This window comes from Leptosomus discolor, unplaced genomic scaffold (assembly GCF_034619465.1).
Source record: "Leptosomus discolor isolate bLepDis1 unplaced genomic scaffold, bLepDis1.hap2 HAP2_SCAFFOLD_43, whole genome shotgun sequence".
NCBI lineage: Eukaryota > Metazoa > Chordata > Aves > Leptosomiformes > Leptosomidae > Leptosomus > Leptosomus discolor.
In genome coordinates, this window is record NW_028237934.1 from 903,578 (window position 1) to 1,047,756 (window position 144,179).

A 144,179-nucleotide genomic window follows, 5' to 3' on the forward strand; every position below is an offset into this window, starting at 1 on the left:
GAACACTGAAGAAAACACAGTATAACATGCAGCTGGTGAGCATTTTCCCAGTCATCATTCCAGGAAAGAGGCACTGCACTATTATTTCAACATCTGGGAAAACAGAGAAATGACACGGGAGCTGTGTCAGCTGGTAATTGTGCCTCCAAGCTTTTAACCGTGAGGAGTAACTAGAACGTGCTTTGCAGCAAGAGAACTAAGGGAAGAATCCAAGTTAGCCCAGTTCAAAAGTCTGCTGCTTTGCTCTGGGTATCGGGCTTTCTGCCTGAGGATGCCACAAGTAGTATAGGAAGCATAAAACCCCAAAAGTTTAAGAACTGTCACCTTGTTCGAGACATCACAAAATGTTGCATGTGGAGGTAGCAACATGAGAAAAACCCAGCCCTATTTATTTATTACTCAATGCTTTAGTAAGGCTTTAAAAGCACTGATAGCCAGGTATTCACTGTGTCCATTCACAATAAAAAAGAAAATAGCTGAAAATTACACACATGGGTGGCAAAGGACTGAAAATCCCAAAATATCCAAGAACAGCCCCATGTAATCCTGATTCTGTTCTTTGTAAGCAACTCAATCACGGCTCAAAAGCCCTCTGCCTGACGCACTACACATTCAAGTATTGTACTGAATGGCTTCGGTCTAATTTCTTTAACTCTGACGTTATCAATGAACTCAGAGAACCAGCAGCTTTAACCAGACCCTGCTACCTCACAAACAGGTTGGGGTTTGAAAGTGTAGCTCTGCAGCAGCATGAGCTGCTGCTGCTGCCTTGCACTAAGCTGTGTCCAGTGCTGAGCTCAGGTGTGTGATGAGGTGCTCAGGGACTGGATCTGGCAAGAGCGAGGGGTTTGGGTTGGTTTTGTTTTCTTTTTTCTAGTGTTCAGCAAGTTCTTCAGTCATCTGACTAATAATCCCTAGGTCTATGACCATCTCCCTCTTAGATTTGTTTAGTCTACTATGGAATATTCAAGATAGCTTAATAAAATAAAAGAAAAAACACCTTTAAAAAAGGTCTTGTAAAACTTTCGACACTGAGGAAGAGCTGAAAACTTGTTTTTAGTTTTGATTCCATTAATTTCTACTACGTGGAAATGACTCAGCTATTCCTTCTTGTCATTGAAGACAACAGAATGAGTTAAAAAATTTCAACAAAACAAGGAACAAAATCTGAAATACAAACTAGTTGGATAAACCTCTTTTAATGCAGGTTTATTAAATGCAATTCTTCTGTCACAGAACAGATTGACAGAACAGTCGAGGTTGGAAGGAGCTTCTGGAGACCATCCAGTCCAACCTCCCTGCTCAAAGCCTATGACCTCGTCTAGTCTTTCAGTTGGCTTTGGATTTTTTTATTTTGACTCCAGTTTCTACACAAAGGTATGTTTCACAAATTCATTTTCACAAACGTATGATTTTTGTGTATAGGAACTGACGTGTTTTGCTAACCCGTTGGAGCACGGGTGGAAGGATTCTGTAATACAGAATCCCTGCTTAATAACACTGAGTTGTCAGTGAGTTTTCTTTGAGTTCGTTACAGCACTGCTTCAGCAAATGCTTCCCAGGCTCTGGAGGTGAAGTGGCCTCACGAAAAACTCAGTTTGGGTAAACATCAAGATTTTAACTATGCAGAGGCCAATTAAGCCTCAAAACACACATTTAAAGAGATATACAGACGCACAAGTCAGCAGAGCGTGTGATTCTGTGATTTTTCTGAACACAAATGGCACTAAACACATGACTAAACTTTCTTAAAACATATACTTAAACCAAAAAATGGCCCAAGTTTCAGATGCTCAAATGCCTACAACTTCTACAGCCTAAACTTAAGAACATAATAGGTGTAGAACAAGGCTTGAATTTTCCAAATTTGCCAGAAGTAGGGAGGTACTGAGAAGCTACTATAAGCTGTCTTAAAACAAGAATTTTCACCATAGTGAAAAAAAACCCACTGAAACGCAAAATCCAAAGCAGTTTGGGTTTTTGTATGGGGTTTTTTTGGTTGGTTGGTTGGTTTTGGTTGTGGTTTTTGGGTTTGGTTCATTTGTTGGCTGCATTTTTAAATGACAATCAAGTTGAGGACATCAATACCAAGTACAAAAACATCCCCGCAAACCACTCCCTCTCCCCACTCCCTCTCCCGTAAGTAGGATGAGTTGCCTCCTCTTGTTGTCCCACAAATCTAACTCTTCTGCAATCCTTTCCTCCCTATATCTAAAGTATAAAACGAGCTCGATCTTGTTTAAAAAGCAGTGACCATCAAGACAGAACACAAAGGCTTACAGCACCGTCAAGACTCAATGGTTGAAACCGTTTCCTCAGTTGCAAGTCGTGCCATCCCCTTACCACTATGTACCTCACAGAAACAGTACTTTCCCCTTCTCTCACAGAGGAAAATAAATTCTAGATTGGAAGGTAAAAAAGAACGGGGGGGCGGGGGGGGGGGTGTTTGAAGCGGGTAAGCAGAAGCTTCAGCTCTGACCACGGAGGCGAACATGAGGTTTATCACTCACGACGCTGCTCCTGGATCCCACGCTGCCACCGGGAAGGCGAACTCACCCGGGAAAGTCGAGTTTCAGATTGATTTCTGCCCGAGGGAAGGAACCGCAGGGAGATCCTGCCTACGTCAGCTCCCCAGCCACATCCCCCACGGCGCCACACGAGCCTCCCCAGCTCGCGCGCTCCGTTTTGAGATGAAAAACAGCTAAAAAGGAGCTACAAGGCGCTGGCCCAAGGGCACCTCCTACCTGCCAGCTCTGCAGCCTCGTCAGAGGGGGGGGTCAGGCCCCAAGCCCCGGCGGTGGCCGATGACCCTGTGCCCGATCGCGGCTTTGTCTCGGAGCCGCGCGTGCCTCCCGCCCGCCGCCCCGCGAGCGCGTTCATCGCCGCAGCGGGGACCGAAGGCGGAAGCAACCGGCGGGACGCTCGCAGCCCCGGGACCGTTGTCCCGCAGGCGCCGGCACGGCGGGAGACGCGGCCCGGACGCGCCCGCCCTCCCCCGGGCAGCGGAGGGGCCGCCCCGGCCCCGACCCCCGACCCTCCCCGCCCCGGGCCGCCCTCCCCGCGCCGCGCCGGCGCCTGCGCTCTTGCGCCGCTCGCACTTGCGGTGAGAGCCCGGGGGAAGAGGCGCTGCCGGGGCCGCCTCGCCGTCCGGCGGCGGGGCCGGCGCTGCGGCTGCCGCGACACCAGCCCCGGCCCGGGCCGAGGGAGCTGCAGCCCCGCGGCCGGGAGGCCTCTCCCGGCGGGAGCGCCGCTGCGGGGCCCCGGAGGGGAGCGAGGTAACGCGGCGTCCGCCCGCGGGGCCTCCGGTCCCGCTCTCTGCGTCCCTGCCGCCGGGCCCGCTCCCCTTCCCTGGCCGCCCCGTGCCTTCGGAGAGCCGCCTGCCGGGGACGGCCGCGGCGGGGTGGAGGTGAGAGGGTTTCATCTCGGCGCTGCCGGGGGGGGAGGCAGGGAGGCAGGGAGGGAGGGAGGGAGGGAGGGAGGGAGGGAGGGAGGGAAGTGCTTGACGGCCCTTGCCGTAACTGCAGACCGTGGGGGCTGGGAGCTGAACTGGGAAGCCGCAGCTTTCGGGACTTGTCACCTTGGCCGTGACGCCGTACTCGAGGTCACCTCGCCGGGAAGCGAGGGAGGGCAGAGCTGAATCGTTGGACTCGGAGATGCGGTTGTGTTTAACTGAAGCAAAATGACAATCAATGCCCCTGGTTGTGCTTTCTTACAGCACACAGTGGGTTTTCCTTAGGAGAACCCTCGCTGTTGAAAGCTGCGGGAACGGAGCCGATGGTTTTGAATTCAGGTGGCCTCTTAAGTGGCAAATAAGTATGTTCCATGGGAAGATAATGTTGTAGCTTTTGGCTTTGTAGGTGAGGTAAAAATTTCAGCTGTTGAGCTGCAGCAGGCACAGTTCTCTGTAGCTTCAGTAATGCCAGTGTCAGTAACCCTTGCTGCTTGTCGGTGTGGGTTTTGAGGGGAGATGGTATTTTACTTGGTATGAAGGACTCGACACTGTTTTACTGTCTGCAGTCACAATTTGATGCTGTGTTGACCATTCGCAGTGTGTTCAGAAGCGTTCTTAGCCTCACCTTCCTTCAGAGAAGTCCTCTCTGATGTCTCTGGTGTACCTACTGTTCTACAGTTTCCCAAACCTCAACCCAAATCAAAAGGCAGTACCTAGGAATCGCTCCCTTTTGGGTGGAGTTTCTAAACAGTTTTGTGTGGGTGCCTCCAGCAAAGAAGATAAAAATAGCCATTTCAGTTTCTAGGTGCTTTGCCTGAAGTTTCTGCAAAGCTTTAAGCTCGCTCACATCAATCAGTGAGGCTTTAGAATTATCTCTTGTTTTATTTTGTTTTGTGGTTTTGTTTGGATTTTTTTAAACACAACTTTTCCTGTGTCCCTTGAAACAACTCTCCTGGTAGAGGTGGAGGGAGAAGGACTGGGAAGAGTCATGGCTCAGGGGTGACGTAGCCAGGCACGCTGCTGGATGCAAACTCTAACGGACTGGGGCCCGTGGACTGCAATTAGACAGCCCAAACTGCTACAGCCCCCAAAGGTGTTCCCGGTGCTTCTGAGTGTGGCTGTGCTCGAGGCAGGAGTGTTCGGCCTTCCTGTGAACCGCCAGTTGAGCCCTGTGTTTGAGGGTGCTGTAACACTGGGTAGTATGATGACTTGGGGAACTTTTCTGCCCAGTTAGAATCCCACAACTTTGCAAAGGCAGTAACTTTTGTAATTACGTCTTTTTCTACGAGGTGCTTGGTGGACGAGGAGAAGCTGAGCCTGGAAAGCTGTGGCTGAGCAACCCCGAGGCGATGCTTACGGACTGGTCCCACGTGTGGGATTGGAGAGACGGGAGCAGGTCAGTTAACAAACACCTCCATCTCGGGGGGACATGAAACAAGCTTTTTTGGCAATGAAGGGGGAGGGGAATGGCTAGCTTCATCTAGCTAGAGACAGGCTGATTCCAAGTGTGAAAGTCTCCTCGAAAACAAAGAACCCTGAAGTAGTGGAGAACTTGCTGTGCTTCAGAAGGTTTGGTTAAAATTTAGGCACTCACGAATAAGAACCTCTAAATACCTGTAGCCTGTGCACGTAAATACAACGTAGGCAGAGAAGTTTCTTGGAAAAGCTTTACACCTCTGCCGTGCTTTACCAGTTCAGCAGTGTCAGCAACTGGGGATTTTAAAAGCTCTGATTCTCAGATCAGAGTTCACGGTACAGGTTTCTAGGTGTGCGCTGTGTGTTTTATTCTGGCAGAAGAACAGGCCTGTATGCTGTGACCCCTGGGGTACCTTGTGGGTGTAGCTATCAGTACACCTTCAAGGTGAAGAGTGTGTGTATGTCCAGAGAACCCAGTTATTTCCAGGCCCACCCAGTTTCCTGGAGGATGGTGAGGACTGTGCAAGGACTGAGCTGTGAACGGAAGGAGTTTGCCATCAGCTGAAGTAAGGGTCTGCAGGGTTGTTTTGTGATTAGGAAAGATAATTGGCTGCTGGTCTTCCAGTTCCTCGAGCCCCTTGCTTCTGTCAGGAAAAAGGGCAGCTGTCTGGTACAAGACCAGTTGTGCTGGTGGGTTGCTGGGGAGGTGTTCAAACCAGGGCTCGCTTGCCAAGGGCAACGTCAGGTGGTGAAGAGGGAGACCCCCGGGTCCGAGTTGCCGGGGCCAGGAGCAGCAGTCGGTCTCTGCCCAGACTTCTGGAATGCCGTGGGGACAGGTTTGCTCGTGCCAGGCTGGGGTCTGTTAGATACAGCCTACGCTCAGCCACGGGGAGTGGAATTTCGGGGTGGGATTACTGTGCAGCACAGGGGGGCACAAATTCCTGTGTTTTCATCTCCCCCTTTAGCGTAAGACTTAAGTTTTTATACGGTGCTGACTCAGCAGCCTATTTCAGCAGCTTAGAATTAGGAAAGGTTGTTTCACAATTAAAGCCACTGAATTTCGTGCTGCTAGTCAGAAGCTGGAGATGTGAAGTAATTCGAATTCAGATGTTTCATGTGGCTGTAAATGATTCCTGGGTTGTCACCTGGGGGGTCAGTCTGTGGGCGCGGGGGTGGAGGCGGCACAGCAGGAGGTGTGTTCCTGCGGGGCGGGTGGCGAAAGGGTGAGCGTGCGAGGGGAAACCTCTGGGCGTAGTCACAAGGGAGACTTGTGCAGGACTTGCAAAGTGGGGGTTTTATGGTGGTCCTACGCTAGCGTGGTACAAACTGCCTACAACGGCGGGCACTGGTGCTGCGCTGCAGAAGGGAACGTCCTAACCCCTGGCCCGTGTTGCCCCCGAGACTTCCTCATGTCACATCCCACTTCTTCGTTGCCCCTTCTCCATGGGCTCAGGGTTACAGTCTTCCCGTGTCTCAAGTGTGTTTCTGACCGTCAGAACAAATTTCTAACGGGTTTAATATTTAGGAAAATGAATGTAATACTTATTGTAGTTTACTCATGCATTAATTACCGAGTTGGAAAAAAAGCCGTGTTCTTTGAGGTGTGAGCCATGTTCAGTGTCCTTGTTGTGATCCATTTTATACTCACGTTGTGTAATGCTGACCTTGGGGATGAAGGTATGTCTGCGTGTTTTATTGACTTACATCTTGAAAGTGAGGTGTTGATATGTACATTAGGTGTTAGGCAAGACAAAAACATAATAAAAAAGCACAGTAATGGTATCTTTCCTCTCACCCAGTTATTATGGTAGAGCAAGTTTTTTTTTGTTGGGGCTTTTGTTGGTGGTGGTGGTGGGTTGGGTTTTTTTTGTATTTAGAATGGTCTGTCTGTTCCTGTTTAGACACAGAGGCATGTGAGGTGTTAAAGCTGTTGTGACCTGATGCATCTACAGCTCCAAATTAAGTGGATGAGTGGGTTAATTGATACAATATTGAAACAGAGGAGCCTATTTTATTGTAGTTCTGATTTTGCATACATACAAGATATGATGTAATAATATTTATGCAATGCATGAGTAACTATTCATTATTAAAAACTGTAGAGCCTGAGGTGGTCTGGCAGGTATCAGGCTTTCTGTGTGTGAGGTTAACTCCTTCAGGCTCATTTTCTTTTAAGAAAATGTTTAGGCTCTGCCATATCACGAATGCGGCATCACAAAGTAAACAGTGAAGTAGTTTAGTTGTCCAGCTGTTAGAAACACAGTAGGAAATCCCTGGCTTCTCAAGCCGTAAACTGTGATATTAGTTTGCATAATACAGGCGTTTCTAATTTGTCTTGGTTAGAGAAGACCCTTCACTATAGTCTGCAAAGGAAGTGTGATTTGGCCATTTTCTATCTGTTTCCATGTGAAACTTTTTAATGGCTTTTTTTGCTTTCTATACCTTTAGTGATGATTGCTAATAAGCTTCAAGAACTTCTTATTACATCTGTGGTTTGGTTTTTTTTTTAAAAAAAGGAGATAAATGTAATTCTGTCTCTTTTCAGGGGTGTTGGACCCACACGGTTGTTGTCAGAAGTCCTGTAGGTGACTTCAGAGGCACCTATCCAATTATTTGCTTGAGAGTTGAAATACAGAAGGAAATCAAGTGTAATCGCCTCTGTCTACACTGACATTTTCCTTGAGGAGAAAGAAATAGCAGAAACAACTTCTAACCTGCTGTAGAAGAGAGCGGAGTGTCCTTCCTGTTTGGCTCGCAGGCAGCGCGATGCTTGTCTTCCCTGGAGTTGGTAGGGATCAGAACGCCCCTTTCTCACGGGGTCTGACGTGCGTGTCTTGCCTGCAGGAAGGCGCTCAGCTGCCGGGCTGCCTGCCTGCCAGCCACCCACCCTGCCTGTACAGGCTGCTGCTCCTGTGGCGTGGGGAGCTCTGCACCAGCCTCCGTCTGTGTCAGGCTGGGTGTCCAGGCTGGGCAGCTGCTGGGGAGTCAGGGTCAGCCCAGGCTCCTCGTTCCACCTGCGCAGTGAAGGGGCGGATGGGCAGGTGGAAGCGGCTGATGCGGATGTTCAGAAGCCGAACGTCCAGCAGCGCTGCAGCTCGTGGCTAGTGCCAGCTGTGGGCGCTGGCTCTGAAGCTGCCTACCGAGTCTTTCTGCCTCTTCTTCTGGAGGGGTTGTGCTCAGCGAGGTGTATGAACAAGGCCTGCCAGTGTTCTTCTCTCTGAGGGCTTTTGTGTGCTCCTGTGCTCAGCCATCGGTTTGTAAAGGTTTGCTGGTACAATCTAGGAAGTTAAAGTGGTTTGTGCTGTGGTGGTTGGGGGAAGTGAAACCCTGACTTTTAATTGAAAATGGTGGAAGGATCAGCTCCTCGAATGGACTGTGCTGGCACTAAGGTTTGACAACTTCTGTAGGTCTTCTGAAGGAGAAATCTCATTGCATTTGGCAAGACTATGGGCGTCCTCTCTTGATGTCCTGCATCTTTACGTAGTAAGAGCTTGAAAGGCAAGGCATCAAACTTTTGTTTGAACCCAAAAATCCGCCTACGATTTTCTGTTGCTCTGTAAAATACAGAGAGTAAAATTTTGACTACAGCAGCAAAGTGAAGTGAAGCACCACTAGAATTCATGTTTGAATGCATCTTAGCTGATTGAGCCGTTTTATTCCATTTTAGCCCTTCGGTGCTTGGAGCAGACTGGCTTGTCTGTTGACACAGTGTCTTGGACAAAAGTGTAATTTCAGAAATGCTGTAACGCTGCCGTGGTGGTAATACAATGAAAGCAGAGTTAAATTCATGCTTTGAGGTGTAAGGTTGTACGTATTATTTGATGCGGTAGTCTTTGTATCTCTAAAGGAGTCTCACAATGTTGCTGCTTATATATAGAAACAATAGCTTGTAATTCACTAGGCAATGCTGAAGTATGAAACAAAATTTCATTACTTTCTAAGGCAGTATTTCCTTTCAACACACAAAAAAACCTTTGAGAAATTGCAAGGCCTGTTTATTAGAGTAAAATCATAATGAAAATGGGGTTTTCTGTTTACATACGGCGTTTTGTTTAGTTGGTGATTCTTGAATTGTTCTTGTTGCTAACTTGTGGTGTATGGAGGTATCAAAGTTTTGATTTATTTCCTACCAGCTCTTGGCCATTTCAAGCTCTTGAGTCTTTCCTCAAGATTTCCGTGACTGCTTCAAAATGAGTATGTGACTGTTCAGTTGGGCGTTTCTGTCAGGTGCTTATTCAATTGCAGGAAGACAGAACCAAGTTGTAAATCCAGCCGTAAAGAAATCAGGGGGAGACTAGATGTCGTGTTAGGGGAGACATTAACAAACGAGCCGACGTTGCTAAATTACTGCTTTGCTTAACAAGCCTGAGTGCAAAGCAGCTGAGGACACTGAGAGTAAACAGCATACAAGATACCTGTTGGTGTGTGGTGAGTGTTGTAAAACAGATAGGTGAAGTGTTTTTAAAAATCAGAATTCTGATTTGAGGCTGCTACGTGACAAATTTTACAGAAATAGGTACACGTTTTAAAATTGCATTTGAAGGGTGTTAGCCTGAGAAATGTGTGTTCAGTTGACAGGAGGGCCTTTGGAGAAGGCAGATTAGGAATTTACCTAAGAGAAAGCAACGTGTAATTTGAGGAATATTATAACTGCTGTCCTCAACTGCCACCTTATGTATTTGTCTCTTTTTGAAGGGTTTTGTATTTTACATTATGAAATCACTGATCCAAGAATGAATCTTACTTCAAGGCAGCACAAACACTCAGCCAAAGAGGAGGATGTTCTGAAGTCACTCTTGCGTGCTTTTGATGGCGAGTTTTTCTGAGGCTAGGTGTGATTCAGAGTAGGGGTTTGCAGTCAGCAAAATCTGAATGCATTTCAGGTAGGGGTCTAAGTTTGGTGGCTTCTCCTTGTTTTTCTGAGAGGGGAAAAAAGCAGAGGCAAGTGCTCCAGCTCTAATCTGGCTCCCTTCTAGCAGCAGTAGCTCTGGTCTGGCTCAGTGAGGGGGCCTGCTTCTCTTCTTTCCTCTGTTCTTCCCTTCCCTCCCCTGGGCTGTGTATCTGATGCCATCCAAGTGTCTGTCTCTCCTCCACTGCTGCTCACTTGAGAAGGAACGAGCTCATGGCAGGAACTCGCTGCTTTCTACACTCAGCTCGGGATTAACTTTTCGTTTCCCACAGTGCTCCTGCCCCGTAGCCTCCTTGGTTCACTGTCCCAGTGCTCACGGCCCAGCATCGTTCCAGTTGCCGTCACTTCCCGTGTTCTGTTTTTCAGAAGTGGGCACTTCTTGTCCACAGCCTTCCAGTCCCTTCTGCGGTTTCATAGGGAGGGGCTGAGGCTGCAAAGCGGATACAGGCATTGTGGTGCGGCTTATGCCTCTGCCTTCCTTTCTCACACCCTCTCCCAAACTACCCCAGCGTCCAGCTCCGGACAGGGGGTTATTCTGCGGGCTGCAGCGTGGCCTCGCAGATTGTCGGCATCGTACAGTGTAGCTCCGCTTCCAGCACACCATTTCTGCGCCTCGCACGGGCAGGCTTCTCGTGCTTCTGAAGAGCTCTTTGGAAAATAGCCTCCTGTCCTTTTGTTTCTCTTTTTTCTCCAGAGGTTTATAGCTTCTGTGAGCTGTGAATAGGGCTGGAGTAGGACTGAGGAATTGGAGACCGTGTAGTTATTCTGAGATTGTTTTCAGTGTTGGAATTTTGTCAGTGATGAGATGGGAGGTCATTAGCCTCTACCTTCCCTGGTTCTTAAAAGGATGTGTTGTCTGGTGTGTCGTGGGGGTGTTTTTTGGAGAACCTTCTCCTTTTTTGAGGCGTTTGTTCCATACTTTGTATAGATTGCCTGCTGAGTTGTTTGAGCAATGAGAGGCTGCCTGAATAGACTGCGAGATTCAGCTCTGCTGGCATGAAACTCGTTCAGTAGCAAATTTAGTACCCATCTGTGGTACCGTATATACAGCTTGCTTTAGTTCTGTTTCTTGAATAAACCTTAAAATACTGTGAGAAAATCGATGTTCTAGAATGCAGATATTGCTTTCATAACCGTTCTTCGGTTTGCTACTGTGGGTCACCTCTTGATCAAGTCACTGAATATAGTTGTGCTTTTGTAATTGAACCAAAAAACCACATGTATAACTGACACCGCATGCTTAGAACTCCATCAGCTGCAGACTTCAAAGCGTTTCACAAAGTAGCTGCATCTATACTGGGTCTAACATATAACTTGGGACTGATGTTTATGATCAGTGCCCCTGGAAGCAGGCTAACAGCTTATCTCTCTCAGCTACAACTTCCAGTTCTGTCACATACTTCTTAAGGGTGCTCTTTGGCTGCTTGTTGAAACATCTTCTTTTTCAGGGTGTAAAGTGAACCTCCTCAAAATAACATGCTGACCTGAAAACAGTTGTCTGTCTTATGTTGTCTCTCTCTGTACAGCCTGTTTGTGTGTCCGGGTGAACACAGTTGCATCCAAATGGTGTGGAAAGGTTGCCAAGTAGCTGTCTTGAAGTTGATGACCCTGCAGCTGTAAAAGTTACTGGCAGGTTTTGGCGCTGTTAGTGAAAACTGATTTAGATTTGAAAAGCAGAAGAAAAGAAAGAGATTAACTCCAGAGCCCATGTCAGCTTGGGTTTGTTCCTCAGTGACAGGTTCTTTTCCTGAAACTTGCAGAGAAAGTAGGAGCAGACCCTGCTTATTTCCATCCCAGTTGTGCCTCTGTGCTGTTTGCTGCCTAAACCAGTGTGTGCTACAGCAAGGCTGTATGTCCTGTTTCAGGTGCAATATCAGTACGCGGTACCCAGTGGGAATGTTGAAAGGGCTGTGGGATGTTGCAGCTAATCCATAATGCTTGGCATTGCTCCTCAGGGGAGGTTTGCAATACGAGTTTTCTGAGTTGTGTATGATGAGATGTACAATGAGTCTTTCCTTTTGTGTTTGAAACTGCCGAGGTGGGTTTCTGTGTAGCACAGTTCTGGTTAAGCAGTGGGAACTGGAAACTGATTCGGGCCTCACTTCTGCGGGTCCTGCCTTCAGATCAGTAATGAACACGTTTTTATTGCTGCCACCCCTATTATATTTGTCATCCAGTGGAGGAGGTTGTTTTCTGGAGTTCTCGATACAGCAGCTTTTGTATTTCCTTTTAAAAAGCTGTATATTTAACCTAGCTAAAATGTTACAAAAGACTTTCATCACAGGTGAATCTTCCTTCATGTTCTTGTGTGGTTTTATCCATCGACCGTTAAGCAAACAGTTTTGTGGCATTCACATTTGTAAGCAGTGAAACCTGGTGTGCTGTCTGTAGGAAACTGAGAGAGATTACAGGCAGTTTCTTACATTGAGGTAAAATGAAGCTGGTTTTATAAATACTTGGTATCAAATATTTGGATTTTTGAGCTGTTTGAATTAGCTTTGTAGTACTGAGGCTTAATCATCTTTACTGTTAGGTGTAAACAGCAGCAGGAAAACTAACCCAGTTCTGCTGCGAGTATTATCTGTTCCTCTGTTTCCTACCACAGAAGTGGGTTTTTTACCCTCAGATTAATGTTCAGGTTGGAAGGGACCTCTAGAGATCATTTAGTTGGTCCAGGCGCCCTGCTCCCATCAGGGTCACCTAGACCAGCTCCAGGGATGGAAACGCCACAACCTGTCTGGGTAAGTTCCAGTGTTTGACCACCCTCACAGAAAAACAAAACAAACAGCAAGGAGCAGGGGGGAAGAAAGAAACCAAACCCACCCCAAACTTCCTTTTTAAGTTTCTTGTGTTTCCAGTTGTGCCTGTTGCCTCTTGTCCGTTCACTGGGCACCACTTGGGTGAGTCAGACCCACTCTTTTTTACTGCTTCCCATCAGGTTTTTATACGCATCGATAAGATTCTTTCCCGCCACCCCCCGTCCTTCTTGGGGCTACAAAATCCTGGCTCACACAGCCTTCCCTTGTATGTCCGATGCTCCAAGCCCTTAATCGGGCTCCAGTATGTCCGTGTTTGCCTTGTACTGGGGAGCCTAGACCTGGGCCCAGCACTCCAGATGTGTCTCACCAGTGCTGAGCAGAGGGAAAGGGTCACGTCCCCCGACCTGCTGGTGCTTTTCCTAATGCAGCCCGGGACACTGTTGGCCGCCTTTGTGGCCGAGGCGCGTTGCTGGCTGCTTCACCCAGGACCCCGGGTCCTGTTCTGCAGAGCTGCTTTCCAGACAGTCTGCCTCCAGCCCGCAGTGAGGGACGGGGTTATTCCTCCCCGGGTGAGGACTTTGCATTTCCCCTTGTAGGGCTTCAGGAGATTCCTCTCTGCCCGTTTCTCCGGCCTGCCGAGGTCCTGCTGAATGTCAGCACAACCCTCTGGTGTGTAAGGCACTCCTCCAAATGTTATCATCTGCAGACCTGCTGAGGGTACACCTGTTCGCTGTCCAGGCCGTTAATGAAGGTGTTCAGCAATACTGGCCTCAGTGTTGACCTCTGGAGCACCACTAGTGACTGGCCTCTGTGTTGCATTACCGCAAGGCTGCTTCTCCTCACTTCAGTTTCATTTCTCTCTCCGCTGCATAACAGCCAAATCTGGTTTAGAGCTCTCCAGGGTGTGTTTTGTTGTTACCTCTTCCTTTTTTTAACATGTCGTCCTCTGGGGTGAACGTGTACGCGCTGCATTTCATTTCTGATTACAGCAAGGCTTGTTTTGTAGCTTTTAGAAAACTTTTATGTAGATATCTTGGGTATGGTATGACTAAAGTAAAAGTGATAAATCCCGGGGCTGTATTTTCTGATTTTTGATGGTATGTGTTACCTGAACAGAAAACACAGGAATGATCGAAAATAACTGAATATAAGTCATCATTTGACTAAGAAGGTGTTCTGTACCAGAAATACAGTTTTAAATTGTCCCATGTTTTCTTTACTTCAGAAGAGTGGCATATGTTGTGCATAAAGTAATTTAACTTGCCATGGTAATTCAGGTCATTCTTTATTATGTTCTTTTTTAATGGATGGTTCTTAAGGAATTTGTGCATTCACATGTATGTTTGTGAACCTGCAATGCCCATGCAGAGATGGATTTAGTACCTTTACAGTCTAGATTTCTGGTTTGAGTCTGATGCCTGAAACACCCCCAAAACCCACCAACAAAACCGCCCACCATAGGATAGATGGGAAGAACAGACTAAAGCTCTGCTAAGCATTTAGAGGTTGTGCCAGCATGTCAGGTTTTGGTGAGCTTGTGTTCTTATGCCAGCAGTTGGAAACCTAATCAAGGAAATACATAGTCGTTTTTAACCACGGCTATATTAAAGATGAAAGACTTAAGAACAGAAACGAGTTGTTTTAGACAGTGTAATGGTGGATAGTCCTCACTCCAAAAGAATTCTGTTCCCTATAAAAGGAGGAGTTAAAAGGTGTAGGAAGAGTGATATGTTACGAAGACAGATGGCGTGGCAATATTGTTAGTCGTCATTTTGAAGTGGGATTTTGTAGGAGGGATTGCCCGAGTGGACAAACAGGAGGAGGGAAGGATGTGTTGAAAGGAAGGCTGGGAGCGGAAAAGGAGATGCAGAGCATGTGAGGTGAGGTGGGGAGGAGGGTGGGGGTGGCTGGAGGAAGAGAGTGCTGAGAGCCAGGGCTGCAGAAAATGCTGACGTGGGAGTTGCAACAACAGGGACCAGTGATCCAAGGTGCTCCCTTTTGGTTTCGCTTGCTTTGGTTCACGGGGCTGACTCATCCCCTGGAATTTCTTATCTCCAGACTTGTGGCTGGAAGTAGGTGAAGTGTTAGGTGAGGTTGATTGCTCTGTGCAGTGGGAGAGGAGAGAAGGAGAACAAAGTCCCCCTGGCTGAGAAGTGTCCAAGAGGTGTTGAACATAGTGAGCACTGTGCAGTTTGTGAGCACGTTTTGTGTTGCCTGCTTTCATGAAAATTTGGGTGGTTATATTTAGGTTAAGGGATGTGAAAATGTAAATAAAATGGATTCCAAATATCTAGTGTTCATCTTCCCCGTGTATCAGCAGAAATAAACTAAAACCAGCCAGACTTCAAGCCTGACTGCAGGGTGATGCGTGCACAAGAAAATACTTTTGCTGGCGGAGAAAGCTTGGTGGAGCTGCCTAATCTAGGTGCCTATGTGGCAGACTTAAAAACCAGAACAAAACACAAACACAGTGAGAAACAGGTCACTTCTTCAACTGATCATCTCTTCTTTCGGCTCAGGGGGCTTTCTGTAGCCTGTTTGTTTGTCATGTTCTTCAGTTGCTTCCATAAATACCTTACTTGTTTTGTGGGAGCTTGAGTTGTTGAAAGAAAACCTTAGCAACATCTGATTCTTTCCAAGATAGTCTTTGGCTTTTTCAGAATGTCATTCTCTTGTGGAAACCACTAGCAATGCGATATTTTAATTTTATTAATAATCTGGTTTCTGTCAATAGTCATCTGTCTCGTAGTAAACCATTTAATTTCACTGGATGTTTGAATTCTGTAGTTTTTAAAGGTTGAGCGGTTCCATTTTTTTACTTGTAGTACCCTCATGACCAGGGACTTGGTATTTTGATGGCAGAACATTGACGGCGAGAGGCCGAAGCTTATACATTTGACAATAAAATTGTGGAGATAAAATGGTGATGGAAAAGTAACAGTAGATCAGAGTGGCGTTGGCCAAAGACCCTTTGGTAAGAAGTTGGTTTAGGAGAAACCTTGGCGACTAAGATTGCAGCGTAATGCTTTTATTTATCTGAAGATAGATAATTTGGTGTAGAAGGGTCAGGAGAAGCACAAGTAATGCTTCAAACTGAGTAGTACAAAACTTTGGCCGTTTTTACAGCTGCTTTGCAGCAGCCATCAGTTGAAACTGGAAGCTTGGTCATGCAGTTGAATCTGCACCTGCCTCGAAGGTGGATGGCTGAGTTTTCAAATCCAGTAGCTTGCATTATTTTTCTTTTATGTTTCGTTAATAATCCTAGATGTTTCGTGGTGTGCAATAGTGAACAGGAGTTTCCTAGTGCGAGGGTTTGATGCAGCAGCCGTCACATGGCGTAAATGTTGCTTTCTGAAGCCGTCTGATTTCATTGGGCTTGTTTGGACAAAGGCACGGTGTGGCTATTTGTGAGTGCCTTTAGACTAGAAAGTCACTTAGAATTGTGGGGCAGGGGGAAGCAGAGGGGAAAGCCTGATGCGATTTATTTGCTGAGCTGAGGAGGGCTGGGGGGTGTTTTGGTTCGGGTTTTTTCTTCTGGAGGTCGACTCAGTCTGTTGTCCTCAAATGACTGAGTTCTTTGTTAGCACTAATGGAGGTTTGAGCTGTTCTGGAGCTGAAAGTAGTTTACTGTTTCAGAGTATTTTGTGAGCTGCCTGTGGATGCTGCGATGAGTAACTAAAGAAGGGCAGGGGATTTTCTACCAGTTGTGTGTCCTGAAATACTGCACACACTGAAGCTCTGCAGAAGAATTCTGCTGTTTCAGCTCCTCAAACCAGGGTACTGCTAGCACTAGAGGTAGTGTATTCATGTGAGGATTATGTTCTGGAGTTGTCTGTGTTAACAGAGACCTTGATCCCTGGCTATTGACCAGTAGCAGCCACAATAACAGGATGAATCTGTCCAAAATTTCACATTTAAATATTTTTGTTAGCTTGCTGTTGTTGTGGGAAATCATGTATTAGATCTATCTTTTTGTTTTAAGACAGTTTCTTAATAGTTGAGACATGATTAAAATTTCAAGGGGCAATCCTTCCGTTGGGTGCAAGGAAGTTTGTCAGGAGATGATCTGCCTGGTCTGGCTCCATAACATCGAGAACGTGGTTTTTCAAAAGTATAGAATGATCACAATTCCTATAAAATCAGTGTATGTCTGGCTGCCTCCAGGAGTTCCACCCTTAATCTTTTTTTCCTAGAAATACGCTACAAATGTTTTTAGTTAGAAACAATAATTGGAGCCCTGCATTTTTCTAATGCATAATTGTCAAGGAGAGTTACTTATTTGTAGGAGAGAAGCAGCAGAACCCACGGTCTCATTTGTGAGTCGTGTATGGGCTTAAGTTTTTAGTTCTTCAGGATGGTAACTTTGAAGTGATTGCTGTTGTTCATGCAGTCATAACTTCAGGGTTTTGTCTCCCCCACAACTCCCCAGTTCATGTCCTGAACAGAGTTTTGTACCTCAAGACCTGAAAACCTCCTAATAGCAAGAGTCATCAAAAGGCTTGCCGTGTCAAACCACTGCCCTTTTAAGCAATATCTCTGTTGTTGGGTGCTTTTACTGGAGTTATTTGAAATTGGATTAAACTCTCGCCAGAGGATGATTCCTTCACGTTGGCCTTTCCAGACTGTGTTCAGATTGAAAGCTGAGAATTGTGTGCAGAACCTTTGCAAAGGCTCTTGATTTTTTTCTTGCTTTTAATTCTACTCCTGCAAAGAAATTGTTTTCAGTGTTTATCGCCCATACAGACTGCCTGACTGCATTTGTGTCTGAGTGCCACGTATGCAGTTAGCAAATGATTTTAAAAAATTTTAAATATTTGAGCAATTCTTAATTTGGTATTTTAGATGTGGAATATAGAGCGAGGGATTGGATGACCTGTACAGGGTCGCGAGGGATTTGAAGGGGGGTTCGTCCTCCTTTTCTTGCCTTTAGGTGCCTTAATCACAAGACCATCATTTAAGATAACAGTGTGCAGCAGTGCTTCTAAGAAACCCTCACCAGATCTGTGCCTTTGTGCTGTAACGCCGTGTGCAGATTTGTACAGCTAAACTGATGGGCAATAGACTGGAAACAGGCGCTGTAGAATTGCATTGAAAAGTCATCAAACCAAAGGTGTTATTAAAAGGTTGTATTTTGAGGGGAGCCAAAGATGTCTGTGTTCATCAATTTCAGCTTGATTTCATTAAAGTTTATGCTTTTTTCGTCATGTGTTAAGAACAACTTTGAGTATTCTGTACTGGTAAATGATTTCCAAGACTCACAGCATAGCATTTTGGTTTTTGAAGACTAAAGTTTTGACTGTGCTGTGTCTTGTAATGGTTTTGAACCGTATTCAGATACAAGTCTGCATACGTGCTGGTGCACTTCCACTTTCTGCAAGAACTGTTGGAAGGAGAGTCCCTGACACAGCTTAGCTCACACAGTTCCTTTCTTTTTTTTTTTTTTAAAAAAAAGAGCCAAACAAAGCCAAGCCAAACCCTGGACAGGGAAACTTGGCAGACAGTCATATTGGAAAATAGTAAACAGGCCTCTGCCAGGAGTGTTTGAAGTTGTTACGTTTGTCTGGTCGGGACTCGTAGCTGCTTAGAAATCTCTGAATAGCAACAGAGGAGGCAGAGGAACAATTTTTCTACAGGCACAGGGTTGAAATGATTCTTATTTGGAAGTCTGCCTTTGTCATCAAAGAGCTAGAAATATAGTGGGGTTTTCTCTTAAAGGTGGTTTTTGTTTTGTTTTGTTTTCTGAAGAAATGAATATGAAGTTTGCTGGAGCATTCATTTTAGAACAGGACAGTGCAGAAACACCCCGGTGACACTGATGAATGAGTTTCTGACCAAAGCCACGACAAAATAAATAGCCTGACCTGTGGTTTTAGATCTCAAGGTCTTCTGGTGGTTTCGATGGCAATTCTTTTCTGCTTTTCCTAGAAATAAAGGAATTCTTTGTCTCTTAAAGGGCTAGAGCCCCAGGGATTTGAATGGCCAGCTTCTCTGTAGAGTTGCACAAGCCTTAGTCTTACTTTCTGTCAATAGGAGGTTTTCAGGTGGTTGTCCCAGCCCCAGCCATCGCTATTAATACTATGCTGTGGCGGTCACCTGTGTGAGAAGTTCCTGTTGGTTTGTGCTTTGCTCTCAATGCACTTTGTGTTTATTTTACTTTTGATATATTCAAGTTAATTGGCCAGGACTTGCAATAATCAGTCAAGTGTTGGCCTTAACTATGCAAAATACTTTTAAAGCACAGATTTTTATTCCTGGTTACAGTCTGTTTATTTCAGTTGTCCCAAGTGTTGGAATGACCACTGGAAGAGTAAGTGTTGACTGAAGAGCAGTCTGATGGTTAGGGTGTGAGAGTTCAGAGTTTGGTTTTTCCATCAATTTCTACTGAGGCTTTGGAAAATGCTTCTAATATCGATAAAAATGTCAAATGAAGTAAAGTCCTAATTTATAATTTGGCACAGTGCTGCACTGGTAATCTGATCTGAATGATTTGAATCTACTTTATAGCATTTTCCCTTCTTGGTCTAATTACAAATGAAAAATAGATCCTTTTCTTCATCGTCCTGAACTTTGCTCTCAATACTTCCAGGTTCTTTTGTTCTGGATGCCTGAACAAGTTTGTGTGTGTCAGTTCTTTCTTAAACTCATTGTTGGTAACCTCATCGTTATTGTTCAAAGGACTGATGAAACCTTTCTCTCAAAAGGACCGGGAGCCAGGACAGCAAAATAATAAAATTGGCTAGAACAAAAGTGATGCCATTAGTACTGGAAATAAAATGCAAACACTTCCAAATCTGAAACACGAGAACGGGAATAGTTGTGTTCTGTGATACTGGTGTTCACAGAGAGTTTTCCAGTCTCAAACTAGAGCCTCTAGTTAAGTAGTACTCTGACTGCTTTACAAAACTGAGTGCGTCCTGACAACCTTTTTATTTTGAGTGAGAGACAGTTGCAACTTTATAGTTCAACAGCCCCAAAACATTTTACTAGCTAGTGATCTTTGTGGACTGTGAGTTCAGTGCAGCGATAACTCTCCAACCGACCTCGGGGACAAAAAACTTGGAGGTATGATTTGTCAGTGTACTTCTGAACTTGTACAACTTCTTGATCTGTCTCCTGACACTGGATGATTAGCATGAAGTTGTTGCACGGCTTCAGAAAGACAGCCTGTCTTTTCAGTTCTTGGAAATGTCAGTGACAGTTTCTGAGGAAGACTTAAGTGCTCTTTTGAGGTGTGTCTTCACTAAGCAATGAGCAGTAGGGCTGTTGCAAAGTGTATCACACCGTTGACGTTAACACCCTGCGTGCTTTCGGACCTGGTCACGTCCAGTGACTTTAGGAAAAGTCATAGCTTGGCGTTCAAGTGCATTCCTTACTCAAGCTTGTCATGACGGGGCACGTAAGCTGACATAATGTGCCGGTAAAAGCTCTTAGAGCATCTCACTACAAAAAGTAGAATATACCACTAGAGGCACATGGCTGAACAAAACCAGTGTGGAAGGTGCAGAATCACTGAATGGTGTTTTACAAGGTTCACCTGGGTCTTCAGATTTGGTTGTTAATCTTTGGAGTTCTCCATAGGGTAACCAGCTGCAAGGGTATCTAAACACACGGGTATAAAGCAAAGTCTGTTTTGAAAGAGATCGAGACAATCACTTCTCTGACAATGAACAGGAAAATATATTCAGTAGCTTCTAGTCCTCTCTTTTTTTCTTTTAGGGCTAGCTTCTACTATGCCAGTAGCTGTAGCATGGGAAAACAATGGTTTGGGCAGATTACCATGTGTGTATTCTGCCATCAGCGGAAAAAAAAAAAGACCTAATTAATGCTTATTTCTGTAAGCCCTTGGGTAAAAAGCAATAAAACCACTACAGAAAACCAACTAGTAGGGAATAAACTGGCTTCAAATGTTTACTTTGTAATAGCTTCATCAAAAGTTATATTCATATGCATAAAATGCATAAAACTACCTCTCATGGCTAATCTATAGTGTTATCCCCAAGTTTTACCTGCTGCTGTGATAAGGAGACTTTGTCCTGTTCACTTACAAAGTGTACAGTGTCCTGGGAGTTAAACGGATTGTATTTTGTTTAGTTTTATCCCCTCTCCATTGCACCTTCCTTTGGCGACTATTTAGTCCAAAAAGTCTCCAGTGTGCTTTATGGGTTTTGTTTTTTTCCAGATCTGTACTACCCCGGCTTTTGTACAGAAACCCTTAGTCCCCATGGACCTTTGAGTAACGCAGTGAGATGTCTGTGTTTTGTTTGGATGTTGTTATTTCAGGTGTCAGGTTGTACTGAGGAGCTTAATGAAGTCCTCTGGGTATCTTAAATGTGGGAAGTCCTCTGTTCTTTATTAAAGCTCTGTTATTAAATATGGAGCCTTTAAACAGATAACAGATAAAAAGCGAGGACTTACTTTGATCCGACTAAATGATGATGATGGTGGTTATTATTTTTTTTTTCTCAGTGCATTGGAAATGCAAGTTCTCTTCCATTCTTTAAGCAGTCCTGTTGCTTTTGATGATCCATTCCACTCAAAGGCTTAATACAGTAAGATTTGAAATATTTGTAGTGAACTTGTGTAGCTATTTGATTCCTTTTTCTGAACATGGTAATCAGTAGCCATAAATTTTCACAACCTGAATCAATGAAGTTCTGTTGGTGGAACTTTGTGTGCAGATTTGTGTAATACATGCTGTTCCTTGCCATCTTCAATTTAAGCAGGATTTTGTGTAAAGCCAAACTTCTTAGAATAATAGCAGCAATCCCAGGGGACATAAAAGAAAGTGTCTTGGGAACAGAGGTAGACCTGTGTTTTTGATTTTGTTTTCAAATGAGAACCAGTTCTGTAGTTGTAGTTGCCAGGAAACATTCAACACCAAAACCAAGTCAATCCAGTAACACACTGTCTGCTTGAGCTGTCAGAGAGCTTAAAACAATAGCTCTGAGGTATGAACTGACCCATTCTTAAAACTGTGCCAGTAGTGATTGTAGAATCATGGAATCATTAGGCTGGAGTAGACCTTGAAGATGATGAAGTCCAACTGTCGATCTAACACCACCATGCGCACTAAACCATGTCTAGAAGCACTACATCAACACGTTTTTTGAACACCTCCAAGGCTGGTGACTCCACCACTTCCCTCGGCAGCCTGTCCCAATGCTGGATAACCCTTTCGGTAAAGAAATTTATCCTGATGTCCAATCTAAACCTCCCCTGGCGCAACATAGAAGAATCATTTTGGTTGGAAAAGACCTTTAAGATCATCAGGTCCAACCGTTATCCTAACACTACCAAGCTGACCACACCTCCAGGGATGGTGACTCCACCACCTCCCTGGGCAGCCTGTTCCAATGTCTGACCACTCTTTCAGTAAAGAAAATTTTCCTCATGTCCAATCTAAACCTCCCCTGGCACAACTTGAGGACATTTCCTCTTGTCCTATGGCTTGTCACTTGGGACAAGAGACCGACCCCACCTCACTCCACCCTCCTTTCAGGCAGTTGCAGAGAGCAGTAAGGTCTCCCCTCAGCCTCCTCTTCTCCAGACTAAACCACCCCAGCTCCCTCAGCTGCTCCCCATCAGACCTGTTCTCCAGAGCCCTCACCAGCTTCGCTGCCCTTCTCTGGACACGCTCCAGCACCTCCGTGTCTGTCTTGTCCTGAGGGGCCCAAAACCGCACCCAGCATTCGAGGGGCGGCCTCACCAGTGCCCAGTACAGGGGCACGATCACCTCCCTGCTCCTGCTGGCCACACCATGGCTGACACAGGCCAGGATGCTGTTGGCCGCCTTGCCCACCTGGGCACACTGCCGGCTCACGTTCAGCTGCCTGTCGACCAGCACCCCCAGGTCCCTCTCTGCCGGGCAGCTTCCCAGCCACTCCTCCCCAGCCTGTAGCGCTGCTGGGGGTTGTTGTGGCCGAAGTGCAGGACCCGGCACTTGACCTTGTTGCAACTCGTGGAACTGGCCTTGGCCCAGTGATCCAGCCTGTCCAGATCCCTCTGTAGAGCTTCCCTGCCCTCGAGCAGATCGACGCTCCCACCCAGCATGGTGTCATCTGCAAGCTCCCTGCAGGAGCACTTGATCCCCTCATCCAGCTCATTGATCAAGATGTGACACCAGAGCGGTCCCAATGCTGAGCCCTGGGGGACACCCCTTGTGACCGGCCGCCAGCTGGATTGAACTCCCTTCACCACCACTCTCTGTGCTTGGCCATCCAGCCAGTTTTTAGCCCAGCTTGGAGTAATGATCGGAAATGTCCGAGTACTTTACTGTGTCACTGTTCATTGAGATAGAAAGTAGGACCATATCTATATACATCTTGCATTCTGAAAAATGTAGAGGCCAGACAGGCTGATAGAGTCAATAAAATGAGTAAAAGAACAGGTGTAGGTGGATATTAAACTAAACAGCTGCAAAGTCTTAGATTTGGAATTGCTTTTTGTGAAGTGGGTATTGTAAAACTTTAGACTCACTGCTATAATTATTGTCAATTCAGGATGCTTCAGTTGCAGGGCGTACACATGTTCATTGGTGATGTTCAATAGTATTTATTGCCTTGAAGAAAAACTACCTTCACTTACCTTTTCTTTTGCTTCTTTGTTGTTGGGCTTAAGGTTAACTGTGATTGGATGGCTTGAACACTTGTCAGAATACCTTTGTGTAGAAACTGGAGTCAAATAAAAAAATCCAAAGCCAACTGAAAGACTAGACGAGGTCATAGGCTTTGAGCAGGGAGGTTGGACTAGATGGTCTCCAGAAGTTCCTTCCAACCTCGACTGTTCTGTCAATCTGTTCTGTGACAGAATAACTGCATTTAATAAACCTGCCTTAACATAGGTTTATCCCAGTAATTTGTATTTCAGACTTTGTTCCTTGTTTTGTTGAAATTTTTTAACTCATTCTGTTTGTGATAAGTAGAGACACGGACAATTTAAAGTGTCAAAATCCAATGCGAATTTTATTATATTAGCAAGCGAACAAGAGCAAAGGCAGCGCTGGGCGGCCGGGGAGTCTGCGCTCCGCCAACGGCTTGCGCCTTCCCGCCTCATGTAAGCACATTATATACAGTCTCATTTCCTGCATTCGCGATGTCGCAATCAGGTCGATACTCTGCGCATGTTCCTTTTGTTGCTGGGGGGTCTTTCTCTGCCTCCTGGTGGTCGTAAGGATGAAGGCTGAAGGTCTTCCTCGTTGCCCTGTGGGTGAACTTATGCAAGAATGTGATTACTCAACCCCCTCAGCTGTGGGTCTTGTTTACTTTGCCGAATGTCCTTCGGTTGAGCTATCAAGCCTTGGGGGCACATAAATCTTCCATCCATACCTTCCCATACAGGTTTAATGAACAAAACACAATATGCTACCTATTACAATCCCCCCTTTTTCTTTTGTCCATTATTTTGTTCATTGAACCGTTGTAGCTCTTGAGCACTCAAAATAAGGGTTTCTGCCAAATCGGGCTCACCAGATACCGATTCGTACTTCGCTCGAACAAGCATCAGGTGAGCGGCTTCTAAACGGTTCTTAACTATCGCGATAACTTTATTAAAAATACAAGGTCCAAATGCAAGCGTTAAAGTGAGCAGTATTAATGGTCCCGCCAATGTTGACAATAAAGTAGTAAGCCAAGGAGAATGGTTAAACCGTGATTCGTACCAACTTTGTTGGGATTCTCGCTCTCTCCTTCGTTGTTCCAACCCCTTTCTTAGCTCTGCCATTGTGTCCCGTACTATTCCGGTATGATCTGCATACACACAGCACTCTTCCTTTAAAGCTGCACACAATCCCCCTTGCTGCAAGAATAACAAATCCAAGCCACGTCTATTCTGAAGCACCACTTCTGATAGTGATCTTAGTGATTTTTCCAATGCGTCTATCGATTTTTCTATTCTGCTCAAATCCTCATCCACTGCTACTCTAAGTGACTTAAATTCAGCTTGTTGATTAATAGAGAGGTCATCCCTGTGGTCGCTCCGGTTCCTCCAATTGTAAGGAGGGTGGCTATGGTCAGAGCTGTAAACGGTTCCCTCCTAGCAAGATGGTGCTCGGGGGTGGTTTGATAATTGTAGACAAACTCATTTGAGTGATATACAATTTTTGGAATTATTGCTACTTGCATGCAATAATCTTTGCTTTTATTAACATTTCAGAGGCTCAAGCAAGGTGTTACTCCGATGCTTGAGCACACCCATTTTGTGTTTGCCGCTGGTATTAACCAATCCGCAGGAGCTTCCTTTGTGAGTGAAATACTTACATTACACAAATGTTGTTTTGTGGGTGGAATTGTCCCAACGCACCGTCCTTTTCCCGTTACTTGTTCCAAGGTGAGACCTTGGACCTGATCCTTTCCTTTTTCTCCATAAACATTGTGCAGGGTTTGTCCCATTTACCTGCCTAGCCTTGGATGTAATTCCTACAGCCTCGTAAAAGGGCGGTTTAATGCTATAACATAGCCAGCAGGAGCTGGTTATTTGCGGGTTAGTCTTATTTAGTATTCGGTAGCTAGCTTGCGTCACTTTCCATAGGGTATTTCCTTCTAAGTTTTCTTCTTCTGAGATAGTTATACCAGAGTGAGTATTATTACCAGTAAACTAAGTATCATTGCTTATACCAGAGTGAGTACTATTACCAGTAAACTGGGTATCATTGCTAGTTTCAGTATCATTCGCGGGTCCCAGAGTTTGTTCATGTGTTAGCACGGGATTTGGTCCAATTGGTTCCGGATCATTTGGAATGGTCTCTTTTTTTATTAGTATCAGGCCTCCTCTATCAGTTCCCGGTTCCCAATAACGCATTCCCCAAGTTTTTCCCACAAACCATGTAGGGTTCTGGTCTTGAGAAATATTCATGTATACAAACTGGCAATTTCCAGACAATAGTATACCACCAGAACTATCACGCTGAGGGGGTGCACATCCCACTGGTCCCCATGTTACTGTAATAAACTTGTCATTCCCTCCCCCGGGAGCCCAGTCCGATGCTATGGTTTCACAACCCCAGTATGTGCAATAATAATGTCCTGGTGAATTACAATAGGTCCTTCCTGGATTTGAACGAGGGCAAAAATAAAACCCTTTCAGGTTTAAGCATGGTTGTATTGGCACGAGTTGGCACAATGTGGGAGTAAAACTGGGAGGTCCAGAGACTATTTTTGTCTGTACTACAGCTTGGTCTTCCCATCTAAACAGGGTCCATTTAAAAGGTTCATGCGCGTACGGCTCACAAACAGGGATGCATAATACTACCCAGATTGCCCCTATAAATACGTATCGGGAAAAGTGGTGGTTTTTGTAATATACCAATTGCTTATTCCTACCCCGATTTGATACCCGTCCCCGATTTTTGTCGTTTGCACTCCAGGGCTTCGCCTTTTCGCTACCATCCTTGAGGCAGGATCTCAAGCACTGCTTTACGGTCCCAATCGTTGGGTTCATTCCTCCACAGTTTTTTACTCCTCTGCCTCGCTCGTCAACTCGGTTGCTTCGAGCCACGAGGGGTACCATCTTCTCGGCAGCAGGGATATTCTTCAGGAGGACTCGTGCTTACTTTAGCCACTTGCCTCAGGATGTATGAACTCCAGTTGGTATCTTTAACTTGGGGTGCGTTGCACTTCACCCCTTTCAGGAACTTCCGGCACTGCCCTCTTACTATTTCAGCGACAAAAGGAATTGGTTCATTCGAATGGTAACAATAATTTTCGGGCCAAATTCCTTTAGCAAATATCTCCCACCATTCCTCTGATTCAAGAATAATCTCTCCCTGTGTTTCTTTTAATTTTAATGCCAATTCTGTGAGTTCCCTTTCCCACTCCCAGCAGATCCGGCAGACACTCTTTGGGGTCTTCCGTTTCGGCAATGGGCCCACCACCGTTCCCGACACACCTTACACACAAAGCACACGAATGGGTAACAGTTAATATACCACACTTGATTTCAGCATCTACATGCCCATCTTCAGTCAGAATTGGATTCTCACTATATTCAATTTTAAAGGTGTTCATTCAGGTCCTTTGAAATTTTATTTTTAGGTCCCCGGGTACACTGGTCACTTGCCACTGTTGATTCTTTACGGGTCCTTTGATTCGGCTGGCGTGAGTCCACCCTCTTTCAGCTGTTCGTATGGAGGTTTCTGTAGTAAGTAAAACAGGATAAGGCCCTTCCCACTATGGGGTTAGTAAGGTCTCTTTACTTTCAGGTCCCAGCTGGCTGAGTAAAATATACGGATTTGCCACAACTGGGAACCTTGCAAGTGTTCTTTTGTTAATTTCCCGTAGGTCATGGACTAATCTATAGGACCCACCAGTTTTCTTTACGGGTAAGATGGGTGTATTGAAGGGAGACATGCATGGTTCCAGTAGCCTTGGTTTAATTAATCTTTCAATCTCTGGTTTCAACCCCATCCTGCCTTCTCGTGAGATTGGGTATTGGTTTATTTTTATTGGAATTTCCGGATCCTTGATAGTTACAGTGAAGGGTGGGATATCTAATTTGCCCGCTGTCTCCGGAGTGTACCAAACCTCGGGGTTAATTTCATCCTCACTTCTAAGGGGACATAATTTTACTTGCATCTCACTATTTTTAACTTCCAAATTAATGCCCAGTGTGATGATCATATCTCGTCCCAATAGGTTATAATCTGCTTCTGGGACCAACAATAGGGATCCCACCCCAAATTTAGATTCCATTTCAAAAAGAACGTCTTTTATTACTGGAACCCCGAAAGGCTCTCCTTTTGCTCCAATTACTTGCATTGTCTCCGGGGACAAGTGACATCCCCGGGGTAATTCTTGTACTGTGGACCTTTCGGCCCCGGAGTCCACAAGGAACTCGATTTCCTGTTGCTGGGGACTTACTTTAATTTTTATCAAGGGCTCGGTTTTATGTCTAGCCCCCAGCAAATAGAGCCCCTGACACCCCTAATCCTCCTTGAATATTTTCTCATCCTGCAGCCGCTTTCTGCATTCCCTTCTCATATGACCCTTCCTCCCACAATAATAACACCCTACGTCCTTTCTCCTTGTTCCTTCCACCCCGGGTCTTGGGTCCGTTTTGTGAGTCGATCTAATCCCACCTCCACGTTGTCCTTCCCGAGCCACTGCTACCATCACCTTTGTCTGCTTCTTAAACCTCTCGTCTTTCCTTCTGACAAACACCTTCTGTGCCTCCCTCAATAGCCTGTCCAAACCTCTGTTCTGCCTACAACAAACAGGGATATCTCTAACGAGGTCAGGTTGCTCAGAGCCCCATCAGGCCTGACCTTGAATGGCTCCAGGGATGGGGCTTCCAGTACCTCTCTGGCAACCTCTTCCAGTGACCCAGCACCCTCATATTAAAGAACTTTTTCCTAATGTCCAACCGAAATCTACACTTTTCTAGCTCAAAACCACTACCTCTCGTCCTATTGCTACAAACCCTTGCGAATTGTTCTTCCCTGCCTTCTTAGAGGCCCCCTTCAGGTATTGCAAGGTTGCTACCAGGTCCTCCTGGAGCCTTCTCTTCTCCAGGCTGAACAACCCCAACTCTCTCAGCCTGTCTTCATAGGGGTGTCAGACCTTGGTGGCACCAAACTGATCTCAAACAAAGACAACAGGAGTTTGAAGATAAGAGAACGGTAAATGTCTGATTTCCTAGGTCAAGTTAGGAGGGACATCATTTACTTCACTGCAGTTCCTTTGTTGTTGTTTTGTGTCTTAAGACCCAGCTTCTTTCCCCAAAGGGGTGCTAGCTTTGTGGAGGTACCACCTAGCACACTTCTCTGTGCAGGACTGGAATTAAACAAATATCCTGACTGTGTTTTTCAGCTCTTTGCAGACTGAGTAAAAGAACCCTGATTTGGGGGACAACAGGACTTACAGTGCTAATACACCCCCCCGCTTTTTGGAAAGCACATAGAAGAAAGTGTGACAAAGGAGCTCATAGAGAGGAGGGGGGAAGAAAACCCACCAGATGACTAAGAGCTATGTCTGTAGTTGGATAAAGCTGCTCCGAGAGAGAGAGACATCCATCTTCCCTGCATGGGAGAGTCAGGGCAACGACTAGAAATGAGGAGCTGTAATCAGGTGTCCTTTTTCAACCCCAGTGTCGAAGCTGTCCTTTGAGCATTTCCTAATCCCACTGCAGCTGAAGTGGGTCAGGTACCTCAAAAGCATCTCTTGACTGACCCAGCTGATCTCTGCACTTGTCCACATGTGAAGGCGGAAAATACCCGCTTTGAGTAATGGCCTCATTAATGCCTTTAGCCTTAGGGTCTGGGTATGGACTCTGACAAGCAGGAGGAGTTGAATAGACCTTCTGATGGGTCTCCCCCTGTTGCTGCTAGTGTTTCTGTAGGGATCCTTCATCTGTTAAGTACAGTTCTTGCCTCCTGTCCCACTCCTCCCTCTCTGCTGGTTTCAGCTGGTAGTGAAAAGTCGGGGGTTTTCTCCATTTTTTCACTTTGTAAAGCAAGGGGTTTATGGTGTAAAAAAAAAAGCTAATGCTGCCTTTAATTGAATAGTCACCTCCCCTGTTGGTCTGTTGTGCTTCTGACTGCAAATGAGCCTCAACACGCAGGACAAGTGGAGGGTGGGAGGTGAAAATGATGCCTTGCTGTAGCTGGAGTTCCAGGGCAGTAACCTGGGCGGCCTCCAAACCAGGTGCCTGGTGTCATGCTCTGCCTAACGGGGCAGTGAGCTGGCTGAGCCAGATCTGAACACCCTCTACAACCAGAGCTTGGCTTGGGCTGCTTTGTATGCTGACTGCTTTAGATAAAACAGCCGTGTGTACAGCTGAGCCTCTGGACTATAAAAACTGAACACCGTGTTAAGAGCAGGAGGCTCTCCTGGCAGCATTCTCTGCAGATTGGTTCATGTTCTCACACTCTTCCATAAACAAACCCAAGGTAATACTGAATTTACTGCATGAGCTGTGTTTAACAGACTGCTTTGTTATTTCTCCTTCCACTAGAAGGCCCTTCCAGAATCAGCAACAGCACAGCAAATACATTGAACGAAAAGAAGCCGGTGTTAAACTGTCTTGTTTAGTGTCATCAGGAAGCTGATGGGAATATCCTTAAGTCAAAACTGGTATGGAACTGGAAATGGGTCCAAAACCTCTGCTGTGTGGCCCTTAGTAGGGTTGAAACCTTTTCCTTTCCTGGTGATTAGTTCTAGCTGTCCAGAGCAATGCAAATCAGTTGTGTTAAGTTGGTAGCAACTTGGATCTTTTCTTCTATCCCCAAATGTTTTTCAAAAGAGGTAGTTGTGGCTTCTAAATTGGGTCAAGTTATCTAAAAATCATCAGCAGGATTTTTTTTCTCATTTCTGTTAGTGCTGGGTAAAAGAGTAGAAGTTGATTTGGAAACCTGTAAGCTGAAGGGTGTTTCCCAATAAGTTTCTTTTTTTGCTTTTGTGGAGTCTTCAGCATTTTATTTTCTGCCACAGTACTTGTAGGCTGCAGAAGCAGCCCCAGAGGCACTATGAATTACTTGTGCAATTAGCTTGGCTCCTGCTAAGGATATAGATTGCCGTCATACTCAGAAGCTGGTTGAAGCGATGAAGCCATGTGGGCTATTTGAAGACGAGGAAGAACTGAATCGCAGGTCTAACAAGGCTGTAAAACTTGTTCACCTCTTCATTTTTTTAGGACAAACGGATGAGTTTTCTTTACAGGCTGGTTGTTCCTGGAAAACTGAGTAACTTGATCAAAGAATGGATGTCAGACCTTGGTGAGAGCAAGGGAAGGATTTTTTATACGTTCTTCTCAAAACAGCTGAAGCCTTTTGATTTCTTTTCAAGGCCGTACCTACTGGGCTTTATGCTAAAGCTCAACTTTTGACTTTCTTCTCAAGTATTGAGTGGAGCCGCTGTAACTGTCATTGAAATAAGGTCTAAAAGATACCTCAGATGAAGATCTTGAAGTCTTTGGGGCCCCGAATCAGTCTGTGAAGTGGCTCCATCAGTTGACTTGTAGCAGTTCACAAAGCTGGAACAAGGTGTTGTGGGGGAGGTAGATGGTAAATGGGCACTGATTTGCCCCAAACAGCCTGCAGCACCCAGTCTGCTTCGACATTGTGACAGGAGATTTGCCTTTTGTATAGCTGCTTCATGTGTGCCTGCTGCAGGGAAGACCAACCATAGGTCTTATTTTGGGTAAAGTAATGAAAGGAATGCTACATTGGGGTGGGGGTGGGGGTTGGGGGGGTGTGCTTTTGGGTTTTTTGAGTTGCAAGCACTCACTGCAGAAAACCAGCATCAGTCTGTTAGACTAACCACTGGGTACGGGCCTGAGAAGACACTTTATGGAGGCTGTTCTGGTAATGGTGGTGACGGGAGCCTCGGTGGAGTTGACAGCATTTGTGTTTCCTTTCAGCAGAGTGCTTTACCTGAGGAGAGTTGAGAGCAGAAGGAAAAGACTTGTGTTCTTCTGGTTGTTTGATCCAGCCTTGTTCTTCCTTCATTAAACCGCCTGTAATTGCCGTGCTATGGAATCAATTAGTGCTGTGTGTGAGCTGGTGGCTCCGTGAAGGCGCTGTAGAGCATTCAGCCTAAAGCAATGCAGGGGCAGCAGGCCCACCCCAGCTCAGATGCCCCTTTCCGCTGAGGAGGTACATCCATGTGACGATTACTGGGTGAACACTCTCAGTTCCGTTGAAGCTGCTCTAGACTGAGCTGCGGATGGGAGCAGTCTGACCTTCAGTCATCCGGTTGCCCAGCAGGGTTGAGATTAATGGAGGAGAAAGAAAAGGACAAGGCTGCTGGGGAAGGACAGGAGGAGCAGAGCAGGAAGGAGGATGGGAGGACAGCGTGAGTAACAGTGGCAGGGAGAGGGGATGGAGGAAAGAAGAGACTGAGATGAAGAGGAGGCAAGCAAACAGGAGGGCGCAAGCGTGGGGTCAAACCCTTTCTCTCTCTCTGGAGAAAAGCTGCTACTTAGCTGAGTCATGTTTTTCTGCCAAACAACTGCTCTTTTAACGTAATAATGATGGTGATGCTGCAGACCGTGGAAGACAGAAAACTCTTTCCTTGTTCTCTTTGGTCTATAAGAGTTGCTGAGGTAGTGTGGGTGGCCCTTGTGGCTAACTGCTGTGCGGCAGGAGTGTATTGTGAGGGGTGTTTGTGAGAAGATCCAACAGGAATGCCCAGTATAAACCCCTTGAATCCACTCAGTCATTGCTTCAAGGGAGTCATGCCTTTTCGTCTCCTTTTGCCAGCTTACATAACCCAGAAGTGATGTGAGTTGCAGGGCACAGAGAGAAGTGTCCGAGTTTTTAGACTGGGGAGGGGTGAGGGTGTTGCAAGGAGATGTTGAGTTCTGTATTTAATTTATGGTTTATCAGCATTTGGATGACGGATGTTCTATCCCCAGTCTGGTAGGCAGAGGTCTGTGAAGCAGATGAGGCAAATCTTAGGGAATGAGCTGGTGGAAGACTTGCCCGCTGGCAGGAGAGGCCTAGAATGGACAAGTGCTGCTTTTGATGGAACGTTTCCTGTAATGCCTTATTTCGCTTCTAGATTTGGCTGTTGCTTTGAACTGAATTTGATGATCCTTTAAATCTAACTTTCACTGCATTTGCTTGGAAATGCTGAGGTAGGAGAAGCCAGTTTTGTTATCTCCAGTCAAAAGTTATATGTGCTGAATGGAGATGATGTCTTGTAACTGGCAACATCTATCCTGAAAATTAAACAACATCGTTGTAGAGATAAAAGAAGGAGAAAAGCCTTTGCCTTTGTATTTGATCTATTGCTGCCATCTTTCCTGCATGCTGACTGAAAATAATTCATCTCTTCACATTGTGTAGGGGTGTGCAGTACAGACCAAAGGTGACAGTTAATTATTTAATGAGGGTAAATGCAACAATGCAGAGAAAGGATTAGAAACATCCAAAGTACTCTAGACTGTAATTCTGAAGAGAAGAGCAGAGCATCTTCCAACTGAAGGAGGCTGTAAGGCAGGAGAAGAAAGGCACAGCAAGAGAGGCCTTGTGGAGCTAGTGTCTGTGAGCAAAGACAGACCCAGGCTGGGAGGGTGCCGGTCCATAGCGAGTTCAGGCTTTGGATGAGACCCCTAGGTAAACTTGGGCAGCTGGCAGACATAATACTAAAACATCAGAGAAAACTGTTAATTAAAAGTCCATGAGCGTAGTAGTGCTTTATGTTAGAAGACTGATGTGCCAGGAAATAGATTTCGCAAAGCTCCATCCTGGTTGATAAGGGTGGACGGGGACACGTGCTTTTGAAGTCAGACACACGCAAAGTTGTCTTCATCCAGCTCTTTTTGCTGTGCATAGCGTGGCTGTCCCTGGCGCTGCACGGAGGGAATACGGAAGGCAAAGACAGGACCTGAACAACTGCTCCTTCCTCTCCTGCTGATGTGTTACTATGGCACGTGTATTCGTTTTCGTGTTGTCATCGATAGACGGTGATACACGGGCCTTTGGAGATCCCGATAGAGAGTCCCACTGTGAGAGGCACAGTATAAACCTCTTGCCTATCTCTGGGTTTCTCACAACTTTTAGCGTGAAGTCACGTCACATCAGATCTATAGAGAAGCCTGCTCAGCACTACGGTGAGGATATGTCGACCAGACACACCTTAAACTGGTAAGGAGGGCAGCCGAGGAGAGGGGGGATCCTGGGGGGCCGAGTACTTGCTTGAAAGATGTGAGAGGATGTGACTGTTTTGTGTTCTACATGAGCGCTTTAAGCGTGACTGAGTTCCTGAGTTTGTGTTAATAGCTCTCGCATACTGCAAGTGAGCGCTGTAAGACAGGAATTTGCTCTCAACAGCTCCCTCCAAGGAAGTTGTAGTGAGGCTGGTGTTGGTCTCTTCTCCCAAGTAACTAATGACAGGACAAGAGGTAATGGCCAGGGCAGACTGGCTATTAGGAAAAATTTCTTCACTGAAAGTGTGGTCAGACATTGGCCCAGGCTGCCCCGGGAGGTGTTGGAGTCACCATCCCTGGAGGTGTTCAAAAGACGTATAGATGTGGTGCTTAGGGACCTGGTTTAGGGGTGGGCTTGGTCATGTTAGGTTAATGGTTGGACCTGATGATCTTAAAGGTCTTTTCCGACCAAAACGCTTCTCTGATTCTATAACATTTTTTCGGTCATTTTTCGAGTGAAAAGACAAATGCATTTGGTAGAATGGCAGTTCCCCTCTCGGCTGTTACAGAGGTACCACTGGCACTAGAGAAGATCCTACAGACAGCTCTGTGCTGTATTATCCAGCCACGTGGTAGTTAGTCTTGGAGAATGCTGGTTCTCCAGGGAAGCCCAATATGTGAGGTACCCACCAGCAGGATAGATGTTTGCATGTGGGTTTATGCTGTGTTTATCTGGGTGTTTGGGAGTTGTCCAGAACTGGCATTATTGTGACCATTTCTCAGAGAAATAAATCTCTGTTGAACATGGGTTCTTGATGCATCAGAGGGAAGGCAGCTTCTCTCAGCCTTTGTTCCACTCACGCTTTATCAGGGTCACTAAAAGTGGGCTGAAGTGAGATTTGTCAATCGTAAAAGGCTCAGGAGATGGATGACCACAAGGGATGTTACTTTTGAAAGTTGTTAAACTAGGAGGGAGATGAGAATCGGACGCAGACGCAGACTGACTGACTTCCAAGCCAGTCAAACCCTAGATTGGGGTGGCACCAAGGCTAAGTTTAAATGTTCTTCAGGTGGAGTTTTTCATTCAGTAAGGCCTGCAATTGGCTGGTAGGTGTTGGCTGTGCAGGTATATGGGGAAAATGACAGGCTTTCCAATTCAGGAAATTGCACTGGAGATTTAAAGCAATTGTTCATCCATATAGTTTGAACGCAGAGCTGCGGCTTTCAGCGATTGGATCAATTTTGAAATGCCACCCTCCCTCGTAAGATGTCCGAGACTTCAGCCAAGGCTTTGGCACTTTCTGCCTGTTTTCCCAGTCCCTGGTTTCTGCATCTTTACAGGAGAGAACCTAGAGAGCTACAGGAGCTCGCAAAAGAGGCGTCCTTAGCAGCAGTGGCGGAACTCAGTGTTAGGATTTTGAGAATTTAAATGCAGATTCTTAAGCCCGCAGGGTTCCCTGGTATGCTGCAAATGAATTGTATCAGGATGGGGTTTAGCTTTTAGTCAGACAGCAGTGATCATTTCAGCAAGATGGGTTTGCGTTATTAAGCATTCAAAATCCAGTGTAAAGCTCCTAAAATACACAGTGTTGTCCACAAATATAGAACCGTCTGGTTGTGCCTGCACTGAATCCACAGGAAAACAAGTGAAGCCTTAAATCATTATGCCATGAAGAGCAGAGTTGATTTAAAATGAGTTTCATGCCCTTTTTTTCCTATCACAGTCCTAACTTTCTTTTGATTGTAAAGTTAATCCTGGTTTTAGCTGTGTATTTTGGTAGAGAAGAGAATGATTGCATCTAGTGTAGAAGCTACTAACTTGAATGGTAAGGTGTCAACCAAAATTTGTGAAAGTAATCTTAGAGGTAGCATGGGAGCTTGGTCAAGATGTGTGAGGCTGCGGCTGTTCAGTATTCTAAATGCTCCTTCTTTCCACTTGACATCTACAGGGCACTCCAGAGCAGTGGGCCAGGCTGGTCCAGACCTCCAGCGTAACAAAACTGGAGCAGAAGAAGAACCGACAAGCTGTTCTAGCTGTTCTCAAATTCAGACTGGGTACAGGGTATACTTGTTTTGTGCGTTTTATGAGTTATTGTGGGATCCTTTGAGCAATGTGTTCGTGTTCCAGAGGAAGAGAATTTTTTGGGATGCTTTGTGACACAGCACATTTTTCAGGGCTGCTGTCATGATGTCACGGGAACGTTGGCCCAGAGGAGAAGGAAAGTGTCAGTGCCCAGAGCAGCCTTTGTAGCACGCTCCTTCCAGGAGGGTGTGACGAGAGTGCCCTTTTGTCCCCTTGGTTGGGCCCCGTCTGCAGACTTGTAGTGTAGCACTGCAAAGATGAAGGAGCAAGTCTGTGGTGTGTTCTTTTGCCTTTGGCCCATTCCTTCTGGTTTTTGCTAGACAAAGTGTGGCTGATGACGGATCTAGCAGGTAAGCAGAGGGGTTTACTAGGTGCAGGATATCTGGCTTCTGTATCGATGTGTCCTTTTGCAGTTCCTTAATAACCTTAATAAAATACCATTAAGGTACCGATAGTGCAGAGGAGCCCACAAAGGTGGTGAGGGGGCTGGAGCACCTGCCCTGTGAGGACAGTCTGAGAGAGTTGGTGTTGTTCAGCCTGGAGAAGAGAAGGCTCCGGGGAGACCTTCTCGCGCCCTTCCAGTGCTTAAAGGGGGGCTACAGGCAAGGTGGGGAGGGACTCTTTGTCAGGGAGTGCCGTGATAGGACGAAGGGTAACGGTTTGAAACTGAACGAGGGGAGATTTCAATGCGATCTTGGGAAGAAATTCTTTCCTGGGAGGGTGGTGAGACACTGGAAGAGGTTGCCCAGAGAAGCTGTGGCTGCCCCCTCCCTGGCAGGGTTCAAGGCCAGGCTGGATGGGGCTGGGAGCAACCTGGTCTGGGGGAAGGTGTCCCTGCCCACAGCAGGGGGTTGGAACGAGATGGTCTTTAAGGTCCCTTCCAGCCCAAACCATTCTACGAAAAGAAGCTGCTTTACCTCTTGGGCAGAGCAGAAGCATTGACTGTTAAAGAGCAATTTGCATTTTCTTCATCAAGTTTCTGTTTATTTTATTGGCTGGCAAAACCGGGCAAAACATAGACACCAGAAACTCTAGAAAAAGAGTAGCCTAGTATATTGTCCTGCTGTCTTGCTTGCTATGTAAAATAGCTGTGGCTGCTGGAGGGCTGTTGTGAAAGAGAAATGCTATCTGTTTGGATTTACTTGTTTTGTGGGGTTCCCCCCATCAGGCAGTTTTATAACGGCATCTGGTTAATTCTCCCTTGCACGTTGCAGGTGAAAGCGCCCATGGATACCCAGAAGCCCGTCCTTCGGTGAGTGTGAAAGGAACCTCTTCCTTCCATGGCGTTTCAGAACTGTGGAACAGGCTCTGAGCTTTGCCTTTGGTGACAGAGTGCCAGCCTCGTAGGCTGAACGAAAATACCTTTTGGTGTCTATGCAGCGGCAGTAAAGGGGTCACTGGCTGTTCTCTAATTTTCTGTTCAAGAACTTTTAGACAGATGAAAGTCTGGTTCTGCAGACAGAAGATCGCTTGCTGTTCTTGGGCATGGTGGAATATATCATTCACAACAGTATTCAGTACTGTCTAATTAATCCATTTTAATTTTTAACAACTTAGTGTCGATTTCTGTTACTTGTTATGATTTATCCTTAGTGCAGCTGGATGTGGAGCTGAATATAGATAAGGTTAGAATTGATACGTAAGTGACTGGAACCATTGCAAGAAAGTTTGAAATAATCCTCCACTCTAATGAATACTGGATTGCATAGCAATCCCAGAGATGTAGTCATGCCCTCCCCGTGAATATTGACCAGCTTTAGTAGTGTTGATGTGAGTGGACTGAATAGCAAATGACTGAACGGGGATTTGGCCTTTATTTTCGAGTATCAAGCACCTTAATTTGAGGTTTGGGATTACACAGCAGAGAGCGTGTCTAACAAAATGAAAGTCATCTTTGAATAGTCACACTTCAGATTTTCAGTTGATGCCACTTTCATCATCTTGCTAAAACACACCTTTAAAAGGAAGTTTGGGGTTCAGCAGAGCACCGTAAGCCTTCCCCATGGCTTTTCCCGTGGGTACGGGCCCATTGGCGGATGCTGTGGCAGTTTGCTCTAGCAGACGTAGGCAGTGGTGAGACAGTCCAGACGGGAGCTTTCAAAAGTTACTGACTCAGAGAATGCTGGTTGGATGTCACAGTGCAGGGAAAAGCAGACTCAAGTGTGGTGTGATTATCAAACCTCCCAAGTGCCAGAATGGGGACTGTCACTCACGCTGCTGTCTGTCTGTCCACAGAGCACAAAACCAGCCTCACAACCCCCACCAGCTCCCTCTGTTTCTGAAGGAGAGGATGAAGGTGATGAAGAAGAGGAAGAGGACAACAAACCTCCCCCTGTTATCGCCCCGTGGCCTGAACATACAAAACCAGGAAGTCCCAGCTTTGGTCAGCACTGCAGCGGGTGTCATTCAGAGCTACATGTTTCGGATCAGACAGCATTTGCTGTCCACGGATGAACGGGCTGGAGTCCTACCGTGACCCAGTGCTTCACCCACGTCACCGACACCAGGAAAGTGTGCCTTGAACTTTCCCATGTAGTCATGAGTTTCCTGTGATTCTGAGAGGGACCGTGTGTTCATCAGTATCAGATAAGAGGCAGCACTGTGTCTGTTAATGCCAGCGGTGTCAACGTGAGCAGCTTTGTCCAAAGTGCCTGTATGGGCTCTCTGGCATCAGCGGAGAGAGCGGTCATCAGACACAGTCCACCCCCTTGCGGGATCCTTAGGAGAAAGTGTCCCCTGGAGGTAGCCGTCGCTCTCCGCAGGCTGTACAAGTAGGTAAATGAAGAGCTTAGGCTGCCCCCTTAGCTTTTCCATGGCTGCAGTTTGGTGAGGAGAATCCTGCACAGCTCTGCCTTGTGAAGAGAAGGGAGGTCTCTGAAGGACTGGAACGCAGTTCCTCGTGGCCACTCCCTACGGCTTGAAATCCTGATGAGAAGTCAGTTCCACCGTTGTGATCAGAAAAGGGAGATGCTTCCTGCTTCTGTTCAGACACTTGCGTAGCAGCTAAAGAGTCGTGTCGTTACCCGAGAAAACACACGAGCATCAAGGCACAAGGCTCTGGGGCCCTGGACAGACCTATTTCTGTATCCTTGCACCACAGTAAATTCATTGTTTGAGGCATCTTTTCAGAAAATCAATGAAAATTGAAAATGAAACTGACCGTGAACTTGTGTAAAGCCAGCCTTTCACTTTTGTCTGTTGAGGTTGAGAAGGGGAGAGCAAACCCAAACATTTTAAGAGCCCTGGATGGGGCAGACAGCATCTTCCTAAGGGTTTGCATTTGAAACACGATCTCAGGGGCATCTCTGCAAGCTGCTTTTCTGACGCAAAATACTTTCTCGTCACAGACCTACACCCGCTCTGTAATTGAACCTGCGGCTGCACCAGCACCAGCTGAAGGAGCCACCACTCGCCAGCCTGAAAACTCAAATGCTTTGTACAGAGACACGGACCGGTGGCGAAAGAAACCCGAAATGAGCGATGAGGAGATCCTAGAGAAACTGAGTATGTGTTCTGTATTTCTTGTCTGATAAAGCAGCGTGTGCTCTACGCGTGTCTCGGGGTTACAGGTGCTCAGTGTTCATCCTCAGTTCAGTGTCGCAGCGTCCCGACTCCCTACACGAACTGTGACTGTGCTGAAGAGGAAGCGAGAGAGCGCTCTGGGTGTTCCTTGTGCCGCCGAGGGCAGCTGTGACGCGGTTGGATTTGCCTGAGCTGCCTTCTCCGCTGAAGGCAGAAGCAGAGATTGTTTCTGGTTGAGCAGAAGGCTGTGACCTCTTGACTGGCCTAGCGAACGCCTGTGTGCTAATGGCCAAATGGACCAGAAGATTTGGGTTCCTGAGTGATCTTTAGACTCCTGATTCTCGGCAGTCATTGGAGCCAAATATACTTTGCAGAAATCTGTTGGGCTGTTGGTTTGGGATTGTTTTGCTTTGTGGTTTTGTTGGGTTTGGTTTCTTTTTTAACCCATAGACAACCACAGCACTAAGCTGATTCTTTCAGCCTCAAGGAGCTCTCCTGCCCCAGATACTCCATTGGTGACATTTTTATGCCTGCTGTTACTACTACTGCTTCTACTAATAGATGGGAGTTCATTTTCATAAGAATTCTCTGTTTTTGTCAGAGAGAACTCCTTTGAAAGAACATCAGTTGACACTGTGGATAGAGAGGAGGAGGTGTTTTCAATGTGCCCCAACAGAAAAAAGAAAAAACTTTTATAACAATCCTTGTTTTATTTCTTAGCTTTATGCTTCTAAAGATGTACCCGAGACACATCTGCGTGGCACAATCAGGTAAAACTGCACTGCAGGCGTGTCTCAGGAGGCAGCCTGCAGCACATCCACCGTATATCCTTCCGATACGGGGCACTTTGTCATAGCTCATTCCCAGCCAGTTCATACCATTAGAATCCTGACCGTTGGCCCCAACCCCTGGCTAGGCCCTACTCTAGGAAAAGACACCAAGCCCTTTGTGATTCTGCAGTACAAGAGCTTAATCTGCTTCTTGCACTTCATAACGGCCAGTGCTGTGTTCTCAGATGGAAACTTGTTGGGTCCATAGCACAGCCCAGTTTACTCTGTGTCTGCTGTTGACTGTTAGGACAGCAAGCGGATGGAGCTACACCTCCTCGTGTGTGATCTCAAAGCCAACACCATTCTGTCTGTAACAGGGACAACAGCTTGTAAAGGGGTGCAGTCTGGCTGTGGCTTCTTCACAGCGGCTGTCAGTGCTCGTCCTTGTGCTGTACCACCCTTTCTGTCGCACCTGCCCTGCCACTGATGGCTGGTGTGACTGCAGAGGCTGAAGCCTTCCTCAGCTGGGAGATTTCAGCTGCTCCTGTAGAGTTCTTTGCACCCTTAGCAGGTTGACAGGACTCTCAAGAACTGAATCTCAGTGCCATGAGGGAGTATCCAAGGTCTCAGTTCAATAGCTTTAGCTGAGGGCACAATGAAGTAAATTCCAGGGCAGAGGGTTCCTTGCAGGTATGCCAGCTTATAAAGGGAGGAATTAGAGCGTCTTCAACAGAGGCTAAATGTTTGAGGCAGGCTTTGCAAAACAGTGTTAGCAGGGGGTGTAGCCGGTGGTGGGGTTGCCCCGTCGTCTTGCCGTGCTGGCAGGCAGGATTCCTGGCTAGGCATCCAGTCAGATGCCCATGTGGATGCTGAAGCCCTCTTCTCCAGAGAAAATGCCTGGACAGGGGAGGGAGGTATTTGTTCCTACTTACAGTGAATGGTGCGTCACCCGGTTTTGCTTTGGATGCACAGGTGAACAAAGAAGCCTGTGTTTGTGTTGGTGATACAGGAATATTGCCAGATGGGTCAAACAAAATATGCTGTGAAACACTGGAATTCTTCCTCCTGAACTAAGATTCTTCAAGTATTTCAGTGATGTACGTTGCAAGTGAAACCTTGAGAAGTCATTTGCATTGAGCGATCACCTTCGTTGTTTGTGTTTTATCTGGGAAACTACCGGACCAGAGAAAGCAGTATGGTTTTTTTCAGTTATTCCTTCAGATTAGTGTAGCAGATCTTGGCTCTTTCACTCAACACAAACACGGCACCCTAATGACTGCTTGCTCTCCTCGCCGTTCAGCCCGCCTGCACCTCCGAGTGGGCCAGAAGCCGTCAGGCAGCGCACGCTTCCCTGTTGGCCTTCAGTGGCAGCTGAGCTGCACGGTGGCTGGTGGAGCCGGCCTGTCCCACGGCCTGTGCCGGCCGGGCTGGCCCTGCCTTCCCCTGCCGCAGCGCAGAGCTGCCGGGAGGCGGCAGCAGCCCACCTGGCCTGCCTGCTGACTCGCCTCCCCTGCACCCCTGAAATGATCAGCATCTCGGTTGTGCAGCTCTGGCTGACACCAGCGCCTGAGGAGTGTTGCTGCTGCTGTTGTCCAGCACGGCTGTGCTTGTTGGGGGAGGTCAGCGTGTGTGCAGTGTCGGGAGTGCGAGTCAAATGCTGGTCACGGATCCGGGTCACGCTGAGGACAAGCAGCGTGGTTCTTCAGATGGCACAAACAAGGTCTGCTGGGGGCCTTAGCCTGGTAATACGGGAGGAGGGTCATAGTTCTCAGAGCCCTGTAGTTCTTGGTTGTAACAGGAGACGCTGTTCTCTAAAAACATAACGGCATTCTTTTGGCAAGCCGCTGAAACGTTGAGAAGATCCCCTCCTGGGAACACTGTGCAATATTCTCCCTGTCTGCAAGTGGCACCTGTTCATCAGAATGGATTCCAGAACCCAAGGGGCAGTTAACCTCCAGAAGTCTTAAACCTTCTGGGGAATCGCACAGACTATTTCTTGCTAAGAAGATGAAGGCTCTGTTGTTGCAGCTGTCCTTAGTGTTTCGAGACAACAAGCACTTGCACTGGTACTTGTTCTTTTCTGATCTGCGGCTCCTGTGAATGTTTCTCCAAGTTCTTGGTTTCCTGTCCGGGTGACTCTCCAGAGGACTGTAAAAATCAGTCTTCGTGGAGACTCTCTGTGCTGCGGAGCTGCCTGTATCGTTGTTGTCACCCAGCTGCCTACAAACGGCTCCCAACCCCAGACAGTGGGGCGGCATTTCTGATCTGCTGGAAGGGGGTGTCTCCATTTTTAATGTTGTTTCTTTCAGGGAGCACTGTGAGCGTGGCAGATCCTAAGCAGAAATACACTCGATTTGAACAAGTCGGGCAAGGGTAAGTCCAGTCACAGTTACTTCTACAAAATCATGGGCCAGGTATTTTGCTGGTGTAATATCAAGCGTGAAGTCGGGCAAGCTCCAAACGTGTTCAGACCCTGGGCTTAGATTCTCCTGTCTCTCAGTACTGATCAGAATTGGTGCCTGTGGTCAGAAGGCGTCGTCAAAGAGCACTTGATGCTGGTAACGTCTTGTCTGCAGCGAGGGGCAGGACCTGGAAGATCTACTGTCCCTCAAGTTTGTAGCACCCGTTTGCTTGTTTTCTTAGGGGAAATCATTTTTGTGTGTCTCAAAATAATACGGCCACGCTAAAGAAAGAAGAAAAATCTTTATTACCTGAAAGAGCAACTTAGAACCTGATAGCTGTCAGATAAATAACACTTCTCAAGAACATTTCTTTCCACTCTTTTGCTTTAAAAAAGTATTTAGTGATCAGGATTATAACGGTATAGTTTAGAAATTGCAACCAGAGATTATATATTCAGCTCTCTTTTCTGGGAGAGGTAGTGAAAACCAACCATTCAGTAATACATGCAGTGTCAATGCACTGTCCTTTCCTCAGATGGCTGGCACGTGTGTTCAGGGCTCTCAGAATGACTGCGTGGTGTTGCCTGAGTTTTGCAGATAGATCCAAAGAAGAGATCTGAGAAGGCACAGCTAGACTGTGCGTGTGTTACATTCTCTGGAAAAAAATCCACACACACACCCCGCAAGGAAAAAAAAAAAAAAAAAAAAAAGAAAAAGGAAAAAACTAAACCCCAACAGAGCAAAACTGGAGAAAAGGGGAAAAGAATTAAATCTATTATTCTCCAGTCTCTGTAGGCACCTTGCCCTTCAGTTTTGGACTGAAAGAATTTAGTATGAACTCTGGAGATTTGCACCAGCCCTTTTTCTTCCTCTTGGACCTAAGTTTTCACTTGGATAGCCTGCATGGCAGGGGGCTTCTGGGCTGCTGCGCTGTGCACTGCTGGCTGAAGGAGTGGAGGAACCAAGGTGTTTTAGAAACACTACAGGCAGCAGAGAGCTCCTGTCAGGGCTTTCACTTCCAGGGTCTAAACCACTTCTCGTGTCTCTGCTGCTCTTTTGTTTCTAGGGCGTCTGGAACTGTCTATACAGCACTCGACATCACCACAGGACAAGAGGTGGGTGTCAGCAGCCCCAGCAGATTTGGCAGGGGTTCAGCGCTTTCCCCCCTGGTGCGAACAGCGGATGGGCTTTCGGATCGCCAGGAGATCTTTACTGCAAAGACTTCCACATGGCTGGGGGCGTGTGGCTGGGGGTGGGGGCAGTGTCCGAACACTGGGCTCCCCCCTGGGCTGCACATTCACTGACGGACACCCACCCCTCATCCTGCCCAGCCGCACGCCCGACGTGCAGCCCCCCAGCGATGTCTCCCCACCCACGCACCATTCCGTGCCCCCCCAGCCGTATGTCCCCCAAGACCCCAACTACGCACCCCTCCATTTCCATTTACCCCCTCAGCCGTGCCCCCCCCATGCCCCTCACCCACTTTGGGCCGAGCTCTCCTGTGCTCCCCAGCCATGTCCCCCCACCCAGCCATGCCCCCCCCCCCATTTTGGGCGATGCCCCTTGAGCCCCTCCAGCCATGCCCCTGCACCCCTGCTGGCCCCTCCCCCCGTGCTTTGCCCGCACCCCCGGGCTCCGCTCCCCTGCCCGCGCGCCCCCGACCCGGCCGTGGCCCCGCCCCCCGCCCCTCCCCATTGGCTCCCGCCGCGCCGCTCCCCTGTTAGTTTTCGAATATAAATAGGGGCGGCCGCGGGCGCGCGCCCCCCCCCCCTCGCGCACCGGACGGCGGAGCATCGGCGCGGCCCCGCTCCGCTCCGCCGGGGCCGGGAACGGTCGCTCCAACGGGTGTCATTAACGCCTCCCTTCCTTTCCTGCACTCGCCATGGCGGCGCAGGGCGGCCCCGGTGGCCGTGGGCTAGCCGGAGTGGCCAGGAGGCGAGCGGGCATGTCGCCGGTCACCCCGCTGACGCTGGATACGGACAAGCTGGTGGGACTGGGAAGGTGAGTGGAGACGGGGGGGCTGCCCCGCACCGCACCCCCCTCCCCCCCACGCGTGAATGCTGCCGGCTCAGGGCAGTGCTGAGCGCGGAGGGGGGGGACACCACCCACCGCCCCACCCGAGGGGGGCACCCCGAGGGGTACCGGTGGGTCCCCACGGGCTGATCGCCGCCCCCGCCCTGCCCGCAGCCACTGGGACACCCCGAAGCGGCGGGTGGCGGGGCTGTCCTTGCAGAGGCGCCGGGCCAGCCCGTGCCGGGGGTCGGCAGCCTTGGGCTCCCCCCGCAGCTCCGTCTCCTCCGAGTCCTCGGACGCGGGTGAGCGATGGGTGCTGTTGCCACACCCGCCCCTGCCCCGACCCCCCTCCTCCCCTGGGCTGGGGGTGTGCAGGGGGAGCTGTGCCGAGGGGGTGGGCGTTGGGCAGGGGGGTCACTGCATGCAGGGAGGGGGCTGGGAAGGCAGGGGAGGGGTTTGAGGGTGGGGAAGGGTCTTTCTGGGGGTGCACGTGGGAGCCGGGTCCCCCGCTCTGTCTCAGCTCCTGGCCATGCTCTGAGTCAAACTGGGATTTTAAACGGGGATTTCCTCCTCAGCGGTTCCTTCCCTGTGCTGGATGATGGGTGGGAGCCCCCCCACCCGCCCAGCCCTGCACCCCGGGGGGGGGCTCGGCTGTGGACCACCCCAGTGGGGGTCCCTGGGCAGGGTGATGTGGGACATGTTGGCCAGGATGGGTGGTCCCAGGGTCGTCCCTTTGCCATGCTGGGGGACGGGAGAAGCTTTGGGTGAGGGTCCCGCCTGAGCACACAGCAGATCCCACCCTGTGGCCCCCTCCCCAGCACTAGAAGGGAACACAGCTGGGGTGGGGGGGGCTCCCCTGCACCCTGCCAGCGCCCCACAGGAGCGGGGGGGCACCTGTGCTGGAGCAGGGTCCCGGGGGCACGGCGTGCCTCCCACCCGCCCCCCCTGATGCTACCCCTGCCCCTTGTTCCCGCAGGAGTGGGGCTGGACTCCCCCACGCAGGAGGACCCCGCGGCACTGGAGGAAGTGTGAGTGTCCCTCGCCCCGCGTCCCCCCACTCCGGGAGGTCTCCACCCTTGCCCACTGTGTTCCCCCGCTCACCCTCCCCAGGCTGCCTGCAGTGCCCACGCTCAACCTGTCCCAGCCTTGCTGGGGGGCTGTGCTTCCAGCTGTGCCCTCCACCCCAAAATTAATTTTTGGTGGGGGGTGGTGTGAGAAACCACCTCTAGTGGGGGTGTCAGTGCTGGTGCTCGGCCCAGCCCTGCTGCAGGCAGGGGTCTGGCAGCGGGTGCAGGCAAGAAGCCTCTGCGGTGCTGCCGTGCCAAGTCCTCCTCTGGCAGGGACGGCTGGCAGACGGCTCGCTGCCTCACCACGCAGCGGGGTGAGGGTGCTGAGCACCTCCCTGGGCTCCCAGCACCCCCACCTCAGCCTCCTTGGGGTGCTGCTGCCCAGGCCTCACAGATTTGGGGTGCAGGGATCAGCTGAGAGCTGAGCTCTGCGGGGCTGAGGGACTCTGGGTGCCACGCCGGTGGCTTCGCCCACTCCCGGGGCCGTTGGCAGAGCCCCTCTCTGGCAGATGTTGGTGACTGAGTAACTGGGGGCAGATGGTGATGCTGGGGCAGCCTTGGGGCTGGGTGGGCTGGGCTGCAGGGGACACGCCAGTGCCCCCTTCGTCCTGTCGCAGTGTGCAGCTGCATGGCCATATGGCCGACGGCCAGCATCCCCAGCATCCCCGCTGCCGGATTTACATACAGGTGGAGAGCAGGCGCCACTGCCACCAGCTACATCTGGGCCCTGAGTGGGGTCAGCGGGGTGCCCTGGACCACCTCAGCGTGCTGCTTAACCCCCCAGCCCAGATTGGGGTCCCCCCGTCTGAAACCAGTGATTTCCAGATGGTGTTTTAACCCTTTGTGGGGCTGAAAGCCTCTCAGCTGCTCTCCCCTTGGGGGGGCTGATGACCCCTGCGTGGAGTGGGGGCCTTGTAAGAGCTGCGGCTGCCCATTCCCGGGGCTCCTGGGCTGCTCAGGCTGGGGCACAGGGTGCCATCCCCCCTAACCCTGGCTCCTCTCTTCCCTCAGCTTTGAGACAGCGATCCCAGAATCCAGGAGAGCTCTCAAAGAGTAAGTGAAGGGGCTCTGTCCCTGTGCCCAGACCCGAAAGCCAGGCTGTCCGTCCTGGGGTTTAGATCAAGCTGTTGGTGTTGCTCAGTGGCTGGAGGAATTACTGCCCTGGGGTCCTCTCCGGGGAGGTCTCACCCCACTGTGGGGACCCAGGGGACAAGGGGGTCCATGCCAGCTTCGGGGCGGGGGGGGTGGGATGCTGCTGGTCCAGGGCATCTTCTCTCTTCATTCAATCCTTTTCTTTTTGCAGCAATAAGCTCCTTATCCGGAGGATCCACTCACTGCCGGTAAGTCCCGGGGGCTCTGCAGGGCTGAGCTGAGGGCGGCTGGATCCTGCTGTGCCCCTGGCTGAGCTGGGAGGAGGAGGAGGAGAAGGAGGAGGATGGAGCTGGGGAGCGCAGGGGCTGTGCAGCACCTCTCACCCTTCCCAACCCGCCCCGCAGCCACAGCTCCTGGGGGCCAGCCCGGTCCTGAAGAACATCTCCCACTGCTGGGAGTTCAACAGCCACGGGGCCAGGGAGCAGAGGGGCCCAAGGAAGCCCGAGGACAAGGTGAGGGGGGGCAGCAAGGCTGGGGAGAGGGAGGCAGGACCGGGGAAGGGGCAGGGGGATGCCATGCCCACCCCCCCCTCCCCCACTGCTGCAGGAGGGGTTTGTCTTCAAGAAGCTGCAGAGGCCAAGTCAGCGCAGCCGGCTGCCCGCCAGCGATGGGGCTGCGGGGAGGGACCCCCTCAGCCAGAGACTCGGCTCTGCACCCGGCCTGCTGGTGAGAGGGGCTGGGGGCGCTGAGAGGGGGGCACCGGGGGTGGGTGGTCCTGCTGCAGGGGCTGCTGAGCCGGGACCTGCTGCTCCAGCCACCCTGTTTGCACTGGAGACCTGTGGGTGTGGGAGCTGGGGGGACTGGGGTCACTGTGTCTGCAAACAGGGCTGGTGTGGGGCTGGCCCCACTCCTGAGCCATGGGCTGTGTCGTGTCCCCTCCCCAGTTCGACACCCCTGAGAAGGAAAATGCCGCCCAGGGCGAGAGCCCCATCATCCTGCGCCGGTGCTCCTTGACCTCCTCCATGTCTGAAGAGGAAGATGATGGCTTTGTGGAGATCCTGGATGAGGAGGAGATGAAGGTAGGGAGGGCTCCTCCATCTGGACAGCTGGATATACCCTGGGCAGGGGCTCCGTCCCTGCCCAGGGGGGTGCGAAGCAGCAGTGGGACTCGTTCCCTTCACGCTCTCCTCTGTCTCGCCCCGTGGCCCCCCCGGGTGCCCCCCCGGCAGAGCAATGCTGACGTGCCGCAGGGGATGGAGAACCTACTGACCGTGCCGCTGGTGAGGAAGGAGGAGGCTGAGCCAGTACATTTGGTGTCTCGGGGGGTGGATGGGGCCCCAGGCTCCCCCCCCCTTCCTTGGGTCTCCAAGGTGGGGTCTGAGGGTGAGGGTCACTGGTTGTCCAGCAGCACACACCCCCCAGGGCTTTGGGCTTGTCCTGGGTGGTGTGCAGCCACTAGAGAGGGACCCTTTTCCCTTTGTTCTCGTGGTGCTGGGGGGGGTGTATGTGGGGGGAATGCCGGACCCTTGGGCACCAACACGGGCTCTCTCCCCACACAGTGTCCGGTGAAGCGCGGCAAGTGCCGGCAGCTCTTCCGCTCGCCCTCGATGCCCAGCAGCGTCATCAGGCCCATCCTGAAGCGGATAGACCGACCCCAGGACCGGGACACCCCCGTCAAGACCAAGCGACGGAGGAGCGTGGCCGGTAGCCCTGGCGAGAAGGCGGCAGCGGCGGAGCCGGTGGGTGATGGGGAATCCTCGGGGTGAGGCGTCCTTGCCCATCCCGGGTGGGACTGCCCGGTGCCACGGCTCTGCTGGCGCCCTCGCTAACGCCGAGGGGGGTGTCTCTGGTTCATGTCCCCGCAGAAAGCACGGCTGCTGTGCTCCAGGTCCTTCTGCCACGAGGAGATGGAGAACCTGCTGGCCAACGACCATCAGGAGCTCATCGGGGACTTCTCCAAGGTAGGGCTGCTGGGGGTGCTGCAGGCTTGGGGGTGCCGCCTGCCCCCCTCTCCTGAAACAAAGGGGGACCATCAGTGGAGCCCTGCGCTGGTGCCAGAGCCCCAATACAGCTGGTGGCCCTTGTTTGGGACCAAGGGGACTTGGGGCTGAGACTTTCCAGCCTGAAGAGCCTGACCCGCTGCTCTTCCAGTGCCGCAGCGCCGTCCCTCTTGGGAGGGAGCAAACGTCGCAGGCGGGGGGTCTTCTGGGCTGGGGGGAGCGGGTGGCAGCCAGGACGTCTCCCCGGGGACAGATCCTGACCCAGCACCCGCCTCTCCTCCAGCCTTACCTTCTGCAGATGGTAGAGGGGAAGCACCCGGACCTGAAGTACATTTCCCCCAAAATGGTAAGGGAGCAGTGACCTCTTCCCCAAAAAACCACCCCCACAGGGCTGCCTCCCTGCCCCCCTCCCCTCGGTGACGGGCTCCCCCCACAGATGGTGGCAGTGCTGACGGGGCAGTTCAGCAGCCTCATCGAGAGCTGCGTGATCGTGGACTGCAGGTACCCCTACGAGTACGAGGGAGGCCACATCAAGGTCAGAACCGCCGCTGCGCCCCTCGGGCCTGGGGACAGGGTGGTCATGGGTGGGGGAGACACAAACCTGTCAAACCTCAGAGGGGCTGATGCCCCCCCCCAAAGGTGCTGAACCCCCTGGAGGGGTTGAGAGCCTCCCCAAAGGTGCTGAGCACCTCCGGAGGTGCTGAGCCCCAGCTGGAAGGAGGAGGGGGGTGAAGGCATTCCCAGCAGATGGGGCAGAAGGGGGGCAGGGTATGAAGGCCCCCCCCCCCGCCCCGAGATGAAATGGGAGGAGGGGGGGCTGAAAGGGGCCCCTCTCCCTCGTCAGGGCGCCGTCAACCTGCCGCTGGAGCAGGACGTGGAGGAGTTCCTGCTGAAGAAGCCCATCGTGCCCTTCGACGCCAGCAAGAGGGTGATCGTCATCTTCCACTGCGAGTTCTCCTCCGAGAGGGGGCCCAGGATGTGAGTTTGGGGGGGTTGGGGGAGGTGGGGTGGACGCTGGGTTCTGCCGGACCCCCTGGGCATGGCAGGATCCTATCTGGGTGCCGATCCTGTCCCCTGTTCTGCAGGTGCCGGTTCATCAGGGAGAAGGACCGAGCCTGTAACGAGTACCCCCACCTCCACTACCCCGAGCTCTATGTCCTGAAGGGGGGGTACCGGGAGTTCTTCCCCCAGTACCAGGTAAGCCCCCCTACCTTTCACCCCCGGTGTGGGAGGGGGGGAGGTCCCTGGCAGGAGGGTGAGAGTGCTGGGTGGGGGGAAATCACCCTCTCTGCTCCCCAAAACCCTGCCCTGTGAGGGGAAAGGGTCTGGCTCTGAGCATCCTCCAGGGGAAGGGGGTTGTGCTGGGGGTCCTGGGGGGTGCTGGGTTTGCCCCAGGGGGTGGGGAGGGGGGCCTGCAGGTGCTGACAGAGCTGTGGGTGCCCAGATGCACTGCGAGCCCCAGGACTACCGGCCGATGGACCACGAGGACTTCAAGGAGGACCTGCGCAAGTTCCGCCAGAAGAGCCGCAGCGGGGCGGGCGAGCGCAGCAAGCGGGAGCTCTACAGCCGCCTCAAGAACTTCTGAGGGACCCCCGCAGCCCCCTGCCCACCCCCTACCCGGGGCTGCCAGCGCTCGCCATCGCCCAGCCCAAAACCTGGTCGCCACCCCGCCCCCCCCCCCCCCCCCCCAGCCCTCCCAGCTCTGTGCTGGGTGCCCTGCCCAGCATCGCCCCCCTCAGCAGCGTGAGAACCGGGGGGTATGGTTGTGGGTTTTTACCCCTTTTTTAACCTAAACAGGGTTTAGGTTTTACCCCAAATGGTGGCTGGGGGCTGTAGCATGTGAGTGGGGAATGCCTAGGGGGGCTCAATCCCTGCCAGGTTCAAACTTCCTCTGGGAGTGGGGGTCAGGCTACCTCCCCTCCCCAGCATCAGGGATGGGGCTTGGGGGCTGTGGGGCAGCCCCCCAAGCCAGTGCCCCCCTTCCCCTTGCACCCTGGGCTGGGTGGGGGGTGGCTTTGCCAGCTTTGGGCAAGCCACAGGGCTGCAGCACATTCCCCCAACCCCACCAACCCGAGCCCTGGGGGGTGCCATGGAGCTGGGCAGACCCTCTCTGGGAGGCTGGGTGTCCCCGTGGAAGGTGGGGACCCCCGTCCCTGAGGGCTGCGACCCCCCCCTCAGCAAAGTTCAGTTGGCAGAACTGTTACAGAAAAGCGCTTAAACCTCCTTTGCAGCCAGGGGGTGCTGCAGGGGGTGGGGCTGGGGGGTGCCCCTTGTACCGGTCTCTGACTATTTGGAGAGTTCCTTCTTCTTCTGTTTTGCCACCCTGTTGGTTAACTTTAGGGGGGCAGGAGGGGCTTCACCCCCACCCCAGAGTGGCTGCTGCCAGAGCACCACATGCTGGGGAGGGGGGAATGGCCCCTGTGCCCCCATGTCTTGTCTGGTTTTATTGTTTTTTTTTAACATTTCTGTTTAATAACTTTGTGAGGAGGGAAAGCCTTGGCTCTGGTCTGTGACTGCGCTGCGAATCTGAGGGGGGTCAGGGGTCCCCCCCCTGCTTTGAGGGTGGGGTTGGGGCGCTTGAAGGAACGGGAGAGCTGTTTAAAGGGGTGATGGCTGCCCTGTGGGGCTGGGGTCACAGCTAGACCAACCCCCTCAGGGCTGTGTGTGGGGCAGGAGGAGGGGTGGGGATGGTGGGGTGACCGTGGGGTCCCACAACTGGGACAGTGGTGTGTGGTGGGGGGGCACCCCCAGCTCCATTGTTGTGCCCCTCATGCTCGCCCTGCCACCTGCTGCCCCCCCCCCAGGGTGATCCTGTGTCCCCAGGCCCTGTCACACACACCCCCACCCCCGGGGTGATCCTGTGTCCCCCAGGCCTGTGACACCCTGACGTGCGGAAAAGACTTTACAACCCGAAAGGTTACACAGTAGGTGTGTTTATTGCGCGCAGATGCACGGGGGATCGCTCCACCACAAACGTGCATCCCCACCGTGGCCGCTTGTCCAGGATTTACCCAGTTAAAACATCACCTATTTCGAAACGCCTAGACATATTCATGATCTACCCCTGAAAAGGCAGTTCCTTCCTGTCACTCCATTTCCATAATCTCCGCCTCGGGCTCCTCCTCAGGGCACTTGCGCAGTTCCTCCTGGTGGTCCTGGGCAGGGGTCTTCAGGGATGAAGGCCGTAGGTCTTCCTCGCTGTGTACTCCTCCCCTCTCCCCTGGAAGCTCTAATTTGGCTGAGCTTGCAGTACCAGACCGGTTTCAGCCTGGTCTGTCCTTGTGTGCACACCTGGCTATCTCCTTTTTGTTCTTGTTTAGAGATGGATGTTAGCGAGCCCTCCTTAGCCCTTAGCTCCTCCTGCCTTTGACGCCTTTGAGCCATGAATTAGGTCCTTGTTTCTGTCTTTTCTGTTCCCTTATCAGCTTCTTTCTCAAGCAATTTGCAGGGGGTAGTGACTAATTGCCTACTTGCATGCATGTTAGGTCTGGGAAGCAAGTTTTAATAGGTTTAGCTTTGTTTTTCTATGTAGCTCCCTATTAATATTTTCGATATATCTTGGGTTATAAAATATATTTTCTATATGGCCCCCTATCAATTCCCCCCTTTTCTGTTGAGTTAAGTGAATTCTTTTACTTGGCTATTCTGGTTGGTATAATGCTTCGTACATTGAAGTTATTCTTCTAACTATACGCCAAACCCACATATATAGGGTCCCTACTAGAAATAATAAAATAGCGGTAGCTATCAACAACACTACTATCAGATGCATTAGGACGTTGAAAAATCTGGTGTCTGAAGGTGACCACCCCAAAAGTGTGTCCCACCATTTGTGTTCTCCGTCCTTTTTGACCCTTTTCAAGACCCTACTTACCTCATTTGCCTCATGATGAACAGTTATTAGAGTTTCCTGTCCATTATTCTTGGCTTCCTCTAATATCCGTATTAAGTCTGGGTGTTTCAACAACCTTTTTGTCACTGCTAAATCCATCCCTGTAGGTGTGGGTTCTAGTTCAGAAATCAGTGTATAGTTTGATCTCAGGATTTGATGAGAAACCACAGGAGCAAAGTAGCTAAAGTCACATCCTGTGATGGTGGTAAAATTACAAATACAGAAGTTCGAGTGATTCCTGGTGTCTATTTCTACTCCTTCTACAGACACAAAGCAACATGTTGTTCTTAAACAAGCACAACCTTTTCCTGCGTAGACGACAACCAGTTTTGGACTGGCATTCGGGCGAATTTCAAAGTGACAGACCTTTTGGTCGGTATCCAGCAAATGTCTTGTGCACTCATGGTATTGCTTTCGCAGAGAAATCCCTGTTGCTCCCGTACAATATAGGATTCTAAGTCAACTGTTTGCCGTTTGTTCTCTGTCTTTTGGGCCCATGTCCTATGTTCCAAAGGATAAAGCAAATTTTGACCGTGATTTATTCCCATGGCTATTATGGGATGTATTACAGTCACAGATGCATTGTGGATAGTTAACACGAGGGCAGTGACTGTGTGTGTGGTGGGGTTATAGGTAAAGTTTACCACTTCCCAGCAGGACTGGAGCTCTCTTTCCCTATCAGTGGCACTATCCCAAACTATCTTCTGTATCTCTGTGGGGAAGACCCCTTCCTCTCCTTCCCTTACAATAGGTGCAGTTATTGATTGCATCCACAGCTGGGCCTGGATACAGCTCAGGGCCAATGAGATATTCCTTTGGAGCCCTCCAATTGCAGCTATAATGATATTATGATCCCTTATGTTTGTCCGTTCCCAGCCGGGTAGAACTTCCGACACCAACCACTGGTGAGCTCCTAGAGCTAATAGGGAGGATTGTGATGGCTGTTGTAATTTGGACAGATCAGCAGTAGAGGCAGCTAATTTGTTCATTATCACTTCTGAATCTGTGGTATTTAGAACCCCAAGTCCTGTCCCTAACACCCCAGCTACATCCCTCGGTATTCGCCTTTGAAAAATACCCGTTCTCCTGCGTAGCCAAGTGGTCCACCCTTCATAGGAAGTCCGTAAGAAAGGGGAACACAATGGTTGTATTTCTGAAACCTTAATTTGCATCATCAGTTCCACCCTTTTTAGAGACCACTCTGGGTTAAATAATACTTGTAGCTGACCTGTATGTCTGATGACATACGGACCAATCTCATAAATCTTAGATTCAAGTTTAGTTTGGGTTCGGACTGTTTGAGTGCTAGTATCAGCTGTATAGGTTGTGCGGGGCCCCGCTGTCGTAGACGGTACAGCATCTATCTTCAATTTCAATGGTAATCCTATTTCACCACGTGCCCAGACCCAGGTTACAAAGACAGGTTGTGTTAGAGTAAAATTATGCCAACAATCCAAGATACTGCAAGGCTTTCTATTTGTTGTGTTTGTTATTATATTGGATACAGCTATCTGGTTTGCCCTTTTGTAGGAAGTTCCGTTAATTCCTCGGCATCCTACGCTTATGTTTTGACCCAGCATTCCCTGCAGTTGAGGCATCATTCTCTGAAGGTCTGTGCTCCAATAATTTTTGGGCTACACTTCATTTTTATGCATAACCACGGTGGCAAGGCTTAAGCTTTTTCTATCAGAGAGCGTTACCATATCCCCAGTATATTCAATATGAGCTTGGGTCCATGGCCATTCTGGGGTGTTACTGTTCGACCCTTGGGTTACGATAACTACAAATACAACAATTTTCCTGACTAAATCTTGGCAGGCCGAGTTACTAAACACTTCTGGGTGCAATATACTCATTTCACTCAGCGGAGCTTTAGTTTCAGTTCATCCTCACCCTGTGTTACTTTCCAAGGAGTTTTAGGAGCTTTCTTCACTCAGGAGTGGTGAATCCAGGCGCTTTGTTCCCTGATCTTGATTGCCGTGAAAGAGGTAAGAAGCACTTGGTATGGTCCTTCCCACTGTGGCTCCACAGTTTTCTCTGTAAGAGACTTAACATACACCTAGTCTCCAGGTTGTATGTTATGCACTGACCCATCCAAACCCCTGCATCGGGTTCCAAACACCTGGTTTTCAATTTTACGAAGCTGTTTCCCTAATGCCACCATATAGGAAGTCATCAATTCTTCACCAATTTGTGAAGAGGTTCCCTTTTGTACCCCATAGGGTCGCCCATATAGGATTTCAAATGGGCTTAGCCCTTCCTTAGCTCGGGGTCTAGTTCGTATCCATAGCATTGCTAGGGGTAGAGATTGTGGCCAGGCCCAATTGGTTTCTTGTCCTAATTTAACAATCTGTTGTTTAATCAAGTGATTCATTTTCTCCACCTGGCCACCGGATTGTGGCTGGTATGGAGTGTGTAGTTGCCAATCTGTCCCTAGATGGTGGCTTATTTTTGGCACAACTTTGGAGATGAATTGCGGCCCTCTATCTGAGGACATCACCGCTGGGACTCCAAACCTGGGTATGATTTCTTGTAGCAACACCTTGGTCACCTCTCGAGCTTTAGCTGTTCTGCATGGGAAGGCTTCTGGCCAGCCTGAAAAGGTATCAGTTGGTACAAGCAAGTATTTATACCCCCCTTTTCTAGGAAGTTCTGAGAAATCAGTTTGCCAATGTTGTCCCGGACAATTCCCTTTCCCAATTTGGCCCATTTCTGGTTTGGGGACAATTTTTGGATTAGTCTGGAGGCAAAGGTCACATTGCTGAGTCACTTGTCTGAGAGCGATGTGTAAGTTTCGAGTCGTCCCGTGTCTGATAAGGTATTTGTATAATGCCTCCGCCCCCCAGTGTCCCTTCTTGTGTTCCTCCCGGACCAATGGCCAAACCGTATAAGAGGGGACTATGAGTTTCCCATGTGATGTTATAACCCACCTGTCCTCATTGTCTGTTCCTTCCAAATCTGTGATTAACTTTCGATCCTCCTTAGTGTATTCTGGCTTACCTTCTAGGGTTATCTGTCCATCTGGGACTAGTGCTCCCTCTACCTTTACCATTTCTTTAACTGCCTGTTTTGCCTCTCTGTCCGCCAGTTTGTTTCCCCTTTCCAATTCAGTGCTCACTTTCTGGTGTGCCCTAATGTGCATAATTGCCACTTTTTCAGGAAGTTGGATTGCATTCAAAAGTCTTAAAATTTCCTTTGCGTGCTTGATAGTCTTTCCTTGGGAGTTCAACAGTCCTCGCTCCTTCCAAATTGCTCCGTGGGCATGTACCACTCCAAAGGCGTATTTAGAATCAGTCCAAATATTCACAGCCTTTCCTTTGGCCCTCTCCAGGGCTCGAGTGAGGGCTATGATCTCGGCCTTTTATGCTGAAGTGTCAGCCGGTAGTGGTCCAGATTCTATTACCTTTTCAGCAGTGGTGATGGCGTAGCCGGAATGTTGTTTTCTGCCCAGAACATAGCTGCTCATATCTGTGAAGCAGTGCTCTACCCCATCCATGGGGGCATCTTTGAGGTCCATGCGGCTAGAGTACGTGGCCTCAATCGTCTCGAGGCAGTCGTGGTCCACTGGTTCTCCAGCCTTCCCACTAAGAAATGAAGCTGGGTTGACAATGTTAGTGGTCACAATCTCAACATCATCCTGCTCGACCATGATAGCTTGATATTTCAGAAATCTCTGTGGGGAGAGCCAATGTCCCCCTTTCACTTCAAGGACTGTAGACACTGTGTGAGATAGGAAACCAGTCATTTTCTGACCCAGGATAGACTTCTGAGGTTCCTGAACATTCAGGATGACTGCTGCTACCGCCCTTAGGCAGCCAGACCACCCTTTGGCAGCAGCGTCCAGTTGTTTGGAGAAGTACGCCACAGCTCGTCTGTATGGTCCCAGGTCTTGTGCCAGTACTCCTAACGCTATTCCCTGCTTTTCATGGGAAAAATAGGAGAAATGGTCTACTCACATCAGGGAGTCCCAGTGCTGGTGCTGACATCAGGGCCTTCTTCAGCTGATGGAATGCCCGATCTGACTCAGCATCCCATTGGAGGTGACTTTAACTGGATTTTATCAGGGAACACAGTGGTTTGGCCAGCAGGCCATAGTCATGTATCCAGAGCCGGCACCACGCCGTCATTCCCAGGAAGGTCTGCAGTTCTTTTACAGTCTGTGGCCGAGGGGTCTGGCATAGGGCTTCTTTCCGGGCTTGCCCCAAGGACCGTTGCCCTGCACTGATCTCATACCCTAAGTATGTAACCTGCTGCAAAGTCACTTGTGCCTTGTTTCGGGACACTCAGTACGCCTGAAGCCCAAGAAAAGTTAATAAACTTACAGTCCAGGTGACACAGGCTTCTCTGGGTTTAGTTGCAATGAGGATGTCATCCACGTATTGTAGTATTTTTCCTTCTTCCGATGGTGGTTCCCGTAATTCCAAATCTTTCGCTAGTTGGTGCCCAAAGATGGTAGGGCTGTTCTTGAAACCTTGTGGCAACACCGTCCCTGTGAGCTGGGTCTTCAAACCACTCTTAAGGATTTCCCACTTGAATGCAAAACTTTTCTGACTGGCTTCATGGAGAGGGAGGCAAAAGAAGGCATCTTTTACTTCTAAAACTGTAAACCAAATTTGTGGGAGGACATTTATGAAATAAGGGACATGTGAACAATCCAGCCTTTTCAGAGAGCCTGGGCTGGGACGTACCGGAACTGCTGAAAGCATAAACAACTTCCGGTGCAGGGAGCATGAACATCTTACAGGTGCAGAAGAAGAGACAGCCGCCAGTAATGACGCAGTTTTAATTCTTGAAGAAGATGGGTGTGAACATCTGTGAACGTGACTTGAACATGACTCGCAATGTAGCCAGTCAGGTTGGACTATGGGCTGTTATTTGTGATGAAGCCAATCAGTATTTATTGGGTGTGGTCGAGGGTTATAAATTGCACTGGAAACATGGAAATAAAGGTTCACTTGTTAGATCACATTGATCGTGTCAGTGTCCTCACGCAGCTCCCGCAAGTGGCGCCCGAACAGGGACCCTCAGATTCCTCAGAACAAAGTTGCAAGACTTGGAGAGGAAGAGGGTGGAAGGCCGACCGAAAGAGATCCGCTGCCCCGGCGGAGTAATAAAGAAAAAAGAGATAAAAAGAGTATCAGCGATCCACCCAGTCGCTAAGCGGTGACTCACATAGTTAACAGGAAGGAGGAGAGAAAAGGAAGGTGCGCACCTCATCGTGAAACGATTACGGAATCTCACCCTGATCAGGTGAGCGGTCGGGGAGACAGATGGGGTTGGACAAGCAACAGGAGGCTGTCCTAAATCTGCTCCAACACATACTCTCAGTGAGAGGACTCAAGTATGAATCCTCGGCTCTTAAAGGGCTGTTATTATGGGCATGGAATAGAAGTTTAATCTCTTCCGTGGGAGTTGCTTTTGAACTCGCTACGTGGGAGGCCATAGATAAAGAGTTATTGGAAGATATAAGTTCGGGGGGAGCGAGAGCAAAAGAAGCAGGCAAGTACACCACGTTATGGAAATTGCTTATGGAGATGTTGCATAGTATGAATGCTGAAAGAGCTGCTGCAGCTTCTGCCTTTGCTGCCTTTACCCCCTCCTCTGGCGATTCCTCGCCAACAACTACTACTTCTATTTTTTCTACGCAAATTTCTGTTCCTGTTCCACCTCCCTTTACCCCTGCTAATCAGACACAGACCACGAGTTCGGGGGCTGGTGGGGCCACCGCGGGGACCGCACCCTCGGAGGAGGAGGTGCGCCATAATGGTGCCGACCCGATCGCAGTAAGAAGGGACTCGGAAGAGAATGCGGAAAAACTACAAGGGGGTGTGGGCAAAGAAAAGGGGGAAGTACGTGAACCAGCAGACCCACCCAAATCCCACCCCTATCCTGAATACACAGCGACCCACCCAACATCCCGCCCTTATGGCAACGTCACAACGACCCGCCCAAAATCCCGCCCTTGTCACACCGTCACAACGGCCCGCCTACAGGAAGACTCTCTTTCTCCAGGGATCATGTTGAAACAAAAGCAGAAAAAGGAGCTGCTTGATGAAGTCCTACAGCAACTCATAAACAAACTATCGGCACTCAATACGGCAGCGGACAGCAACAAGAAGACTCCAGAAAACGCTGCGACTCATAATCCTTTTGCTGTACCGTCATCACTACCAGTGCCTTTGTCGCAAATGCCTGGGCCAACTACTTCATTGTCAAATACACTATTAAGTGAACAAGAAGCAGGATGAAGATGGAAAGGAGTTATTCGTGGTGCCCTAATTGAAGGAAATTTTCTTCCTTCTGCCTTTCCTATCATTACAGATCAGGCAGGAGGTGGAAAATGGGAACCGTTTGATTGGAAAATCCTTGAAACATTCAGCAGTATCACAATATGGGCTTCAATCTAGTTATACTCAACAATTATTACAATTTATTTTTACAGCAGATGTTCTGTTACCATATGATTCACAACAGGTTGCTAACATTCTTTTGTCCCCTTCTCAACAGCTTATGTTTACCAAGGCATGGCAACAGCTCTGTGACCGCGAAGCTGCACGACCTCGGCAGCAGGGAGATCCATTGTATGGTATACAAGCCCAAATGTTAATGGGCCAAGGTCCTTTTGCAAATACAGGCTTACAACACGGTTTTATAGGAGAGGTATTACAATTGTCACAGCAGTTAGCTTACCAAGCAATGATTTCAATCAGGGAACCAGGAAAGATATATACCTTTGCCAATATTAAGCAGGGTCCACAAGAAAGTTTTCCTTCTTTTATTGATCATTTAGATCAGGTTATTAAAAGCCATCCAGATTTGGATGAGGGAATGAAGAAAAAGGTTTTTAAAATGTTTGCCTTTGAGAATGCTAATAATACAACAAAAAGAGCTTTAGGTACCCTACCCAGAGATGCACAAGTAGCTGATATGCTTAAAGTTATAGAACGCACCAATGGTACCGCGTCCTTACTTGCTGCTGCTGTATACAGTGCTGTTCGACCCCTCATAGATAGAAAGCAGGGAGGCAAGCAAAAGAGATGCTTCAATTACGGGACAATGGGTCACCTTATGAGCCAATGTAAACTCATTTCAGTCCCTCTGTAAATCAAACTTCCGCAGTTACACGGCGTACCAAATTCTAATCGCACTGTAGGTTTGTGCTTGCCAGGCAGGTTTAAAAAGTGCTTAATTTTTCAGTCATTGCGATAGGGTCAAAGCAGGTCCTTGTTTTAAAACTATCTTTTTTAAACTGTCTTATGATCTGTATGTGTCTGGTCAAAGATAAAGCTTCATAATGCTATTTTTATTCATGATGTTAACTGGCTGTAAAATATGAGACATTTTATCTAAAGCAGGCAAAGAAATTCAGGATTCATTTACAGGTTGCCTATAAAGTTGTGTAATTTGAAAAGCAGTGTTCATTATGAAAGAGCTCAAGTTGCTTGTAAAGATAATCTAATTAAAAAAGATGATGGAAAAAGGGGGATCTGCATAAAACATATAAAAGCCTTTGACAGATTTCTTGAAGTGCAATGGAGAATGGAAAATACCTGCTTGATAACACGTAGTTGTTATTGAGTTTTCTCAGATTCAGTTGACAACCCAGAGGTGACAATCTCTGTAATGGAGAATGCAAAATACCTGCTTGATAACACGTAGTTGTTATTGAGTTTTCTCAGATTCAGTTGACAACCCAGAGGTGACAATCTCTGTCCGGCTGCAGGAGCCAATGAGGACCGGGACTCCCTAGGCGCGCCCCGGGACCCTTTCTCGGAGGGGCTTCCTGACTCATCTGGCTCGCTGCAGGGGCAGACACGGTCCATCTACGGAAAAAGGTATTCTTTCTGGTCTGTTTCTGTAATTTGCTATATGTTCACACTGTGCACCGATCGGCATTGATGTCAACGTGTATTTTCACCCCTCGCACTGATATTTAACTACGTGAATGGGGTTAGTCTGCTTAATGCTATAGTTGCTATTGTAGTAATCATACTTGCAAGCGTCTTCTGATGTCTTTTGTGTGAATGGTGTAAAGGAGCTCCTTGTGTGATAGTGTAAAACTGGTTATCAATATTTGAATGTGTGAGTGAGTGAGACACAGTGTTACTGTTATCATTATATAGAAGATATTTTGTTAACCGCACTTTGCCGCTTTTCACAAAAAAAAAAAAAAAAAAAAAAAAAAGACACGTGGGACAGGTACCGCACAGACTGGTGAAACTACACGACATGTTGAGCGACAGCTTTATGCATGCTTTGCTGTTTTAGGCATTCCACTTGAAATTAAGACAAACAACGCACCTGCTTATGCTTCGCTTCGCTTTGCACGTTTTTGAAATCTTTGGGGTATTTACTATCGTACAGGTATACCTCACTCTCCTACTGTCAGGCAATTGTTGAGCACTCTCACCAGACACTAAAAGCAACATTGTTAAAAAAAGGGGAACCCAGGGTTGGTTGCCTAATGATCAACTGATGAAAGCATTGTATGTTTTGAATTTTTTAAGTCTAGCAGGTAACAGTGAGGAGCCACCAATGTTAATACACAGCAAAGGAATGGGTTCATTCTGGGAAGGGCTTCTAGAATTGCTTTATCATTATTTTTGCCAGGAGCTGTTGGGGGCAATGCCTTGCGTGAACTATCGCATTTAGCATGCTGGACTGCTAAGAAAATTAATCTGACTTCAAGCATACTAACAGAATTGCTGGAAGATGTAGATAGTGTTAGACGTGCAGTATTACAGAATAGAGCTGCTATAGATTTTTTGTTATTGGTATTAGGTCATGGGTGTGAAGATTTTGAGGGATTGTGTTGCATGAATCTTTCTGATCATTTCACAAGCATATATAAAATCTGCAAAAGAATATTAAAAAGATTGGCATTGATCATTCTCCGCTGGACGCGGGGTTGAGTTCTTGGGGTATAAGTGAATGGTTACTACACTGGGTAAAGTATGGTATCCTTATTGTTATCATGATATGAATTGTACTGCTGATGCTACCTTGTATCCTACGGTACATAAGCTCAATGATCGAGTGGGCTGTAAAACAAGTCTGGATTGTTCAAAAAAAAAGAAGGGGGCTGTGTGGGAGGACATTTATGAAATAAGGGACATGTGAACAATCCAGCCTTTCCAGAGAATCCGAGCTGGGACGTACCGGAACTGCGGAAAGCATAAACAACTTCCGGTGCAGGGGGCATCAACATCTTACAGGTGCAGGAGAAGAGACAGCCGCCATTAATGACGCAGTTTTAATTTCTTGAAGAAGATGGGTGTGAACATCTGTGAACGTGACTTGAACATGACTCGCAATGTGGCCAGTCGGGTTGGACTATGGGCTGTTATTTGCGATGAAGCCAATCAGTATTTATTGGGTGTGGTCGAGGGTTATAAATTGCACTGGAAACACGGAAATAAAGGTTCACTTGTTAGATCACATTGATTGTGTCAGTGTCCTCACGCAGCTCCCACACAGCTCCAAGAATTCAAGTGGTGTTCAGTAGCTTGTTTTCTTAAACTGTGACCCATTTAACCTGAGTCATCACCCTGAAGCAGCAGTTCTACTCTAAAGAGGCTTTTGAGCAAGATGGGTCATCATCCTCTAGGCTGAACACACATTTAGGAGATCCGAGACACAGAGTAAATCAGATCCTGGCGGTTACACAGGCACCACTTACTACAGGAAGACACACGGTCGCTCTCTGCTTCAACTTCGGAGTGAATCTGCAATGGTCAACAACAAAAATCCTCAGGATTTAGCCCCACTGATGGAAGGACTGAGGCCACAGACTGACTTCAAACTTGACCTTTGCAGCATGGCCTGGAAGCCCCCCACCCTTTAAGTATATCGAGCTACATAATCTATCCTCTGTGCCCTCTCTTCTCTCCTATAAAACAGGGGGTCATTCAGAACATGAACAGGTGAAATATTTCAGCCCCCATATTTTAATAAATCTGTGTTTCCAAATCTTTTTCCTCCATTTTTGCTTATTCAGGTTCTCCTAAGTTTTTACCTGCATTTGAGAGACTTTTGGGATTCACTTGTTGCTGATGCCTCTCTCAGTCAAATGTAGGATTGGCATAATGAAAAATGCTCTAATTCTCTATTACATTGCATAGGACTTTTCCTCTTAAAAAAGGGATGCTGACACAGTGTGATGAACTTGTTTTCCTTTGGATTGCTTCATCTACCATATTGCTACCACGCTTCATGGGCATGTCTGTCACAATTGTTGATATATTCACATACTATTATATAACTATGAGAGAAGCTGTCCCATCAAAAAAATTAAATCCAGTCAAATGCAAAAGCAGCTAACATGGAGACTTTCATTCATTTTTTTTGCATATGGAAGGTTTTGGCAAGACATAGCGTAACTACTTAGATAAGGCACTCCATGGTTACGTGAACGCACATATGATTATATAACAGCACAAGTTTTACTGGCATTATTTACTTTTTGAATGGCAAAACATCAGTGGAATCCATTTAGAGGACTTTTCAGATTCTATTTATTTACCTGATTTTTTTTCCCCTCAACACATCATCAGTACCATGTTAGTTGCTTGTTTTGTACGGGAGATGGGAAGCTGGCAGACAGAAGCAAGCCAAAATACCGACTCCTGCTCTCCCTCTCAGGGATCCCTGAGTGCTGGCAAGCACCCTACCAGCAGGCTTTTGGGAAGAGAGCTGGACCTGGACTGTACTAGAACCGAAGCATGCGTTTAAGCTTGGCTGTTAAATAGTTCCCTGGAAAGTCACAGTCTTTGCAGGATTTGGGGCTTAAAAGTATAGAAGCTTGTCCCAGTTTGGCTGGGACAGAATCACAGCCCAGCCACGCTTGGCAGTTCCAGGGCAGCCAGGGCAGCTGACCTGAGTTAGCTCCAGGGGTAGCCCACACCATGATGGCATGGTCATTCTAAAGGGGGAAGGTTTGCTGAGGAGAGGGAGCTCCTGTGGGGTTCCTCTGGCTTCTCCTCAGGACTGCCCTCTGGCCAATGGGGACAGCTGCATATTCCCTTGGCTAAGCACATCTCTGTTGGTATTGGTGGTGTTTTCACTAAATCTGCTGCACTTCTACCCCAGGTCTGCTCTCCTTTTTCCCAATTCCCCTCCCTGGCTGGTGAGGGTTCACCAGGTGACAGAGTGACTGTTACAGCTTAGCCCCGGGTACAGGCTCAATGTAGACAAGGATACATGAAACCCAAAGTGCAAAGTCTGCAATAACTGGAATTTATGAACCATATCACAAAAAAAGTCTTTTCTTCTAAAGTACGAGTAAAAATACCATGTATCTTTTAAGGAAGACACAATGGCTTTTAAAAGTTAGCAGGAGGGCAGACAATTAAAACAAGCTAATAAAATTTTACAAGACATTTCTCAGCATAAGGATGACAAGGGAGAGATGCTATGGAAAAAGTAGGAATACTCCAACAAGACAAGACAAGACAAAAGTACGGACAGCTTTGCTTACAGGAAGCCATAGATGCTTTATAACAGCACCAGAGGATGCTTGTCAAGGCTGACATTCATGATCCACTGACAGCAAGAGATACCTTCAGGGCGATGTTCTACACCTCCCTTTGGTGCAGATACAGATTGAATAGAAGAGAGATATTACACCAGTAAAAAAAATTAACAATTCCATTTCTTTTTTTGTGTGTGTGTGTGCTGGCTCTATTATTTCCTTTCTAGTCCTTGAAACATTAACCAAAGAATGACAGTTTTATTGGATGACTAAGAAATACGTACACCTAATAGGGATTCAGAGACAAAAAAATAGATTCCTTAAGAAAAGAGCTGGATGATGGGGTGGAGCAGGGGAGAAGAATAATTGTTCAGGTTTTTTACAGCATATGTTTCTATTTCAATGAGACAACTGTATGCAGGTCTTCTTTTTTTTGAGTGTTCATTAAAAACAAGTGTTTGATTACCTTCATGAACATTAAGTTTTGTTTTCCTCCTATCATCCTCTGTTATTTACAAAACCTGATAACAGACAGCAGACTGACTTCTGCGGTCCTCGTTTTGGGACTATCTCACCCCACAGTTGACCTGTCACCAAGAATGCTGCTAGTGGTTGTGCTGAACCAGCTGCACTCACCAGGCATTGCCCAAACTACGTCTACAGACACAGAAATCCTTACAAAGCTCTTCAAAAGCAACCAGGTGCTGTAAGGCACACAGTGATACAGGCTACAAAGAAATCCAAGACCTGCAGAAGCAGAACCCTGGAGATGTGAATTTTGACTACGGTGGTTTTGACTTCCCTGTGGGAAGGTTCTCTGTGGAAGAATGTCTGAACTTCAGCAACGCTCATCTTACCTCCATGAGGACAGTGGAAACGAATTTCTGGTTTCCTGTTACCTTAAAACCCCATTTCCTGGAGTCCAGCTGGGCCCTCAGCTGACTCCATGCAGATAACCGGTACAAAGGAACAAAGGGAAGGTTTCAAGTGGATTTCCCACACCTTCTGCTCTGTTTTACACGATCTAATTCTCTACTACCTTATAAAAACAAATACCAAAGAGAGAAAAGGGGACCAAACTACGGCACTAATGGCTTGGTGTACTGGGGGTGACCGAGGCAGTGACCTGAGCTGTTCCAACAAAGAAGCAGGCGACTGGGACATGAGTTCATGTTCTCACAGGTCTAGTGGGCTGAAGAGGTATTTGAATTTTCAAATAAATGCAAAAGGAGATTGCTGACAGTAAAATACACCTACATCATGCAACAAGTTTTTTTAAAATAAATTTCTTTTCACTCTGGAATAACTGAACCAGAATATTTCTATAATGAAGACCAAGAACTGGTTGATGCTAATTACTGACTAGTCAGTGAATATATTCTTTATTGTTGCACAGCCGAAAACCATTAATGAGCTTTCTAATTTTCAGCAATGTGATGGTTTAATGGAGGATGTGGTGGAGCCCTGTTTGCTAGCAGAGGTTTGGGACAGACTGTCACGACATGAAATGCTTGGCAACACAGCAACAGGTCGCACTTAATTTTTAATGACATGCTCTTCCATCTTCAGAAATTATTTTAAACTGACTTAAAACTCAGATCTGAGTTGCTTGCTTTCTTTGTTCTCTAACACGTAAAATTAAGCCCCAAGATCAAAAGGATGTCAACAGCACTTTTTAAATTATTTTAAGTGAATCTTTCGTACCTAATAATCTAAAGGGCGCTTCAAGTGCTGGCTCTCTCCAAATCTGCTTTTAAAATGGAAACCACACAGACAGCGAGTGCACAGGATGGCACAAGAACCGAACAAGAACACCTCATCCATTCAACGCATAGAAAAAGCTTGCTTATTCTGTGCAAGGAATACTCTGCCCAGATGTGCTTGTGTCACCATTTCAGGCAACTGTACTCAATGAACATGAACCTTTCCATAAGACTTAACCATAATACAAAAAAAAAAATAAAGCTTGAAAACTCAGGAGAAGATACGTAATCGACTGCAAAGTCTTTTAATGATAGCTGATTTAAAACAAAGATTTCTTTTTTGTTTTTCTTTCTATTTCTCTTCTTTTAAAGAAGACAACATGAAGAAATATAATAAAACAATATTTTACCTTGTAGGGATTTCTTCAGCCTTCAGGAATGTCCTCATTGAAATAAGTGGCAGACAGGCAAATCCTGCCTGCTACAAAATTGCCCTCAAAAGACACACTTAGGAACTGGATCCTATTGTTACAGTGCATGAGCACAGCGATCAGGAAATTAAAAAGACAAAACTTAGCATAGATCTCGACTATCGGGTCTTCCTTACGCCCCTGCCAGAGAACACACACAGATGACTGGACCTGAATTCCGTATTTAACCCAAATTTGTGAGTGCCACATTAGGTATGGTACTAGAAAACCAAGGTAAGAGTGTACCATCATCAGGCTGCCAGCAAGTGCTTGTTGTCAGTAGGGCAAACTACTTGGCAGCTGTAATCTAGAAAATACACTCAAAAAAATAAAAAAAAAAAAGAAAGGAAAGAGAAAACAGTAGAAAGTCAGGGAAAGATGACGGAAGCAAAAAGAGTAAAAAAAGGGCAAAGGAAAAGAAAAGAATGAAGAAATAGGGCAAAGAAAAATAAAGGAAAAGCTCTGTGAAAGCTCATCATTTAGCTTGACAGAGTCAAAATAACGGGCTTTGAATACAAAAAAAAGACATCAGCAATTAGCCTTATTTTCCACATCCTTAACGCAGAGCACAAGTGGGTGGCTCTGCTGAGGGGAAGGCAACCGGAGGCCGAGCCCGTGGGAGCACTCACTCGCAGGCAGCGGCACAGGAGCAGCGGAAGGGAAGTGTCTGTCAGGGGTCACCCAGCGCCCCGGGACCCCCGTGGCTGGGGCACGCAGGGCAACGTCACTGCTGGACAAACTGCCCAGGTCATCATGGGTCATTGTCCCTACTCCATAGGCTAAACATAGAAAAAATTAATTTCATTATGAAAACTAAGTGGTGCATGACATTGAAAATATGTAACTAAAAAAGTATTTTTAAAAAGGACTCAAAATGTCCTGAACACAAGTAGGACAGGAGTTTGGACAAGCTTTATAAATACAACCACCGCCCCAGTTCTCTGAAGTCTTTCATTATGTTGCTGTTTGCCGTCTTTTTCCCTCCATTTGAATGGTCGTTCCCCAGGCTGAATGCCAACAGCCACTTATTAGGTAAAACAAATCAGTACATTTATCTTAAACCTGTCAGTGCTGGAAGGTACCAGCTCCCAGCCTTGTGGGAGTCGGCTCCTGGACCTACAGAAATAACCTTTATAAAGTGAGATATGGTTTAGGATATGGTTAAGCCTTTATTTTCTACTATGCTTCATCCTAAGTACACCTAATCCCTGAAAAAAGTCAGGACCTCAAACACTAATTATTCATTTTGTAAAAATAACAAAGTGCCCAGCACTTTCCCAATGGAGTTGCTGAGGCTGGGCACAGCAGGTTTGGCTCTATTTTGAACCAAGCTTTAAGGAACCTCTCGCGGATGAAATGGCAAGCCACCGACCCTGCAGGAAACGCTCGCTCTGCTCGGGCAATGCAGCTGCTGCTTGGCAGAAACACACCGCTTCCACACCAAAACAAAACACCGACGCCACTCCAACACAGTACACGTCCCCCAGCCCAGCAGCTCCGCAGCAGGTGAGCATTAAGTGCGGAAGGGAAGGAGGTGGCACGGGAAACAAGCCTGCCCAAATGGCACAGCAGTGTGGGAGCAGGAGGGATTGGCACGCCGTGGGCGATGGGTCGGGGAAAAGGAGAAGGAGGCAGCAGAAATGCGGCCGCTACCCAGTGCCAAAGGTGACCCGTGCCGGGGCTGCGATGAAATGGCCAGTAACCGCATCACGGCACTGGTGCCCGCACTGGATACAGCGGGGCCGAAAGGGAGCAGCTGGGGTGCTGGCCCCAGGCAGGCAGGCAGGGAGGAGCAGGCAGGCAAGGGCTGCAGGGCAGCCCAGGGCAGGGCACCCCACCGGCTGGCTGCCCCCCAGGCTGGCAGTGCTCCCGGGCACAGCGAGGGGCACGGCTGGGCGCCAGCTGGTGCAGCTGCTGGGGTGCGGGGGGACAGGTCCCATCGGCCAGCCAGGCACCGCTCCTGCTGTCCCCAACCCCCGGGTGAGGGGCTGGGCACGTTGCCTGCTTTGGGGCTCCTGCACCCCCGGGTCACCTCTTCAGCCATATCGAGCCACCACCCAGTGTTTTGGGAAGAGGGAAATGACAAGGAAGAGGAGAAGCCACGCTGGCGTTCAGCAGCTCTGCTGAGCCATGCCCTCACAGGAGACCTTCGCAGGCCCAGAGGAAAGCCAACGAGGTGCTCGAGGCTTACTCAGAGCAGGCTCCCTGTGAGCTCGAGGTTGGAGGAGAGGGAGGACACAGAGCAGAGGCCAAGCCTGGGCAGCAGGGGAAGGGGTTGGAGGTGCTTACTTCTAAAGTGGCTTTGGAACCCAGCCCTGGGGGTTCCAGGTGCCAGCCCAGGGGGAGCAGGCAAGGGTGGGGCGAGCAGGGAGGCAAAGGGAAGCTTACACCGAAGGCTCACCCTTTTAAAAGTAAACTTAAAACAAAACCCCAACCACAAGCAGCATGCACCGTGGAAATAAACCACCAGCCAACCTGCCCAAATGATGGCCTGCAACTGTCTGCAGAGCGGCTCACTGGTGCAGCTGAGGGGAACACTGCTCACCACAGAAGGACGCCATCTAAAGAGTCTGAAGTAGCCAGCCAGAACCCTTTTGCATTGACTTTTTTTTTCAGATTGTGTGGCTTTCTTCCACGGTCACTTGAAAAAAAGCAGCTGGCTGAAGACTCATGTCTTAGGCAAAACAGGCCACCTGCTATTGCAGGGCTCATTGCAGCTTTCAGCAGCTGCAGAGGCAGGAACAACAAGAAACCCAGCAAGTCACAGGCCACAGCTACACTTACTGCACCGAAACGTTAACGAAACTCCAGTGACACACCCCTCCAGTCAAAATTCCGGGTCATAAAGCACAGAAGACAGCCACTTCTTGGAGTGAGAGCTGCCTTTCCAGACACCAGGCACTAACCTCCCCAGGCACCAACCAACGGCCACAGCAGGTCTGCCCGCAGCCACGCACATCCCCTGGGAAAATCCACCCAGATCAGCCCAGTGCTTTCCTTTGCCTGGAGCTCCTGGAGAGCAGGCAGGAGGTGCCCTCGCTGCGTGCTCTGTGCAGCGCTGACGCCAAGGAGATGGGCACCGGAGAGCAGCGCCAAGCCCCCCACACGAGGTCAGTCACCCCAGGGATGGATACACTGGGACACCTGCGCTCCTAAACCTGGCCCTGCTCCTAGGTGAAGGAGGCAGGACCCCCCCAGCCAGAAAGCTTTGTCATCCTTTTGCTCCAAAGCAGCGGTTCTTTTTGCTCCTACGTCTGCTGCCACAACAGGAGAGAGTGCCAAGAACCCCGGGAGGGTGAGCAGAACAAACGTCTGAAATCCCAAACGCAGAGGAGGCAGAGTCAGTGCTTTGCAGGGCTTCCCCCCAGAGCCATTTCTCAATAGCACACTTCTCCTCCAGAACACAGAGCAGGCTGTGAAATGCATCCACCTCTCAGACAGGGGACGAGTGCTTGTCTGCAGAGCAGTACAGAGCACAGCAGCAGCACCCAAAACCCGCTGACTTTTAGCAGGTTAAAGTAGGGGAGAAATTTTGACAGACTGAATATTTGCATGACAATGAAAACAGGGGTCCAGAACCGAGGAAGCACTCACATACAGACCCTGAAACATTGTCCACATAGATCAGTAATACTTGTATTTCTCTTTTTTCTGAAGGCAGCATTTTAAGCATCAGGAATGAGCTTTTAATGTAGATTAGATTCCTTAGTGCAGGGTTTAATTTGATCACAGAACAAGGAGATATAGCTAAAGGAACTTTGACTCTGTTTTTGGAAACACCACCATCTCGCAGAACTATGCAGATCCACTTAAAATCCTTTTGGGTCTAGCAAAATTTGTAATGATTCTGAAAACAGATGTACCATCTCATTACACAAGTTTCAAGTGTCATCTAGCGGCTATTTTCACTTTTATTTCAATTTGGCATTTAAAAATAACTTTCCCCCTTCTTAAATTTTAAAAAGCTTGTTATTTCTATCACTTACTGTTATTTTATTATGCAACTCTGGCTCCTGCAATGGTAAGCAGATGCCTAAGTTTAAGCATTCAGATGGACTGAATCTGAGCCATAAGACAGCTGATTTCAGGACTAAAGAATTAAAAGAAAAAGAGAAAAAAAATCATATCCATCTTGTCTATAGAAACAAAACAAGGCACAAATGTCAGTTCATGATTTAGAGCTTTTTCAGTACAACTTAATCACTTCTTACAATGAGAAAATTCTGACACGTTAAAGTCTGTAATAAAGCGTATTCTAAGCATTCCTCACACCAGATAAAGCCAAAAATCCACAGTGCCATGTCAGGAGGTTTGTGTTTTACACTAACCCAACTGGTGATCTCACACAGGCCCAAAACTTTGATACTCAGCTCAAGTTGGTGATTTATCATATCACTCTCATAATGGGAACAATTAGTTCAAGATTTCTGTCTCTCACCTCAAATAGCCTCTTATTTGCCAAGAATAAGGAACGGAGCTGACTAGGTAGCCGGAAAAATGGCTAAACCTGCACATGCAATGCAGCGTGCCCAAACAGGCATCAGACCTGCACTGCATGCCAGGCAGACATGGCGGGAAACATGCAAAGCACATCAAATCCTGAATCCCATGTGTCACAAAGACATGCAAGTCCATTTATGCTGCAGCCTGCTAGAGCTCGGTGACAAGACGCGCTGTACGTAAGCCCTACACCAAATTAGAAGCCAGTTACATCCCTCAGTGAGTGTTTGATATTTGACATTTTGCTTTCCCCAGATCACCTTTGCCATGTAACTTTCCACAGGCTGTTACAGAAATTCAACTCTGCAGGCTTCTAAAATTTCCTGCTTGTTTAGGCCATGGAAGTTACATTACATATACAAGAACAAGCCCTTCTTTACACAGGAGCTCACATTAGTAAATCCAAACCAACTCAGCTGCCTCCAATTCTTATTTCAGTCTCAGAGCTGTTGATTCTCAGTTACCTTAGGCTGCTTCCTCAACACCACAAAGCTCAGAGGATGTCAGGGGAATAAAGCTGTACTGAATGTTGATAGTGGTTGACAGGCAGCTGAATATGAGTCAGCAGTGTGCCCAGGTGGCCAAAAAAGCCAACAGCATCCTGGCTTGTATTAGGAATAGTGCGGCCAGCAAGAGTAGGGAGGTGATTGTCCCTGTCTACTCAGCACTGGTGAGGCCACACCTCAAGTACTGTGTCCAGTTCTGGGCACCTCAATACAAGAAGGTCATTGAGGTGCTGGAGAGAGCGCAGAGAAGGGCACAAAGCTGGTGAAGGGCCTAGAGAACAAGTCTCATGGAGAGCGGCTGAGGGAACTGGGGCTGTTTAGTCTTAAGCAAAGGAGGCTGAGGGGAGACCTTACTGCTCTCTACAACTGCCTGAGAGGACATTGTAGAGAGGCAGGTGCTGGTCTCTTCTCACAGGTAATTAATGACAGGACAAGAGGGAACAGGCTCAGGCTGCACCAGGGTAGGTTTAGGCTTGACATTAGGAAAAAATTTTTCACTGAAAGGGTGTCAGGCACTGGAATAGGCTCCCCAGGGAGGTGGTGGAGTCACCATCCCTTGATGTGTTTAAAGGTCATTTAGATGTGGTGCTTAGTGGTTTATGGTTTAGGCGTGTCCTTGGTACAGTAGGGTTGATGATTGGACTCGATCTCAAAGGTCTTTTCCAACCTGAGTGATTCTATGATTCTAATGTTGGAATTTACATCCATGACATATGTGGCTGCCAGTGTGTCACAAAACCCAGACTGATTTCAGATGAAAGAAACCACAAAGCTGAAGCCTTACAAGGCAAATAATTGACTACTTCGATTTAGGTTAAACAGATTTATGAGCTTAGAAACGGGACTAAGTTACTGCAATTTGAGTAGCTGAGCTGTACAGCACTTCAGCCTACAGCAAAGCCAGGTCAAGCACATTTTTGGCTTATGCAAGTCAAACAATCGGAGATTTGAATGTTGCTTACGGAGCAGGCTACCACCCACTCACTCATTACCAGGCAGGTTCTTTCTTTCACCCAAAAACATTGTACATAGATTTTGTGTATTTTTGTGAAGAGGTTGTTTATACATACATCTCATGTGTAAAAGTAACTTCAGTGATGTTAGCCCCTGAAAGGAACATGCATAGAAGCCAGAACTTTTATGCCAGAGTTGTGCTGACAGGAGAGGATCTAACAAATGAGGAGAAAGCAGTAACAATGGAATTCATCATGTGATTAAATAATTTTAGTTGATGACCCAGACAGAAAGAGAAGTCAGGCAGTGAGATCTGCTGATGACACTAAGCCATCACTTAGAGGAGCACCAGAATATCACAGGCATGATGCTGAGCACCTCAGTAATGTAACAGGGTTGAAATTCAATAGCAGAGACCAATGCCATTATGGACCAATTCAAATTTTAGTCAAATTTAGTCAAATTTAAGTCACAGGTCACAACCTCAGCAAGGCCACTTTCTTCAGCTGACTACACCGATTCACAGTACGTAGACGATCTACCCCATGTTATCAATAAACAACTTGCATCCCCGGAGCTCTATAAACTATTACCTCTGGCTTGACAGCAGTAAAATCTACCCACCTTCTTCCTACCAGGACTCCTTGATAAATGGCAACTGCTGCTCAGACCAATGCTAACTAGATATGAAATACTTCAAGATTTTGAAGTGTTCACCTAACCTCTAGCACAGAGATTATTCCTGGTGAAGATGTTACAGTCTGGAAGAGCTGCAGGCTGGAGGTGCCCGCCCGAGCCTGAGGACATGGGCTCAGGAACCCCCAGGACCCAGGAGGCCACCATCTCCGTGGAAAACAGAAGCGCCACAGAGACCCAAGTAAATGAAAACAGAATGGCCGCTCCCAGTGCTCGTCAGGATGCTGCTTCCCCGTTTGCTTAGCACCTGCCAACACTTCAAATGTCCTTTTGAAGGGACCAAGTTTAACAAGTGCTGTCAAGCAAGTGGGAACTGCAAGCAAACCTGCCTGTGCATCCCTACAGCTCACAGCAGCCAGCTTCGCTTTCATTTACCAGCTCACTCAGAGCCACTGATGCAACAAACTTCATCCCCTAGTAAAAAGCTTTTTCAGGAGCTGTACGATACCAAAGTATTCCAAACACTCGAGCAACATAACCCTTTGCCTAAGGACCTCACAGCTTAAAGAGTATCTGATACACAAAGCTACACAAAACAGTAACCAGCTTCCAAATTGGAAAAGGCTCCCAAAGGTGCTAGAGAGCTGAGAACTATCCCAGCTAATCACATTAGATGTTATGATCCTGGCTATAGTTCAGAATCACACAAACAGAAAATGCAATCCCTTTCCAACTTGTCAGGGGCTTATCCACATGGACTTTGTCTGAAAATCAGAGGGTGATACAAGTATGGGAAGTGCTTTTCACTATCACCTCCTGATGGATCCCAAGTCTTGCCTCCTAACTCCTAAGAGACTTTAATTCTAAGAGGCTGGGGGGGGCAGGGCCGGACAGGGGGGAGAAAATAACATAGAGGCATCTCATCTGAACACCTGACATGCCCATGCATCCACCAGGATTAGGACAGGTTTCTGCCACCTGCTCCATGCTAGATGGAGAGAGAGGGGGAGATAGGGCTGAGAAGAGAATGGGTTTATCCTGAGTTTCAAAAGAAATTTTCCTCCTTCTTTCTACACAGCTTTCCCTTTGGGTGGAACAGGGTGAGCGCTGAAAGGGCTGATCTGGTGATACCCAACTGATAACGCATTTCAAAAGGAAAAACCTAACTTTCATAGGTTAATTCAGCTTATGCCCTCAAACAAAGTCATGGAACCGAATTTCTCATTATGACAAAGCTTGGCATAAGGCATAGTGTTTCCATATGAGCAGAAGTTGCTTTCACTTGGATGTTTACACAGCTTGCACAAGTTTGGAAACTTGGCTGTGAAAAGAGAGTTGAAAACACAGCGGTTATCTCCTTCCTTAGGTGTGCTCCTGGGCCCTTTCAGACCACTCAACTACTGGGGACCAGCCTCTTTGCCTTGCCAAGCTCTTCCAAGCCAGCGTATGGGACCTGATCCCACAAGTGAGGAACTGTTCTGCAGAGGAAAGAGGTGGTTGACAGTGCACATGCTTGTCTGTAGAGTGGGCACAGCAGAGCCACAGCATTGCTGTACGTGCTGCTACTGCTACGCAACAACTGCTGGGAGAGAACAGCAAGAGCTCCTGGTTACCCGTGTGGGAACACAGGAACCATGAAACAAGGACCTGCACAGTGGCCATGAACTTACTGAGACCAGGAAGACGCCTGTGCACGCATGCCTGAAGCTTGGGAAGACAGGTCCTGAAGGTGTGTACATCAAATTCCAAATCTGTTCATTTTAATGTCCTCCCCAGCCTAAAATAGCTCTGTAATCTTGCTGCAGTACCTGATATTTATTTAGTACTACATATACAATATATCGCTGTTCAATGAAAAGCTTCTGGGCACTCTAAACAGATAACTGTCCACCAGAATAAGGCCAATTTTAATTCCACTTAGCCAATTCTCTTTAGTTCTCCAAGCGTTCTCAAAAAGGCCTCCACTGCAAGCAGCTGTAGATCATCAGCACAATCCATAGTCCAACACATTTTGCACTGAAAAAATGTTAACCTAGAGCATGAAATGTTTAGTGCAAATGAAAGTTAATCATCTGATAACACCAGAATACCTGAATGTAGCGATATTGCTTGTTTTCCTGAACATCATTTCTTAATAGTGCATTAAATGGGTAAGAAAAGACACTGTTCTTTTATTTTCAGCCCTGATTCACCCAAGTTTCATCATTCCTTCGAAATATTCATGAAACTAGATAAAAAAATTAAGCAAAACATTAAAGCAAAGTCTTCAATAAGGAGGAGAGAAGCGTACATCCAGCTTCTTGTGGCTAGAGAGAGGGCAGTCAGAGCAAGGCGAGTGAACACGACCATCAGAAAAGCAAGAGCTGAGCAGTCCAGGAACCACAAAGCTGAGCAAAAAAGGAAGGCAGGGGGGCGGAGGTAGAAAGGGAGACAAGGAGACCCAGAAAAGACAACTTGAAATACAAGTGTCAACTAGTCTTCAAAAGCCTTTGTGACTTCTCAAGTGTTTGTTCAAAGGAAGGTGTCTTCATGATATGTCTTGCAGCAATCAACCTCTCCAGCAAACACCTCCTGAAGGCTGCCGCGGCAGCTCTGCTCAGCCAAGCACAACGCTGCAGTCCAGTATCACCTTCACGTATCATAATTTTGATCTGAGTGTGCTGTACCTGCTGTTGTTACAGGCAGCTGGTAACATGCTCCTAAGTGAGAGGAGGTGAGAAAATATCTTCTGTTTGCATATATTCTTCTTAACTGTTACTCATCACACCTTAGCCCTTATCGAAGAGCCACACAAATTTAGTGTCCAACCACCCGAGCTGCAGGAACGATTCAGCTAAGAAACAAAGGCAGAAAACAGAGGATGTTGAAAGAGTTCTTTGTACAAAAAGGAGGAAATCCTACTGCATTTTGAATCTCCTGTGTGAGCAGCGTGCGTGGCCTTTGCTTCGGCTCTGCTGAATGTTGCATCTCCCAACAGGTCTTTGCCAAATGGAGGGGTACGGCTGTGCATAACCGAGGTCACTGCTCTTTGCCCAGGGCCTGCACAGGGGGATGTTTACCAGCCTTCACACCAGAACAGCTGACAATGAAGAGGCACCAATACAGAGGGAGCTCAGGGAAAAAGAAAGATAAAGAAAGGCCCTTTCGGTGTTGTTCATCTATCAAGATACTTGCACTATTTATAGGGTAGGTAGAAGACAGAATCTTACAGAGAGAACATCTTAAGACCAGAGGAGATTCTAGGACTGAGTCAACAATTGTATGGTTTCAAATAAAAGTCATTATGAACTCCACAGTTTGGCGTCTAACTCTGAAGCTTCAAGGACTTGCAAGTTATTTTTTGGGTTTCAAATAATAGAACCATCGGGCAGTTACTTTAATTAAAGTCAAGAATTTTAAAATCAAGAATTTAAATGAACATAATTTGAAGAGCTGAATCTTTAAATCAGTCATTAGATAGCATGAAACCCAAGAAAAGAGGAGCTGTTAATAGCAACACCTCTTTGAAGGCTATTTTTATAAACTCGTGAATTTTATTACAAATAGCTGATAATCCACACCCCCCCAGCACTCTTATGCTAGGCCTCAGCACACTTAATGTCTCTATCAACTAATCCAACTGCTAACACCAGTACTAAATGAGCCTTTTACTACAATGTAGGGACATCCCAGATGTTCTCTCGCTGGTTTTGAAATCTGAGATAACAAGCAATAAAACAGAGTTATGTTTATGATCCACAAGACAATGTTGAGCAAATCAATTCTGTTACTGTATTTCATTAACATACCTGCATTTGGGGGATTTAAAGGGGAAAGCACAGCCAAGACAAGTAAGTAGGCATGAAATTCTAAGACTGAGAGAGGGTTGCTTTGCATTAATCTCAATGTCATTTAAAAGAAAATGACTAAAGCCATTAATTGTAAGGTATTTCCAGTGTCATACCTCTCTGTTGGTGCATGTCAACTCTTCATACTAGTGCAAAATGCTTCCCACCTGCATGGCAGAACAGTCTTCAAGCTTCACACTGGGAAAAGAATTACAGAGATGTAGTGCAATAATGGTGATTTTGGCCTCAAATATCAGGCAACTCATTTCTATCTCAATATTCTTTTGTTAGTTCACTGAATGGAAAATACAGTGGACTCAGTAGACTTTGAGCACAGAACATATGCAAACACATGGTTTCTATGAGGCAATGTGCATACAAAGTGGGAGATGGAAGGGAATCAAGCTTGCCCACCAATCCTGTCAATGTTATTTCAAATAAACGAGAGCAAGCAAATTTCAGAGCAGTGAAGCAATTCAGAAAACACAGCAACAATGACATCCACAATGAAGCATCTTTAAGTAAAATGAAAATGGTAATGTTTCTATTTGCTTTATTTCAAAAAAGCATCAAAAATGTTTGTTTTCATTTAGCAACTATTTCTGCTTCTTCAGCTCTAATTACTAGCTTGCAGTTACTACTTTATCCAGTGAAGTACAAGTCTGACCTCTAGTGACCGCAATATGCAGATTGAGTGGGATTAACGCCGTAACTTCGCCCCTCCCCACCTTTTGACCAATGAAATATTTGATTCCTGATGATTCCTGCTTGCAAGATAAGGTGGGACAGACAAAAATCATGTAAGAAGGTTGGATTCATACCATAAAGAGAAGTTGATCATTGGAGTTTATTAAAGGGGTTCTCACCAAGAACAAACTCAAGCCACTCCAATTTGGATTTCTTTGGTATCGTGGAAGCCACATGGTTTGCTAGAGGAAAGCAAACAAACAAAAACCCCTGCATCTTACAGGGCTGCATGGAATGCTGAAGACAGGCAAACTGCTCTAGGTAAGACAGAGACAGTAAATGACAACAACAACCACCCAAACAAAAAGCCAACCAAACAAATAACCCCAAACATACACACACACGAAACCCATAAATAAACCCCACCAACCTGCAAGTGGGATTTGCTCTTTCTTAGGATCTGAAAGGAAACACAGAAATTTAAACACCAAAAAAGGAGATCGGAGTAACTAGATTTTCAAAGGGAGTGTGTGTTCAATCTGAGGTTGAATCAACTGGGGAAAAGGAATCCCTCTCTTCACAAATTGTAACTATGTATTGCAAAAGCGAACATTTGGCAGCCCGAAGTTACAGGTTAGGGCCAAGAACGTTAAAGCACTGTTGGATGAGTCATTTCTTCAGGTGCCCTGCAGATGACTGAGGAAATGGGTCCCCAACGCTGATCCTCTTAACGATCCTCCTCAGGCCATGGAATACACTTGGAAGGCTGAAAAGCCCCCCTGGGAATGGAAAGAGAATCACCTCCACCATGCTGTCAGGTCAGACAGCTTTCTAGCTCGCTGTATGGTACTTGGGGAAGCAGCCTTTCACACCTCCAAATTATATTCTATGTTCATCTCAGGCACACAGACATGGAAAGTTGCACGGTATGATTATTCCAGTAGCATGTTGCAAATTCTTGGAATCCAGTGGTTTCTGCTTTCCTTCAGAGTAAAAGATGACAAAACTCCTAAGTGCAGAGGAATGTTTAAAAACCTAAGTCGCATGCATGGGGACAAAAAACCACAAAGTTGAAAAAGCCTCCTCGTCCAGCTTCATTAAAAAGAGGGACACATCAGTAAGCAACCACTGCTCTTGGATGCCTGTGTTATGTGGGTTTTTTTTCAGTGGCTGGAATTGGCCCTGTGCAAGCAGGGACTCTCATAGAGAGGCTGCCTTCTCAACAACCCCTCTCCAGTCCCATTTTGTCTCAAAATGGGAGGCACTGCATTTAAACTAAGGAAAGAAAGATATTCTAGGTATGACCACAAGTCCACAAAGACGTATTTAAAAATTGACTTACAAGAGTGCTAGAACAAAGCTGGTTTTTTAAAGGTAAAAAATAATCCTAGTTGCTCTTGCTGTTTCATCTCAAGAACACAACATTAAAACTATAGCATGGTACCAAGTTTTACACACAGGTTACATAAACTTGCTGTGAATGTATAGATTTGCAGTGCTCTCTGATAATTTTCATCCAAGTGTGCCTTCAGCTACATTTTCAGTCTTTTCCTTCCTCTTCAGGGACATAGGTTTGGGTCAAGAAAATTCTAGTCCTGGTTTGCAAAGACTCACCTTAATCCAGAATTGCATTTTTGGGAGCTAACTCAGAAGGGGTTTTGAACGTATCAACAGGTCTTAAGTATCTAAGAGAGAAAAAGGAACACTACAGCTGAAGAAAATTTCCAAACATAAAATGGTTTGGGTTGGAAGGACCTTAAAGATCATCTAGTTCCAACCCCACTGCCATGGGCAGGGGCACCTTCCACTAGACCAGGCTGCTCAAAGTCCCATCCAACCTAGTCTTGAACACTGCCAGGGAAGGCACTCACAACTTCTCTGGGCCACAACATGATAGAAGCAGAAAGGCTGATACACCAGACCCTTACTTCAAAGATAGACACTCTTATTGTGTATTAAGTTTAAAACCAGGACTAGCACTATGCTCACCGCGAACACTGAAGCTGTAATGTTTGAATGCTTCCAAGAGTAATATAAAATCTTCACAGGTCAAGCCATAGTTCAGGGCCAAATCTCTATGGGATTCTTGGCTGATGAAAACAATTATGAAAAAGAAATATCATCAGCCTTGGGCACCACCGTTTTACCCAGCACATACTTTGCACCAGGAAGTGGTCACATTTAATGGCAACTAAGGATTCATTATTACATCTCATAAATAAAAATGGATGTCAGAGAAACACATGGAGCAACAGCGGGACCACCTCATCGTCTAAATACCTTGATAAAGTGACTACATGCTTAGTACAGACACTGGCAAACACATGGTTATGAAACTGAAGCATCATTTACGCTGTCTTTAAATGACAGGAAGACTATTTACTCCCGAGCATCTCAGGGTGAGTGGACCCTCTGAGTACGCAGGGAAATCCGTAGGGAGTTTGTGGAAATTCTGCCTGGGCCTTAATTTCAGTAGAGCCTGTTGAAATTTTTTCCAGCCTAACAGGATTCATCCATCCATCTACCTACAAGACGCAAAGCAGTGGCAAAGATAGTATTATGTTGCTGCTGATTTGGGTGGGGTCTTTTGTGAGTCTTCTTGCTTTGTAAGCTCGCAAAAGAAGAGTTCTAACAGCAGAGCTGGACACAAAACCAGGCATCATTTGCAATCTACTCACCCAGTAGTACAACCTGTAAAATTAGCTTCTTCACATGTTCATTGCCTCAGTAAATCCACCCTGACCTTAGGGAGGTCTAGACCGTTGTTTTGCAAATGCTTTCAAAGGACATATTAACAAACCTCACCAACTTGTGATCTGTAAAGGTATACTTCCCTGTAGCTACTTCAACTCAAACTACAAACCACGTTAACACTTCCTTCAGTTGCAAGACACATCAACCATGTATTTTGGTGCCTCCTTCAGTACAGACCAAGAACAGCCCTCTCCTTCCCACACCAGCTCTTCACTTCCACAGCTTTCCTCACCTTTACCTACCAGCAGGCCAAAGGAGTCATCTAGTGCCCACAGATAATTCCCGCAGCCTCACCCGCTTCTTCAGTCCAGCTGTCAGGGCAAGACACCAGAGGTCTGAACCCTTCAAGTACACGCAGACCTGACAAGATCCGGGCGGTGAGCCGTTGCGTCCCACGTCACTCACTGTATGTATTATCTCATTAGTATTGTTGTTGTTACTGTTGTTTCTTCTCTCTTCGTGCTGTTCCATTAAAACCGTTCTTATCTCAACCCGCGGGGTTTGACCCTTTTCTCCCCATTCTCCTCCCCACCCCGCCACAGTGGGAGGGGTGAGTGAGTGGCCGTGTGGTGCCTGCTACCAGCCGGGGCCAAACCACGACGGCCTTTTTTGGTGCCCAACATGGGGCACGAGGGGTTGAGATAACGGCAGATCTGGCCAGAGCACATTGAAAGGTCTGTCACATCCCTCTGTGACGTCAGTTAAATCACCACTGGTCACGCTGGTTCGTCTGCTCACGCGGCGGTGCTGTTTCAACTCGTACATGCACTCTGTGCTCCCTGCGCTGATGGTTGGGACCTCTGGGAGGGGGATCAGGACTAGCATCTTGCTGCACCGGCTGATGTCGACTTAGGATCTGATTGCATCACTGGCCACGAGGTTAAGCTGGTATTTGTATGTGGCATTGCTGTCATGCCCATCCCCCAGGCATCTTCTCATGGCATTTGTTACTCATCGCACCCGCACCCGGCCCACAGGAGGGACAAAGGAGGACACTTTCTCCCACTCTTCCACCGCTCCTTCCACATTCAGGCTCATTATAGCAGCTTTTGAGAATTCCAAATATCCCTGGGATGCCCAAGCCAGCATGTTCTTCTTGCTCTATCTCCTGAATGTGTCCCAGGTTATTATTCACGGTTAAACAAACTTTTACTAAGAACACCACCCAGAGATCTGCCCTGAGGCTGGATAATTATGAGTGGCAGGGTGTGTGGGAGAGTACGGGCAAGTGCCTGGGACAGTGGTTACCCTCAGTGTTTTGGAATTTCACCCCTGAACAAATACAGAATCCTGAAAAACTAGTAAAACACTTGGAAAAGGTATGCTGTCACTCTGGCAGTTCCAGAGAGACACAAATCACTGCAATATGCTGGGGCCTGGCCAATGCCTACTGAGCCCTCCTCAGCACTGCTCAGTGCCCTCAAGGGGAAGAGAAGGTCTCTGGACCTTCTAAGTAATTTTCACAAGGAGTGATTCTGATGAGGATTAGAGGGGCCCTGCCTCCAGCCAGGGGGAGGAAAGAGACAACCGGGTTTACTGGACTGCGTGGGTCCGATGGCCTGGCACGTCAGACCTGCAGGACCCTAAGGCTCCAGTAGACGCTGGTGCACACTGTACCCTAATGCCATCAAGCTATAGAGGGGCAGAACCCATTTGTCTTTCTGGAGTGACAGGGGCATCCCAACAGCTAACTGTACTGGAAGCTGACCTGAGTCTAACTGGGAATGAGTGGCATAAACACCCCATTGTAACTGGCCCAGAGGCTCCGCACATCCTTGGCAGAGACTACCTCAGGAGGGGGTATTTCAAGGACCCAAAAGAATACCCGTGGGCCTTTAGTATAGCTGCCTTGGAGACAGAGGAAGCTGAATAGTTGTCCACCTTGCCTGGTCTCTCGGAGGACCCTTCTGTGGTGGAGCTGCTGAAGGTTGAAGAATAGAGGGTGCCAATCGCTACCACAACGGTACATCGGCGGCAATATCGCACCGACCGAGACTCTTTGATTCCCACCCATGAGCTGATTCATCAACTGGAGAGTCAAGGGGTGATCGGCACAACTCGCTCACCCTTTAACAGCCCCACGTGGCCAGTGTGAAAATCTAATGGAGAGTGGAGACTAACAGTAGACTATCGTGGCCTGAATGAAGTCATGCCACCACTGAGTGCTGCCATGCCAGCCATGCTAGAACTTCCAATACCAATTGGAGTCAAAGGCAGCCAAGGGGTACGCCACAACTGGTATCGCTCATGCATTTTTCTCAATCCCTTTGGCAGCAGAGTGAAGGGCACCATCTGCTTTCACTTGGAGGGGTGTCCAGTACACCTGGAATCAACTGCCCCGGGGTGGAAACACAGTCCCACCATTTGCCGTGGACTGATTCAGACTACACTGCAACAGGTGAAGCTCCAGAACACCTGCAATACATTGATGATATCATCATGATGGCCAAACCATCTGGTTCCTGACATCTGGATACCAGCATCTGCACAAAGCACCTCTGACCAGTGCAACTGGTGCAGCAGCTGCCCCTGGGACTCAGCTGGAACCACAACTGGTAGCAGACGCTGTGCTGGGCCATCTCTGTGGCTCACTAGCCCATGCAAGACATGAAATTAAGCGTCTCTGCAGCGAGTCTCTGACTGACCCCTTCCTGCTGTGTAGGCTACAGCACGTCCACGCATGTATCTGAACCTCATCTTCCAAAGTCGGACGGTTACCAGAGGGAAATACACTGACCGGGTGCTGCTTTCTCCGAAGCTATCGGGATTTCCTTTGGAACTTGGGAGGTTTTTTGGGAATAGCTCCCTATTCTAGCTTTCTACTTCCTTCTTTGACAACATTAACAGAAAGTAAGAAGGTAAATGTCACACAAATAAAATACTGAAAATGCATTCTTACTCTGTAAAGTCAGCAAAGCTGGACTACTCACCCCTGGGATGCCAGCTAGAAATCAGCCTGGGATCCAGCCGAGGAGTTGGAAAAGCCCTCCCAGTGGCCGCATCTGCAACCACCCACGAGAAGTTACCGTCACGTGTTCTGACCCACGTGGCCATAACTGACCAGCAGAACATAGAAAGGGTTCATGTCAAGACACGGTACAGGCGAGCAGGGCTGCGTTCTCACCCCTGCAGAGGCGCCTGGCTGACTTTGGGCTTTGAGCTGGCAGCTCCCGAAGGTTTAAGGACAAGGCCATGATGCACCTGCGCAACCTCTCTGCAGCTCAGCCCTGGAACGCAGCCGGGAAGCTGGACAGCCCTCGCCTGCACCGGTGTCCGTGAATGAACACAGGACAGACCAGCTCCTGTGAAATGTTTCAATGTGCTGCTTCAGGTCTGAATGCCAGCGAACGCAGCTCAGACACAGGACTGCTCCAGAGTGCTCCTCTCGCCTTCTGCTCAGGTGCCTCTTGCAGATAGTTACCGGCTGCCTGCAGTGGCATGGAACTGTCAGCTCCCTGGAACTCCCAAGGCTCATAGTCAGGCTCCAGCTGAGAAGCTCGATAAGCCAGGCCAAGGCCATCACCTGCAATCCAGCAGAGCTCAGAGAAGTTTGCACACACACAGAGGAAGCCCACCCCTGGAACTGGAGGAAAAAGCAACAACAGACTGTGACAGGTGGCAGCAGCGCTACCCCTGCCTGTTCCTGCAGGCTGGGGACCTGCAGTTCGTCCGAGGGGAGCAGGACTGCAGGACTGGAGCAGAAAAGCTCCTGTTTTCCTGAGCAGACCTCTCCTGAGCGTGCCCCTCTGCAGTGGCCCCGAGGATGACAGCCGGGATCCAGCCAGGGAGTGGCAGAGCCACGGCCCTGGGCACGGCTGCAGCCAGCCCGGGAAGAAACACTGCCGTGGGCTGTTGTCTGGCTCCCGCGGTGCCACGCGCTCACCCGCCCTGGCACACAGCGGGGGCAGGCTGCCCTGGGGCAGGGCAGTGTGGCACGGGGCCGGGTGTCCCCACAGAGACTTAGTGCTGGGTTTCTTACCTTGCACAGCTGCTCCCACCAGAAAATGCCCCCAAAGCAGCCACAGCCCCTCTACAGCTCCCCGCAGGGTGTCTGACCCCTCTGCCCGCACCGCGGTGTCTGCCTGGCTTGCCCAGCCTGGCCCAGCTGCTCTCCCAGACCCAGCCTTAGCCTTGGCCCCACCGCCACCCCACTGAGGCGCAGTGGATGCCACACCGCACTCCTCGGGGCTGGGTGCTGGCCCTCTGCCTGCCTACCTGCTCCCTGTGCTTGTCTTGGAACAGCCTGCGGGCTTGCAGGACCACCAGGAGGAGGAGAAGGAGGCGGGTAAGGACCCGGGCCCCACACGCTCACACTATGCTGCTACCAGCTGCTGCTGCTGCTGCAGCTGCTGACGGAGTGTTGCCCACAGCTGGCGGGGCACAGCACAGCAGGGCAGGGCTCTGTCACCTCAGAGACCTGTCAGGCCCCACGCTCCACCAAGCCCCTCCAGCGTACACCCGGTGCCATTGAGTTACCGAGTCTGCACACTCTTGTGTTTCCTCGTTCTCCGTGCATGGGGAAGAAGCAGAAGCGGAGAAGGGTGGATGGACCCGTTTTGGGAGGTGTCATGTCTCTAGTAGCTCACCTGTCGTGCTTCTAGGATAGAGCTCTTGCGTGAATATATTTGAAAACATCTTTCTCTGTCTTTGAGATGAGAGGGAGAGTTACATACCCTGTTTGCTTTCTGGGTTAAGAAATGAAGGAAAACAAGGCCTATCTTCTCAAGTGTGGCTTCAGGAACCCACTGGTGAAAGAGCCTGAAAGGCTGGAGCAGATGGTGAGCCTCCGAGGACAGTGATCTGTCTAACTGCAGTGCACTTCAAAGTTAATGGCTGAAATATATGGCTGAAATATTTTGTGCTTTTCCTAGGGAGCCAAATGCAGTATGTCTGACCTCACAGGCACGCTGGTTCTCCAGATGCCCGCAGGCTATACCCAGGCGGGTCCGGAAGAGCAGTCCAGGGTCACTTCTGCTGTCCGCTCCACGTGGGCACCAGATACGTCAGTGTGCTCAGAGGTGCAGGTCCCACCCTGTCCAGCGACCGGTAGTTGTTATCACCTGATACAAAACAGTACGTAAGCGCGTGGACTGAGCACCAGTTTGGTGTCAGGAAGGGCTGTTGAGGCCTCTTCCATTCGGTACCAAAGCCCATTACCGGCCTGCAAGTACAGACCAGGCTATATGAGGTGGCTCCATCTGATGCCTTCGAGTTCAGCTGATGACAAAACCATGACACAGTGCAGCTCTTTCACCTGCAGCCGCTTCGCGTTTTACCGGCAGAAGGTCCTGGGCAGACCCTCGCCTGCCCATGTCCACCTCCAGGCAGCAGCTCCAAAAGGCCCGAAACTCAGCGGACAGTTGCTCGGGGTTCTGCAGCTCTGGTGTCCCGTTGGTCGCTATCAGATCCATCGCCTAGAGAGACAAGAAACATGAGACTCCACCTGTTTCTTTCTTACCCAGAACTGCTCACAGAGAGCCCATTTTTTAAGGTCCAGCCTCCAGTGCCAGTTTCCTCCCTGGCAGAGGGTTAGACTTGATTTTTCTATACCTACAAAAAACAAACCCTGATGCAGCCAAAGCTACTCCAACATCAACGTGATCTTGCCTCGACAGCTGATTGCAGTGGCTGACCTAGTTAGGAGGAACTCCATCAGCAAAAGCACATTTGGCTTCTCTGTGCATCGACACCAGCTTTCCTGGCTATTTTAAAGAGTGAACTTGGTCCAGCTGTATTATTTCAAAGGATTCGGACATAAAATGCATCCCTGCAGTGCTCACTGCTCCCTAAAGTACAGCTTCCTTAAAAGAAAGGCAGTCCAGATTTTTGCTCTGTTCTAGATAAAAATGATAACTAGAGGAAAAAAAAAAGTAGATCCATCAGCTTATTCCTTGGCTAAACAGAAACATTTGGAATCTCATTTTCAACACAGACATGTTAGCTGCGTGCACAAATATATTATGAAGAAAACACGTAACTGGGCAGACAGGAGCCACCCGCAACTCTGTCTTTCAGCAGTCTCCAAATTCCAGATCAGCAAGTCTTCCTGACAGACCTCATGCCAAGGAATTAGAACGTAATTTTGCAAAACATCGGGCGAGCATTATCCGGGGCAGTTCACTTGGAACCAAGGTCTAACACGCTGCGAAGCTGGACAGATGAGTTCATTCTGCTTTTGTAAAACGTTCTTCAGAACGGCAAGACAAATGTTTTGAACTGTTTGCACCTAAACTTGCAGAATATGTCTCAAATATACAGCAATAATAATAGAAATAGGTCTAGGAGTCTTCCATAAAAATATCTGCCAAGACAAGAACAGCTCTGCGCTACTGGCATTTAAAGAGACAGTGGCCGAAGGGACTTTGCTCTTATCCTCTTAAACACAAAGGAAAATTTCCAGGCCTAACAAGGCAAGTGAACCATCCTAGAGAAAAACAACAAAAGAAAGTTTCTCTACTCTTCCCACAAGAGAAGTGTCACAAAATCAGCCTTGTCCCACCCATCTGCAGCTGACCTCAGGCACCAGGCACAGCGGTGAGCCGGAGGGCCTGTCCTCACTGCGGTTAAATGGTGCTGCCCCAGGGACGTCCCTTCTCCTGCGGTAAAGGAACACAGCACCCATGCCAGCCTTGGGAATTTTATTCTGGCTCCATTCACCTGGCTGTGAAACAGGAGTGCCGGGACAAATGGAGCTCTTTCAGCTGCTCCTTTCTTCACAGAACTCCAATCAACAGAGTCATCTGTAGCTGGGTACTGCACCTTTTAAATAGTTTTACGACCACAGCAAAAGCTCTAGGGGAAGCTCAAGTACCTTCTTGTCACGTCTCTTTTGCTTTCCTGTGATCCAGCTGGCAGAGAAAAGCAAGTACAGTCCAAAGAAAATGAGTATTTGCAGTAGCTGCAAAGGGGCAATAAGCTCCTCAATTTCTTTAATGTACCCAGAAACAAGAAGGGATTTGGCATACAGCTGCAGCTGTAGTCTGTGAAAATGAGACCCTCAAGTTATCCAGGGCTCCCACATACATGACAGAACAACATACAGATGATTTAGCAGCCTGAAACTGTAGAAGATCCACAGCATTTGGAAAATTGATACAGTTTTGAGGAACACTGATGCACTGTGGTTAATAAATGAAAAAGCAAACAGAAATGCCTAGGATTTGGTTTGTTGGGTTTTCTTAAAACTGAAACTGGGGAGGTCCAACCGGCATTTCAAAGGATATTTATCGCACCAATACTTGTCCCTCAGGCCCCAGGCCTACGCCTGCTGGAAGGAAATCCCAGTGAGAGAAAACAAACACCGTCACAGAAATATCCAGGACACTCTTGGCTGGAAAATGATTCATTCCTGGGAATTCTGCATCGGTTGGGAAGAACCTGAGCACCAGGGGATGCGTTTGCTCTACACGTGGAAAACAATAAACACATCGACATTCAGGCTGGTGTTAACTCTACCATCAATGATCCTTTAATGCCTTATAGTATATTTTGGTATTTCAATTCAGGTCAGTAACGGAAGCTGCTACGTTCCTTGCACTATTAAAACAAGAAATCACAAAAATGTGAAAGAGCATCCTTTGGTTTCCAGGCTTCGCAGAACTCCCTGGATGGGGTCTAAATGTGACTATTAAACCCAAGAGCTACTGTGTGCCATCAGCTAAAAACCTGACCTGCAAACACAGGTCTTGCTTATCAGCTCTCGTGTCTGGGTGCAGCTGAGAGCTCTCGCTGCACTCTGTGATTCCACACACAACAGCAGAAGGATCCTGTCCCTGTTGGGGATGATTCACTTTCATAAAACCAGCTGGGAGCTGGGGAACTTCAGGCGGTCCACCACAAGCTGTTCACTGTTCCCAGCTCAGAGACAACAGCCTCTGCCCAAGACTCCAAGAAGTGAACACAGACGGGACCAACTCCAGGTGCCTGATTTTAACCTCCTGCAGTTTTCCTCAGACACCTGAAGACGCCTTGAAGCTCCAAGTGCTCAAGCTGATCCCAACTCCCGCAGCAGATGAGGCATGTATGGAGAAAAAGAGCATCTCTAGTAATCTGGGCAAGGGCAGGAATCGCTGAATGTGAATTTGATCAGGGGTAAGAAATCCAGTTCCCTTCCTCACAGTTGACCTGAGGCTTCTTGAGGAGCCTCAACAGTTGAGGTTAAGGAAGCTGGGAATTTTCAGCCTCCAAACCAGGGACACAGGCCTACTGCCACCCTGCCAGCTGCAGTGCACTCAGCTGACTCAGCATCAGGCTGAACCCAAACCTGTTTGTATATTCTGAGCTAAAAGCCGAACCAAAAAGCTCACCCTGAAACAGGCAGGTCAGATCCAAACCCAAACGCCGAACCCAAACCTGTTTGGTTCTTCTGGGCTAAAAGCCAAACCCAAACGCCAAACCCAAACGCCAAATACAAATGCCAAACCCAAACGCCAAACCAAAAACTGTTTGTTTCTTCTGAGATAAAAGCCAAACCCAAACGCCAAAAACAAACGCCAAGCCAAATAGCGAAACCCAAATGCCAAACCCCAACGCCAAAGCCCAATGCGTTTGTTCTTCTGACCCCAATGCTAAAACCCAAAGCGTTTGCTTCTTCTGAACTCAACGCCAAACTCCAACGCCAAACAACGCAAAAAAAAAAGCCAAACCCCAAGGCGTTTTCTTCTTCGGACCCCAACGCCAAACCCCAACGCATCTGGTTCTTCTGACCCCAACGCCAAACCCCAACGGCAAACCCCAATGTCAAACCCCAACGCCAAACCCCAACGCATTTCCTTCTTCTGACCCCAATGCCGAACCCTAACGTGTTTGCTTCTTCTGACCCCAACGCCAAAATGCAACGACAAACCCCAATGCCAAACCCCAACGCCAAACCCCAACGCATTTGATTCTTCTGACACCAACGCCAAACCCGAACGCCAAACTCCAAAGCCAAACCCCAACGTGTTTGCGTCTTCTGACCCCAACGCCAAACCCCAACGCCAAACCACAACGCGTTTGCGTACTCTGACCCCAACGCCAAACCCTAACACCAAACCCCAACGCCAAACCACAACCCGTTTGTGTCTTCAGACCCCAACGCCAAACCCCAACGCCAAATCCCAACGCGTTTGCTTCTTCTGACCCCAACGCCAAACCCCAAAGCCAAACCCTAACACCATACCCCAACGCTTTTACGTCTTCTGACCCCAACGCCAAACCCCCACGCCAAACCACAACGCAGAACCTCAACGCGAACCCCAACGAAGAACCGCAACGCGTTTGCGTCTTCTGAACCCAACGCCAAACCCCAAGGCCAAAGCCCAATGCGTTTGTTCTTCTGACCCCAATGCTAAAACCCAAAGCGTTTGCTTCTTCTGAACTCAACGCCGAACTCCAACGCCAAACAACGCAAAAAAAAAAGCCAAACCCCAAGGCGTTTGCGTCTTCTGACCCCTACGCCAAACCCCAACGCCAAACTCCAACGCGTTTGCGTCTTCTGACCCCAACGCCAAACCCCAACGACAAACCCCAACGTCAAACCCCAACGCGTTTGAGTCTTCTGACCCCAACGCTAAACCCCAACGCCAAACCCCAAGACCATACCCCAACGCGTTTGAGTCTTCTGAGCCCAACGCCAAACCCTAACACCAAACCCCAACGCCAAATCGCAACCCGTATGTGTCTTCAGACCCAAACGCGAAACACCAACGCCAAATCCCAACGCGTTTGTGTCTTCTGATCCCAACGCCAAACCCCAACGCCAAACCCCAACGCTGAACCTCAATTCGAAACGCAACAGAACCCCAACGCGTTTGCTTCTTCTGACCCCAACGCAAAAGCCCAATGTAAAACCCCAACGCGTTTGTGTCTTCTGACCCCAACGCCAAACCACAGCGCCAGACCCCAACACCAACGCGTTTGCGTCTTCTTCCCCAACCCCAAACCCCAAAGCCAAATCCCAACGCGTTTGAGTATTCTGATTCCAACGCCAAACCCCAACGCCGAACCTCAACGCGAACCCCAACGCAGAAGCCCAACGCGTTAGCGTCTTCTGAACCCAACATCAAACCACAATGCAAAACCCCAACGCGTTTGCGTCTTCTGACCCCAACGCCAAACCCCAATGCCAAACTCCAAAGCCAAACCCCAACGCGTTTGCGTCTTCTGACCCCAATGCCAAAGCCCAACGTCAAAACCCAAGCGTTTGCGTCTTCTGACCCCAACGCCAAAGCCGAACACCAAACCCCCACGCCAAACCGCAAAGCGTTTGCGTATTCTGACCTCAACGCCAAAACCCAAAGCCAAACCTCAACGCCAAACTCCAACCCATTTGCGTCTTCTGACCCCAACGCCAAACCCCAGCGCCAAACCCCAACGCGTTTGAGTCTTCTGACCCCAACGCCAAACCCCAACGCCAAACCCAACGCTGAACCTCAACGCGAACCCCAACGCAGAACCCCAACCCTTTTTCATCTTCTGAACCCAACGCCAAACCTCAAAGCCAAACACCAACGCGTTGGCGTCTTCTGACCCAAACGCCAAACGCCAATGCTAAACCCCAAGGCGTTTGCGTCTTCTAACCCCAACGCCAAACCCTAACACCAAACCCCAATGCCAAACCGCAACCCGTTTGTGTCTTCTGACCCCAACGCCAAACCCCAACGCCAAACCCAAACACGTTTGAGTCTTCTGACCCCAACGCCAAACCCAACCCCAAAACCAAACGCAGAACCCCAACGCTTTTACATCTTCTGACCCCAACGCCAAACCCCAACGCCAAACACCAAGGCGTTTGCGTCTTCTGACCCCAAGGCCAAACCCCAAGGCCAAACCCCAAGGCCAAACCCCAACGTGTTTGCGTTTTCTGACCCCAACGCAGAAACCCAAGGACAAACCCCAATGCGTTAGCGTCTTCTGACACCAATGCCAAACCCCAACACCAAACCCCAAAGCCAAACCCAACCCGTTTGCGTCTTCTGACCCCAACGCCAAAACCCAACGCCAAAACCCAATGCGTTTGCGTCTTCTGACCCCAACGCCAAAACCCAACGCCGAAACCCAATGCGTTTGCGTCTTCTGACCCCAACGCCAAACCCCAAAGCAGAACCCCAACCCGTTTGCTTCTTCTGAACCCAACGCCAAAGCCGAACGCCAAACCCCATCGCCAAACCGCAAAGCGTTTGCATATTCTGACCTCAACGCCAAACTCCAAAGCCAAACCCCAACGCCAAACCCCAACGCGTTTGCGTTTTCTGACCCCAACACAGAAACCCAAGGACAAACCCCAACGCGTTAGCGTCTTCTGACACCAATGCCAAACCCCAACGCCAAACCCCAAAGTCAAACCCAACCCGTTTGCGTCTTCTGACCCCAACGCCAAAACCCAACGCCAAAACCCAATGCGTTTGTGTCTTCTGACCCCAACGCCAAACCCCAAAGCCAAACCCCAATCCGTTTGCTTCTTCTGACCCCAACGCCAAAGCCGAACGCCAAACCCCATCGCCAAACCGCAAAGCGTTTGCATATTCTGACCTCAACGCCAAACTCCAAAGCCAAACATCAACGCCAAACTCCAACCTGTTTGCGTCTTCTGACCCGAACGCCAAACCCCAACACCAAACCCCAACGCGTTTGCGTATTCTGACCTCAACGCCAAAACCCAAGGACAAACCCCAACGCGTTAGCGTCTTCTGACACCAATGCCAAACCCCAACGCCAAACCCCAACCCGTTTGCTTCTTCTGACCCCAACGCCAAAGCCGAACGCCAAACCCCCACGCCAAACCGCAAAGCGTTTGCGTATTCTGACCTCAACGCCAAAACCCAAAGCCAAACATCAACACCAAACTCCAACCTGTTTGCGTCTTCTGACCCCAACGCCAAACCCCAATGCCAAACCCCAACGCGTTTGAGTCTTCTGACCCTAACGCCAAAACCCAATGCCAAAACCCAGCGCCAAACCCCAACGCGTCTGCGTCTTCTGACCCCAACACCAAACCCTAACACCAAACCCCAATGCCAAACCGCAACTCATTTGTGTCTTCTGACCCCAAAGCAAAACCCCAACGCCAAAACCCAACGCTGAACCTCAACGCTAACCCCAACGCAGAACACCAACGCTTTTGCGTCTTCTGATCCCAACGCCAAACCCCTACGCCAAACCCCAAAGCGTAAGCGTCTTCTGACCCCAACGCCAAACCCCAACGCCAAACCCCAACGCGTTTGGGTCTTCTGACCCCAACGCCAAACCCGAACGCCAAACCCCAACACCATACCCAACGTGTTTGAGTCTTCTGACCCCAACGCGAAACCCCAACGCCAAACCCCAAGACCATACCCCAACGCGTTTGCGTCTTCTGACCCCAACGCCAAACCCCAACGCCAAACCGCAACGCGTTTGAGTCTTGTGACCCCAACGCCAAACCCTAACACCAAACCCCAATGCCAAACCGCAACCCGTATGTGTCTTCAAACCCCAACGCGAAACACCAACGCCAAATCCCAACGCGTTTGTGTCTTCTGACCCCAACGCCAAACCCCAACGCCAAACCCCAACGCTGAACCTCAATTCGAAACCCAACAGAACCCCAACGCGTTTGCGTCTTCTGACCCCAACGCCAAACCCCAACGCCAAACTCCAAAGCCAAACCCCAACGCGTTTGCGTCTTCTGACCCCAATGCCAAAGCCCAACGACAAACCCCAAGCGTTTGCGTCTTCTGACCCCAACGCCAAAGCCGAACGCCAAACCCCAACGGCAAAACGCAAAGCGTTTGCGTATACTGACCTCAACGCCAAAACCCAAAGCCAAACATCAACGCCAAACTCCAAACCGTTTACGTCTTCTGACCCCAACGCCAAACCCCAACGCGTTTGAGTCTTCTGACACCAACGCCAAACCCAACCCCAAAACCAAACGCTGAACCTCAACGCGAGCCCCAACGCAGAACCCCAATGCTTTTTCGTCTTCTGACCCCAACGCCAAACACCAACGCTAAACCCCAACACGTTTGCGTCTTCTGACCCCAACGCCAAAACCCAACGCCAAACCCCAAAGTCAAACCCGAACCTGTTTGCGTCTTCTGACCCCAACGCCAAAACCCAAGGCCAAAACCCAACGCGTGTGCGTCTTCTGACCCCAACGCCAGACCCTAACACCAAACCCCAATGCCAAACCGCAACCCGTTTGTGTCTTCTGACCCCAACGCCAAACCCCAATGCCAAACCCCAACACGTTTGCGTCTTCTGACCCCAACGCCCAACCCCAACGCCAAAACCCAATGCTGCACCTCAACGCGAACCCGAACGCAGAACCCCAACGCTTTTGCATCTTCTGACCCCAACGCCAAACCTCAACGCCAAACACCAACGCGTTTGCGTCTTCTGACCCCAAGGCCAAACCCCAACGCCAAACCCCAACGCCAAACCCCAACGCGTTTACGTCTTCTGACCCCAACGCCAAACCCCAACACCAAACCCCAAAGTCAAACCCGAACCCTTTTGCGTCTTCGGACCCCAAGGCCAAAACCCAAGGCCAAAACCCAAGGCATTAGCGTATTCTGACCCTAAAGCCAAACCCTAACACCGAACCCTAACGCCAAACCGCAATCCGTAAGTGTCTTCAGACCCCAACGCCAAACACAAACGCAGAATCCCAACGCGTTTGTGTCTTCTGACCCCAACGCCAAACCCCGACGCCAAACCCCGACACGTTTGCGTCTTCTGACCCCTACGCCAAACCCCAACGCCAAAACCCATCGGTGAACCTCAACGCGAACCCCAACGCAGAACCCCAAAACTTTTGCATCTTCTAAACCCAACGCCAAACCCCAACGCCAAACACCAACGCGATTGCGACTTCTGACCCCAAGGCCAAACCCCAACGCCAAACCCCAACGTCAAACCCCAACACGTTTGCGTCTTCTGACCCCAACGCCAAACCCGAACGCCAAACCCCAACACCATACCCCAACGCGTTTGAGTCTTCTGAGCCCAATGCCAAAACCCAACGACAAACCCCAAGACCATACCCCAACGCGTTTGCGTCTTCTTCCCCAACGCCAAACCCCAACGCCAAACCCCAACGCGTTTGCGTCTTCTGACCCCAACGCCAAACCCCAACGCCAAACCCCAATCCGTTTACGTCTTCTGACCACAACATCAAAGCCCAACGCAAAACCCCAACGCATTTGCGTCTTCTGACCCTAACGCCAAACCCCAACGCCAAACCCCAACGAGTTTGAGGCTTCTGACCCCAACGCCAAACCCCAACACCAAACTCCAAAGCCAAACTCCAACCCGTTTCCGTCTTCTGACCCCAATGCCAAACCCCAGCGCCAAACCCCAAAGCGTTTGAGTCTTCTGACCCCAACGCCAAACCCCAACGCCAAAACCCAATGCTGAACCTCAACGCGAACCCCAACGCAGAACCCCAACGCTTTTTCGTCTTCTGAACCGAACGCCAAACCTCAACGCTAAACCCCAACGCATTTGCGTCTTCTGAACCCAACGCCAAACCCTAACACCAAACCCCAATGCCAAACCGCAACCCGTTTGTGTCTTCTGACCCCAACGCCAAACCCCAAAGCCAAACCCAAACACGTTTGCGTATTCTGAACCCAACGCCAAACCCCAACGCCAAAACCCAACGCTGAACCTCAACGCGAACCCCAACGCAGAACCCCAACGCTTTTACATCTTCTGACCCCAACGCCAAACCCCAACGCCAAACACCAAGGCGTTTGCGTCTTCTGACCCCAAGGCCAAACCCCAAAGCCAAACCCCAACGCCAAACCCCAACGCGTTTGCGTTTTCTGACCCCAACGCAGAAACCCAAGGACAAACCCCAACGCGTTAGCGTCTTCTGACACCAATGCCAAACCCCAACGCCAAACCCCAAAGTCAAACCCAACCCGTTTGCGTCTTCTGACCCCAACGCCAAAACCCAACGCCAAAACCCAATGCGTTTGCGTCTTCTGACCCCAAAGCCAAACCCCAAAGCCAAACCCCAACCCGTTTGCTTCTTCTGACCCCAATGCCAAAGCCGAACGCCAAACCCCCACGCCAAACCGCAAAGCGTTTGCGTATTCTGACCTCAACGCCAAAACCCAAAGCCAAACATCAACACCAAACTCCAACCTGTTTGCGTCTTCTGACCCCAACGCCAAACCCCAACGCCAAACCCCAACGCGTTTGAGTCTTCTGACCCTAACGCCAAAACCCAATGCCAAAACCCAGCGCCAAACCCCAACGCGTCTGCGTCTTCTGACCCCAACACCAAACCCTAACACCAAACCCCAATGCCAAACCGCAACTCATTTGTGTCTTCTGACCCCAAAGCAAAACCCCAACGCCAAAACCCAACGCTGAACCTCAACGCTAACCCCAACGCAGAACACCAACGCTTTTGCGTCTTCTGATCCCAACGCCAAACCCCTACGCCAAACCCCAAAGCGTAAGCGTCTTCTGACCCCAACGCCAAACCCCAACGCCAAACTCCAACCTGTTTGCGTCTTCTGACCCCAACGCCAAACCCCAACGCCAAACCCCAACGCGTTTGAGTCTTCTGACCCTAACGCCAAAACCCAATGCCAAAACCCAGCGCCAAACCCCAACGCGTCTGCGTCTTCTGACCCCAACACCAAACCCTAACACCAAACCCCAATGCCAAACCGCAACTCATTTGTGTCTTCTGACCCCAAAGCAAAACCCCAACGCCAAAACCCAACGCTGAACCTCAACGCTAACCCCAACGCAGAACACCAACGCTTTTGCGTCTTCTGATCCCAACGCCAAACCCCTACGCCAAACCCCAAAGCGTAAGCGTCTTCTGACCCCAACGCCAAACCCCAACGCCAAACTCCAACCTGTTTGCGTCTTCTGACCCCAACGCCAAACCCCAACGCCAAACCCCAACGCGTTTGAGTCTTCTGACCCTAACGCCAAAACCCAATGCCAAAACCCAGCGCCAAACCCCAACGCGTCTGCGTCTTCTGACCCCAACACCAAACCCTAACACCAAACCCCAATGCCAAACCGCAACTCATTTGTGTCTTCTGACCCCAAAGCAAAACCCCAACGCCAAAACCCAACGCTGAACCTCAACGCTAACCCCAACGCAGAACACCAACGCTTTTGCGTCTTCTGATCCCAACGCCAAACCCCAACGCCAAACCCCAACGCGTTTGGGTCTTCTGACCCCAACGCCAAACCCGAACGCCAAACCCCAACACCATACCCAACGTGTTTGAGTCTTCTGACCCCAACGCGAAACCCCAACGCCAAACCCCAAGACCATACCCCAACGCGTTTGCGTCTTCTGACCCCAACGCCAAACCCCAACGCCAAACCGCAACGCGTTTGAGTCTTGTGACCCCAACGCCAAACCCTAACACCAAACCCCAATGCCAAACCGCAACCCGTATGTGTCTTCAAACCCCAACGCGAAACACCAACGCCAAATCCCAACGCGTTTGTGTCTTCTGACCCCAACGCCAAACCCCAACGCCAAACCCCAACGCTGAACCTCAATTCGAAACCCAACAGAACCCCAACGCGTTTGCGTCTTCTGACCCCAACGCCAAACCCCAACGCCAAACTCCAAAGCCAAACCCCAACGCGTTTGCGTCTTCTGACCCCAATGCCAAAGCCCAACGACAAACCCCAAGCGTTTGCGTCTTCTGACCCCAACGCCAAAGCCGAACGCCAAACCCCAACGGCAAAACGCAAAGCGTTTGCGTATACTGACCTCAATGCCAAAACCCAAAGCCAAACATCAACGCCAAACTCCAAACCGTTTACGTCTTCTGACCCCAACGCCAAACCCCAACGCGTTTGAGTCTTCTGACACCAACGCCAAACCCAACCCCAAAACCAAACGCTGAACCTCAACGCGAGCCCCAACGCAGAACCCCAATGCTTTTTCGTCTTCTGACCCCAATGCCAAACACCAACGCTAAACCCCAACACGTTTGCGTCTTCTGACCCCAACGCCAAAACCCAACGCCAAACCCCAAAGTCAAACCCGAACCTGTTTGCGTCTTCTGACCCCAACGCCAAAACCCAAGGCCAAAACCCAACAATTTTGCGTCTTCTGACCCCAACGCCAAACCCCAAAGCCAAACCCCAACGCGTGTGCGTCTTCTGACCCCAACGCCAAACCCTAACACCAAACCCCAAAGCGTTTGCGTCTTCTGACCTCAACGCCAAACCTCAACGCCAAACCCCAACGCCAAACCCCAACGCGTTTGCGTCTTCTGACCCCAATGCCAAAACCCAACGCGTTTGCGTCTCCAGACCCCAACGCCAAACCCCAACGCGTTTTCGTCTTCTGACCCCAACTCCAAACCCTAACGCAAATCCCCAACGCGTTTGCGTCTTTTGACCCCAACGCCAATCGCCAAAGCATTTGCCTCTTCTGACCCCAATGCCATACCCCAACACCTAACCCCAGCTCGTTTGCGTCTTCTGACCCCAACGCCAAACCCCAATGCCAAACCCCAACGCGTTTGCGTCTTCTGTCCCCAACACCAAACCCCAACGCTAAACCCAATGCCAAACCCCAACGCCAAAGCCCAACGCGTTTGCCTCTTCTGACCCCATGCCAAACCCCAACGCCAAACCCCAATGCCAAACCCCAACGCGTTTGCGTCTTCTGACCCCAACGCCAAACCCCAACGCCAAACCCCAATGCCAAATCCCAACGCGTTTGCGTCTTCTGACCCCAACGCCAAACCCCAACGCCAAACCCCAACGCCAAACCCCAACACATTTGCGTCTTCTGACCTGTCCTGTGTTACCGTGTGAAATGTGCCAAAGGAAAAAAAAAAAATATTCTATTACCATCTTCAGGAGCTGTTGAGACCAGGTGGGGCGGTGCTCCCTGCCTCCCCCCTCTGGACTATCTCCTGTTAATAGGCACAACAATGCCTTATCGCCTGACCCATCGATAACTCTCTCCTGGACTATCTCCTTTTAATGGCCCGTCAAGGAAGGAGCCAAGCTGTCCATGCTAAATAAAAACGGAGATTTTGAACACCCTAGCAGCCTTCTTCCACTGGATTCCCAGAGGAGATTTTCCCCCCACTGGAGTTCCAGAGGACAAGAGCTACCTACCTACCACTGGACCTTCGGAGGAAGACTTTTACCTGATTGCTGCTTCCACAGAACTACATCCATCGCTTCAGGAGGACTGCAGCCAGCATCTTATCGGACTGCTACTGCCACCCTAACAGGGTGTCAGGTTGTATTCCTGACTCTGTCAGTGTAAACCAGTGGGTTGTTTGGTTTTTTCCTGCCTTGTGTTATATATATATATATATATTAGTAAATAACTGTTATTCCTATTCCCCATATCTTTGCCTGAAAGCCTGTTAATTTCAAAATTATAATAATTTGGAGGGAAGGGGGTTGCACTTTCCATTTCAAGGGAGGCTCCTGCCTTCCTCCACAGACACCTGTCTTTCAAACCAAGACAGAACCCTTCGCTTATCTTTTCCTTCCTTCTCCGCAGAACTCTGCTTTCCACGTACCAACATTACTACTTATCAATATCCACGTATTACACAGACGTATCAAGGATGGGCATGGCACTCCTTATTCATACTTCAAGTTATTACACTCGTTTCGCTCTTCTCCGGCCGCCTCAGTTGCCCCAGCTCGGAACCGCGGATAGAGCTCTTCACTCACTTCGTACGTCTCACTCACTCATACACTCAGAATGTCCGGACAGTTTTGATAGTAACGACAGGAATTATCATCGCAGGAAGCTTCAACTAACATATAGAGACATTCACAAACAACTCACGTTGATCCCCGGGCAAATCATACAACTAACTCTACTTTTGTTGCCAGGTAATGGAGTCCAACTACTCATCCAGGGCACGGGCAAACCGACTTTCCTGGGCAAGAGTCATAACCAATATCCCCTGGCAAGATTGTGGGGTTTAAGTTTAGTTGTTTAGCCTTCCCAGTGAACACCCTTCTAAGCAGCTGCAAATATTGGAAAGATGACACTATCGTGAGAGGCCCGCTTACGCTTCTCCTGCTTCTTATATACCAGTCATTAGCAGGTCCGTCCTGGCTCCCGATGTTGGGATGCAGCGGCAACCTCGGATTTGCTCGATCTACTGCCAAGATCGCTAGCGGCCGCCCTATCAGTCAGCAAATCCCCCTGTTACCATGCAGGGTACCCTCCTCCCATACGGGGACTATGCTGCACGCCAGATGTCTCTGCTCGATTTACCAGCTGCCCCGGCCACGCGTACTACTTACAGGCCCCTCTCACAAAACATACCGTTTGATCCGCGGCTTCAGGAGGTTGTTGTCTGCTCCCACGGTGAGCGGCTGGCAGCGGAGGCTCCTCCAAGGAAAGTGCTCGGGGCGCTCCCAGGGGCGTCCGCTCCCCAGGTGATCCCGCAGCCGAGCAGAGAGCCTTCTGGCTGGCTCGCCAAAACTGACGTAGGGAAAAGACTTTACAACCCGAAAGGTTACACAGTAGGTGTGTTTATTGCGCGCAGATGCACGGGGGATCGCTCCACCACAAACGTGCATCCCCACTGTGGCCGCTTCTCCAGTATTTACCCAGTTAAAACATCACCTATTTCAAAACGCCTAGACATATTCATGACCTGTCCCCAAAAAGGCCATTCTTTCCTCTCACTTCATTTCCATAATCTCTGCCTCGGGCTCCTCCTCAGGGCGCTTGCGCAGTTCCTCCTGGTGGTCCTGGGCAGGGGTCTTCAGGGATGAAGGCTGTAGGTCTTCCTCGCTCTGTACTCCTCCCCTCTCCCCTGGAAGCTCTAATTTGGCTGAACTTGCAGCACCAGACTGGTTTCAGCCTGGTCTGTCCCTGTGTGCACATCTGGCTGTCTCCTTTTTGTTCTTGGTTAGAGATGGATGTTAGCGAGCCCTCCTTAGCTCTTATCTCCTCCTGCCTTTGACGCCTTTGAGCCATGAATTAGGTCCTTGTTTCTGTCTTTTCTGTTTCCTTATCAGCTTCTTTCTCAAGCAGTTTGCAGGGGTTAGTGACTAATTGCTTACTTCCATGCATGTTAGTTCTGGGATGCAAGTTTTAATAGGTTTAGCTTTTTCCTATATAGCTCCCTATTAATATTTTTGATATATCTTGGGTTATAAAATATATTTTCTATGTGGCCCCCTATCACCAGCTGTCATTTCGATGAGGTAATTTAGCTGTGCCTGTTCATCTCAGTGCCCTTGTTTTCTTCTTTCAGCTACCTGGTCGGTGATGAGCTCCGGGTGGTGATGGAATACATGGCCGGAGGCGCTTTAACCGAAGATGTTACCCAGTTTTGTATGGCGGAAGGGCAGATGGCAGCTGTCTGTAGGGAGGTAAGGGATCCCGCGTGTGCTTCCTCTCCCTTGGACGGGATGGTACTGGTGAACAGGTGGCAAGAACAGGAGGGATTTCATCTTGAGAGCTTTGTTTCTGCCTTGCTTTATGATATGGAGAATAAAGGGCATCTTAAGTGAACTGCCTGACAGTGTCACTGCACTTTCTGTACTCTGTGATTACACTATTAAACACCGTTATTGCATTACATTTTTTTACTTTTTTTATTTTAATTTGACTCTTCTCAACTTTTCCTCTTTAAACACGTGCCTGGAGCATGTCTGTACTGCATTCCTTGCCTGTAAAAGCAAACATGCTGGTGGCAGTATTTTAAAAGAACAGCAAGGCAAAGGAGAGACTCATTTGTCAGAGTCTCAGCTTAAAAGGATAGCATTCCACCCAAAATGGGGTTTGCTCCTGAAAAATGACTAAGGTGCTATTTCCAAATCTGCTGTAGAGCCTGACAATAAAGTCTTTGTCCTGCAACCTCCCACCCAACAGTGATCTACTTCACACGGAAGGAAGGGACTTTCTCATTTCTGGCAAACAATACTTTATCATATGGATGGAGATAGCACACTGATTGCGGCAGCAGCCATCCTGCCTGTGCTTTCAGGGGCTAGTCCGTGACAGTAATGGACATTTCTCTTCCCAAACCTGATATGCCTTCCTTTGGAAAGTTGTTACTTTAATAGTGTTGAAGCAGCAAGCTATTCCTCTTGACAGCGCAATATTCAGGCATTGCTCGCAATTCATCTGGAAATTAAATGTTTTAGAGGCATTTCATTCTTGAGTGATGAAATCTGGTCATTAATTTTTACCCTCACGTTTCCTTTTTACCTATCAGTGCCTGCAAGCCCTGGATTTCCCTCATTCAAAGCAAGTGATTCACAGGGACATCAAAAGCAACAACATTCTGCTTGCAGTGGATGGGACTGTCAAATTGGGTAGGTATTCTTGGTCAGGCACAGCCTTCCCAGACTGTGGCATGGGGCTGCTTTTGACTGACAGCCAGTTCCTCAGAAGGGATGCCTGTGGTAGTGCGCTGACCACTGCTGCCAGCTCCGAGCACAGTTCCAACGTGCAGAGAGGCACAGAAAGGAGAAAAGTGTGAAGAGTGCCTTGGGTTTCTGTGTGGCCCTTCCAGAAGGAGGGAGTTACAGTCTAACGGTTCAAGTCAACAAAAGCCACTGCAGGAAACTTGAGGGGTGGGGTTTAAGTGGACAATTCAAAAATATTTCCATGGCTACAGCACTGAGCAAACAGAGCACGGCCGCTTTTCCAGATAGATTCCACACCGTGTTCTCGGGCATAGAGTGGGGATTTCTTTTGCTCGCTTTCCTAATTCGAGCTGCCTTTAACACCACTTGTTTTCCTCCTCAGCTGATTTTGGTGTCTGTGCTTGGCTCAGCCCTGAGCAGAGTCGACGGAGCACAGTGGTCGGGTCTCCAGACTGGCTGGCACCAGAAGTGGTGACGAAAGAAGCCTACGGTCCCAAGGTGGACATCTGGTCCCTTGGGGTCGTGGCAATAGAGATGGCAGAAGGACAGCCTCCTTCTATTGATGAAGATCCTCTCAGGGTAAGGTGCACATAAAATCAGATACCAGTGTCTTTCAGATCTATCCTGTTAGTCCCCCGTGAGACAAAAACCCAGCCGCATCAGCTGGAACCAGTTCCCCCAAGGCCCGCTTCTAAAGCTGCAGTGTGTGATAGTGAAGGCGTGTATACCAAGATAAAACCTCATGACTGGTAGCTGGAACAAAGCAGCACAGCAGCATCTCCTGTAGCTTTGGTGACATCAAGGGGAAGACTTCCAAAGAGACGTGACTTGTAGCCAGGTCAGAGATGTGCCATCTCTGCCTTCAACTGGGCTTGAAATACCTTGTATGCTTTTTGAAATCTCTTTGAGCTGTATCTCTGACTGACAGCGATTTTTCAGTGGCAAGTTTCTCCAGTTGGCGACTTTTTCTGAAAAGCATTCCGGCTGTGTCTGCAGGCAGAGAAGTCTTTTCAAACTCGGATCAGTGCCGATGGCTCACCTGAGCCTTTCAGGTAAGCAGTGTTGCTGCTTGTAGAAATGCCATAATTACTCATTAGCAAATGACTTTCTAAAAATGGGTTTTAGCACAGAAACTTGGAGTAAACAAATGTATTTTTAATGTTTTGAGGTTTTCCGTTTCATCCTCATTCCTTAAAATGAAATGACCAGCTTTTATCCCAAATGAGTGTGTGATAGTGAAGGCGTGTATACCAAGATAAAACCTCATGACTGGTAGCTGGAACAAAGTTAGGTGCTGCACAGTTAATTCCTGAGAGGGATGCAGGAATGTATGAGGAAATGAATTGTGACCATGTGTATAGATAGATCGTTTGTGTTAAGGCTGGAATTGAAATAGAGCATGACGTGTAGCTTTTCTCGTAGCAATAAGGCTGTGCTCTCTCTGGTCTATGGCACCCAGACTGTGTGCTGCAGACTGAGAGAAGAAACAGCAGAAGGGTCAGGACATACCCCCTGGCAGGCTACTTAAGAAAGGAATACAACAACTACACCAGTGTCAGTCCTCCGCTCTGCTTGAACAAAGATTCCTGAGTTTTCTTGGAAGGCTTGTTTTGGTTTGGTAGGTGCCCGGGGTTGTTGGTTCCAGTGCACACAGGAGGAGCGGTGTGCACTGTGCCACCTCCTGAGGGGGGAGAAGAAGTAAAGAGGTTTGGGTTCAGCCTGATGCTGAGTCAGCTGAGTGCACCGCAGCTGGCAGGGTGGCAGTAGGCCTGTGTCCCTGGTTTGCAGGCTGAAAATTCCCAGCTTCCTTAACCTCAAAGGTTGCTTAGGGCTCCTGGAGAAGCCTCAGGTCAACTGTGAGGCAGGGAACTGGATTTCTTCTCTCTGATCAAATTCACATTCAGCCATTCCTGCCCTTGCCCAGATTATTTGAGATGCTCTTTTTCTCCCTACATGCCTCATCTGCTGCGGGAGTTGAGATCAGCTTGAGCACTCAGAGCTTCACGGTGTCTTCAGGTGCCTGAGTAAAACTGCAGGAGGTTAAAATCAGGCACCTGGAGTTGGTCCCGTCTGTGTTCACTTCCTGGGCTCTTGGGCAGGGGCTGTTGCCCCTGAGCTGGGAACAGTGAACAGCTTGTGATGGACCTCCTGAAGTTCCCCAGTTCCCAGCTGGTTTTATGAAAGTGAATCAGCCCCAACAGGGACAGGATCCTTCTGCTGTTGTGTGTGGAATCACAGAGTGCAGCGAGAGCTCTCAGCTGCATCCAAACAGGAGAGCTGATAAGCAAGACCCGTCTTTACAGGTCAGGTTTTTAGCTGATGGCACACAGTAGGTGTTGGGTTTAATAGTCACATTTAGACCCCATCCAGGGAGTTCTGCGAAGCCTGGAAACCAAAGGATGCTCTTTCACATTTTCGTGAATGCTTGTTTTAACAGTGCAAGGCACGCAGCAGCTTCCGTTCCTGACAGGAGTTGAAATACCTACATGTACTCTAAGGGCATTAAAGGATCATTGATCAAAGAGTTAACACCAGTCTGAATGTAGATATGATTGTTGTTTTCCACGTGTAGAGCAAATGCATCCCCTGTTGCTCACGTTCTTTCCAGCCGATGCAGAACTCACAGGAATGAACCATTTTCCAGCCAAGAGTGGCCTGGATATTTCTGTGACAGTGTTTGTTTTCTCTCACTGGGATTTCCTTCCACCAGGCGTAGGCCTGGGGCCTGAGGGACAAATATTGGTGCGATAAACGTCCTTTGAAACGCTGGTTGGACCTCCCCAGTTTCAGTTTTAAAAATACCCAACAAACCAAATCCTAGGCATTCCTGTTTCACAGCCAGGCGAATGTAGCCGGAATAAAATTCCCAAGGCTGGCATGGGTGCTGTGTTCCTTTATCGCAGGAGAAGGGACGTCCCTGGGGCAGCACCATTTAAACGCAGTGAGGACAGGCCCTCCGGCTCACCGCTGTGCCCGGTGCCTGAGGTCAGCTGCAGATGGGTGGGACAAGGCTGATTTTGTGACACTTCTGTTGTGGAAAAAGTAGAGAAACTTCCTTTTATTGTTTTTCCTCTAGGATAGTTCATTTGCCTTTTTAGGCCTGGAAATTTTCCTCTACCTTTAAGAGGATAAGAGCAAAGTCCCTTTGGCCACCGTCTCTTTAAACGCCAGTAGCGCAGAGCTGTTCTTGTCATGGCGGACATTTGTATGGAAGACTCCTAGGCCTATTTCTATTATTATTGCTGTATATTTGGGACATATTCTGCAAGTTTAGGTTCAAACAGTTCAAAACATTTGTCTTGCCGTTCTGAAGAACGTCTTACAAAAGCAGAATGAACTCATCTGTCCAGCTTTGCAGCGTGTTAGACCTTGGTTCCAAGTGAACTGCCCCGGATAATGCTCGCCCGATGTTTTGCAAAATTACGTTCTAATTCCTTGGCCTGAGGTCTGTCAGGAAGACTTGCTGATCTGGAATTTGGAGACTGCTGAAAGACAGAGTTGCGGGTGGCTCCTGTCTGCCCAGTTATGTGTTTTCTTCATAATATATTTGTGCACGCAGCTAACATGTCTGTGTTGAAAATGAGGTTCCAAATGTTTCTGTTTAGCCAAGGAATAAGCTGATGGATCTACTTTTTTATCCTCTAGTTACCATTTTTATCTAGAACAGAGGGAAAATCTGGACTAGGTTTGTTTTAAGGAAGCTGTACTTTAGGGAGCAGTGAGCACTGCAGGGATGCATTTTATGTCCGAATCCTTTGAAATAATACAGCTGGACCAAGTTCACTCTTTAAAATAGCCAGGAAAGCTGGTGTCGATGCACAGAGAAGCCAAATGTGCTTTTGCTGATGGAGTTCCTCCTAACTAGGTCAGCCACTGCAATCAGCTGTCGAGGCAAGATCACGTTGATGTTGGAGTAGCTGTGGCTGCATCAGAGGTTTTTTGTAGGTAGAGAAAAATCATCTCTAACCCTCTGCCAGGGAGGAAACTGGCACTGGAAGCTGGGCCTTAAAAAATGGGCTCTCTGTGAGCAGTTCTGGGTAAGAATGAAACAGGTGGAGTCTTGTGTTTCTTGTCACTCTAGGCGATGGATCTGATAGCGACCAACGGGACACCAGAGCTGCAGAACCCCGAGCAACTGTCCGCTGAGTTTCGGGCCTTTTGGAGCTGCTGCCTGGAGGTGGACGTGGGCAGGCGAGGGTCTGCCCAGGACCTTCTGCCGGTAAAACGCGAAGTGGCTGCAGGTGAAAGAGCTGCGCTGTGTCCTGGTTTTGTCATCAGCTGAACTCGAAGGCATCAGATGGAGCCCCCTCGTGTTAGTCTCCACTCTGGGTGCTTTTCAGCTGAAAAATCAGTGGAATCCTACAGTGGTTTGGGCTGGAAGGGACCATTAGAGGCCATCCAGTCCAGCCCCCCTGCAGTGAGCAGGGACATCTTTAGCTGCATCAGGTTGCTCAGAGCCGCATCCAGCCTGACCTTGGATGTCTCCAGGGATGGGGCTTCTGCCACCTCTCTGGGCAGCCTGTGCCTGTGTTTCACCACCCTCAGCGTAAAAAATTTCTTCCTTATATCTAGTCCGAATCTGGCCTCTTTAGTTTAAAACCGTTACCCCTTGTCCTATTGCAACAGGCCCTGCTAAAAAGTCTGTCCCCATCTTTCTTCTAGGCCCCCTTTAAGCACTGGAAGGGTGCTAGAAGGTCTTCCCGGAGCCTTCTCTTCTCCAGGCTGAACAACCCCAACTCGCTCAGCTTGTGCTCACAGGGGAGGTGTTCCATCCCTCTGGTCATTTTCGTGGCCCTCTTTTGTGTTTTGGTAGGAAGTTCAGGTTTACAGGGTGGCAAAATAACTGCAGTGGAACGATAGCAGGCGCAGAGGCCTGAAATGGGATTGGGGACTGGTGTATGGCGAGAGATGAGCAGGGAGGAACGCGGTGAAGTCAGTCCCAGCCAAGCGGACAGAGGTTTGGCGGTGGGAAGGAAGGGGCTGCGGGTGCTCCCTGTGAGCATCAGAGGGGCCCCGGCTTGTCCCTCCTGCCCCACTTGTAGAGGTTTCTGCCAGCGAAACGGGGATGGCTGAGCAGGACTTGTCTCAACTCCTTCTGTTGCCTGGCATAGTCGAGTAGATGAAAACTGCTGCAGGTTTGGTGCTAGGTTTTGTGGCAGATAGGGGGTGGCACCGTGTGCCCCTTGGCTGTCCCTGCTGTGAAGGTGCCAGCCAGCGCAGGAGGGGCAGGACATGGGGTGGTAGACACTGCTGTCCCTGCAACCCAGATCTGAGTGCATCAGCGCTCTGTCACTTGTCTCCCTGCTCTTCTCTCGACCTCAGTGGCCTTCAGAAGAACACGTGGGCCTAAATATTGCTGGGATAAACATTTCCTAGAGGTACTGGAGTTCCTTGAGGTGTGGCTTGTGCCCCTCATCTTTTCTGAGCACTAAAAGAGCCCGTGTCTGTAGCAAACAGGAACCTAAGTGAGCATTTTGAGGTTCCTGAGAGGAACAAGGCCCTGGGACAGCAAGCAGCATTCCCAGAGCACTGGCAGGGCAAAATTGCCAGCAAGCTGAAGACACCTTGATAAATGGATTAATCGAATGACGGGCCATGTTGGCCTGGGATAGCAAGGGACTGGAATTGCAGACGCAGGTGCAGGTGGTCCCCTATGTCCCATTTCTGCATATTGCTGGTAACCAGCAGAACACTGCTTGAGCCCGTCAGTAACTGAGTTTGGAAAGTAATGGTTCATTTCTTTTTTTTTTTTCCTTTGGGCAGCATCCATTTTTAAAGAAAGCCCAGCCTCTGCCGCTGCCAGCCACGGGGCCTGCACGCCCTCATCCCACAGGCAGAGTGTTCAGCAGGGGTTTGTCAGGGCTGTCCGATCCCAGCTTCCGCCTCCCCTCCTGCTTGGAAACCCCCCGTATTGCTGACACCCCCACCTCCACCCCCCCTTGAGAGGCCACCGTGCCCCACGCCCAGAAACGGCGGCTCTGTGACATCAGCCCCAGGGCCAAGGCCATCAGAGGCAGCGAGACTGCTGCGGGCAGTACGTCGGCGGCTGCGCTGGAGGCAACAAGACCTCCTTCTTGCAGCTGACGCTGACACGTGCCGCTGGCAGCAATGAAAGTGCTCGCCCTCCTCGTCCTGCTGGCCGTGTGCCGGCCTGCGCACGGCATGTGGGACAGCTGTGGGTAAGTGGGCCGAGGCTCTGGGAGGGAGCTCGGGCAGCCCTTGACGGGCTTCACTGGAGGGGGCCCACGCGGCCCCTGTGGCCACTCCACAGCTTCCCAAACTCCCTGTGGGAGCCTCAGCTCCTTGCCAGCACCCAGGCTGCTGGCACAACCCGTCTACAGGGCTACAGCGGACAGAGGGCTGGAGGCACAGCCATGGGGTTCCCTGGCCCTGCCGTCCGTGCAGCCCCTCGGGGGGAGGGAAGACGGCTGACCTTCAGCCTCAACAGCAGCACAGCCGTCCAGCAGAACACTCATGAGTTTCTTCTTACACCAGGACCTGCGGGCTCCGGCCCATGGCGGCTCGCTACGGCATGTCGCGCGTCGTGGGTGGCTCGGGTGCCCAGCCAGGGGCCTGGCCCTGGATCGTCAGCATCCAGAGCCCCTGGGGCCACGTGTGCGGAGGGTCCCTCATCAGCCCGCAGTGGGTCCTCACAGCAGCCCACTGCTTCAACGCGGCCAGGTAAGGAGGAGCAGGGAAGGGGGCTATCCCCACAGCACCAGCAGGCGACCCGTCCTCAGCCCCACGAGCTCCTGCCATCCCGCTGCCTTGCAGTATGCCTGGTGCCAGGGCACTGGCGAGCCCAGCTGAGAGACTGCTCCGCAGAAGGCTGGGCTCGTGCCACCGCTTCCTAGCAGCCTCCAGCTCCACGTTCCTGGTGCCCAAGGCGTGCTAGGGCAGTGGCACCCTCCGCAGCGCTGCTTTCCTCCCTGCCTTGGGAAGCAGAAGGCAGGGAACCGCGGGGCTGCTGCAGCACGTGGCTCCGCTCCCTCTGAGGCCTCTCTGCATCTGCCTTCCAGGTACCTCACCATGTGGCGTGTGGTGATCGGGGCCACCCACTTGGCTCAGCCGGGCCCTGAGACCCAAGTGCGTGGTATTTATCGGCTGATACTTCATGAACACTACAATAACGTCACGGAGAGGAACGACATCGCCTTGCTGGAACTGGACCAGCCTGTCCAGTGCGGCTACTATGTACAGCTGGCCTGCGTGCCCGACGCCTCGCTGAGAGTGTCAGAGCTGACGAGCTGCTACGTCAGCGGTTGGGGTGCCACCATGGCAAGATGTGAGTTCCCAAAGAGTATTCGTGTGCCGAGGGTAAGCTCGGCACGCTGGGGAGGCGGGCTGGGCTTCTGGGCAGCGGCGGCGGCGAAAACCAGAGTCGGGCTGCGGGGACGTACGGCCACGGAGAGATGGGCCCGAGCCATTAGCCAAAGCGAGATGGAAGGGCAAGCCCGGCACAAGGCCTCTGCAGGGGCAAAGGCGAGCCCTAGAGAAGGGCTTCGCCCACACAGGGGAGGAGAAGTGGGAACAGAAGGGCTGCTGGCTGCTAACTCCTTCCTGTGCTCACAGCTGGAGGATCGACTGCTGTCCTGCAGGAGGCCCAGGTCCACCTCATTGATGTCAAGGTCTGCAACAGCAGCCGCTGGTACAGAGGGGCCGTCCACCCCCACAACGTGTGTGCCGGCTATCCGCAGGGCGGCATCGACACCTGCCAGGTAGGAGCGTGCTCCACGCCAGCCCCCAGCAGCACAGGCAGCCCTGTCGCCAGCGCCCAAACGTCCCCCGGCACGTATTGCGCCTGCCGAGTCGCCCTCCTGCCGCTGGGTCCCCACCGCTGTCGGGGCTTGCCTTCCCTTCCCCGTCTGCAGGCCCTTGCCCAGCACCCCTCTTGTCCCAGAGCCCCGGCACTCTGCCCAGAAAGGCCACCCAGTGCTCTTGCCCCAGCGCAGAGGTCTGCATCCCAGTCCTGGAACGTCCCCCTTCCACACCTCCAGGATCAGCGGGCAGAGAGGAGAGAGCGCCCTACCTTGCAGGCCCACCACCCCCTCCCAGACAAAGTCCTGCAGGCTCCAGCACCTGAACAGAGCCTTTCTGGGCACTGGGTACAGCTCTGGCAGGTGCCAGGAGAGAGAAGGAGCCAGCCACAGTGCTGACAGGGGCCACCCAACACCACCAGAACCCTCTGACTCTCCTCCGCTCCGCTGCAGGGTGACAGCGGTGGTCCTCTCGTCTGCCAAGACAAGCACGCCGACTACTTCTGGCTCGTGGGGGTGACCAGCTGGGGGATAGGCTGCGCCAGAGCCAGGCGGCCCGGAGTCTACACCTCCACGCAGCACTTTTACGACTGGATCCTGGTACAGATGGGACTGCACCCAGCAGTCCGGGCTGCTCCAACGGCGCGGGCGTGGAGTCATTTTCTCACCGCCTCCACCCCCGTGCAGAGGCCAAGGCCGATCCCAACACAGTCGGGCATGTTTAGCTCCTGCCCATTCCCACTCCAGAAGCTGGTGGAGTTCTTTACTCGGGTGCAGGAGCTCCTGCAGGTGCTAAGGGGGAAAAAGTCTTGAGCAGCAAGAGGAAGAGGATCCAGTGCAGGCTGCAGAGTAGCACCACCGTTTCCTCCTGGGGCAATGCCCGCTGAGATCCAAAGGCAGCCTCAGTGCCACTGGCCTGCTCAGTCCTGCCCACGCTCCTCTCAGGGCACACACAACTGCTGCTCTTGACTTAGTACTTGAAATAAAGTTGACCATTTTCACAGCTAACCATGCTTCAATCCAGTCTCCTGTGCACAGACTCCATCCCTAAGAGCACAGGGCTGGTCACTGCCCTGCTCTGCCAGGGAGGGCACAGTCCCCCTCACCTCTAGTTGGATCATTTTCTTAACGCTGAGAGCCTTTGTGGCCTTGAAATACAGATACACCACAAACTCTGTGCAGGGACCAACGGTGCCCTTGTCTTGTGACACAGAGAAGTCCTCGCCAAGGTTTTCCAGCCCACTGAGCCGCCAGGCCACGGGCAGTGGGATGCTGTTTCTCAAGACCAGGGTCTTGCTGTCCCTCCTGCAGAGACACAAAGACAGGCAGCACCAGTCATGTGATGGTCATGCTAGCCTTGCAACCGAATGCAACTCAAAGCAGCCCTATCCACACATCTGAAACTGCAGTTAAATGTTTTCTCTTTGCCACAGACCTGAGAGGTGAGGCCCTTGGGGGAGAGCTTGGTGTTAGAAGTGTATCCGACAGACGGGAGATAAGGAGGAGCAACTGGATTGCTCTCTGAGCCAGCAGACAAGATGCAAATGCATCGGGATGCTCATCACACAGGATCGCTGGGGGGCTACAGAGCTGGTGGCTGTCACGGGATATCCAAGCCAGCAAGGAATGGTGAGCAAGAGACTGGGAACCACTGGGAGAAAGAGAGGTGCTAGCCCAACCCCCAACCTGAGCGGCCGCTGAGGAGGAGCTTGCTGACAACTCTTGTCCCCAGCAGAGGGACCACGGGATGACTGACCTGTGCAGAAGCAGCTTGTTGAAATGCACCTGCTTGGGCTGACCCCCAGCTCCGCCTGCACCCCCTGGCAGCACAGGTGGAAGACCACTGGCTCGGGGTTCTCCTGAACGCAGCAGATGAGGTTGTCTTCCACGAGGCCGGCTGAAGTGGGGTATGCCCAAACACTCAGCTGCTAGCCCCGTCCCCGCAAAACAAACACCAGAAGAGCATTCGGTGAGCAGAGAGAACTGCTCCTGGGCACTTCTGCTGGTGCCGGCCCTACCTGCCCATCTCCTACCTGCTGCTCGTTAGGTTTCAGCCTCATGCTGGGGGGGTCTGAAAGGAACGTGCCCGCTTTGCGATCCCGCTCAAAGAAGAAACGCACTGCTGCTTCGAAGGGGGTGACGTTGAGGATGGTCAGCTTCTCGCAGTTGCTGGGAGATTGCAGCGCCTTGTACCTGTCCACAAAAGGGGAAAAGGCTGCAGAGGAGACCGTTGCCTTTATCACACATCGAGGAAAGCACCGTGTCCAGGCAGCAGGAGGCTGCGCTGAAAGGCCACGATCTAACAAGCAGGCTAAGAAAAAGGATCCCTTGCAGGGGCACGTTCCGTGGTACGTGTCTTCATCCCGATGTCACTTTGATGCCCGCCCCTATACTTGGGGCCTCCATCCCAGGAGTGTGACGATGCACAGGCCCCTTAAAGAGCGTTTTCCAAAATACAAATTCAAAGGCGCCTGGAAAAATAAAAGTACGCCAAGCACATGGGTTCTTCCCCCTTCTTTGTTGGGTTTCCTTCCCTGCAGGGTATAAAGAAAGGCTTTTGAAAAGAGGTTTCAAAAATAGCTAAGCTTCTCTCTTTCAAAAGTCATGAGACTGCCTCATATTTCATGGATTAGCTCAAAGTCTGAGGGAAGGAAACGGAAGGGATTCATTCCCAAGAGGAATGCTAAATTTAACAAACGTCCCTGCTCTCTGGTGTGGAACAGAATTTGGAGTTAAAGGGCTAAAAAACCAAACAGAAACCCTAGACCATTCATCACCCTGGCTAAAGAGCCTCCTTTGGTTTTTAAACTGCTTTGATTAAATCTCCTTGGATTGTCAAGATACCACTAGTTCTCCAGAGCTCCCAGGAAGACAAGAACTTCATTTCTAATAATAAAAAAACCCAAAAAGTGATGCTAAACCCAGAAATATGCCAGCAGCTACTATGACAATTTTTTTAGGCAGGTTTTATCCAGCAGCAAGGATCAGGAAAATGTAATTCCCCTTTTTCATTCCTCTGCAGGTTTCCCCCTTGCCCACACTCATATTGGCAGGTCAAATCACAAAGTCTTACTAATATTACAGATTAACGAGTGGCTTACAAAGCCATCAGCAGAATAATTCAGTCTACCCCTAGAGCTCAAAGCACTTTAAAGAAGCCCCACCAAATTCATTTCACAGGTGGTGAAGCTGAGAGGTGGTGAAGATGAGACGTGGTGGAGTGGGACACAAGTTGCCCCAAGTCACCTTCAGGCCGGAAGCAGCATGTGGCTGTGGCCACCAAAGCACCCACCAGGCAGCAAGATCAGCTCCATCTCTCCCCGGGTCATCCAAGACTCATGTGCCTGCTATCTGCTCAAGTTCACACATCCATGGTCCTTCAGCCCCATGTATCTCCCAGGTCTCTGCCTGGGCCCGCCCTGAATTGTGCCACCAGGGCAGCGTGTCTCCAAGCGTGTCCACGAAAGCACAAGGCTCTGGAGAGCCCATCCCAACGTCTCACTCTGGGCAGGCAGCGCATCAGCGTGCTCACTCAGTGCAGGAAGCATGTACCGGTCTCTTGACTCCCCACACAGCAGTGGTCCAAAGTGGAAGACGCCCGTGTTCATGACATACTGCTTGAAGACGATGTCATCATCTGCCTTGCTCTTCCTTCAGCAAGGAAACACCAGCCTGGGCAGAGAAAATGAGGAATGAGGAGTCGTGAGATGCTCTAAGTAGAAAACCTGGTCAGAAAGCCATAACTCTTATGGGTGGCTGAGGTACCAACACCGGTTCCCAGCTCCAAGCATGGGAAGAGATGCTGGGCGGCTCAGGCAGCGCGCTCTGCCCAAGCCAGAAGGTCACTGGGGTACAAGGGGCAGCCCTGGCTCTGAGTTCAGGGGGGAGCAGCGTGGGAGGCTCCCTCAGGCCAGCCTTACCGCGGGTCCTGGCTGATGGTGGGATACAGGCAGGTGCCCCTGCAGTGCAGCTGGTACAGGCGCCTTGTCCCCGAGATCTCAAAATGCAGGCTCCGATCAAACTGGCCCGTCACCGTGGAGCTGAAGTGGACCGTCAGTTCCACCTCGCCACGGGCAGGCACTATCCACCGGCAGCTGCTCAGCCTGGCAATTAGAAAGGAGGCTTCAGACATTGCTAACCAGCAAATGAGCCAGGAGGAGGGTCATGGACTGGCCCTCCCATGGAGGGACCGGCAGAGGGTCCCTGCAAAGCTGGAGACATTGGACTTCACTTGGCAAGACGGCCGTAAAGCAGAGGGATCACCTCCTCCCTCACAGCTCACCTGACGGACCTCCCCAGGGATGGGAGCGTGTCCACACCGCTTTGGTGTGCCTCAGGGGAAGGTGTGGGTGCTCCTGTGTCTGGCCCCTGGAGACCTCTCCTGCCCTGGCCAGAGCTCTGCTTCTCCCTTGCAGCCTCCCGGCTGCCCGCGGCTTTCTGCTTCCTCCATCGGCCCCTGGTTGGGGTGACCTGCTCCTCCAGCATCTTTGCATCGAGGGAGAGAGAAAAGGGAGAGAGGTGAGACCTGCCCCGAGACATCCCCACCCTGGAAAGAAAGCTGCAGCTTGGTTCAACAGGAGAGAGACTAAATACCCCACCACATCTGCCTGTGGACTTGGTCTTCCTTATCAGACTTTGTTTTGCCTACGACACCTCTCCCTGCCCAGGACCCCTCCTTGCCCAGCACCCTCTCCTCAAGGGAAGTTAGGGGGTTTATGTGTTGGGTTTTTTTTCCTCTCATCTTACAGAACTGCCCTGTCTCTTTTTGACAGACAGAAGGGTTGCCTGCAGATATGGGGCCCCATCATGTCTTCACTGCCCTTCCACAGTGATCCTTTTCCATCCCACCTGCCCCCCATCAAGCCTGGCCCCCGCCCTGGCACCTTCACTGTGGGCACAGTGGGGGCATCCACGAGACTTTCTGGACCCTTCCTTTCTTCTTCCGCAGGGACACCTCTGGGCACAACAAAGATGAAGTGCTTGAGGGCTTCTCTGGCTGCAGGGGCCATCCGCTTCTCCGGGTAGTGGATCACAGAGTAAAAAGTGGTAGGTGGAATGGGAGGCCCTGAGGGACCCAGTCCCAGGTCATCCAGGATCTAAAAGCATAAGAGAAAACCCTTTTTATACATACTTCCACCACCTTCATCCTCACACTTCCTTAAAGACACTAAACTTTTGGCCATGGTTTTTTTTTATTTCTATGGAGCGCGGTGCTTTTTTTTTTTGCCCAGAGGGGTGGGCAGGCTCCAGAGCAGTGCCAGGACCTACAGAGAGAAATCTCTCCTCTGAGTGACTCGGCTGAAGGAAACCATGACCATGAGCTTCCCTGCCCTGGGACCATCTTTAATGGTTTACAGACTGGGAAACTCTCTGAACAGACAGGGTGCTTGAATAGAAAGCACTCCCTCTTTCCACCCATCTGAGGGTGAGGGTGAGAACCTCCCCAGCCACCTGACTGCTGTGGAGCTGTCGTGGAACATCACCAGTGGCCTGGACAAGGCTCTGTGCCATTGTCACCTGGTGGGACACAATGCACCAGGGCCCAGACCACGGCAGGCTCAGCATCTGAGCCTCACGGGGCTTTACCTGCTCTGCTGCTGGCAGCTTGCTGCTCTCCAAGATCCTCTTAGTGACATCTGCTGAGCTCAGCACCTGGATGTCCAAGCAGGGCACTCCAACACCCTGGCCTCTGGCTGACCCTGATGCACCTTCCCCTTCCAGCGGAGACAACTTGGTGTCCTCAAAAGCCTTGAGTTTCTTCAGCCGCTCCTTCTCCAGCCGCTCCTTCTCTCTGTTCTTCCAGTTCCTGTGGCGGGATAAACGCTGGTGCTGGTCTTCTGCTTGGTGCCGCACTTCCTCTCGACTCAGAGGGGACAGCAGGATACACTGAACCCTGTCCCAGGATGATAAAATGTGCGCGACATCCTTCTGCGATGCCTCATACATCTCAAACCTCAGGGTCAAGTTCTTCTCTCTGTCACTCTGAGCCTCGTCTTTGTTTTCCCCCTGTTCTGAGTCTGAGGGTTGCACAACCGCTGCTGGGCAGGCCTCTGTCAGGAGAACCTTGTTCTGCTTTTTCGTATCTTCCTTGTCACCTGCAGAGTCTGCGTCCTCCTTTACAGATCCCTTCCTGTCTACCCCCTTGGTGGCATCCAGACGGTTGCTAGTAGTCACCCTGATGCTGCTGGTGGATGTGTTCACACTGTGGGCAGGAGGAGCAGGAAAAAAGCAGTGAGTATTTCAAAGCACTGACACAAATCATAGAATCACAGAGTGGAAGGGGTTGAAAGGGCCCTCTGGAGATCATCTAGTCCAACCCCCTGCTAAAGCAAGTTCACCCAGAGCAGGTTGCACAGGACCGTGTCCAGGTGGGTTTTGAATATCTCCAGGGAAGGAGACTCCACAAGCCCCCTGGGCAGCCTGTTCCAGGGCTCTGCCACCCTCAGAGTAAAGACATTTTTCCTCATGTTCAAGCGGAACTTCCAGTGCTCCAGTTTCTGCCCATTGCCCCTTGTCCCGTCACTGGGCACCACTGATGAGAGCCTGGCCCCATCCTCTTGACACCCGCCCTTTAGGTATTTATAAGCGTTGATAAGGTCCCCTCTCAGTCTTCTGCAGGCTAAAGAGCCCCAGGTCTCTCAGCCCCCTAAGCATCTTAGTAGCCCTCTGCTGGACTCTCTCCAGTAGTGCCTCTTCAACTGGGTGCCCCGGAACTGGACACAGCACTCCGGATGTGGCCTCACCAGGGCAGAGTAGGGGGGCAAGAGACCCTCCCTCGACCTGCTGGCCACACTCCTCTTAATGCACCCACAAGGGCACATGGCTGGCTCATGGCCAACTTCTTGTCTACAGCTCCCAGGTCTTCTCCACAGAGCTGCCCTCCAGCAGGTCGACCCCCAGCCTCTACTGGTGCAGGGGGTTATTCCTCCCCAAGTGCAGAACCCTACACTTGCCCTTGTTGAACCTGCCGAGGCTCCTCTCTGCCCAGCTCTCCAGCCTGTCCAGGTCTTGCTGAACAGCAACACAGTCCTCTGGCGTGTCAGCCACTCCTCCCAGTTCGTATCGTCAGCAAACTGGCTGAGGGTGCACTGTGTCCCTTCAGCCAGGGCGTTGATGAATATGTTGAATAAGACTGGACCCAGTGCTGACCCCTGGGGAACGCCACGGGGTAGCTGCAGTAGGACAGTGATGAGCTTTGCAATAGCACCCCAAGCCTCATCCAGGATCTGTGCTAGGTTTTCTACAAATCCCAATTCAAAACGCAGCTGGTACCCAGTTTAGCTCAACCGAAACCAAACCCTCCAGCATCAGGCTGATGAGGAGTCCTGCAAACCTGCTGAGAAACAGAACAGCTTCCCAACCCAAACAGGGAACTTAAGACACATCCCTACTCCTATGCAGTCCCTCTGGACTCGTTTCTGGGGTGCTGAGCATCCCTGACACTTTGGGAAGTCTGGCTGCTAACAAACACCTAAGGCCTGGTGGGATCTCCTGCCAGACCGGGAGGAAAAGACACCACATCCCAGACTGATCGTGTCTCAGAGGTGTAAGTCACATGCAGAGTGGGCAGAAATGCTGGCCTAAAACTATCTAGAGCTTCACAGTGAATGGATGGAGTTACGCGAAGCCATGACTCAAAGGCAGCATGATCCTAGAAGAGCAGCTCTACCAACAAAGCCATGGGAAAACACCCTGGGTGAAGCAGCAGCGTGTCAAGCACCAGCTGTTGTTTCCCAGTACAGCCCCACATGTTCCTCAGGGCCAGGTACTCGTCCCCAGCACTGCTTGTGGCTGCTGGCTTCCCGGGAATGGCACAGCTCAGCTAGAAGGTCCCCAGGGCTTTTACTCATCTATAAACACAGCCACCTACCTGCCTGACTCCAGGCCGGCTTTTCTTCCCTGAAGCTTTATCTTTGTCTTTTCCAAGCTCTCTCATCCTCCGCCTAGACTTCTGCTTCAGCTCTTCTTCCTCCTTCAAGCGTTCTAGCTCCTGTCGGTGCTTTTCCTCAAGTTCTCGAGCCAGCTGCTCCAGCTCCCTTCAGAACGACAAACAGAAAACAACCCTGAGAGTCACCACCAGAAATCTGGGCTCGCTGTAACCCCAGCTGGTTCTGCACTTCATCCATCGATCCTGAGGCCATTGACAGAACCATTAGATCATCTCCACGGACTTCCCTCAACCTGGGGAGGCTGGGAACATCCAAAGTGAGGAAAGGTGGGAGGGGACCTCCAGGGCCAGCCAAATCTAGGCTTTGCTGTCCTAAGGTCCAAATTGTGCTGCTTCTCAAGAAGGTCCACCTGGACACCTCCAGCACACTGCTGAAGGCTGATCCACCGTCATTCCGCACTGATGCCTGAAGCCCTCTCGATTTCCCAGTGTAAACCAGCTCACAAATCACTTGCACTTACTTATTCCTGCACCAACACTTACTTGGCTTACCCAGCCCTTCCCCCGGGCATAGCCCACTCCTTAGTGAGAATAACCATATCCATTGGAAAGCAAAGGCTGCAGTAACTCCCCTCCTCTGGTCTGAACCACCAGATTTCCTGCTGCAACCCAGCTGTGACTTGTGCTGCCTGTCCTGGAAATCACAATCTGAAGCAGTCCTAGTGATACCCTCCCAGGGAAACAAGCTTCAGCTGGCGCTGCAAGTGCTGAAATGCTTGCTTTAAGCAAGTCCCTCCCCGAGTTTTAGGTGGGGATTAATACAGGCTTACCCTTATCCTACCCATCCTCCTGAACATGGCTGCTTTGCTGGATTAGAGCTTCTCTTAGGCTCACCTGCTGCTGGAGCTGAAGGTGAGCCCCAGAGACACTCGCTTTTATGGCTGGTGTCACTCAGTAAGGAGAACCCTGGGAGACCAGCACTGCAAGGGCTTCATCTATGGCAGGACTGGTATCTGAACCAAGCCAGCACAGCTACGCCTCACACCAACCCACACCACAACCCCTCTGGTTTGGTGACGGGGGGATGACGATGATGAGAATCAACATCATTAACTTAGAGACACTCGTAAGTGCAGCGGCAAGTCAAGCACAGAGACGAGCTCCTTGCAGGTAGCGTCTAAGTCAGAGGGCTCACCGCTAAAACGGAGAGAAGATGTTCTCATCTCACCAGAGGAAGGTCTTTCCTCTGTTGGGAACCAGGGAGGTGGAACTGGCCATCTTTGTGCTGCCTATAACGGACACTTTTGGCCTCTGCTCTGTCAACCCTCTGAGCTCCACCAAGGTCTCTGGAGCAGGGAAACCCTTTGGGGACACTATCCTGGGGAGTCACCCATGGAAGGCTTACAGACCTCTTCTTCTCTCAAGCCTTCAACATTATCTGTGTCTATCTGGGCTACCAACAGAGCTTGTAGGAAATGTTTTTATTAATCCTTCCTCCTTCTGCCTCAGTATAGCCAGCACTCAGCTCCCAGCTGCTTAAAATACAGCAGAGCTGAGGCTGTAAGCCTTGCCTTAGTCTCTAACATTAAAGCTTGGGCACAAGTGCAAGCTGCTGTGGCTCAGTAACTGGCTGCTGGCCAGCTGTCCACAGCACTCACTTTCCTGCTCTTTTGCAGCTGTTTCCCTGGCTTTCAGAGAAGCGTAATCCTGGAACAGGTTCACAAAATAGATATATGGCTGATTTCTCACAGCTTTGAGCAGGCAGAGGAGAGCAGATGCCATGTTGCAGGAAAAGAGGGTCTCCAGGCCATCAAACAACACGCCTTGGTAGCTCAGCTGTGAACCAAGTCGAAAAGGAGAGAAGGAAAGCTATCAGACGCACTAGGGTCTCAGCGGGGCAGTAAATCCCAAGGTCAAAGGACACCACATTAGGTGGAAAATAGAAGTTCCAGAGAGTTTCTATGGCATTCCATGGCAACTAGAAGTTCCAAAGCTTTCCATTGGATTCCAAGGCAACTAGAAGTTCCAGTGTCTTCCATAGCGTTGCGTGGCAACTTGTAGTTCCAGAGCGTTTCTATGGCATTCGATGGCAACTAGAACTTCTGCAGCATTTCATGGCATTCCATAGCAACTAGAAGTTCCAGAGCATTTCTATGGCATTCATGGCAACTACTATTTGCGATGTGTTTCCATGACATTCCGTTACAATTAGTAGTTCTGGATCGTTCCATTGCATTCCATGGTAAGTAGGTGTTCCAAAGCATTACATGGCATTCTATGTCAATTAGATTTTTGAAAGGGTTTCTGTGGTATTCATCGGCAACTATTGTTTCCGATGTGTTTCCGTGGCATTCCATGGCAACTTGTAGTTCTGCAGTGTTCTATGGCATATCATGGCAATTAGAAGTTCCAGAGAGATCCATTGTATTCCATGGAAACTAGTAGTTCCAGAGTGTTTCTATGGCATTCCATGGCAACTAGGAGTTCCAGTGCGTTTCTATCGCATACCATGGCAATTAGAAGTTCCGGAGTGTTCCATTGCATTCCATGGCAACTAGAAATTCCACAGCGTTCCATACCAACCAAGGGCAAGTAGTAGTTCCAGAGCTTTTTATGGTATTAGGTGGCCACTAGAAGTTCCAGAGAGTTTCTATTGCATTCTATGGCAACTAGTAGTTCCAGAGCGTTTCTATGGCATTCCATGGCAAGTAGAATTTCTACAGCATCCCATTGCATTCTATTGCAACTAGTAGTTCCAGAGTGTTTCATTGGCATTCCATTGCAACTATTATTTGCGAAGTGTTTTCATGACATTCCATTGCAACTAGAAGATCCGCAGCGTTCCATGGAATTCCATGCCAACTATTATTTCCAGAGAATTTCTATGGCATTTTGATGGCAACGAGGAGTTCCGCAACGTTTCATGGCATTCCATGCCAACTCTTATTTGCGATGTGTTTTCATGGAATTCCATGGTAATTAGTAGTTCCAGTGCGTTTCTATGGCATTTAGAAGTTCTGCAGCGTTCCTTGGCATTTCATCGGAACTCAAATTTTGGGAGGGTTCCATTGCATTCCGTGGTAACTAGAGGTTTCAGAGAGTTTCTATGGAATTCGATGGCAACTGGTAGTTCCAGAGGTTTTATTTGGCATTCCATAGGAACTAGAAGTACCGGAGCATTCCATGGCATTCCATGGCAACTAGTATTTCCAGAGCTTTTCATAGCATTCCATGGCAAGTAGTAGTTCCAGAGTGTTTCTATGGCATTCCATGGCAACTAGAATTTCTGCAGCAGTCCATGGCATTCCATGGCAACTAAAAGTTCTGCAGCGTTACATGGCATTTCATGGCAACTAGAAGTTCCGGATCATTCCATTCCATTCCATGGCAACTAGGAGTTCCAGAGCATTTCTATGGCATATCACGGCAACTATTACTTGCGATGTGTTTCCATTCCATTCCATGGCAACTAGGAGTTCCAGAGCGCTTTTATGGCATTCCATGGCAACTGGTAGTTCCAGAGTGTTTATTTGGCATTCCATAGCAACTAGAAGTACTGGAGCATTCCATAGCATTCCATGTCAACTAGAAGTTCCATAGCGTTCCATAGCATTCCATGGCAAATAGTATTTTCAGGGAGTTACTATGGCATTCGATAGCAACTATTATTTGCCATGTGTTTCCATGAAATTCCATAGCAACTAGGATTTCCAGTGCGTTTCTATCGAACACCATGGCAACTAGAAATTCCAGAGCGTTCCATACCAATCAAGAGCAAGTAGTAGTTCCAGAGTTTATTATGGCATTAGGTGGCCAATAGAAGTTCCAGAGAGTTTCTATGGCATTGCATGGCAACTAGAATTTCCGATGTTTTCCATAGTGTTCCATGGCAATTACTAGTTCTAGAGCATTTCTATGGCATTCCATGGCAACTGTTATTTTCGATATGTTTCCATGGCATTCCATGGCAACTAGTAGACCCAGAGCATTTCTATGGCATTCCATGGCAACTAGAAGTTCTGCAGCGTTCCATGGCATTTCATGGCAACTAGACGTTTCGGAGCGTTCCATTGCATTCCATGGCAACTTGTAGTACCAGAGCGTTTCTATGTCATTCCATGGGAACTAGGATTTCCAGTGCATTTCTATCGCATACTGTGGTGGTTTGGCCCTGGCCAAATGCCAGGTATCCACCAAAGCCACTCTATCACTCTCACCCCCTCAGCTGGACAGGGGAGACAAAATATAACAACGGGCACTTGGGTCAGATAAAGGCAGTTTAATGAAGCAAAAGCCGGGCGCGGAAGCAAAAGCAAAACAAAAGATCTTATTCTCTACTTCCCATCAGCAGGCGATGTCCAGCCACTTCCTGGGAAGTAGGGCTTCGGTACACGAAGCGGTTGCTCTGGACGACAAACGCGAAATGGATGTCCCCCCCTTCTTCCTGTTTTCCCGAGCATATATTGCTGAGCAGATGTCATGTGGTATGGAATATCCCTTTGGACAATCTGAGTCAGCTGTCCTGGCTATATACCCTCCAAGTTTTTACCCACCCTTAGCCTACTGGGAAAATGGTGGGGAAGCAGCCTTGGTGCTATGTGAGCCCGGCTCAGCAGTAGTCAAAACACTGGTGTGTTATCAAGCTACCACTGCACAGCACGGTGAGGGCTGCATCTCGGGCAGACCCATTACACATACCATGGCAACTAGAAGTTCAGGAGCGTTCCATTGCATTCCATGGCACCTAGAAGTTCCATAGCGTTCCATGGCAACTTGTAGTTCCAGAGCGTTTCTATGGCATTCCATGGCAACTAGGATTTCCAGTGCACTTCTATCGCATACCATGGGAACTAGAAATTCCGGAGCGTTCCATTACATTCCATGGCAACTAGAAATTATAGAGAGTTTCATACCTATCCCGGGCAAGTAGTAGTTCCAGAGATTTTGATGGTATTAGGTGGCAACTAGAAGTTCCATAGAGTTGCTATGGCATTCCATGGCAAATAGAAGTTCCAGAGCACTCCATAGCGTTTCGTGGCAACTTGTAGTTCAAGAGCATTTCTATGGCATTTTGATGGTAACGAGGAGTTCCAGAGCGTTCCCTGGCATTCCATGGCAACTAGAATTGCTCGAGTATTCCATTGCATTCCATGGCAAATAGTAGTTCCATAGTGTTTCTATGGCATTCCATGGCAACTAGCATTTCCAGTGCATTCTTATCGCATACCATGAGAACTAGAAGTTCCGGAGTGTTCCATTGCAGTCCATGGCAACTAGAAATTCCAGAGCGTTCCATACCCATCAAGGGCAAGTAATAGTTCCAGAGGTTTTTATGGTATTAGGTGGCAACTAGAAGTTCCAGAGCGTTTCTACGGCATTCCATGGCAACTAGAAGTTACACAGCGTTCCATTGCATTCCATGGCAACTAGTAGTTCTGGACATTTTATATGGCATTCCGTGGCACCTAGAATTGTGAGAGGTTTTCTCTGTCATTCATAAGCAACTATTATTTGTGATGTGTTTCAATGGCATTCCATGGCAATTAGTAATTCCAGAGCGTTTCTATGGCATTCCATGGCAACTAGAATTTCTGCAGCCTTGCATGGCATTCCATGGGAACTCGAAGTTCAAGAGGGTTCCTTTGCATTCCATGGCAACTAGTAGTTCCAGAGGGTTTCTATGTCATTCCATGGCAACTAGGAGTTCCATTGCGTTTCTATCACATACCATAGCAACTAGAAATTTCATAACGTTCCTTTGAATTCCATGGCAACTAAAATTTCCAGACCGTTCCATACCATTCAATGGCAAGTAGTAGTTCCAAAGGTTTTTATGGTATTAGGTTGCAACTAGAAGTTTCAGAGACTTTCTATTGCATTCCATGGCAACTAGAAGTTCCAGTGTCTTCCATAGCCTTGCGTGGCAACTTGTAGTTCCAGAGCATTTCTATGGCATTCCATTGCTACTATGATTTGTGATGTGTTTCCATGACATTCCATGGCAACTAGGAGTTCCAAAGCATTTCATGGCATTCCATGGCAACAACAATTTTGAGAGGGTTTCTGTGGCATTCATCGGCAACTATTATTTGCAATGTGTTTCAATGGAATTCCATGGCAACTAGGAGTTCTGCAGCGTTCCATGACATTCTATGGAAACTAGTAGTTCCAGAGTGTTTCTATGGCATTCCATGGCAACTCTTATTTGCGATGTTTTTCCAAGACATTCCATTAGAATTAGAAGTTCTAGATCGTTCCTGTGCATTCCATGGTAAGTAGGAGTCAGAGGCATTACATGGCATTACATTGCACCTAGAATTTCTGCAGCATTCCATGGCATTCCATGGGAACTAGTACTTCCAGAGAGTTTCTATGGCATTCCATGGCAACTAGGAGTTCCAGAGTGTTTCTATCACACACCATGGTAACTAGAATTTTTGGACCGTTCCATTCATTCCATGGTAACTAGAAATTCCAGAGCCTTCCATACCATTCAATGGCAAGTAGTAGTTCCAGATCTTTCTATGGTATTAGTTGGCAACTAGAAGTTCCAGAAAGTTTCCATTGTGTTCCATGGCAACTAGAATTTCCAGTGCCTTCCATAGCGTTCCGTGGTAACTTGTAGCTCCAGAGAGTTTCTGTGGCATTCGAGGGCACCTAGTAGTTCCAGAGCGTTTCCATGGCATTCCATGGTAACTAGAAGTTCTGCAGCATTCCCTGGCATTTCATGAGAACTAGATGTTCCGGAGTGTTCCATTGCATTCCATGGCAACTAGTAGTTCCAGAGCGTTTCTATGACATACCATGGCAACTAGGACTTCCAAGGCTTATCTAACACATACCATGGTAACTAGAATTCCAGAACATCCCATTCCCTTTCATGACAACTAGAAATTCCAGAGCACACCATACCAATCAAGGGCAAGTAGTAGTTACACAGCTTTTTATAGTATTAGGTGGCAACTGGAAGTTCCAGAGCGTTTCTACGGCATTCCATGGCAACTAGAAGTTACACAGCGTTCCATTGCATTCCATGGCAACTAGTTGTTCTGGACATTTTATATGGCATTCCGTGGCAACTAGAAGTTCCAAGTCTTCCATAGCGTTCCGTGGCAACATGTATTTCCAGAGCGTTTCTATGGCATTCCATGGTAACTTTTATTTGCGATGTGTTTCCATGGCATTCCATGGCAACTAGTAGTTCCAGAACCTTTCTATGGCATTCCATGGAAATTAGGAGTTCCAGAGAGTTCCATCGCATTCCATGGCAACTAGTAATTACAGAGAGTTTCCATGACATTCCACGGCAACCAGAAGATCCGCAGCGTTCCGTGGGATTCCATGCCAACTAGTATTTCCAGAGCATTTCTATGGCGTTTTGATGGCAACGAAGAGTTCCGCAGCGTCCCATGGCATTCCATGGCAACTAATAGTTCTGGACAGTTTATATAGCATTCCAGGGCTTCTAAAAATGCCAGAGGGTTCCGTGGCAAGTAGAAGTTCCAGTGTATTCCATAACATTCCATGGCAACTATTAGTTCCAGAGCAGTTTTTTGCACCCCATGGCAACCAGGAGTTCCAGAGCGTTCGATCGCATTCCATGGCAACTAGAAGTTCTGGAGCATTCCATTGCATTCCATGGCAACTAGGAGTTCCAGTGCATTTCTACCGCATACCATGGGAACTAGAATTTCCAGAGCGTTCCGTTGCATTCCTTGGCAACTAGAAATTCCAGAGCATTCCATACCAATCAAGGGAAAGTATTAGTTCCAGAGATTTTTATGGTAATAGGTGGCAACAAGAAGTTCCAGAGTGTTTCTATGGCATTCCATGGCATCTAGAAGTTCCAGAGCATTCCATAGCGTTTCATGGCAACTTGTAGTTCCAGAGCGTTACTATGGCATTTGATGGCAACTAGTACTTCCAGAGCATTTCTATGGCCCTCCATGGCAACGAGGAGTTCCAGAGCGTTCTGTGGCATTCCATGGCAACTAGTAGTTACAGAGCGTTTCTATGTCATTAAACGGCAACTATTATTTGCGATGTCATTCCATAGCAACTAGAAGATCCGCAGCGTTCCGTGGCATGCCATGCCAACTAGTGTTTCCAGACCATTTCTATGGCATTTTGATGGCAACGATGAGTTCCGCAGCGTTACATGTGATTCCATGGCAACTAGTACTTCCAGATCGTTCCATAGCCTTCCATGGAGACTAATCGATCCAGAGCGTTTCTATTTCATTCCGTGGCAAAAAGAACCTCCAGAACGTTCCATGGCATTCCATGGCAACTAGTAGTTCTGACAGTTTATACGGCATTCCATGGCTTCTAGAAATGCCAAGTGGTTCCTTGGCAAGTAGAAGTTCCAGTGTGTTCCATGCATTCCATGGCATCTAGTAGTTCTGGAGATTTTCTATGGCACTCCATGGCAACCAGGAGTTCCAGAGCGTTCGATCGCATTCCATGGCAACTAGAAGTTCTGGAGCGTTCCATTACATTCCATGGCAACTAGATACTCCACAGCGTTCCATAGCAATCAAGGGCAAGTAGTAGTTCCAGAGCTTTTAATGGTGTTAGGTGGCAACTAGAAGTTCCAGAGTGTTTCTATGGAATTTGATGAGTTAGTAGTTCCAGAGTATTTCTATTGCTCTCCATGTCAACTCTTATTTGCGATGTGTTTCCATGACATTCCATGAGAATTAGAAGTACTGGATCGTTCCATTGCATTCCATGGTAAGTAGGAGTTTCAAAGCATTACATGGCATTCCATGGCACCTAGAATTTTGAGAAGGTTTCTGTGGCATTCATCGGCAACTATTGTTTTCCATGTGTTTCCATGGCATTCCACGGCAACTCGAAGATGTGCAGTATAACAAGGCATTTCATGGCAACGAGAAGTTCCGGAGCGTTCCAATGCATTCCATCCAACTAGTAGTTCAACAGGGTTTCTATGGCATTCCGTGGCAACTAAAAGTTCCAGTGCATTTTTATCCATACCATGGCAACTAGAAGTTCCGGAGTGTTCCATTGGATTCCATGGTAACTAGAAATTCCGGACCATTCCATAGCATTCAATGGCAAGCAGTAGTTCCAGAGCTTTTTATGGTATTAGGTTGTAACTGGAAGTTCCAGAGAGTTTCCATTGCGTTTCTAAGGCATTACATGGCAACTATTATTTGCAATGTGTTTACATGACTTCCATTTCAAGTAGAAGATCCTGAGCGTTCGGTAGCATTCCATGACAATTAGTATTTCCAGAGCATTTCTATGACATTTGGATTGCAACGAGAAGGTCCGAAGCGTTCCATGGCATTCCATGGCAACTAGTAGTTCCAGAGCGTTTCTATGGCATTCCATGGAAACTCTTATTTGCGATGTGCTTCCATGACATTCCATTAGATTTAGAAGATCTGGATCGTTCCATTGCATTCCATGGTAAGTAGGAGTTCCAAAGGATTACATGTCATTCCATGGCAACTACAATTTTGAGAGCGTTTCTGTGTCATTCATCGGCAACTATTATTTTCGATGTGCTTCATGGCATTCCATGGCAACGAGTAGTTCCAGAGCCTTTCTATGACATTGCATGGTAACTAGTAATTACAGAGCGTTTTTACGGCATTCCATAGCAACTATTTTTTGCCATGTGCTTCCATGATATTCCATGGCAACTAGAAGATCCGCAGCGTTCCGTGGCATTCCACGCCAACTAGCATTTCCAGAGCATTTCTATGGCATTCCATTACAACTGGTAGTTCAGAGGTTTTATTTAGCATTCCATAGCTACTAGAAGTACCAGAGCATTCCATAGTATTCCATGTCAACTAGAAGTTCCGGAGCGTTCTATTGCATTCCATGGAAAGTAGAAATTCCAGAGCGTTCCATACCAATCCAGGGCAAGTAGTAGTTCCAGACCTTTTGGTGGTATTAGGTGGCAACTAGAATTTCCAGATCGTTTCTACGGCATTCCATGGCAACCATTATTTGCGATGTGTTTCCATGACATTCCATGGCAACTAGAAGATCCGCATCATTCTGTAGCATTCCATGACAACTACTGTTTCCAGACCATTTCTATGGCATTTTGATGGCTACGAGGGGTTCCGCAGCATTTCATGGCATTCCATGGCCACTAGAAGTTCCAGAGCGTTGTATAGCCTTCCATGGAAACGAATACTTCCAGAGAGTTTCTATGGCATTCCATGGCAACTACTAGTTCTAGAGAGTTTAGATGGCATTCCATGGCTACTAGAAATGCCAGAGGGTTCTATGGCAAGTAGAAGTTCCAGTGTTTTCCATAGCATTCCATGGCAACTAGTAATTACAGAGCGTTGCTACGGCATTCCATGGCAATTATTATTTCCAATGTGTTTCCATGACATTGCATAGCAACTAGAAGATCCGCAGCGTTCCTTGGCATTCCATGCTAACCTGTATTTCCAGAGCATTTCAATGGCATTTTGATGGCAAAGAAAAGTTCCGCAGTGTTTCATGGCATTCCATGGCAACTAAAAGTTCCCAGAGGGTTGCATAGCTTTCCATGGAAACTAGTAGTTCCAGAGCGTTTCTATGGCATTCCATGGCAACTAGAAGTTCCATTGTGTTCCATAGCATTTTATGGCAACTAGTAGTTCCAGAGCGTTTCTATGGCACCCCATGGCAACCAGGAGCTCCAGAGCATTCCATGGCATTCCATGGCAACTAAAGTTTCTGAAGCGTTCCATGGCATTCCATGGCAACTAGTAGTTCCAGAGCATTTCTATGGCATTCCATGGCAACTAGGAATTCCAGTGCACTTCTATCACATACCATGGGAACTAGAAGTTCCGGAACGTTCCATTGCATTCCATGGAAACTAGGAATTCCAGAGCGTTCCATACCAATCCAGGGCAAGTAGTAGTTCCAGAGCTTTTGATGGTATTAGGTGGCAACTAGAAGTTCCAGAGAGTTTCTATGGCACTCCATGGCAACCAGGTGTTCCAGAGCATTCCATGGCATTCCATGGCAACTAGAAGTTCCAGAGCGTTTCTACGGCATTCCATGACAGTTATTATTTGCGATGTGTTTCCATGAAATTCAATGGTAACTAGAAGATCCGCAGCGTTCTGTGGCATTCCATGACAACTAGTGTTTCCAGACGACTTCTATGGCATTTTCATGGCAATGAGGAGTTCCGCAGCATTACATGTCATTCCATGGCAACTAGAATTTCCAGAGCGTTCCATCGTCTTCCTTGGAAACTAGTAGTTCCAGAGCGTTTCTATGGCATTCCATGGCAACTAGAAGCTCCAGAGCGTTCCAAGGCATTCCATGGCAACTAGAAGTTCCAGAGACTTTCTATGGCATTCCATGGCAACTAGGATTTTCGGAGTGTTCCATAACAATCCATGGCAACTAGATGTTACAGAGCGTTTCTATGGCATTCCATGGCAACTATTATTTTGGATGTGTTTCCATGACATTCCATGGCTTCTAGAAATGCCAGAGGGTTCCGTGGCAAATAGAAGTTCCATTGTGTTCCATAGCATTCCATGGCATCTAGTAGTTCCAGAGAGTTTCTATGGCATTCCATGGCAACTTGAATTTGCAGAGAATTCCACAGCATTTCGTGCCAACTTGTAGTTCCAGAGCGTTTCTATTGCATTTGATGGCAACTAGAAGTTCTGGAGCATTCCATAGCCTTCCGTGGCAACCTGCAGTTCCAGAGCGTTTCTATGTGATAATACGGCAACTAGTAGTTCCAGAGCCTTTCTATGGCACTCCATAGCAACCAGATGTTCCAGAGCGTTCCATGGCATTCCACGTCAACTAGAAGTTCCAGAGCGTTTCTATGGTATTCCATGACACCTCTTATTTGCGATGTGTTTCCATGACATTCCATTAGAATTAGAAGTTCTGGATCGTTCCATTGCATTCCATGGTAAGTAGGAGTTCCAAAGGATTACATGTCACTCCACGGCAACTACAACTTTGAGAGCGTTTCTGTGTCATTCATCGGCAACTATTATTTGCGATGTGCTTCGTGGCATTCCATGGTAACGAGTAGTTCCAGAGCCTTTCTATGACATTGCATGGTAACTAGTAATTATAGAGCGTTTTTATGGCATTCCATAGCAACCATTACTTGCCATGTGCTTCCATGATATTCCATGGCAACTAGAAGATCTGCAGCGTACCGTGGCATTCCACGCCAACTAGTATTTCCAGAGCATTTCCATGGCATTTTGGTGGCAACCAGGAGTTCCGCAGCGTTACATGTCATTCCATGGCAACTAGAATTTCCAGAACGTTCCTTAGTCTTCCATGGAAACTAGTAGTTCCAGAGCGTTTCTATGGCCTTCCATGGCAACTCTTATTTGCGATGTGTTTCCATGACATTCCATTAGAATTAGAAGTTCTGGATCGTTCCATTGCATTCCATGGTAAGTAGGGGTTCCAAATAATTACATGGCATTGCATGGCAAATACAATTTGGAGAGGGTTTCTGTGGCATTCATCGGCAACTATTATTTGCAATGTGTTTCAATGGAATTCCATGGCAACTAGGAGTTCTGCAGCGTTCCATGACATTCCATGGCAACTAGTAGTTCCAGAGCGTTTCTATGGCATTCCATGGCAACTAGGAGTTCCAGAGTGCTTCTATCGCATACCATGGTAACTAGAAATTATGGAGCGTTCCATTCATTCCATGGTAACTAGAAATTCCAGAGCCTTCCATACCATTCAATGGCAAGTAGTAGTTCCAGATCTTTCTATGGTATTAGTTGGCAACTAGAAGTTCCAGAAAGTTTCCATTGTGTTCCATGGCAACTAGAATTTCCAGTGCCTTCCATAGCATTCCGTGGCAACTTGTAGCTCCAGAGAGTTTCTGTGGCATTCGAGGGCACCTAGTAGTTCCAGAGCGTTTCCATGGCTTTCCATGGCAACTAGAATTTTGAGAGGCTTTCTGTGGCTTTCATCGGCATCTATTGTTTGTGATGTGTTTCCGTGGCATTCCATGGCAACTCGTAGTTTTGCAGCGTTCCAAGGCAGATCATGGCACTAGAAGTTCCGGAGAGTTCCATTGCATTCTATGGCAACAAATAGTTCCAGAGCGTTTCTATGGCATTCCATGGCAACTAGGAGTTCCAGCGCATTTCTATCCCATACCATGGCAATTAGAGGTTCCAGAGCGTTCCATTGCATTCCATGGGAACTAGAAATTCCACAGCGATCCATACCAATCAAGGGCAAGTAGTAGTTCCATAGCTTTTTATGGGGTTAGTTGGCAACTAGAACTTCCAGAGAGTTTCGATGGCTTTCGATGGCAACTAGAAGTTCCGGAGCATTCCATTGCATTCCATAGCAGCTAGAAGTTCCTGAGCGTTCAATAGCATTCCATGGCAAGTAGTAGTTCCAGAGCGTTCCATGGCATTCCATGGCGACTAGAAATTCCAGAGCGTTCCATACCAATCAAGGGCAAGTAGTAGTTAAGGAACTTTTTATGGTATTAGGTGGCAACTACAAGTTCCAGAGAGTTTCTTTGGCATTCCATGGTAACTAGAAGTTCGAGAGCATTCCATCGCATTTCGTGACAACTTGTAATTCGAGAAAGTTACTATGGCATTTGATGGCGACCAAGAGTTCCAGAGTGTTCCATGGCATTCCATGGCAACTAGAAGTTCCAGAGCATTTCTTTGCCATTCCATGACAACTCGTAGTTCGAGGGAGTTCCTATGGCATTCCATGGCAACTGTTATTTCCGAAGAGTTTCCATGACATTCCATTAGAATTAGAAGTTCTGGATCGTTCCATTGCATTCCACAGGAAGTAGGAGTTCCAAAGCATTTCATGGCATTCCACTGCAACTACAATTTTGAGAGGGTTTATGTGGCATTCTTCGGCAACTATTATTTGCAATGTGTTTCAATGGAATTCCATGGCAACTAGGAGTTCTGCAGCGTTCCATGACATTCTATGGCAACTAGTAGTTCCAGAGCGTTTCTATGGCATTCCATGGCAACTAGGAGTTCCAGAGTGCTTCTATCACACACCATGGCAACTAGAAGTTATGGAGCGTTCCATTCATTCCATGGTAACTAGAAATTCCAGAGTCTTCCATACCATTCAATGGCAAGTAGTAGTTCCAGATCTTTCTATGGTATTAGTTGACAACTAGAAGTTCCAGAAAGTTTCCATTGTGTTCCATGGCAACTAGAATTTCCAGTGCCTTCCATAGCATTCCGTGGCAACTTGTAGCTCCAGAGAGTTTCTGTGGCATTCGAGGGCACCTAATAGTTCCAGAGCGTTTCCATGGCTTTCCATGGCAACTAGAAGTTCTGCAGCATTCCCTGGCATTCATGAGAACTAGACGTTCCAGAGTGTTCCATTGCATTCCACGGCAACTAGTAGTTCCAGAGCGTTTCTATGGCATACCATGGCAACTAGGACTTCCAAGGCTTATCTAACGCATACCATGGTAACTAGAATTCCAGAACATCCCATTCCCTTCCATGACAACTAGAAATTCCAGAGCGCTCCATACCAATCAAGGGCAAGTAGTAGTTACACAGCTTTTTATAGTATTAGGTGGCAACTGGAAGTTCCAGAGAGTTTCTATGGCATTCCGTGGAAACTAGAAGTTCCAAGTCTTCCATAGCGTTCCGTGGCAACATGTATTTCCAGAGCGTTTCTATGGCATTCCATGGTAACGTGTATTTGCGCTGTGTTTCCATGGCATTCCATGGCAACTAGTAGTTCCAGAAACTTTCTATGGCATTCCATGGAAATTAGGAGTTCCGGAGCGTTCCATCGCATTCCATGGCAGCTAATAATTACAGAGAGTTTCCATGACATTCCATGGCAACCAGAAGATCTGCAGCGTTCCGTGGCATTCCATGCCAACTAGTATTTCCAGAGCATTTCTATGGCATTTTGATGGCAACGAAGAGTTCCGCAGCGTTTCATGGCATTCCATGGCAAGTAGAATTTCCAGAGCGCTCCATAGTCTTCCACGGAAACTAATAGTTCCAGAGTGTTTCTATGGCATTCCATCTCAACTCTTATTTGCGATGTGTTTCCATGACATTCCATTAGAATTAGAAGTACTGGATCGTTCCATTGCATTCCATGGTAAGTAGGAGTTCCAAAGCATTACATGGCATTCCATGGCAACTACCATTTTGAGAGGGATTCTGTGGCATTCATCGGCAACGATTATTTGCGATGTTTCGTGGCATTCCATGGCAACTACTAATTCCAGAGACTTTTATGCATTCCTTGGCAACTAGTAGTTACTGAGCATTTCTATGGTATTACATGGCAACTATTGTTTGCGATGTGTTTCAATGACATTCCATGGCAACTAGAAGATCCGCCGCGTTCCGTGGCATTCCATGCCAACCAGTGTTTCAAGAGCATTTCTATGGCATTTTGATGGCAAGGAGGAGTTCCGCAGCATTTCATGGCATTCCATGGCAACTAGAAGTTCCAGAGCGTTGCATAGCCTTCCATGGAACCGACTACTTCCAGAGCGTTTCTATGGAATTCCATGGCAACTAGTAGTTCTAGACAGTTTATATGGCATTCCATGGCTACTAGAAAACTCAGAGGGTTCCATGGCAAGTAGAAGTTCCAGTGTGTTCCATAGCATTCCATGGCAACTAGACGTTCCAGAGCATTTCATAGCGTTTTGTGTCAACTTGTAACTCCAGAGCTTTTCTATGTCATTCGATGGGAACTAGGAGTTCCAGTGCATTTCTATCGCATACTGTGGTGGTTTGGCCCTGGCCACATGCCAGGTATCCACCAAAGCCACTCTATCACTCTCACCCCCTCAGCTGGACAGGGGAGACAAAATATAACAACGGGCACTGGGGTAAGATAAAGACAGTTTAATGAAGCAAAAGCCACGTGCGGAAGCAAAAGCAAAACAAAAGATCTTATCATTTCCTTTCCATCAGCAGGCGATGTCCAGCCACTTCCTGGGAAGTAGGGCTCCGGTACACGAAGCGGTTGCTCTGGACGACAAACGCAAAACGAATGTCCCCCCCTTCTTCCTGTTTTCCCGAGCATATATTGCTGAGCAGACGTCATGTGGTATGGAATATCCCTTTGGACAATCTGAGTCAGCTGTCCTGGCTATATACCCTCCAAGTTTTTACCCACCCCTAGCCTACTGGGAAAATGGTGGGGAAGCAGCCTTGGTGCTGTGTGAGCCCGGCTCAGCAGTAGTCAAAACACTGGTGTGTTATCAAGCTACCACTGCACAGCACGGTGAGGGCTGCATCTCGGGCAGACCCATTACACATACCATGGCAACTAGAAGTTCAGGAGCGTTCCATTGCATTCCATGGCACCTAGAAGTTCCATAGCGTTCCGTGGCAACTTGTAGTTCCAGAGCGTTTCTATGGCATTTCATGGAAACTAGAATTTCTGCAGCATGCCATGGCATTCCATGGCAACTAGTAGTTCCAGGGAGTTTCTAAGGCATTTCATGGCAACTCTTATTTGCGATGTGTTTCTATGACATTCCATTAGAATTAGAAGTTCTCGATCGTTCCTTTGCATTCCATGGCAATCAGGAGTTCCAAAGCATTACATGGCATTCCATGGCACCCAGAATTTTGAGAGGCTTTCTGTGGCATTCATCGGCAACTATTGTTTCCGATGTGTTTCCATGGCATTCCATGGCAACTAGAAGTTCTGCAGCATAACATGGCACGTCATGGCAACTAGAAGTTCTGGATCGTTCCATTCCATTCCATGGCAACTAGGAGTTCCAGTGCATTTATATCGCATACCATGGGAACTAGAATTTACGGAGCGTTCCATGGCATTCCATGGCAACTAGTAATTCCAGAGCGTTCCATACCAATCCAGGGCAAGTAGTAGTTCCAGAGCTTTTGATGGTATTAGGTGGCCACTAGAAGTTCCAGAGAGTTTCTGTGGCACTCCATGGAAAACAGGTGTTCCAGAGCGTTCCATGGCATTCCATGGCAACTAGTAATTACAGAGCGTTTCTACGACATTACATGGCAACTATTATTTGCGATGTGTTTCCATGACATTCCATGGCAACTAGAAGATCCGCAGAGTTCCTTGACATTACATGCCAGCTATGGTTTCCAGACCATTTCTATGGCATTTTGATGGCAACGAGGATTTCCGCAGCGTTTCTATGGCATTCCATGGCAAGTAGAATTTCCGGAGAGTTCCATGGCATTCCATGGCAACTAGTAGTTCCAGAGCGTTTCTATGGCATTCCATGGCAACTAGAAGCTCAGAGCATTCCATAGCGTTTCATGGCAACTTGTAGTTCCAGAGCGTTACTATGGCATTTGATGGAAACTAATAGTTCCAGAGCATTTCTATAGCACTCCATGGCAACCAGGAGTTCCAGAGCGTTCCATGACATTCCATGGCAACTAGAAATTCCAGAGTGTTTTATGGCATTCCACGGCAACTCTTATTTGCGATGTGTGTCCATGACATTCCATTAGAATTAGAATTCCTGGATTGTTCCGTTGCATTCCATGGTAAGTAGGAGTTCCAAAGCATTCCATGCCATTCCATGGCAACTACAATTTTGAGAGTTTTTCTGTGGCATTCATCGGCAGCTATTATTTGCGATGTGGTTCATGGCATTCCATGGCAACTAGTAGTTCCAGAGAATTTCTATGGCATTCCATGGTAACTAGTAGTTACAGAGCGTTTCTATGTATTACATGGCAACAATTATTTGCGATGTGTTCCCATGAAATTCCAAGGAAATTTAAAGATCCGCAGCGTTCCATGACATTCCATGCCAACTAGTGTTAAAAGACCATTTCTATGGCATTTTGATGGTAACGAGGAGTTCCGCAGCATTACATGGCATTCCATGGCAACCAGAATTGCTCAAGCGTTCCATTGCATTCAATGGCAAATAGTAGTTCCAGAGTGTTTCTATGGCATTCCGTGGCAACTAGCATTTCCAGTGCATTCTTATCGCATACCATGAGAAATAGAAGTTCCGGAGTGTTCCATTGCAGTCCATGGCAACTAGAAATTCCAGAGCGTTCCATACCAATCAAGGGCAAGTAATAGTTCCAGAGCTTTTTATGGTATTAGGTGGCAACTAGAAGTTCCAGAGCGTTTCTATGGCATTCCATGGCAACTAGAATTTCCAGTGTCTTCCATAGCGTTCCATGGCAACTTTTATTTCCAGATCGTTCCATGGCATTCCATGGCAACTAGAAGTTCCAGAGCGTTTCCATGACATTCCATGGCATCAAGAAGATTCGCAGTGTTCCCTGGCATTCCATGCCAACTAGTATTTCCATAGCATTTCTATGGAATTTTGATGGCAACGAGGAGTTCCGAGGTATTTCATGTCATTCCATGGCAACTAGAATGTCCTTAGCTTTCCATAGCCTTCCATGGAAACTAGTACTAAGAGAGCGTTTCTATGACATTCCATGGCAACTAGTAGTTCCAGAGTGTTTCTATTGCATTCCATAGCAACTAAGAGTTCCACTGCATTTCTAACGCATACCATGGAAACTAGAAATTCTGGAGCTTTCCATTGTATTCCATGGCAAATAGTCGTTCCAGAGCATTTCTATGGCATTCATGGCAACTAGGAGTTCCAGTGCATTTCTACCGCATACCATGGGAACTAGAATTTCCGGAGCGTTCCATAGCATTCCATGGCAACGCGAAGTTCCAGAGCGTTTCTATGGCATTCCATGGCAACTCTATTTGCGATGTGTTTCCATGACATTCCATTAGAATAAGAATTTCTGGATCGTTCCATTGCATTCCATGGTAAGTAGGAGTTCCAAAGCATTACATGGCATTCTACGTCACCTAGAATTTTCAGAGGGTTTCTGTGGCATTCATCGGCAACTATTATTTGCGATGTATTTCATAGCATTCCATGGCACCTTGTAGTTCCAGAGCGTTTCTATGGCATTACATGGTAACTATTATTTCCGATGCGTTTCCATGACATTCCATGGAAAATAGAAGTTCCAGGGCGTTCCTTGGCATTGCATGGCAACTAGTAGTTCTGGACAGTTTATATGGCATTCCATGGCTACTAGAAATACCAGAAGGTTCCATGGCAAGTAGAAGTTCCAGTGAGTTCCATAGCATTCCATGGCAACTAGTAGTTCCGGAGCGTTTCTATCGCACTCCATGGCAACGAGGAGTTCCAGAGTATTCCATGGCATTCCATGGCAACTAGGAGTTCCAGAGTGTTACTATGGCATTCCATGGCAACTAGGAGTTCTAGTGCACTTCTGTCGCATATCATAGGAACTAGAAGTTCCAGAGCGTGCCATTGCATTCCATGGCAACTAGAAATTCTACAGCGTTCCATACCAATCCAGGGTAAGTAGTAGTTCCAGAGCTTTAGATAATATTAGGTGGCAACTAGAAGTTCCAGAGAGTTTCTATGGCACTCCATGACAACGAAGATTTCCAGAGCGTTCCATGGCATTCCATGGCGACTAGAAGATCCGGAGCGTTTCTATGGCATTTGATGGCAACTAGTAGTTCCAGAGCATTTCTATGGCATTCCATGGGAACTAGGAGTTCCAGTGAATTTCTACCGCATACCATGGGAACTAGAATTTCCAGAGCGTTTCGTTGCATTCCATGGCAACTAGAAATTCCAGAGTATTCCATACCAATCAAGGGCAAGTATTAGTTCCAGAGATTTTTATGGTAATAGGTGGCAACTAGAAGTTCCAGAGTCTTTCTATGGCATTCCATGGCAACTAGAAGTTCCAGTGCATTTCTGTCGCATTCCATGGCAACTAGAGTTTCCGGAGCGTTACATTGCATTCCATGGCAACTAGATATTCCAGAGCGTTCCATACCAATCAACGGCAAGTAGTAGTTCCAGAGCTTTTTATGGTATTAGGTGGCAACTAGTAGTTCCAGAGCCTTGCTATGGAATTCCATTGCAACTAGGAGTTCCAGACCGTTCCATAGCATTCCATAGCAACTACTAATTACAGAGCGTTTCTATGGCATTACATGGCAACTGTTATTTGCGAAGTGTTTCCATGACATTCCATGGCAACTAGAAGATCAGCAGCGTTCTGTGACATTCCATGCCAACTAGTATTTCCAGAGTATTTCTATGGCATTTTGATGGCATCGAGGAGTTCCGCAGCGTTCCATGTCATTCCATGGGAACTAGAAGTTCCAGAGCATTCCATAGCCTTCCATGGAAAATAGTAGTTCCAGAGCGTTTCTATGTCACTCCATGGCAACTAGGATTTCCAGAGCGTTCCATGGCATTCCATGGGAAGTAGAAGTTCCAGAGTGTTTCTATGGCGTTTCATGGCAACTCTTATTTGCGATGTGTTTCCATGACATTCCATTAGATTTAGAAGTTCTGGATCGTTCCAGTGCATTCCATGGTAAGTAGGAGTTTCCAAGCATTACATGGCATTACATTGCATTTAGAATTTCTGCAGCATTAGAAGTTCTAGAGCGTTCCTGGCATTACATAGGAACTAGTACTTCCAGAGAGTTTCTATGGCATTCCATGGCAACTAGGAGTTCCAGAGCCTTCCATTCCATTTCAATGGCAAGTAGTAGTTCCAGATCTTTCTATGGTAATAGGTGGCAACTAGAAGTTCCAGAAAGTTTCCATTGCGTTCCATGGCAACTAGAATTTCCAGTACCTTCTATAGCATTCCATGGCAACTTGTAGCTCCAGAGCGTTTCTATGGCATTTAATGGAACCTAGTAATTCCAGAGCATTTCTATGGCATTCCATGGTAACTAGAAGTTCTGCAGCATTCCCTGGCATTTCATTAGAACTAGACGTTCCGGAGTGTTCCATTGCATTCCATGGTAACTAGTAGTTCCAGAGCGTTTCTATGGCATTCCATGGGAACTAGGACTTCCGGAGCGTTCCAATGCATTCCATGGCACCTAGAAGTTCCAGTGTCTTCCATAGCGTTCCATGGCAACTTGTAGTTCCAGAGCGTTTCTATGGCATTTGATGGCAACTAGTAGTTCCAGAGCGTTTCTATGGCATTCTATGGCAACTCTTATTTACGATGTGTTTCTCTGACATTCCATTAGAATTAGAAGTACTAAATCATTCCTTTGCTTTCCATGGTAAGTAGGAGTTCCAAAGCATTACATGGCATTCAAAGCAAATACCATTTTGAGAGGGTTTCTGTGTCATTCATCGGCAATTATTATTTTCGATGCATTTCGTGTCATTCCATGGCAACTAGTAGTTCTAGAGAATTTATATGGCATTCCATGGCTACCAGAATTTCCAGAGGGTTCCGTGGCAAGTAGAAGTTCCAGTGTATTCCATAGCATTCCATGGCAACTAGAAGTTCCAGTGCGTTTCTATGGCACTCCATGGCAACCAGGAGCTCCAGAGCGTTCCACGGCATTCCATGACAACTAGAAGTTCCAGAGCGTTTCTATGGCATTCCATGGCACCTCTTATTTGCGATGTGTTTCCATGACATTCCATTAGAATTAGAAGTTCTGGATCGTTCCATTGCATTCCATGGTAAGGAGGAGTTCCAAAGCATTACATGGCATTCCATGGCAACTAGAATTTTGAGAGTTTTTCTGTGGCATTCATCGGCAGCTATATTTGCAATGTGTTTCATGGCATTCCATGGCAACTAGTAGTTCCAGAGAATTTCTAGGCCTTTCCATGGCAACTAGTAGTTACAGATCGTTTCTATGTATTACATGGCAACTATTATTTGCGATGTTTCCATTAGACTCCAAGGCAATTAGAAGATCCGCAGCGTTCCATGGCATTCCACGCCAACTAGAGTTTACAGATCATTTCTATGGCATTTTGATGGTAACAAGGAGTTCCGCAGCGTTTCATGGCATTCTATGGCAACTAGAAATTCCAGAGCGTTCCATAGTCTTCCATTGAAACTAGTAGTTCTGGACAGTTTATATGGCATTCCATGGCTTCTACAAATGCCAGAGGGTTCCGTGGCAAGTAGAAGTTCCAGTGTGTTCCATGCATTCCATGGCAACTAGTAGTTTCAGAGCGTTTCTATGGCACTCCATGGGAACCAAAAGTTCCAGAGCGTTCCATGGCATTCCATGGCAACTAGAAGTTCTGGAGTGTTCCATTGCACTCCATGGGAACTATTAGTTCCGGAGCGTTTCTATGGCATTCCGTATAAACTAGTAGTTCTAGACAGTTTATATGGCATTCCATGGCTATTAGAAAATCCAGAGGGTTCCATGGCAAGTAGAAGTTCCAGTGTGTTCCATAGCATTCCATGGCAACTAGTAGTTCCAGGGCGTTTCTATGGCACTCCATGGCCACCAAGAGTTCCAGAGCGTTCCACGGCATTCCATGGCAACTAGTAGTTCCAGAGCGTTTCTATGGCATTCCATGGCAACTAGAAGATCGGCAGCATTCCGTGGCATTCCATGTCAACTAGTTTTCCAGAGCATTTCTATGGCATTCCATGGCAACTAGGTGTTCCAGTGCATTTCTATCGCATACCATAAGAACTAAAATATCCGGAGCGTTCCATTGCATTCCTTGGCAACTAGAAATTCCAGAGCGTTCAATACCAATCAAGGGCAAGTAGAAGTTCCAGCGCTTTTTATGATATTAGGTGGCAACTAGAAATTTTAGAGAGTTTCATTGGCATTCCATGGCAACTAGCAGCTGTGCAGCGTGTCATGGCATTTCATGTGAACTAGACGTTCCGGAGTGTTCCATTGCATTCCATGGCAACTAGTAGTTCCAGAGCGTTTCTATGGCATTCCATGGCAACTAGGATTTCCAATGCTTATCTAACGCATACCATGGTAACTAGAATTCCAGAGCATCTCATTGCCTTCCATGACAACTAAAAATTCCAGAGCATTCCAGACCAATCAAGGGCAAGTAGTAGTTACACAGCTTTTTATGGTATTAGGTGGCAACTGGAAGTTCCAGAGAGTTTCTATGGCATTCCGTGGCAACTAGAAGTTCCAGTGTCTTCCATAGCGTTCCGTGGCAATTTGTATTTCCAGAGCGTTTCTATGACATTTGATGGCAACCAGAAGTTCCAGAGCGTTCCACAGCATTCCATGGAACTAGAAGTTCCAGAGTGTTTCTATGGCATTCCATGGAAACTAGAAGTTCCAGTGCGTTTCTATCGCATCCCATGGCAATTAGAATTTCGGGAGCGTTCCATTGCATTCCATGGCAACTACATATTCCAGAGCGTTCCATACCAATCAAGGGTAAGTAATAGTTTCAGAGATTTTAATGATATTATGTGCTAACGAGTAGTTCCAGAGCCTTGCTTTGGAATTCCATGGCATCTAGGAGTTCCTGAGCGTTCCATAGCATTTCATAGCAACTAGTAATTACAGAGGGTTTCTATGGCATTACATGGCAACTTTTATTTGCAGTGTGTTTCCATGATATTGCATTGCAACTAGAAGATCCGCAGCGTTCCGTGACATTCCATGCCAACTATTATTTCCAGGGCATTTCTATGGCATTTTGATGGCAACGAGGAGTTCCGCAGCGTTCCATGTCATTCCATGGCAACTAAAAGTTCCAGAAAGTTTCTATGGCATTCCATGGCAACTAGGAGTTCCAGTACATTTGTATCGCATACCATGTTAACTAGAACTTCCAGAGCGTTCCATTCATTCCATGGCAAATAGAATTTCCCGAGCCTTCCATACCATTCAAGGGCAAGTAGTAGTTCCAGATCTTTATATGGTATTGTTTGGCAACTAGAAGTTCCGGAGAGTTTATATGGCATTCCATGGCAATTAGAAGTTCCAGAGCATTCCATAGCGTTTCGTGGCAACTTGTAGTTCCAGAGTGTTTCTATGGCATTCGATGTCAGCCAGAAATTCCAGAGCGTTCCATGGCATTCCATGGCAACTAGAAGTTCCAGAGCCTTTCTATGGCATTCCATGGAAACTAGTACTTCCAGTGCATTTCTATCGCATACCACTGCAACAAGAAGTTACAGAGCATTCCATTGCATGCGATGGTAACTAGAAATTCCACAGCGTTTCATACCGTTCTATGGCAAGTAGTAGTTTCAGCGCTTTTTATGATATTAGGTGGCAACTAGTAGTTCCAGAACCTTGCTATGGCATTCCATGGCAACTAGGAGTTCCGGAGCTTTCCGTAGCATTCCATAGCAACTAGTAATTACAGAGCATTTCTATGGCATGTCATGGCAACTTGTATTTGCGATATGTTTCCATGGCATTTCATGGCAACTAGGAGTTCCAGAAAGTTTTTATGGCATTCCATGGCAATTAGGAGTTCCGCAGCGTTTCATAGCATTCCATGGAAACTAGTATTTACAGAGCATTTCTATGGCATTACGTGTAAACTATTATTTGCGATGTGTTTCCATGATATTCCATTGCAACTAGAAGATCCGCAGCATTCCGTGGCATTCCATGACAACTACTGTTTCCAGACCATTTCTATGGCATTTCGATAGCAACGAATAGTCCCGCAGCATTTCATGCCATTCCCTGGTAACTAGTAGTTCTAGACAGTTTATATGGCATACCATGGCTACTAGAAATTCCAGAGGGTTCCGTGGCAAGTAGAAGTTCCAGTGTGTAACAAAACATTCCATGGCAACTAGTAGTTCCAGCGCGTTTCTATGACACTCCATGTACACCAGGAGTTCCAGAGCGTCCCATGGCATTGAATGGCAACTAGAAATTCCAGAGCGTTTCATACCAATCATGGCAAGTAGTAGTTAAAGACCTTTTTATTGTATTAAGCGGCAACTAGAAGTTCCAGCGCGTTTCTAAGGCATTCCATTGCAACTAGAATTTCTGCAGCATCTAATGGCATTCCATGGCAACTGTTATTTGCGATGTGTCTCCATGACATTCCATGGCAACTAGAAGATCCGCAGCATTCCGTGGCATTCCATGTCAACTAGTTTTTCCAGAGCATTTCTATGGCATTTTCATGGCAACGGGGAGTTCCGCAGTGTTTCATGTCATTCCATGGCAACGAGAATTTCCAGAGCGTTCCATAGCCTTCCATATAAACTAGTAGTTCCAGAGCATTTCTATGGCATTCCATGGCAACTAGAAGTTTCAGAGCATTCCATGGCATTGCATGGCAACTAGTAGTTCTCAACAGTTTATATGGCATTCCATGGCTTCTAGAAATGCCAGAGGGTTGCGTGGCAATTAGAAGTTCCAGTGTGTTCCATAGCATTCCATGGATACTAGTAGTTCCAGAGCGTTTCTATGGCACTCCGTGGCAACCAGGAGTTCCAGATCGTTCCATGGCATTCCATGGCAACTAGAAGTTCTGGAGCATTCCATTGCATTCCATGGCAAATAATAGAACCAGAGCATTTTTATGGCATTCCATGGCAACTAGGAGTTCCAGTGCACTTCTATCGCATACCATGGGAATGAGAAGTTCCGGAGCGTTCCATTGCATTCCATGGCAAATAGAAATTCCAGAGCGTTCCATACCAATCAAGAGCAAGTAGCAGTTTTAGAGCTTTTGATGGTATTAGGTGGCAACCAGAAGTTCCACAGAGTTTCTATGGCATTCCATGGCAACCAGGAGTTCCAGTGCACTTCTATCGCATACCATGGGAACTAGAATTTCCAGAGCATTCCATTGCATTCCATGGCAACTAGAAATTCCAGAGCGTTCCATACCAATCAAGGGCAAGTAGTACTTCCAGAGCTTTTGATGGTATTATGTGGCAACTAGAAGATTCAGAGAGTGTCTACGGCATTCCATGGCAACTATAATTTCCGAAGCATTCCATAGCGTTCAGTGGCAACTTGTAGTTCCAGAGCGTTTCTATGGCACTCCATGGCAACCAGGAGTTACAGAGATTCCATGGCATTCCATGGCAACTAGTAGTTCTGTACAGTTTATATGGCATTCCATGGCTACTAGAAATTCCAGAGGGTTCTGTGGTAAGTAGAAGTTCCAGTGTGTTCCATATCATTCCATGGCAAGTTGTAGTTCCAGAGTGTTCCATGGCATTCCATGGCAACTAGTAGTTCCAGTGCATTTCTATCGCATACCACGGGAACTAGAATTTCCAGTGTGTTCCATTGCATTCCGTGGCAACTAGAAATTCCGGAGCATTCCATACCAATCAAGGGCAAGTATTAGTTCCAGAGCTTTTGATGGAATTAGGTAGCAACTAAAAGTTCCATAGAGTTTCTATGGCATTCCAGGGCAACGAGAAGTTCCAGAGCTTTCCAGAGCTTTTCGTGGAAAATTGTAGATCCAGAGCGTTTCTATGCATTTGATGGCAACTAGTAGTTCCAGAGCGTTTCTATGGCACTCCATGGCAACCAGGAGTTCCAGAGTGTTCCATGGCATTCCATGGCAACTAGAATTCCAGAGCATTTCTATGGCATTCCATGGCAACTGGAGTTCCGGACCGTTCCATGCCAATCCATGGCAACTAGAAGTTCCAGAGCATTTCTATGGCATTTCATGGCAACTCTTATTTGTGATGGGTTTCCATGACATTGCATTAGAATTAGAAGTTCTGGATTGTTCCATTGCATTCCATGGTAAGTAGGAGTTCCAAGGCATTACATGGCATTGCATGGCAACTACAATTTGGAGAGGGTTTCTGTGGCATTCATCAACAACTATTATTTGCGATGTGTTTCATGGCATTCCATGGCAACTAGCATTTCCAGTGCATTTCTTTCGCATACCATGAGAACTAGAAGTTCCGGAGCGTTCTATTGCAGTCCATGGCAACTAGAAATTCCAGAGCATTCCATACCAATCAAGGACAAGTAATAGTTCCATAGCTTTTTATGGTATTAGGTGGCAACTAGATGTTGCAGAGAGTTTCTATGGCATTCCACGCAACTAGAAATTCCGGAGCATTCCATTGGATTCCATGGTAACTAGAAATTCTGGATGGTTCCATAGCGTTCAATGGCAAGTAGTAGTTCCAGAGCTTTTTATGGTATTAGGCTGCAACTAGAAGTTCCAGAGAGTTTCCATTGCATTCCATGGCAACTAAAAGTTCCAGTGTCTTCCATAACGTTCCATGGCAACTTGTAGTTCCAGAGCGTTTCGAAGGCATTACACAGCAACTATTATTTGCAATGTGTTTCCGTGAAAGTCCATTTCAAGTAGAAGATCCTCAGCGTTCCTTGACATTTCATGCCAACTAGTGTTTCCAGAGCATTTCTATGACATTTTGAGTGCAACGAGGAGGTCCGAAGCATTCCATGGCATTCCATGGTAAATAGAATTTCTTCAGCATCCCGTGGCATTCCATGGCAACTAGTAGTTCCAGGGAGTTTCTATGGCATTCCATGGCAACTCTTATTTGCGATGTGTTTCCATGACATTCCATTAGAATTAGAAGATCTGGATACTTCCATTGCATTCCACGGTAAGTAGGAGTTCCAAAGAATTACATGGCATTCCATGGCAACTACAATTTTGAGAGGGTTTCTGTGGCATTCATCAGCAACTATTATTTGCGATGTGTTTTCATGGCATTCCATGGCTACTAGAAGTTCCAGAGCCTTTCTATGGCATTCCATGGTAACTAGGAGTTCTGGAGCGTTCCGCAGCATTCCATGGCAACTAGTAATTAAGGGGCGTTTCTATGGCATTCCATGACAACTAGAAGTTCCAGAGCGTTCCATGGCATTCCATGGCAACTAGTATTTTCAGAGGGTTTATTTGGCATTCAATAGGTACTAGAATTTGCAGTGTTCCATGGCATTCCATGGCAACTTGTGTATCTAGAGCGT